This window comes from Monodelphis domestica, chromosome 1 (genome assembly GCF_027887165.1).
Source record: "Monodelphis domestica isolate mMonDom1 chromosome 1, mMonDom1.pri, whole genome shotgun sequence".
In the NCBI taxonomy this organism is placed as follows: Eukaryota; Metazoa; Chordata; class Mammalia; order Didelphimorphia; family Didelphidae; genus Monodelphis; species Monodelphis domestica.
Genome location: NC_077227.1, coordinates 481991562 through 482135740, shown reverse-complemented (window position 1 = coordinate 482135740; position 144179 = coordinate 481991562). Strand labels below are relative to the sequence as shown.

Here is a 144179-nt window from a genome sequence, read left to right as displayed (position 1 = left end):
TAAGCCTTCCTCTTACAGAAGAAGAGCTATCAAGGAGTCTTTCATAGGGGAGCAGGGAGGGATCAGAACAAGATATTTCCTTTCCAGATTTGTCTCCTCCTTGGTCAAATAATCCCCACAATCTACTAGTATGTTAATTTATAAGGCACATTCAAAGAAATATATGAGAATCCAAAACCTCATAGTTCCTAAGTGCATGATGTTGAATTTGTAGTGTCTTTGGATCTCCCCAAACACCTGAGCTTCTCTGAGGTCAGCCACAGCTCTGTTCGAGTTCACTGGGAGGCATCATTGAGGGGAGTTCGCATGTACCATGTGTCCTATGTCTCACTGGAAGGGAACCAAGCTGGGGAGGTGAGTGTCTGACAGGACAATATGACCTCAGCCTTGGTAGGGCATATCCCTGAGAGTCCCAGAGTACAACTTGCAAGCCACCTTGGATTTCTTTTCTCAACTCTCTACTCTTCTGGAATAAGGAATGCTTTTTAAAAATCCAGGCAAATGACATAGAATGACAATTTATTAGGTCACCTTGAGATGGTGGAATGAGAAACCAGGGGTAGGAAAATGGGAAGGAAAGTAACAGGAAACCGAGTAGAGGGAGGGAAGATTGTAGATGTTGGCTGGTGGTTACCTTAGTAGCTGGGAAATTTTTTTAGACCATATGTCCTAGAAATGTGACTGACTTACTCATTCTAAGATCCCTCATTTCCAGTTCTTTTCTCAATCATTTTGAGATGCCTATCATTCAAAGCATCCACCCCTCATTCCCTTCTTCCCTCTGTGACATACTCTTAAAGGAGATCAAATGTGCTATTTCCAGTATTTACAAGGAATAAATTCAGAAGTGTCACCATGCGGTTACATGTGATCGAAGTGCATGAAAGAAAACAACCTAAATGTCCAGATAGCACCTAAGCTTATGAGTGCTACCTAATGTTGAGGTTCTTTCAAGCAGGTCTGGGGTTCAGTCCCTGTGGACTATCTTCTCAGGAAGACACCTTCATGTGACTACCATCCACTTCAACTATCTGCTCCATCCCTAGGACTGCCTTTGCCATGGCTCCATTTTAACTTTTGGTTTTATTTGTTAATCCTATTGGAGAATTTTACAATCCATGCCAAGTCTATAAACAATCAGGAATCACCACCCCTGCTTGACTAACTTGTAATCTTGGCCAATATAGGTCCATGTGCACCCTAACTAGTTATGGCCTCTGCCTAGCCACTGAGAGAGGGGACAAGGGGTGTCACCAGATGTGCAAGAACAATTGAAAGGATTAAATATAGATGTGGGCTTCAGTTACCTACAAAATAAAATGCCCTAATGGGTAATAGAAACGTATTATAACTATAGACTCTATCCTGTCAGGTTTTTACAAATAGGAATAATTCATCTCCAAAGTTGTACAGACATGACAAGCCATGTTTTGTGGGTTCTTTATTGAAGGATGGATGTAGATGAACCTTAGTATCCAGAGGCCTGAACTCCTGGAAATGGCCTGACTAACTTTGGGAAGGGAAATAAACTGCATGGTCCTCAGGCAAGGTGGATGCCCCATTCTCTCTCAGGGTAGGAGTGACACTCTTGCCCCAACTGCTGTAGAAGCCTAGAGTTTACCCTTACCTTGCAGATAGATGTCTCCAGGAATGCCTCCTCTGTCAACCTGGCCCCACTCTCCTCCTCCACCTCATATATTGTCAGTGTCACATCAGTCTACAAAGATGGGGATTCTTCCACACTCACTGGACGAGTGACCACACGTGAGTGAACAGAAAACTGTGGTGAGGGGGTAAGAACTCTCTAAAAGCCAAAAGATGAAAGAGCTCCCTAATACTTCCCCATAGACAGGCAGCATAGCACAAGGAAAGGAACATTGAACTTGGAATCAGGCAAACTGGATTTATCTGACATTAAACAGCTGTGCGATTGTAGGTAAGTCATTTAATCTCTCTGAGCCTTAGTTTCCTAGTCTTTAAAATGGAAATAATGAAAGCTTACTCTTAAACTCCTATATAAATGTAAGCTATTATTATATGTTCTCTTCTGGACCTTGGTAAAGGACATCCTTTATGAGGATCGCATGGATCTAGATTCAGAGATCCTTAATAAATATTTACTGAATTAAATTAAAATGCAAAATGGCAGAAACTCAATATTAAGTCTATGGAGCAAGATTATAGAAAAACAAGGGTAATTCTTAGGAAAATATGTGAGTTTTTATCCCAATCTGTTTGAAGTCTTCTAAAATTTAGGGGAAGACAGAGGAAAGTGATGGCATGAAGGAGGTAGACAGAAAGTTGGAGTCTCACAGATCTATTTAACCCCTACAGAGACAGAAGCCTATTGACTCCTACTCTGCCTACCACGTGTTCCTATTATCCCAGGAATCTAATAATGATTCATGAAATCAGTGAATTACAAAGATTTCTGCCAGTCCCTGGATCTGAGGCTGCAGTCATTTGAGATCCGTAGTATGAGTTGGGGCCAGATGTCAGGGTGCCGCTGAGCTCTCCAGCCATCTGCTCCGCACCTACTCACAGGCAGCTGGAAACAACAAAGATGGCACAGGACTCGTAGGGATTGAGATTTCAAAATTCAAGGTTAAAGGTCTTCTTCTTCTTCTTCTTCTTTTTTTTTTTTGCCTGTTAGGAAAAGTCCCAGCCCCAAGCCACTTGAAGGTAACTGAATTGCCAGGGGATGATGTCAGGCTGGAGTGGGCTGCTGCTGCAGCCTCTGGTGTGGTGGTCTATCAGATCAAATGGACACCCTTGGGTGAAGGAAAGGCTTATGAGGTACTAGTATAAGCTGTGGGGTCCTGGTGGGGAGCATTATAAGTAGAGCCTGAGAGATCTCTGTCTTACAAAGGAGAAACAAAAAGTCCACCCCCACCATCTTGTGCCAAGAGGACCCACTGATGGGGGTAGGGGACTCTCAGGAACTGCCCACACCCTTCCCTGAAGGTCAAGCCCTAGGGTGGAGGGTCTGGCTTTAGAGCACTGATTCTCCTTCCCCAGAGAAAGGGTCAACAGAGTCACCATCTTTCTCTAGACCAAATATAGCAAGTTCTCCCAGCACACATGTGCCTTGCACAGGAGGAATTCAGCCCTAAAAATCAGGAACCCAGAGAACTAACATCTCTTAATTGGATGAATCTCTTCTACAAATCTGCATAGACTAAATGTCAATCTCAGGACTTGGGAGAATGTTGATATCCATCCCTCATTTTCTCTTTTTCTCTCTCAATACAGATTTCTGTCCCAGGGAACCTAGGCACTGCCACTTTGCCTGGTCTAGGGAAGCATGCAGAATATGAGATCTCCATCTTAGCCTATTACAGAGATGGGGCCCGTAGTGACACAGTGTCCCTCCAATATACTCCAAGTAAGTGATAAATTCCCCTCTGATGACTGAGGGGAGATTGCCCAAATAAGACTAGAAACACCATTCCAGGTCTATGATATGTACATACTTGTATACAAAATATAATCAAATGTTGGCTATGGTGGGGCCAGCTCCTAAGGCATGAGAGCCATTTGTTAAATTTTTAGCATGAGCATTTACTTATACCTTCAAAATTGGCAAATGCTACAAGTCAAGGTTTAATTTTGCTTTGTCAATTGTCCAGACTCAAGAAAATGATGGGTGAAATGTTAATAATGTGAACTAAGCTTAAAAGTGTATCATGAGTGCATTTTTTTCCAGAAATCTGGTTGTTAAATATTTATCCATATACTCCAGAATATACTCTCCATAAATCACCATGGTGTGATATTCACTATTACATTACACACTCTATTAATGATCACCAGTAGTAAGAGAGTAGGGACATGGATAATATTCTAGGAGAATCTCTTTTGGTGAAAATTTAGTAATACAACCAAGGTATAGTGGTAAATATTTAACAATAATCCCTCTGAAAAAAGTACTTTTGATAAATTTTTAAATAAACCATCTTACTTTCTGTACTCATAACAAATCTAAGACACAAGGGGAAGGCTAAGAAAAGGGGGTTAAGTGACTTGTCTAGGATCACACAACTAGGAAGTGTTTAAGGACAGATTTGAACCCTCCTGACTCCAGATCTAGTGCACTAGCATTTTCTGATACACTTTTAAGCTTAATCTACATTATTAACAATCAACAGAACAACAAATTTAATCCTGATTTATAGTGTTTGCTAACTTTTGAGGTATAAATGCTTACACTGAAAATTTAACAACAGGCTTTCAGAGCTAATTTGAACTGGCTCTAGCACACTCTTGAATGAAAGAATTATTTCTGTTGGACTTTGGGATATGCTAAATGACTCTCCCTGCTCCTGCCTTAATCCTCACTGTCTTAGAGGATAGCAAAATAAGGGTATTTTCCACATAAGTAGACTTTTGGAAAAGAAAGTTCTACTATTTCCTTTTTTCTTTAAAAAAAAATTTTAATCCTTACGTTCTGCCTTAGAATCAATACTTTTCCAAGGAGAAGAGGGATAAAGGTTAGGCAATGGGGGTTAAGTGACTTGTTTAGGATCACACAGCTAGGCCAGATTTGAACCCAGGACATCTCCTCTAGGCCTGATTCTCAATCCACTGAGACATCTATCAGCTCTCGGCTATCAAGGCTAGTCTGAGGTTAAAATTATGACCTAACTCATATAAACTATACACAAATCATAAAGCTTTGATTGCATCTTGGGTGAAAGTTCTGCCACCTCCATAATGCTTAACTTTGGGCAAGTCCCTTCCCTTCTCTGGGCTTCAGATTCTCAAAGGGTTTGGATTAGATGATCTCAAGAGTCACTGCCAGCTCTAAAGTTTAATGTTTTTCAAAGGGATTTTGTGCCATTTATTGATGTTGTTCAGCTGTTTTTTAGTTGTGCTCAATTCTTTGTGACCCCATTTGGGGTTTTCTTGGCACAAGTACTGGAGTGTTTGCCATTGCCTTCTCCAGCTTATTTTACAGATGTGGAAACTGAGGTAAAATAGGGTTAATTGACTTGCCCAGGGTTACACAGCTAGTAAGCACCTGAGGATGAATTTGAAAACAGGAAGATGAGTCTTCCTGCCTCCAGGTCTGGAGCTCTATCCACTGCACCTCCCAGCTGCCTTAATTGTACAGCTCGGGAAGCCAAAAGAGCACATTCACTCCAGGGCACTTAATTTATAGCATGGACTTTTTCTAATGAATATGATTGGTCTATGGTCAGATTTCCCACTTAACCTGAACAGCAGGTGAAGCTTTTTCTGAGCATGTAAGTGCTTACTCACCCAGAGCACTTAGGAAGATAAGAGGAACCGCTCTGTCTGAAGGCTGGCTCTTTTTCACTGGAGATGGCAGCTGATGTGCAAGACCTTCATCCCCAAAGGTTCTCCTAATTAATATTCTCTGCCTAATGGCTTCACTGGCTATGTAATGCACCTGGCATATTTGTAATTTGCCATCCTTTTCCCTTCTCTCCCTTGGTCATGGGAGGAGAAATTGCACTCACAGATGTATCAGGATGGTTCCTATGTCTGGGAGCCTGACAATACTGCTGGTATGGAGAGACAGAGCCCCGATTCCAGCCTGGATGGCTTGTATCTCCTGTGATTCCCTTATCAACTACAGGGGCTAAGATACTTCACGTTAGGAAAGGCCAGGCAGGAAATAATGGTAGGAGAGTCTCTCCAGAGGCTGCCCTGGGTGGATGGAGAGGTCTACATCTACTGCCAGATGTTTACTATCTTCTGATTAAACCCTCTTTGCTGTTGGGGACTCTCTGAGGTTCATGTAGTCATTCAATAATCACCTGTCCTGTATATGAAGTCCTGTGCTAAGAACCAAGAAGAGTACAAAGAAAGAAAAGGCATAATCCCTGGCTTCTGGGAACTTGCAGTCTATATTAATAAAGGTCACACAGAAAGTTTGTCACAGGGCTAGGATTGACCCCCCAGGTCTATCTCCGACACTAATTTTACATGTGATTTCAGTTATTTCTGAACTTCCATTTCCCTATCTGCAAAGTGATCATCTCTCAGATCCCACCCAGATCTAATATTCTATGAATCTGTGATTCTGGTTCAGGAAACAAGACACACACACACACACACACACACACACACACACACACACACACACACACACGAGGGTTAAAATAAAACTCTTCCAGGTGCCCAGTTTCAGAATCTCATTGCCATTCTGGCCTCTTCTCTGCCTCTTACTTTGTCTAATCAAATGTTGCAAATATTGTTGATTCTTATTTCCACAACTGAGCTTCAAGGCTGTTCTTTAAATTGCATTTAATTTTGATAAATGTGAAAGAGGATGTCATGAATTTGAGTTTTGTCCCTAATAAGTCAGCAGTCTTTATTTTACATATATTCCCCTTTTAATTACATTTTAAGATAGATTTAATACTTTAAAAAACATCCCTTGGTTTGAAGACAAACTGAGCAAGTTCTCATTTGCTTTTAAATTTTTTTGTTGTTGTAAATTTGAGAAATATAAACATTTCCTTCCACAAAGAAGTAAAGAAGTGTATTATTTATGACACTGTGAAACTCGATTATATAGAGAGTTCTTTTAAATTATATAATATGATAGTTCCAAAACTATCCTGCATGTGTGTCTGCTTCTGAAGTTTCTTCTCTATTTCCTATTTTTAATGTTTCATTAATATTCTTTTAAGTTAAATTCTTCTTCTTTCTTCTTTCTTCTTCTTCTTCTTCTTCTTCTTCTTCTTCTCCTCCTCCTCCTCCTCCTCCTCCTCCTCCTCCTCCTCCTCCTCCTCCTCCTTACTACCTCTCTACCTTCCCCACTAATTAGAGTAATTAAATGAACAAAAAACTCATTTGACCATCCCCCTAGTTCAATATCTCATCACCTCTTGCTTGTACAGTAGCTCCCCTAATTAGGCTACTTCTCCCCCCCTCCAATCCATTCTCCACCTAGCTGTTGAAGTAATCTTCCTAAAGTACAAATTTGACCACATTATCCTACTCAAGAAGCTTCTATGGTTCCCCAGTGTCTCTAGGAGCAAATGCATGCTCCTCTTTCATAATTAGAATTAAAATTAGAATTAGAGTTGAAATTAGGCAGATTTATTGCTCAGTACTGTCCACCCCTTCCTATCAAAAGTCTTGGATAAACTCATTCACCAAACAGTATGGATTAAGTGTGAGATCCCTCTTGGGGATGTTTGTTTTGAAAAAATGGGAGGTGGGAGAGGGAATACATATTGGAAATTAATGAATAAAGGCAATATAGGCTTTATTAAAAATTTTTCATTCATTCTGTACTCTAGCCAAACCACCTTAGCTCCTTTCCTACTGTTTCCCAAACTCACCATTCCATCTCTGACTTCAGTGCTTGGAATAGAATCCCTTTTTCACCTTCACTTCTGGGAATCCTTTGTTGCTGTTTAATCATGCCTGACTCTAATGACTCCATTTTGAGTTTTCTTGGCAAGGACACTTGCAATTTGCTTCTCCAGCTCATTTTCTAGATCAGGAAACTGAGGCAAATAGGATGAAGTGACTTACCCATGATCATACAGCTAGTAAGTGTCTGAGGCTACATTTGAACTCAAGTCTTCCTGATTCCAGGTCCAGCACTCTATCCCTTGCACCACTTACCTTGCTGTGGAATCTTTAACTATCCTAAATGCTGAGCTCATGTGCCATCTTTAGGAAACCTCTCTTGACCCCAATAATTGTTAATATTCTCTTTTTTCCCTTCAAATGATTATGAATATTTTTATCAGGCAGAATAATGAAATGAATACAGAGCTGTCCTCAAACTGGGAAGCCCAGAGTTTCAGGCCTTGTACTGAATGTGTGACTCTGGAAAAGACAATTAACCTCTCTGCTCTAGGCAACTTTCTTAAGTAGAAAGTAAATTGCCTAGGAAGTGCAGACCTGAACAAAGAGAATGCTATCATCTAGGAGTTAATGTACCAAAGAAATAAGTTGAGTTCCCATACCATTTTTGTCTTCCTCATTTTGTCTCCCAATAATATGTAAGGTCCTTGAGGGCAGGGATTATTTTATTTTTGGCGGTTTTCCAGGTCCGTAGCACTATGCTCTTCCTGCACACAGTAAGTGTTTAATAAATGTTTGCTGGATTTAATTGAATCAGAATATATCACAATGGTATATGCTTAAGTGAAGGGGTGATCATGATGGGCAAAAGTATTCAGGGAAGAAGTCATGGAAAGGTGACTTGAGTTAAGCCTTCATTTGTGGGTTAACAATAAGTAAAGAGAAGAGCATTCTAGGTGAAAGGAATTTCATGAACAAAACGGCACAGAGGCAGAAATAAGCAGTTCAAATGGCTGTCTAATAGATTTCCTTAAATCAAGGTTCCCCAGCATTCTAATGCCCCTCCCACAACAACTATTCTATTTCCAATGTTGTTCTATACCTCACTGTCCCTTTGAGCCCCTGTCCCTCAGTGGCCCTTGCCCTCTCTAGGCAACCTCATCTTCCTTTTCCAAGATAATGTGTTCTCTGCTGCAGTGAGCAGGAATCCACCCTTGAACCTTGTGCTAGCCTCAGAGACTCCTAGCAGCCTTCGGATCCTCTGGACATCCCCTAATGACAATGTCCTGCACTACAGACTCACCTATGCCCTGGCCTCTGGCTCTGGCCCTGAGAAAACAGTAAGTCCAGGGCCAAAGTGGAGAAGAATCATTCAACTGAGGTACCATTAAGGTGGCCAATCCAATCCACTTTAGAGAGGATTCTTTGTATACTGAATCCTAGGATAGAAGATGGGATCTAGTGGTGGTAGTTGCTGTCCTTTGTACTTGAAGAGAACCAAAATGACACCACTATGTTGGGGTCAATGCACAGTATGTCAAATGTGTATGTGGTAGGGAAGAGAGGTGTGGGATGAAGAAGAGATGTAGTAAAAAGAGGAAATATTGCCTTGCCCTTTAGGATAGGTGGAGCTAGGCTGTGGAAGGAGAAACAGTCCTTCCTAAGGGGGTGGAGGGCTAATCTGAGGAAGGAAACATAGCTTTCTCTTTAGGGAGTCCTTTATCTAAGGGAGAAAGAGAATACTTTCAAAGCAATATATCAATTAGTAATGATGAACAGAATGGAAGCAGACATGTCCTTGATTGAATGACAAAAATTCTTTCTGTTGGTCCCTGTAGATCATAGTTCCTGGCCCAGAGAACCATGTGACACTTCCTCTCCTGCTCCCTGGGACCAAGTACAAGGTTATGGTTTCAGCTGTCTACAGTCTTGGTGAGAGCAAAGTTGTGTCGGCCATTGGAAGGACTGGTGAGTGCACTAACCTTACTCCTATTTCCAGGCATAGCAATCAGTGACTGATGTACTGTAATGGATCCTGGCATTGCCCTGAAACAGTACTTTTAACTTCTTTCCAAGCCTAATCAAATGTCAGGTCTCATTTGATCTTCTTAGCAATCCAAGGAAGGAGGCAGGGCAGAAATTGCTAAACTCATGTTAGAGATGAGGAAATCAAGATTTCAAAATATTAAGTGACTTTCTGTTGATCACATAGCTAGTAAGTGGTGGAGGCAGACCTCCTGATCTCTTATCTTTGGAGCCTAGGGTCCTCACTGCCACGCCAAGCTTAAATTTGCCTTTAACAATCTTTATTTCCTCCTGTGGAATCATTCTCTGCCCTTTTATTGTCTCCCTCTGGGCTACCACTATATATAATTCTTTGAAAGCCCTTCCAGTAAGAGAGGAAAGACTTTGACAATCTCATTCATTCTGAGGCCTATAGGACTGACTGAGTAGGGTTTCCTCTTAAGGGTGTTTCCATTTTAAAGGGGAAACCAGGAGAGCTTTACTAAAAGGAATGAATGCTGGGTATTTATCAATTAGGAAATGGCCAGAGAAGAGGGATAATTAGGTATGTTCCTAGGAGGGAGGGTGCTTACTAGTGCCCCAGTATCAATTCAAGTCAACAAACTTTTATTAAATAGCTTATTTGTCAATCACTATTTTAACAAAAGGGGAAACTAGAAAGACTCTTCTCCCTGAGTCTAAAACTGGCCATAGACACTTACTAGTTATATAACCCTGGGCAAGTCACTTAACCCAGTGGCTTCAGTTTCCTTATCTGTAAAATGAGCTGGGGAAGGAAATGGCAAACCACTCCAGTATCTTTGCCAAGAAAACCCTAAACAGGGTCATAAAGTCAGACATGGAAATGAACAACAGCAATTTCATCAATAGTTTAACAAAGAAAGTCAAAAATAGTCCTCTTTTTCAAGGAACTGACAATCTAATATAAGAAGCAACATGGAAACAATGTATACAAATAAAATACAGATGGGATAAATTTGAGATAATTTTAGAGGAAATGCACTGCTAGCATTGAGGGGGACTAGGAAAATCTTACAGAAACTTAAATTTCAACAGAAAATTGAGGGCATCCAGGAAGATCAGGAGGCAGAGGTTAAGATGGGGGACCAATTCAGGCATGGAGGACAATTGATGAAAATTCACAGAAACAGGAAATTGAATGTATTGTGGGAGGAACAGCAAGGAGGCCAGTGTCACTCAATTGCAGAATACTTGGAATAGAGTAAGGTAGAAGAATACTAGAAAGGTAGAAAGGGGACAGGTTGGGAAAAGATTTAAAAACCAAAGGATTTCATATTTGATCCGGGAGGTAATAGAGTCTCTGGAGGGAGGAGAAAAGAGGATATATTACTGTCTGTAGGTAGTTTCCCATGTCAAACTGTAACTGAGATAAATCCTCATCTTTCTTGGGATATTTTTTTGAGCCAGTTCTCAAATGAGTGTTATACTTCCATTTGATAATCTTTTTTGGATGAACTTCAACTCGTTCCACTGAAATTTAAAGATCAATGTAATGATATTGACCAAGTTTGGCCCTAAAGAGGTGATGAGAAAAGTATACCTCTTTTCCCTTCTTTTCAGAAGTGGAGAACAATGAGTGTGTAATGCTGCATATGCTGCATCACTTTGGTGAAGATACTGAAGTGGTTTTCCACTTTCTTTTCCATTGGATTAAGGAAAACAGAGGTTAAAAGATTTGTCCAGAGTCACACATCTAGTGAATCCAAATCCAGCATCAGATACATCTAATGAGTATTTGATGCTAGATTTTAATTCAGTTCTTCCTAACACCAGACCTAATAATTCCACTGAGTCAGCTAACTGACTCCAAGGCAAATAGAAGTGTCCTTATATTAAAAAAAACAAGTTAGGCCAAAAAAACCCTAAAATTATAACTTTCAAAATTTGTATAATATTATAGTGTTAGCGGTCCCCTGATGAATAGGTTGATTTTATTATTTGTTCTCTAGTATTTCCACTGATTTTTTTTATTACTCAGTCCAGCTTCCTTCAAGTCATCTTTTCACCAATATTATCATTGTATAGGTTGTTCTCTCTGTTCTCTTTATTTCACTCAGCATCAGATCATGCAAATATTCTATGTTTCTCTGAATTTCTTATATACTACTTCTTACTGTATAAAAATATTCTATTATATTCATATACTGTAGATTTTTTTAGTCATTTCCTAGTCAATGGGTACTATTTTTTAAAAAACATTTTCCAGAAGTCAGACACTGACAGCTGGAAGCCTCATTCCATAGAAGTAGGGGGTTTGCTGTGTCCAAATTACCAGATGCTTCAGAATATAGTGACCGCAGTTCTTGAGGAAACCTTAAGGCCCCAAGGATGAATTATATTGGTGACTATGAAAGTGATTGAAGAAACAGAATCTACAAATCACTCTTGGCTTTTCAGGGTCACCCGAGATTTCATCTATAGCTTCCTTGGCCCCAATTCTGCTAAGTTCAATGTCTTGAGAATTAAAAAGCAAGGTGTAGCTATCACTTGCTGTAGAACTGATTGACCTTTTTTGCCCTTTCTCATATCCTCCTGTAATTTCAGGGTTGAAAGAATCCTCAGACGTCAGTCTAGTCCACCTTCCCATCACATACATAGATTGCCTCAATAGCATCTCTGACAAGTGGGATATTCAGGCTCAGGTTGAGTATTCTGAGAGATGGCCAACTTTTTGCTTACTAAGATAGCCTACTTCATTGTTACACAGATTTACTTGTTAAGGAGTTCTTCCTTATACTGAGCCAAATCTCTCTTCCCTATAACTTTCACTGTAGCCTCTGAAGCCAAGCAGAATAAGTCTCATCCCTCTTGCACTTGCCAGTCATTCACATATTTGGAGGTAGTGACCAAGTCTCCCTTGAGACTTCTCTTCAGAATAAATTCTTCTAGTTCCCTTAACCATTTCTTTTTTCCCCCTTTTTAACCTTTACCTTTCTGCCTTGGAACTGGTACCCTTTTGATATTGTGAATGGACTAGTAAAACCTGTGGATTCATTCTCAGAATAATGTTGGTTCTTTAAAAAACTTTTACCTTTTTAGTATCAATTCTAAGCACAGTCTAGGCAATTGAGGTTAAGTGACTTGCCCTTTGTAACACAGCTAGAAAATGTCTAAGGTCAGATTTGAACCCAGGTCCCCCCATTTCCAGGCCTGGTTCTCTACCTAACTGCTCCACTCATTTTTAAGATGTGATATCCAGCCCACCCTCCCTCCATTTTGGTTGCTCTCTTCCAAACACTCTCCCATTTGTCAGTGGTCCTCTTATAAAATAGTTCCTAGAACTGAGCACAATATGCTAGATTAGGAAGAACAGAGGAACTCTTTTTTTTGCTTATCTTATTCTAAATGCTAGATTTCTAATAAGCAATGTAGTATAGATAGGGTCAGTCTTACTCATAGGCAGAACAGAACATTTCTGTGAGATATAATTTAGGGGATCTGGATGCTCTCATCCTCCTAAAGAAACTCTATCCCACCTGAAATTGCTTTTACAGACCTTACTTTTCACAAGCCCAGAATGTTGATAGAGAATTGACTGACTCCCGCTCATTCACACATGTGACTGAGACTGACAGCAGATCAAATAATGGGTTTTAAATTCTAGATGTGTCCAATAATTAATTGGTCTGTCTTATGAGGTAGTGATCTTACCATCACTCAGAATTTTTGAGCAAAGGCTGGATATACACATAAAGAGGAAGTTATAAAAGTATGTGAAGGGAGTATAGAGTAGGAATTTAATATCTGAATGACCTTAGCGTTAGCATCCCTCCTCATCAGTAAAGTGAGGGGGTTGGACTAGATAATCTTGAAGGTCCCTTCTCGTTAGATTATGTCTAAGTTCCTTCTATCATTCTGTTCTCTCTAATCCTATCCTGACACCAAGTTTTAAGTAGACATGGGTACTATTTCCTGCCTTTTTCAAATGTAAACATGTAGATGACTTTCATTTTCACCAAAGTAGACTTTCTCTGTCTCACTGTAATCTTAACTCAAGGCTTCCTTTTGGTTTCCAGAAGAATGTATCTTGGCTACTCCAGGATGAATGGACTTCAAAGACTCATTCATTAAGAAAAAGTTTTAAAAGTTGATAGCTTTCATGTGTGTGGAAGAAAGGATCAGGGATAGGGATAGTTCCCAAATAACTAACATTTAGTTTTAGAATATAGAAACAGGAAAGAACACCTTTCTTTAAGAGAGTGCTAGGTATAAATTCTGTGTGACTATAGGAAAACCACTAAACCCCTCCGATTCTCATTTTTCTCCTCTATAAAGTAATGATAATAATTATACTTACATATGAGGTTGATATGAGGTTAATAGTTCCTAAACTCTAGAAATATGATCTCTAAGACTCTGTCCCAAGTCCATCTCATAACAACAACTCTAGACCTGAAACACATAGTTACCTGATGTGTTAAATTTGCTTCCCTAAATGCTTTTTCTGTTTGTCTCTTAGCGGCTTGTCCAGCTCTCCATGCCAACAGCTCTCTGCCAGGTATGTCCTATTCCCAACTGTGCCTTGGTAGTTGTATCAAGCTCTGATGTTTCAGACTCATCTTCCCTTCTGCTCTGGTTCCCCTATGCACAATGCAATCTTAGAAGCTCTATTTCCTTCTCCTCTTTCATATTCCTTCTCTTCCTCCTCTCTTTCTCTCTTTCCCTCATCATCTCTTTCTCATTCCTTTCTTCTTTTCCTTTCCTATCTCTATCTCTGTCTCTGTTTCTCTCTCTTTTACACACACACACACACACACACACACACACACACACACACACACACACACTACCAAGTATGAAATCTTATATCCAATCTCCCTCTTACTAAACATGTCAAATTGGTTGGTTGTTATACTTTGTATTCAGAGGACCAGAATGACGTCACTATGTTGGGGTTAGTGTCTGACTGTAACTGATCAGACCAAATATGAGCTGGAAAGACTCTACCATGGGTTGGGCACAAATAGCCCATATAAATATATGCAATATATAAAGATTATTACAATTAATAGAATGGTGGGAGTAGGCGTGGGAGACAGGGTTTTTGGAAGAGGATCTTTTAAAACAAACTTACTCCTCTTCTAGGCTTGGAGATATCTGGCTATTACCCCTTGCCTGCTGGAAGCTCCGATAAGCTGGAAACATGAATTCAGATTTCACCGTCTGTTTTATACCAATTAATATCTGAAATGAGGAGTGAGTCAGAGTGCTTTGATGGCCAGCTAAGACAGAGAAAGACCAGCCAGGGTGGTATGATTGGCTCATGGTCGAAGGAAGAAACCTCTGAAAGTCCTGACAGGACTTTAGAGAAAAAGAAAATAAGTGACATAAAGAGCCCAGAATGGAAAAAAAAATTGATGGATTAGAAACTTCTGTGATATAAGAAACATAAGGTGGGACAGGCAGAGGCAAAAATTACTTTCCTTCCGAGGCTTACAGAGCCTGCAGATATTTTTCCTTTCTGACAATGTATTTGGTGCCATGATAGGAAGGAAAAACTCATTATTGATCTCTTTTGAAAATAGATACATGCACAGCCACCTACTAGCTTATTAAACTTCTGCTAGGACATAGAAACAGATCATGTGTTTTTCCCACTGTAGGAATCTCATCCTGGTAATTCAATCTCCTTGGCCTGGCTGGATGGGGAGAAGAAGGAGCTAGGATGACTTTCTGAAGTAGTTTCAGGCCCTTTCAATGATTAGGGCCTGAGGCTTTGAATGATGATGCCAGACCAAGGACATGGCAGCAGGTGCTGAGTGACACTGAGCTCTGAACAGTTGGTACCATAGGGCTTGGTTCATGTTTAAGGGGTCTTGAAGCTGGCATCTTACTTAGCACTTGGAGAGTGGCAGCTTATAGTAAGCAAGAAGACAGATGTGAACCGGGAGGCCTCCAGGATATGTCTGCACCTTAACAAATCTGGTACATGCTAGTGTCATGCATTTTAACACTATGCATGTTTACACCACTTGGATCAGGGAATAATTACAAAAACTAAAGGCAAAGAATAATCCTACTAATGGAAAATTTCAAACCCTGCTAACAAGAAGGTTCTTAATCTGTCTCTTTTCCCTGTTTCTCATGTTTTCTCTGTTCTTTTTCTCCTCTCTCTTTTGCTATCTCCTTTTCTCTCTTATTTTCTCCCATTCACCCTCCTTTTCTCTGTCTCTCTTCTGCAGCTTGTTCTTCACCTTACTGCCAATCTCCCTATCTCTCCCCCTATTACCTTCTCCCTTTTCTGTTCCCTCTTTTTCCTTTCCATTTTCTCCTTTCTTCTTCATCATTTTCTGGATATTTCCAGGATTTGACATGATGGAAGCTTTTGGCCTGGTGGAAAAGGAGTATGCTTCCATAAAAGGGGTGTCAGTGGAGCCCTCTATCTTTAGTGGGACTCGGATCTATACACTCTTCAGGGATGTTCAGCTGATGCGTCGAGCCAGGTAGGACATAGGCACGGTGATATTGGAGTATGCTGGATTTGGATTTGGAGGACCTGGGTTTGAACCTTGGTTCTGCTGGTTACTAACTGTGTGATCTTGGGCAAGTCATTTCTTCTTAATAAAACTTAATGTTCTTTTCTGTGAAGTGAGGAGGTTGGACTAGATGACCATCTGAGGCCACTTGCTGTTCTCTACATAGTCCTATGACACTATGATCCTGCCTCAAGGGACTTCCATATGGGCGATGCCAGGGACCAAGAAAGGTCCCTCTCTAGAAGACCTTGCTAGACTTATCATATTTTCCCCCTAAGCAGAGTTCAAATATGGAGGGCTGGGATTAGTATATCTCTTCCCACAGTGATGCCTGAGCTTCAGAAAGACCATTGTCCCTCCCACCCCTTGTTTTGCCACCAGTCAATGAGGCTAGAACATTGATAAGCAAGCTATTCTGACCTCCCTGATACCCTGAGAGGAGCTGTCCCTAATGCCTTTCCTGGGGTGGGGGTGTCTATCTTTGTGTTAATCTAGTGAAATCCACCCGGCTGCCCTCCCCCCTGAGCACACCATCAGCTTTCTCCTCCGTGTGCTCCCAGAGACACCTAGGGAGCCCTTTGCACTGTGGCAGATCACTGATGAGACCTTCGAGCCCCTTCTTGGAGTCACCCTTGATGGTATCATTTTGGGGTTCCTGGAGGGTCAAGGGTCCAAGGCTGTAGACAACTCCCCCTAAATATTATTCCTTTAATCACCCTAAGCAATTACCTTATGAACTGAAACTTATGAGAACAGAGCTATTTGCATGACCATGGAAAGCTGGGGCAGGTAGTAATTTCACATTGTAAAGGTCCATCAAATAATATTTGCAGTCAGCTCTCAACTGTGTACATATGCGCTATCCATGGAGGGTTTTCAATTCTAGGCCAGTCTCTCTGGATCCTCCCCCAACCTTGTATTCCATGGCAGGCATTTGAACTACCTCTTCCTTCCCTCTAGCCTCCTTCTCCTAACCCGACCTCTTTTTACCATGATCTATCTACTGTCATTAGGAAGTAAATTGATCAGTTTGAACTTTGCCCCTATGTCAAACACAATTAGGGAAGTGAAATCATGATTTTAAAAAAATGTGTCATTCATTCTGAAGCCAAATATTTGCGACCTTTGGATGAGGCACTGTTTTGCAATATTACCTCCTTGAACAGATAGAGGAGAGTTGCCTCTATTAATACCTGCTGTTTGCCTCTCACCCAAATTTCTTCTTATTTCATCATCCACACAGTGTAACTACTGGGAACACCTTCTTCACAATTACAGTTCATTTTGATGAGCCAGTTTGGGAGTGATTCATGGCCCCTGAATTGTGTACCTGGTCATAGACAGTAGGTGGAAAGGTATATCCAATTTAGGTCATCTGCTCTGTCACTGTCTGTTTTTCCTTTTTTTTTTTCTCTTGTCCCCTGCAGCTGGCAGAAAGTCCCTGGCCTATTTCAATCGTGACCACAAGGCTGAGTTGCAAGAAGTCACATTTGACTTGCAGGAAGTGAAGAAGATATTTTATGGGAGCTTCCACAAGGTCTAAACTTTGAAGAGGGTCAGGGTTTGGTTGCTGACATGGGTTTTTAGCACTACCACTTGGCTCTTGGTCCTCTGCCATCCTGTCCCCTTATTATGGGTCCAACTGTCTCTGACTTCCTTGTCTGAAACATTTCCCATCCTGCATTTCTAGAAAGCTTTTTACTTTTTGCCCACATCTTTACACATTTTGTGTAAATCTTTTGTCCTCATCAGCTAAATGCTTTACTGCATGGGGGAGAAGGGCAGAGAATGACCTTCCTAAGATAATATAGCTTGTGAGAGTCAAATCCAGGGCTCAGAATCCGGCTTCCTAAGAAGAAAGAACACTGGGCAAGAAGTGAGGACTGAGTTCTTATCCTGGTTCTGTTATCCATTAGCTCTGGGAGCTGGAATAAGACATTTCCCAAACTGGGTCTATTTCTTCTCTGTACAAAAGAGCTGTGTGGATTAGATCAGGGGTTCTTTATCTCTTTTGTGTTAGGGTTCTTGCCGTCTGATGAAGCCCCTGGATCTCTTCTCAGATTAATTTTTTTTTTAATAATTGAAGGAAATGCTAAGTTTCAATTAGAGGTTAGTGAAAATACAGATGTAATTCCCCTCCCCCCCATTCAAGGTTAAAAATACAACCAAAAATATGTGGAACCCAGATTAAGAACTTCTGGATTAAATTATCTCTAAGGTCCAATCTTTGATTCAACTAAATTTAGTTAAAATTCAACACATTAAAAATTAAAGCTCTTACCTTTTGTCTGAGAATCAATACTAAGGATAGATTCCAAGGCAGAAGAGTTAGTCAAATTGTGTTAAGTGACTTTCTCAGGATCACACAGTTAGGATGTAGTCTGTCTTTCCATCCACTTAGCTACTCCTATTCAGTACTTTTTGATTAAGCACCTACTATGTGTAAGGCATTGTTCTAAGTGCTAGAGATACAAATATCACAAAATTAAACCTTAATGATACACATTGAAATAGTCTCTTCCCTTAAAAAGCTTCTAGTCTACTAGAGGATGTGACAGATATATAAATATAGTCTGAAGAAAACTGAAGATGGAGAAAGCACTGGCAACTGACAGGATTAGAAAACTATATTTCAAGAGAATAAGGCACCTGAGCTGAGTTTTGAACAACGTCAGGGATTCTGTGAGTTGTGAGGTTGAGAAGAGGAGGGATTACACTCTGGGTATGGGGGAACAGCTTGGCAAATGAGCAATGGTTGGAAATGGAGTATTAAGTGTGGGTAGTAGTTAGTAATTCCATGAATTGTGAAGGGTTTTAAAAGGCCAGGATAAAGAATTGGCATTTTGTGCTAAAGAGAAAGAGAAGCAACTGGAGGTTTTAGCAAATGTGTAAAGGATTAATTCCAGAGGAAAGAGTGGCAATGAAGTGACCTATTGCAAGGTTGACACAGTGGTACAGAAGAAAGGAGATCATGGAAAGGCCTAAAAGAAGTCTGTGGCTCTATGAGTAGAGAGGAGAATTTGAGTGCAACATTGACAAAACTTGGCAACTGATTGGGTATAGGATGAGAGGATGCAGTGAGAGAGAGAGATGAGTCATGGGTGATTCCAAGATGAACATGGGTGACTAGGAGGAGGAGGAGGAGGAGGAGGATGCCATCAGCAGAAAAAAAAGGAAGTTTGTTGGAGATGTAATTTTAGACATGCTGCATTTGAAATGCCTGTAGATTATCCAAAAAAACAGCTAGGAGGCAGAAGTGATGCAAAATTTCATATTGAATCCTGTCTTGCAAGAAAAACAATTAAGCAAATACATATAGTGAATGTGTCTGACAATATGAACACTATTCAGCCCTGGAGGTCTCCATACTTCTAAGGAGACTAGCTCTCTACCAGTTCATGCAAATCTTTGTTTCTCTAAATTCCTTGTATTTGTCATTTCTTTCTCCACAATTTTCTACATATTATATTCATGGCAATTCTACGTTAAGTTTTTTTTTCAGTCATTTCCCAATCAATGGGTCCTTGATTTCACAGTTAAAAGCTTATAACCTTGGAGAGAGCAATTTCAGTAAAATGATGACTTGAAAAAACAGATTATAAAGGACTGAGGAGTAAGTGACTTGAGAAGAAGTGAAGATAGCAGCAGTAGATGCTTCTGAGGGTTTGTCAGTAAAAAGTAGGTGTGATACATGTATGATGATGTTGAGGGCTTGGCTTTATGAGTAGTATTGCCAGTCTGGAATTATTAGCCTTGATTGCTTCTCAGGTGGTAACACTCTCCCTTATGCTTCATCCTTTAAACTCGGTGGGTGGTTTTTGCCAATCAGAGTTTCCATTTCCATATTAACCTCCTCTGGCTCCAGCAAACCACTAGATCCAATCTTACTTGGCTCCTTCCTCGACAGGTACATCTGGCAGTCAGTCGCACCAAAGTCAAGCTCTATATTGATTGTCGGAAGGTCACAGAGAGGTTGATCAATGAGGCAGGGAGCCCATCAACTGCAGGATTCATCATGTTGGGGAAACTAACCAAAACCAGGGGTCCCCGGAGTGGCTCAGCAACTGTAAGCTTAGGGGCATTTCCTTGCTGGTTGGGGCTTTGGGAAGACAGTGGGAAGACAGACTTGGCTGACTTCTTGGCCTTACCTAAAAAGTCACCCTGCTTGAGTCCAAGTTGGCCATCTGTCCAGTGTCACACTGATCACATTGTCATCTTTGCTGCATTTCCAGTTTCAGCTTCAGTCTCTGCAGATTGTTTGCAGTGATGCCTGGGCTGAGGAGGACAGATGCTGTGACGTCCCTGCACTGGTAGGATGATAACATGCCTTTGTTCGCTGTTCCATTCATTTATCCATTCATCTTCCCATTTATTTAGACATTTAACAAACATTTACTAAGATCTACCATATACAAAACTCAATAGGGGAAGCAAGACTTGGTTCCTATTCTCAAGGAGACTATAGTCTACTAGAAGAGAAGAGTCAAATGCATAAATGACAGAATGTGATAGAAACCATATGAAGGTAGAAATAAGGTGCTTTAGGAGCTCAGGGAGAAAAAGGAAGATAGGGTTGCATTTGAGCTAAAGAATGAGTACAATTATGTTTAGGATAATGGGACTTAGTAACACTTATTCACTTAATGTCTCCCTGATGGTGAGGAGGAGGAGGAGGAGGAAGAGGAGGAGGAGGACGGTTACTCCAAGACAGGCAGACTACCACTGCTGGAATGGGGTGTCCTGGGCTAGAAAAGGTTCTTTAGTACCCCTCAATTTACTTGTCTGTATATAATGCCCTGGTGGTTTTAATTCTTTAGATTCTAGACATATGTGTGTAAGTGGGCAAATGTTTTCTTTCATTTCAGAGAGATGCAGAAACCTGCCCTGCCCTGGCTTCTACCTGTACTTGCTCTTTGGATCAGCCTGGCCCTCCAGGGCCTCCAGGACCCCCTGTAAGTTCACCTTTCCCTACCTAATTATATGACCATAGACACCTGTCTGACTCAGGAAACTTGTGAGGGGAAACATCTTTTTTTTAAACCCTTACCTTCTACCTTAGAATCAATACTGTGTATTTGTTCCAAGTCAGAAGGGAGGTAAGGGCTAGGCAATGGGGGTCAAGTGACTTGTCCAGGGTCACACAGCTAGGAAGGGTCTAAGGCCAGATTTGAGCCCAGGACCTCCCATCTCTAGGCCTGACTCTCAATCCACTGAGCCAACCAGCTGTCCCCTGGGGATCATATTCTTGCCAAGTAATGGGCACATCCAAAAAATGGCCCTCCTTAATTCTAGAAGCACCTGGCTGGATCCTCAGACCCAGAGCCCAGCCTTAGAGATGGATTTGACCTCATAGTCATTAGGTTCTCTCCTCTCTTGCTCTTTCTACCCTCTCAGGGCCAGATGAGCCTGATATCACTGAGGATTTCACATCATAGGGCAGAAGTATGAGCCAAGCTTATCTGTCCTTCTTATGAAGCTGCCTTAGAAATACAGGTCAGGTTTTGTCACAGTAAAAATACTCTTATAGAGATAGTTCAATGAGATTTGAGATTTCCAAGCCCTTGTCCAATGACTCACCGGTGGAAAGAACACAGAACTGCCAGAGTCAAAGACCTGAGTTCTGGCATAGAATCTGCCACTGACAAGCTGCATGATATAAAATAAGTCAATTTAACCTCCTGACCTCAGTGTCCCCAAATGTTAAGTGAAGAAGTCGAACCCTATCACCTCCGAGGTGAGGAACACTTTCCCAGTTCTAACATCCTTCAATTCTAAGATTTGGGATATAGTAGAATACTCATACAACAAATAAATATTCCTGGACTTCATCATGTTGAGATTTGACCAGGAAGAATTTTTACAGTGGAGCTACCTTGACCCCCTATCAAGTGTGAAATCACATTTATCCCAAAGTTTCAGTCTTTCAGCATTTAAAATGAACTCAGGTCAGGCCTTAGTACAAGACCAATCTATTCCTCGGATGAAAATACATTTACTGTGCCCAAACAGCCCAATCTCTAAACACATATTTTGCTACCTGATAGCTATGTGGTGACCCCATTAGGATTATCTACTGCAGGCCCAGATGCAGGCCTAGGCTGCCCTGGCTTCATGGAGAATAGTATTCACCTTTGTCTGCAGATTTTTAAAAACTTAAAAAAATTAGTAACCACTTATTTTCCTTCCCTTTCCTCTACCTCCCCAATTTGGAAAAAGAAAAGAAAAACAAAACCCTTGTAACACATATACATTTAAACAAGCAAAACAAACACCCACATTGGCCATGCCCCAAAATGTGCTATCTGAGTATCTTGGCCCAGATCTATGCTGTAGGACTGGGCCTTTATTGGGATGGGGATAGGAAAATGGAAGCTTGTCCTGGTTAGCAACATGCTCCTTGTTTCCAGGAGACCTGGGGGGCCAGGCAGCCTTCTTTCCGAGGTTCTGTTTTCCTTGTGCTTCCTTCAGATGGAGGCCCAAGAGGAGAGGCGGGAATGAGGGAACTCTTCACAAAGCAGGTTGCATCCAAGTTAAAGAATACAATTGCATTCAGGATAATAGGACTTGGAAATACTTATTTGCTTTTCTTACAGGGAAATTAAGGCCCTCCTTTAGCTTTCTTTCCTTTCCTCTCTCTTTAGGCAGATTCTATGGCTTGTTACCTGGGATTCTCTCTCGAGCCCCTACTCTCTGATAATTACCATAGAGATAAGGGATCAGGATAGGGACTAGGCCTGTGATTTCATGGTTATAGGGAAATCCATATAGCTAGCTAGCTAGATTTATTGATTACACTGCTTATGTAAGATAAAGAAACTGCCTCTACCAACACAGGTTAGCACCTATTTTGCAATTAAGTCTTGGAGTACTGAGAAGTGACTTGCCCAAAGTCACATAGTATATGTCAGAGTCTGGGCTAGAACCCAAGTCACACTAACTTTGAGGACATCCCCATCCACTATTTGACAAAGAAAATGAAAAGAAAATTCTAGCTCTGTTTGGTGGTAGGTAAGAGGGTGAATTACCAATGGTGGTCAATGGCACTGTTCCAAACCCAGGCCCAATTGGCTTCACCTCTCCATAAGAAGCCTCCAGAGATTAGTTGTTCACCTTAGAAAAACTAAAAGAAGGAAGAGGAAGGAAATAAAAGGAAAGAGAGGAAGAAAATGATGGAGAAAGTTACTAGTGCCCTTAGTGATCAGGGCAGCTCTGGCTGCAGCTGGCCTCCTGCCTAATGCAGGAGTGCCTCATTAAATCTACTCAATCCAAATCCCAGGACCAGCCACTGTTTTGTAATAACCCACAGATGAAAGCCCCCCCCCCAATTTCTGCAGCACCTGGAGTGGACAAGGGTGAGCTCCTACTCTGACTGGATTCTCCCAGCCAAAGCTGAAGTCAATGGACTGTCATATCCCATCCTGCCTTCCCTCAGAGACTCAAGGGACTATTCCTCATCCTAAATCCAACTTCACTAAGCCCTAGAACAACTATAGAATCTTTGGGAATTTTTCTTTGCTTGCAATGCCCATTTCCAGGGTTCGTGATACAAAATAGTTCATGAAAGGTCATACATCTGTGAAAGCATAGAATGAGAAATCTTGCTTTAGAGATCAACAAGTCTAGCCCTTCTCCTTTTACAAAGAAGGAAACAGGACCAGAGAAGGAGCTTGTGTAAGGTCACACAGCTAGTCAGTGACAGTTATGATAGAATTCAGCTCTCTAACTCAGTCCAGGGCTCTTTTTTCTTTCCTATTGTTCTTTTTGTCTGGAATATTTCACTCCAATTAATGAACTTACTGGGATAAGCCAAAAGTATATGGTAAATATATACATTATCTTCCCTCCCCCTCAACCTTAAAAGAAGTCCCTCTGTACTTCCATGCCCTAGCCTGCCTGTTCCCATAAGACTTCCAGCTGAGTAGGGTTAGAACTTGGGTGGTTTTTATCAGAAGGGATGATTTATGCTACAGGAGTTGATTATACAAGGAAGAAGGAGGATGAGCTGTGATTTATCTCACTCCCCAAAAAAGGGTGGGTGACACACATGGGTTCTGGATTTGCTGGCAAGGCTGATTTTTTTACTTTTCCAGGGTACCCCAGGGAGGAGAGGTATCCAGGGGGAGCAAGGGACTCCAGGACCTAGAGTAAGTAAGTCATTAAACCCTGGCCACTGGGATCCCCAGAATCTTCATGTAAAGCTTTTACCCAGTTCCAGACTGTCAGGGAAGCACCAGTCAGCAGAATATGTTGCTGCAGGGGCTGCGATGGGGGTGGGGGAGCCTCTCTTGGGAGGAGGAAGGGAAGGAGACACAGTTCCATCACACTAATTAACTTTGACGATAACATTACTCCCAACACTCAGGGATGCAAGGCAGCTGAGCTTAAGGGATAAGGAATTAAAGAAGGATCAATCTCTCTGTTGGGGAAATTCTGTGCTCTCCACCTCATGATCATGCTCTTCCCCTCGTGAATTCTCAAGTCTGTGGAAAACCAATTCAAACTTCAGAGCTTCCATGAATACTAATCTTCATGGTTAGGGTGGACACTGGTTGAAAGCAGAGCCATCCCTCCCCAAGCCCCTTTATAATGATAAATTGGGGTGATCCACCCACCCTGATATACTGGGGCATATGGGGTATGGCTCATGTATGAGATGGCAAGAATGCTAGAAATAGCAGATTCAGAAGAGGAAGAAGGCAAGCAGGGGAGGGAAAAAAGGGCTAGTCACCAGCAGGGGTTAAAAAGGACCTGAAGCTTAGCTTACATTCTCTCTCTCTCTCTCTCTCTCTCTCTCTCTCTCTCTCTCTCTCTCTCTCTCTCTCTCTCTCTCTCTCTCTCTCTCTCTCTCTCTCTCTCTCTCTCTCTCTCTCTCTCTCTCTCCTCTCTCTCCTCTCTCCTCTCTCATCACATACTCTCAATAATATATCTCCTATCAGGTTAGCTGTTGGCAATAATGCCCCCATCTCATTTTATTATTCTGAGAGAGGGTCTATTGGTTTTATCAGACTACCAAAAGGTACATGACCAAAAAACACTCTAAGATCTGTTCATTGTCACAGACGTCATTTCTGTGTGCAGGGGTTGGGATGGGGAAAGGATGGTACAAAGTGGAATTGATTTTCCCTAGGGCTCTTCATCTCCTTAGAGAACAGCCCCAGCCCCATCCTCCTTAGAAATACTTTCTGACCATGTCATAGAGTAAATGGTGGATTTGCAGTCAGAAAGCCTGAATTAAATTCCTGGCTCTTCTATCCACTCCCTGTGTGATCTCAGGTAATTTGACTTCTCCTATTTTCAGTTTCTTCATCTGTAAAATGAAGGTGTTAGACCAGCTGGCCTTTAAATAACCTTCCGATGTGAAATCTGTGTTTCCTCTAGTAGAACTAAAGTCTCTAAGATGTTTTTCCACTATAATTCTATGATCTCTTCAGGAATAGCTCCTGACTACACACAAACAACTCTGGGATGGAACAGAATTTAATATCTGTTCAGTTTTTTCAGGCCACCAAAGTCTGGAACCTTCTGTGAATTCAAGCCAATACACATTTAGCAATTGCCTACTAAGTGTCCAGTGAGTTTCACTGTGAATAAGGATAGGATAAATTCCCCATGCTCTGGTCTCTTGACAGGCTCTACTCCTTCCTCTAAAAAATAAGCTCTTACCACAAGATGTCAGCTCCTCTCCTCCCTTCTGGTTGCCCCAGTCAAGGCCAATTCCATTTCCTGTCAATTCCTTGTTGAGAGTGAAGTAGGAAAATGACAGTGAGGGCTAGGGAGCTTTAGCACCTTCAGCCAGTTCCCTAGAATTCAGTAGACCATAGATGCCTAGGCATTATAGGCTTATATGATCACAGATGTTTAAAGCTGGGAGCTTAAAAGCCATCTGGACCAACCTCTTTATTTTAAAGATAAGGAAATGAGGTCCAGAGAAGCTAAGTGACTTGCTCAAGGTCACACAGGTGGCAAGAGGCAAAGTTTGTGCTTTTGTGCCTCTTATCCTTGCCTGTGAATCCAGACCCCTTGGTTCCCTGGTACCTGGTACCCATAGGGAGAAGCCCAACTCTCATCCCCAAAATAAGTAAATCAAAGTCATCCAGGATGCCCCTCTTTGATAAAAATTGTGAGAAAGGAAACAAAACATTTACTAGGCACCTCCTATGTGCCAGGCACTATGCTAAATATTTCATAAATATTAAATTTTATCTTCACAACAACCTTGGGAAGTAGGTGCCATTATTGTCCCCACTTATAGTTGGGGAAACTGAGGCATAAAGCAATGAAGTGGCTTGTATTGATACACAGCTGGCAAGTATCTGTGGCAGAATTTGAATTCAGATTTTCCTGAGTCCAGGGTCAGCATTCTATCTATTGCATCATTTCTCTTCTCTATTGAAGCCTGCAGGAGGAGTCTCCAAAGGGAGATTGAGAACTGAAGCTCTATTCTCTCAAAAACCCTCATGTAGGGCAGAGCCTTCATCTCCACCAATAAGGAGAGTTTCATCCCAATGGGCTTTTTTTTTTTAAGTTATATATATATTTTTAATTATATTTTATTTTATCATTTCCAAGCATTATTCATTAAAGACATAGATCATTTTCTTTTCCTCCCCCCCCCACCCCCCCATAGCCGACACTTAAATCCACTGGGCATTACATGTTTTCTTGATTTGAACCCATTGCTATGTTGATAATATTTGCATTAGAGTGTTCATTTAGAGTCTCTCCTCTGTCATGTCCCCTCAACTGCTGTATTCAGGCAGTTGCTTTTCCTCGGTGTTTCCACTCCCATAGTTTATCCTTTGCTTATGAATAGTGTTTTTTTTCTCCTGGATCCCTGCAGATTGTTCAGGGACATTACACTGCCACTAATGGAGAAGTCCATTACGTTCGATTATACCAGAGTGTATTAGTCTCTGTGTACAATGTTCTCCTGGTTCTGCTCCTCTTGCTCTGCATCACTTCCTGGAGGTTGTTCCAGTCTCCATGGAACTCCTCCACTTTGTTATTCCTTTTAGCACAATAGTATTCCATCACCAACATATACCACAATTTGCTTAGCCATTCCCCAATTGAAGGGTATCCCCTCGTTTTCCAATTTTTGGCCACCACAAAGAGTGCAGCTATGAATATTCTTGTACAAGTCTTTTTCCTTATGATCTCTTTGGGGTACAAACGCAGCAGTGCTATGGCTGGATCAAAGGGCAGACAGTCTTTTATCGCCCTTTGGGCATAGTTCCAAATTGCCCTCCAGAATGGTTGGATCAGTTCACAACTCCACCAGCAATGAATTAATGTCCCTCCTTTGCCACATCCCTTCCAGCATTCATTACATTCCTTTGCTGTCATGTTAGCCAATCTGCTAGGTGTGAGGTGATACCTCAGAGTTGTTTTTATTTGCATCTCTCTGATTATAAGAGATTTTGAGCACTTTTTCGTGTGCTTATTAATAGTTTTGATTTCTTTATCTGAGAACTGCCTATCCATGTCCCTTGCCCATTTATCAATTGGAGAATGGCTTGATTTTTTTGTACAATTGATTTAGCTCTTTATAAATATGAGTAATTAAACCTTTGTCAGAGGTTTCTATGAAGATTTTTTCCCAATTTGTTGGTTCCCTTCTGATTTTAGTTACATTGGCTTTGTACAAAAGCTTTTTAGTTTGATGTAGTCAAAATTATTTATTTTACATTTTGTGATTCTATGTCTTGCTTGGTTTTAAAGCCTTTCCCCTCCCAAAGGTCTGACATGTATACTATTCTGTGTTTACCCAATTTACTTATGATTTTCTTCTTTATGTTTAAGTCACTCACCCATTTTGAATTTATCTTGGTGTAGGGTGTGAGGTGTTGATCTATTCCTAGTCTCTCCCACACTGTCTTCCAATTTTCCCAGCAGTTTTTATCGAATAGTGGATTTTTGTCCCAAAAGCTGGGATCTTTGGGTTTATCGTATACTATCTGGCTGAGGTCGCTTTCCCCCAGTCTATTCCACTGATCTTCCTTTCTGTTTCTTAGCCAGTACCAAATTGTTTTGATGACTGCTGCTTTGTAATATAGTTTAAGGTCAGGGACTGCAAGGCCCCCATCATATGTGTTTTTTTCATTATTTCCCTGGATATCCTTGATCCTTTGTTATTCCAAATGAACTTTGTTATGGTTTTTTCTAAATCAGTGAAGAAGTATTTTGGTAGTTCAATGGGTATGGCACTAAATAGATAAATAAGTTTGGGTAGGATGGTCATTTTTATTATATTGGCTCGTCCTATCCATGAGCTGTTAATGTTTTTCCAATTGCTCAAGTCTAGTTTTAGTTGTGTGGAGAGTGTTTTGTAGTTGTATTCATATAGTTCCTGTGTTTGTCTCAGGAGGTAGATTCCTAGGTATTTTATTTTGTCTAAGGTGATTTTGAATGGGATTTCTCTTTCTAGTTCTTGCTGCTGAGCTGTGTTGGAGATATATAGAAAAGCTGATGATTTATGTGGGTTTATTTTGTATCCTGCAATTTTGCTAAAGTTGTTGATTATTTCAATTAGCTTTTTGGTTGAATCTCTAGGATTCTTTAAGTAGACCATCATGTCATCTGCAAAGAGTGATAACTTGGTCTCCTCCTTGCCTATTTTGATGCCTTCAATTTCTTTTTCTTCTCTAATTGCTACTGCTAGTGTTTCTAGTACAATGTCAAATAGTAGAGGTGATAATGGGCATCCTTGTTTCACTCCTGATCTTATTGGGAATGCATCTAGTTTATCCCCACTGCAGATGATATTAGCTGATGGTTTTAGATATATACTGTTTATTATTTTTAGGAATGACCCTTCTATTCCTATGCTTTCTAGTGTTATTTTTTTAGAACACTTACCTTCTATCTTGGAGTCAATACTGTGTATTGACTCCAAGGCAGAAGAGTGGTAAGGGCTAGGCAATGGGGGTCAAGTGACTTGCCCAGGGTCACACAGCTGGGAAGTGTCTGAGGCCAGATTTGAACCTAGGACCTCCAGTCTCTAGGCCTGGTTCTCAATCCACTGAGCTACCCAGCTGCCCCCTCTAGTGTTTTTAATAGGAATGGGTGTTGTATTTTATCAAATGCTTTTTCTACATCTATTGAGATAATCATGTGGTTCTTGCTGGTTTGCTTGTTGATGTGGTCAGTTATGTGGATGGTTTTCCTAATGTTGAACCAGCCCTGCATCCCTGGTATAAATCCTACTTGATCATGGTGAATGATCCTTCTGATCACTTGCTGGAGTCTTTTTGCTAGTATCCTATTTAAGATTTTTGCATCTATATTCATTAGGGAGATTGGCCTATAGTTTTCTTTCTCTGTTTTTGACCTGCCTGGTTTTGGAATCAGTACCATGTTTGTGTTGTAAAAGGAGTTTGGTAGAACTCCCTCTTTGCTTATTATGTCAAATAGTTTGTATAGTATTGGGATTAACTGTTCTCTGAATGTTTGATAAAATTCACTGGTGAATCCATCAGGCCCTGGGGATTTTTTCTTAGGAAGTTCTTTGATGGCTTGTTGGATTTCATTTTCTGATATGGGATTATTTAAGAATTCTATTTCCTCTTCTGTTAGTCTAGGCAGTTTGTATTTTTGTATATATTCATCCATATCTCCTAAATTGGTGTATTTATTGCCATATAATTGGGCAAAGTAATTTCTAATGATTGCCTTAATTTCCTCTTCATCGGAGGTGCTGTCCCCCTTTTCATCTTTAATGCTATTAATTTGCTTTTCTTCCTTCCTTTTTTTAATTAGATTGACCAGTACTTTGTCTATTTTGTTTGTTTTTTCAAAGTACAAGCTTTTTGTCTTATTTATTAAATCAATAGTTCTATCACTTTCGATTTTATTAATTTCTCCCTTAATTTTTAGGATTTCTAGTTTGGTTTTCTGCTGGGGGGTTTTAATTTGATCACTTTCGAGTTTTTTCATTTTCATTTCCAATTGATTGATCTCTGCTCTCCCTAGTTTGTTAATATAAGCATTCAGGGATATGAATTTACCTCTGCTTACAGCTTTGGCTGCATCCCAAAAGGTTTGAAAGGATGTCTCGCCGTTGTCATTTTCCTTGATGAAATTATTAATTGTTTCTATGATTTCTTCTTTAACTAAATGATTTTGGAGTATCATATTGTTTAATTTCCAATTGGTTTTAGATTTGGTTTTCCATGTACCATTACTAATCATTATTTTTATTGCCTTGTGATCTGAGAAGGCTGCATTCATTATTTCTGCTTTTCTGCATTTGTGTGCTATGTTTCTGTGACCTAATGTATGGTCAATTTTTGTGAATGTGCCATGTGGTGCTGAGAAGAAGGTGTATTCCTTTTTATCCCTATTTATTTTTCTCCATATGTCTATTAATTCTAATGTTTCTAAGATTTCATTCACTTCTTTTACCTCTTTTTTATTTATTTTTTGATTTGATTTATCTAAATTTGATAATGGTTGGTTTAAGTCTCCCACTAATATGGTTTTACTGTCTATTTCTTCCTTTAATTCTCCTAGTTTCTCCATTAAAAATTTGGGTGCTATATTATTTGGTGCATACATGTTGATTAATGATATTTCCTCATTGTCTAAAGTCCCTTTTAACAAAATATAATTACCTTCCCTATCCCTTTTGATCAGGTCTATTTTTGCTTTGGCTTTATCAGATATCATGATTACCACTCCTGCCTTCTTTCTGTCAGTTGAGGCCCAGAAGGTCTTACTCCATCCTTTAATTCTGACCTTGTGGGTGTCAACCCACCTCATGTGTGTTTCTTGAAGACAACATATGGTAGGGTTTTGGATTCTAATCCATTCTGCTATTCGTCTACGTTTTATGGGTGAGTTCATCCCATTCACATTCAAAGTTATGATTGTCATTTGTGGACTCCCTGGCATTTTGATAGCCTTCCCTAATTCTAACCTTTTCTTCTTCGGCTCTACCTTTTAGTCCAGTGATTTACTTTGAATCAGTCCCCCTTGTCCCCTCCCTTGATGTTTCCCTTTTTAGTCCCTCCCTTTTTGTTCCCTCCCCCTCTCCCCTCTCTTTCCCTCCCTTTTTGTTTTCCCTCTCCCCCTCCCCCCCCTTGGTTTTCCCTTCTCCCTACCCTTGTTGGGTAAGATAGAATTCAAGATCCCAATGGATCTGGATGTTTTTCCCTCTCAGAGTTGATTTCCCTGAGATTAAGGTTTAAGTAAAAAACCCTCTCTTCCTCTCTTCTTATAGGAGTTTTCTTCCCCTCCCCTTCCCATGTGAATCTTTGTGTGAGAAAGATTATTCTATTTGGTCTTTCTTTACCCCCTATTTATACATTACATTTTCCCCACATATTAGTATATACATAGATTGATATAAATGTAGTCCTTATAGAAGAGAGTTTGAGTAAAAGAAGAAGATAACATTTTCCCCCTTTCCTTAATATTTACCTTTTCCGGTATTCCTTGCTCTTTGTTTTTTGGTATCAAACTTTCCACAGAGCTCTGGTCTTTTCTTTGCAAAAAGTTGGAAGTCTTCTATTTTGTTGAATGCCCATACTTTCCCTTGGAAGTATATAGTCAGTTTTGCTGGGTAGCTGATTCTTGGTTGGAGACCCAGCTCTCTTGCCTTTCTGAAGATCATGTTCCATGCCTTACGATCATTCAGAGTAGAACTTGCAAGGTCTTGTGTGACCCTGATTGGCATTCCTTTATATCTAAATTGTCTTTTTCTGGCTTCCTGTAGGATTTTTTCTTTTGTTTGATAGCTTTGGAATTTGGCAATTACATTCCTGGGAGTTGTCTTTTGGGGGTTTAGTGTAGAAGGTGTTCTGTGAGCTCTGTCAGTGGCTGTATTGCCCCCTTGTTCTAGAATCTCTGGACAATTTTCTTTGATTATATCTTGTATCACAATGTCGAGTTTGGTGTTTATTTCTGGCTTTTCTGGAAGTCCAATTATTCTTAAATTATCTCTTCTCCCTCTATTTTCCAGATCTGTCACCTTGTTGGTGAGATATTTTATGTTCTCTTCTAATTTCTTGGTATTTTGGCTTTGCTTTATTAATTCTTGCTCTTTTACACGATCGTTGTCTTCCAGCTGCCTGATTCTGGCCTTTAAAGCCTGGTTTTCCTTTTCACTTTGGTCAAACTGGTTTTGTAGATGCGTGAATTTCTTTTGCATTATTTCCCACTTTTCCTCCCAGAAGGCTTCCATCTTTTTGGTCATTTCTGATTCAAATTCTTCATGTGTTTGTGGAGAGTTTCCATTTCCTTTGGAAGGTTTCGGAGCATTTTCTTGTGCATCATCTTCTATCTCCTCTGTATTTTGTATTTTGGTTCCATAGAATGTGTCCAAAGTCGCCCCTTTCTTCTTATTTTTCTTGGGATTTTGGGGCTTCTGTGCTTCTGTGGAGTTTGCCATCTCTGAATGGGGAGGACTAGATTTTCTTATCTCTGTCTGGTGTTCAGAGGCTTTAGTCCTGGGCAGATTGTCGGTTCTATGAGCTTTCCCTGGGTTAAATTGAGTATGCCTTCCGGCAATGACTTTCACTGGAACTGGAATGGAAGGGTCGGACCAGGGGGCCACACTCTCCCCCGGCTCTATCTGCTTCCCTGCTGCTAAGGTGCCCCTTCGACTGGACTGGGTCAGGTTGCTTTCCGGAAGTTGCCTTCAGAATAGCTGGCTGTGAGGCTGTTTTGTTGGCCCTGAGGGTTGCTGTTGTTTCAGACGACCCTGCTCTCTGCGGGGGAAGGAGTCTCCGCTTCCCGGAGCTCCGAGGGCAGTGACTTTCACTGAGACTTGGATAGCAGGATCCAGCTGTTGAGGCTGTCTTGCCCACCCTGAAGGTTGCTGTTGTTTTAGACTACCCTGCTCTCTGAGGGGGGCGGGGCCGCGGCTTCCCGGAGCCTTGGACTCTGCACTCCTACCCCTTAGGTCCGAGTGATCTCGGGTTCTGGCTTTTGAGGGGAGCCGTACCTTTTGATCCAGGTCCAGGTCCAGGAGGAGGATTCCCAGGGTCTATGCTGTTGATCATTTTGAATTTCGGCGCCTTAGGAGCTTATAGTTTGAGATCGGTTGGGAAGGGTTTTCCGGAGATCTGAACTTTAGCTTTCTCTAAGCCGCCATCTTAACCGGAAGTCCCCAATGGGCTTTGAGACAGGGTTATGCCCATTTTACAGATGAGAAAACTGAAGCAAATGGGTTAGATGACTTCCCCAGGGTTGCATAGCAACAAGTATCTGAGGTCCTATTTGAACTCAGGTCTTCTCAACTCCAGGCCTGGCACTTTGTCCAATGCCTCACCTAGCTTCTCTTTGGTGAAGAGCATGAAATTTGTATTTAGCTTCCTTCCATGAGGATCATGTTTTAGCTGGAGGAGAAGGTTCCCTTTGGATTGTGATAGAATTTAAAGTCAATTGTAGATTGTAGAAGATTTTGAAATACCTAACTGAAGAGTTTTGGCTTTGATTGTGTCACAAAGTAGAGGCTTTTGGGGTCTATTGTAGAATTGGTGAGAAAGGATGTGACTTCACCTTTCATCTCCTCTCTGTCCTCAGGGAGAGCCAGGTCCACCTGGACAGACTGGACCAGAGGGCCCTGGAGGCCAGCAGGGGTCGCCAGGGACTCAAGGTCTCACTGTTCAGGGACCTGTGGTAGGTAATAATACTTCCTCCCCCCCACCCCTGCCTGAGCCCATTACGCAGCCATCGATGTGTTCCTTTCCTATTTTCCAATTTCTTGACTATTTATGCACACAAAATCTATCAAGGGCAATTGTAGGAAAGAATCCTATTGTTTTGTTCCTATACAGGGTCCCCCAGGGCTCAAAGGTGAGAAAGGGGACATTGGACATCCAGGCCTACAGGTACTATGTGCAGAATGGATGCATCATCTGGGAATTGGGCTAGGGATGATGGGAACCTTCCTTACTACCTAGAAATATATTTCCCAGAAAGTCTAGGAACTTTGGATCATTTGATTCTTAGAGAGTCCAGAGACTGACCCTTCTTCCTCTACACTCATATTCTGAGGGTTTCTTCCCACAGGGCCACCCTGGCCACCAAGGGCCCCCTGGGAGACATGGCCTCCAAGGTCCAAAGGTAAAAATGCTTTTAACATATTGATTGGTGCCTCAGAGACAGTAAACCAGAAAGTGAAGTGTCAGAGTGTGTGTTGTGTGTTATATAAGTGTGTGTGTCTGCAGACTTGTCCTGACTCCTCCCCACCCCTCAATTTCAGACCTAATCCTTATATCCTGATTTTTATTTCTAGGGAATGAGGGGATTTGAAGGTACAGCTGGCTTTCCAGGACCTCCTGGCCCAAGGGTAAGACAAAAGGCCTGAGTCTCCCTCTTCTTTTCTTTCCCTTCCTCTTCTTTGTCTATTTCCCTTTCCCTGCTGCTCCCCTTCCCTTCTTCCCTTTCTCCCTTTTTCTTTTCCCTCTTCTCCTTTCCCTTATCCTTTTCTTGCCCTCCCTGTTTTCCCCTTCTTCTTCTTCCCTCTACATCCTTCCCTTCCCCTTTTCTTTTTCCTAGTCCCCTTCTCTCACTCCTTCAAACTTTCCTTTTTCCTTTTTCCCATTATCTTCCATCCCTCCCTTCCCCCTTTCTTTTTCCCATTCCCCTTTTCTCACTTCTTCATCCTTCCTTTTCCCCTTTCTTTTTTCCCATTCCCTTCTCTTACTCCTTCATCTCTCCCTTCCCCCATTTTTCCCCATCCCCTTCTCTCACTCCTTCTCCATCCCTCCCTTCCCCCTTTATTTCCCCCTATCCTTCCTCTTCCTGTTTCCTTTTCTCTCTCTCCTTCCCCTTTCTGTTTCAATTCCTCTGCATCTTTTCATCTCTCTCCTTCCCTGTACACATAGAGGCAGAATGTAGAGGGGAGGAGGTAGAGGAAAAAGAATAAAGATGAGAGCAGAAACTCCCTGGGGTCCTTGAGCCAAATGCCTCTCATGCTCCTGTCAGAAGGATCACAGCACTGGGGGAATGTGGAGATGAAATCCTGTTCAGTGAGTAACAGCCTGTCACTCTTCCATCTGGGGAACTTTGGTGGACAGGCTGTCAGTCTGTGGCCCCCAAACTCCAAATCTTCCAGCGATTTCCTTTCTCTATTGGATTTCTCTGGCTCCTTGCCTCCGGGATGCTGGGGGCACTGTGTGGGGAACTTTGAAACAAGAACAAAAGAATAAAACATTGGAACATCAGCAATGCCCCCAGGGTTAGCCCCATAGCTTCTCCAGCCCAGGATTTAGTCTTTTTTGGTGGGGAGGGGCCATGTGGTAGAGGATTTCAGGAAAGGAGGGGTCACCATCTTCCATGATGTCATCCTCACTTTTAATTTCCTGTAGCAACCTAAGCAATTTGGGGCCTTTAAAGACCTAATCAGAATTTTTGTTGCTGTTCATTATTAGGCAATTCACTAGCATTGAAGTAATTATTAGATGTTTCATGAGTACATGGGGCTTTGTGGGGAAGGGAGGAGCTAGAGGGGAGGAATGGTAGGAAGAGCACAGAAAAATAATAAGAGGAGGGAGCAACCATTATATAGGGCCTGATGAATTAGTTCAACCATTATTTCCAATGCCTACTTGGTGCCTACTTGGCTATACTATGGGAGAGAGTGTAGGAGTAAATATGGCTCTCATCCTTAGGGAACTCATAAGCTCTCTAGCTTAGGGGGAAGTGAGGAAGAGAAGACACAGGCAAATCCTGCCTTCAAGTCTCCCAGTGTGCTTGAGAATACAAGATTCTCCAACATGGAAGAGAATCATAATTCCAGATGTGAAAGGGACCAATGTGGGCTTCTAGTCCAATTGCCCTCATTTCACAGATAAATAAACTGAAATTCAGTGAGGTCCAGTGATTTATCCAAGGTCATATTGGTAGTAAGCATCAGATGTAGGATTTGAACTCAATCCCTCTGCTACAAGAGCTAATACTCTTTCTATTACATTATGTTTTTTCTCTTAATTAGTAAATAAGATGCATCAATGCTTTGGCAGATCCAAAACAGTGTGGATGCTGCTTCTGCAGTGAAAAGGGAATCTCTCCTCCATTTCTTTCTCATTTTCTATAATTCTTGTCCATGATTTCCCATGAATTCCATGTAGAAGACCAGACCAATGAACTGAAGTTTTTCCTCTTGTTCTTTTAATATCTAAGGAATGTAAAGGATAATTTTAGCGTTGTGACTTAAAATCTAAATTTAATTGGTCACCAGGGAAAATCCCAAATAATAAAATACCCAAGTCAGCTGGAAAGTTTATGGTGATTTAATTGATATAGTGTAGGAGATTAAGAAGAAGGAAGAAGGAAAAGGAGTAGGATTTCTCCTTCCTGGCTAGTATCTAGTACCAGGTGGGAAGATTAGGAGATCTAGAAAGTAAGGTTTTGGAGTGTGAAGGAGGAAGGAATCAGCCTGAACTCCAAAAGGGCTCAGCCAAGATGCCTGAACCTGAATCAGCTCAAGGGCAAACTCACCGCCAAACCCAGACAAATAACTACCACCACTCCAAGATGTTGGAATGCCTAGCATGCTGCCAGCCAGAGATGCCTCTCCAGGGAAAGATGGCGAAGAGAGCCAGTGACGTGCTTTATGTAGATGGTTTTACATCACTTTCCTGCATCTCATCTGTACCAATGATAGCTTAGTTTGACTTAGGACAGCCCAGGGGTCTGTCTGCTGTTTTCTACACATGTCAGTTGAAGGCCATTTTCTCAGATAATTAAATCTTTGAGTATGGAGCAGACATTCCTGACCTTGCTAAACAGAGAAGGGTGGAGAAATGTAGAGTTCCCAAGACTTGATCCTGTTAAACCAAGTATCTCCATTGTTACTTATCACGAAATAGCTAAATCAGATCTTCTAAAGTAAGGTCTGATTAGAGTGGAATAGTTTTTAAATTCACAGGGATACCATGGTACTTGTTACTTGTTGTTCAATCATTTCAGTAGTACCCAAATCTTTGTGACCCCATTTGGGGTTTTCTTGGCAAAAACATTGGTATGGTTTTCCTTTCCCTTCTCCTGTTCATTTTTCAGATGAGGAAACTGAGGCAAATAGGATTAAGTGACTTGCCCAGGGTCACACAAATAGTAAGTGTCTGAGGCCAGATTTGAAATTGGGCCTTCCTGACTCCTGACATAGTTCTCTGTCCACTGGGACACCCAACTGCCCTATGGTACAGTGGTATTTAAGAGCTAGCAATTTTATAGTGCTTTGAAGTTTGCAATGCACTTTACATATTCATTGCTCTTCCTAACAACCTGTGAGATAGGTGCTATTAGTATCCCCAATTTACATAGGAGAACCTGAGTAATTTGCCAAGGGTCACAAAGCTAACAAGTGTCTGAGGTAAGATGTGAATTGAGGTTTCCTGATTCTAAGTCCTATGTTTTACCACTTCAGAACCTACTTTCCCCCAATAGTTGAGGTGACCCCTTGCCATCTTCCATTCCTGCTTCATAATCTCTCCACACCTCTTTTTAAAACATGACTAACCTTGATTTCACGTCACTGTGGAACAAAGATTGAGTTCTTTAGATCAGCAAACCTTCATGAAAGAGGTCAGAATGGAATCAGGCTTTGAATAATGGATAGATTTGGAGAAAAGCAAAGCAGTTTAACTAGGTAGTGAAGAGGATAGAGCTCTAGACCTGACATCAGGAAGAATAGGGTTCAAATTTGGCCCAGTCACCTCCTAACTATATGCCCCTAACCATGTCTGTCTCAGTTCCCTCACATATAAAATGAGATGGAGAAGGAAATGGAAAACCACTCTAGTATCTTTGCCAAAAACTCTAAATGGGATCATGAAAAGTAGGACACGAATGAAATAAGTGAACAACAATTGGAAAGGTGGGGGAAAGCATCACAGGTAGGAAATGTAGCATAAGAAAAGGCATGTAGATGGTAATGAACATGGCATGGGTTTTCCATGATGTGGACCATGACCATGACCAACCTCCCTGCCCATATTACAGATGAAGAAACTCAGGTTGATATTCCAGGAATAGTGAAAAGACTGATTTGGTTGGAAGAGAAAGTTCACGTGAGAGAGCAGTCATAGATATGGTAGGGTTAGATTCCGGAGAGCCTTGAACATTATGCTACAAAGTCTAGACTCTGCACTACAGGCAGTGGGGAGTTCTTGTAAGTTCTTGAGCCAGAAAGGGGAACCCCATGCAAGACTGAAGTCCTGGGGAGTTACCTTGAACAGTGATCCCTAAAGGCACAGTGAATAGAGTGCTGGACTTGAAATCAAGGGGACTAGTCTTGTGTGTGTTGAGAAATTGTGATGTCTGTTGCCATTTGCAGGGCTTTCAAGGAATAGCTGGTGCCAGAGGCATCAATGGGGAGAAGGGCTCTCCTGGAGATGTGGGACCCACAGTAAGTATGGAGCATCTGAATCCCAAGGCTTCTCGGTAGGGGTAGGGGGCTGGGACTTGGGAAAATAGAATGGTGTGGATGTTATGGAAATTTCATGGATTTATCTCCCTTCATGGGTTGTAGAAAAGTGATATGTAATGTAACTTTTGGGAATGATATCCTATTTTTATGACCTAGGCTATTTCTCTCTAAAAGAATTTCTTTTTAAAGAAAAGCTTCAGCAGCACCCCACACTAAGATAGCTATTAGGAAAGCTTAGAATTGTCTGTATCAGATTTATTTAAAGAGGAACAGACCTGGATAGGCTGGGCTCTGGGTTCTTGGGTTTAGAGCAATGATCATATATCATCAAGACCCACTGTGGTTCTCTATCCATAGTTGGACATGGGGTGCCGGGAGGAAGGGGTCCTTGGCTTTGTCTCTTGAATTGGAAAGCTAGATGGTTCCCACTAAGTCCTTGTACCTTGCAGCAGTCCCCAATTACTCATGCTGTACATGCACCAGAGGCCCCTAGCTCTTGGAATAAGTGCCCAATGAGGAGGTGGCAGAGATTTTGCCTGGAGTCAGTATCTTGCCCAAATCTGGCAAAAAGCCACATGCATGACATTCCTCCTTCCCGAGGAGAGGACCTTTGGAGGCTTGCCTCTCTCTGGATGTCCTCAGGTGAGGCAGAGGGTAGTTTGCCACAAACTTGTGCCTAGGGGTTACTACAATCAGTGTGTCCTGCATCTGTGGTAGAGCTCTGAAACTGAGTACCCAGTGGGAGAAGCAAATGCCAGAATGTCAGCAGTGCCCCCAAGGCCCCTAAAGTTTTGTATTTTAACTGAGGGTGGGAGGGGGAAGGTGGCATCATGGGGAGTTAGGACAGGAGGGAGGGACCAGGAAAGAATGGAAGAGGTTGTGCTATGTTTCCCATCATCCTCTCTGAAGGTTGGGAATGTCAACAAAGACCCCTGAACATCCTTCATTACCAGCCCATTCACTCAATAGATATTTTTAAAGTGTCTGTCAGAGCCAAAGTCTTGAGGACAGAGTTCTAGAAAATTTGAAGATGAGACAGACGTGAATGTGCGTAAATTTTATTGCAAGCCATTTTTATTTCCAGCCTGTGCAACACTGAGGCACTGAGTCCCTAAATTGACTCTCATCTACTTGAAGTAGGACAGCTTTTTATTTGTCCTAAATTTATTTCTTTTAGATTCAGAGATTCCCCTCTTTTTATTCTATGGAAGTGAAGACACAGGACTAGGCTTTTACTCTTTTATACCCTCTTTAGGTCTCTGTCCTTCCACTTTGAAAAGGCTCATCATCTTTTCCTCATTCTCTTTGCCTGTATTCTCCAAAAAGAAAATCCAGCTATTTTCTGCCAATCCAAGCATTTCCTAAAAATTTGAATTAGGCCAGAAGACTGATTTACTCAGGCCAAGGCTAGGGCAATAGCTTGAATGAGCATACTGCATTTTGTACCCCAAACTTTTCTCTAGGTATCAATGTACCTTTCCTCAAATCTTTACCCACATCCATGCAGTCCACATCCAAACACAAAGCACAGTGGATTTCATTTTCCCAGCTTCTCCCTGTGTATTTACACACTCACAAGCAAACGCAGGAATACTTATGTGCCATACTTACATTCTCCAAGCCTTTTGCTGTGTGTGTGCTTTTGCCTGAATACATTCTCATTCTCATTCTGTCTCTCACTGTCTCTTTCTCTGTCTATCTGTCTGTGTGTGTTGGTCTATCTCTATCTCTCTCTCCCCATTTCTACTCAGGAAGCATTAGACTGAAACTAGAAAGACAGGGGAACAGCAAGCCCTGGGTAGGTAAAGGGTGCCAGGATAAGGGGCTTTCAGGAGGGGGCTTTTCCATCCTCTAAAAAGTAAGAACTTAGGGCACAAAGAATGCCTCTGTGCTAGATGGGGCCACAGGATCATAGGTGCAGTCATCGTGAGTGAGATTCAGACCCCAGACACTCTCAGCTGAGTTTTCCTCTTGATTCCTTCCAGATCCCTGAGAATTTTGAAAATTTTGATAATGATAATAAAGGCTTTCTTCCCGTCCTGTTTAGGGACTTCCTGGGCCCAAAGGAGAACGAGGAGAAAAGGTGAGACCTTTTGCTGTCCTGTTCCATTTCTGATCAGCAATCCTGACAAAGACTATGCCTGCCTTACAATCCAGATTTTGTGTTTCTTGCCAGTTCTCAAGGCATGTGGAATCATGCAATGTCAGTTATATTAGTCATAGCAGCAACGACAATAATAATAAAGCACTTTACGGTTTACAGAGTAATTTAGAATATAGCTTACAGTTTCCAAAGCATATTACATACATCATCTTGTTCATGCCTACCACATACCAAAGGCCTATAAGATGTCCTCATCCCCATTTTATAGATGAGCAGCATAGATGATCCCAGAAAAGGAAAAGGATAAAAGCTTAAACTTTTTTGGTTTCATGTTGCTGCTCCCCCCAGACTCCTATATGTGAAGAATATACCTTGTAATAGAAAGGTAGTTATCTGATCATTATTGCTATTCCTAATACAGTCTGTAGCACTACCCATTTAAAACTTTAATGGCTCACTAACTGAGCCGAAATTTCCAATTCTCTGCAGATTAAATTCTTATCGTATTGTTATGCTGTACAGAAATAATGATGTTTGCTTCTTAGGGAGAACCTCAGTCCCTTGCAACCATTTACCAGTTGGTCAGCCAGGCTTGTGAGCAGTTGATTCAGAGTAAGTAATAATAACAAAACAACTAAGAGTCATCTTCATATCTTGATTGAAGTTTTACAAAGTCCTTGCATGATCTTATTTGATTCTCCAACAACTCTGTGATGTAGATGCTATTATTATCCACATTTTACATATTGGGAAACTGAGATTGAGAAGTTAAACCATTTGCCCAGGGTCATTCATGTAGCCTCCCGGCCTGCGAGAGGCTGCAAGGGTGAGAAGATAGAGATAGAGTAGAAGTTTTAGATCCCGCGAAGGGCGTGAACGAGCCGACTTTAGAGATGTGAATAATTGAGTCAGTAGACAATTATTATTTTTAAGAGCCACAGCCGCTCCGACCACTGGGTGTTATTATCCAGGCTATCCCACCCAATGATCTCAATTTAACACTACACTGGTCAGAGGATAATGCTAGCTCAGATGGAAAGGAGATCAGAAACTACAGGAGGTAGATAATGCTAGGTAGCATTAGGAGAAAGAGAGAGAGGAAGTAAGGCAGGCCTGGCCTAAAGACCAGGCCTTAGTGAGAAAGATAGAGAGGAGAGAGACAGGGGAGAAGATGTTCCTTCAAACCTGTGGATGTCCTCCAAGTGGGCGGAGCTGACTGCGGCTCGTTTATTTATAATCTTGACAGCTCAATACATATTGAACAGTTATATGATACCTCAATACATATGGATGAGTTACCTGGGGTATTCCCATTGGATAATGCAACTTATGACAAGGTGAAGGTGGGGTTATTATCCCCGGGAGAGTGAGACAAAGGAAAGCAAGGTTTCGCGCCTAAACTTCAGCCACGCTGGGAATAAAATTTATTGCCATGCACAGGATGGCCATGTGCTCACTCACAATCCTTGTCTCCCCATAATGCCTATGGGCTGGGCTGCTACAATTCATCTAGTAATTTGCACCCATTTGGAGACCTTCTTCTCAATATTCCAAATGATTAGGGACTAGCTAGGGCAGTGACTCTTTCCTTTTGAAAGTTAGACTATTTGAACAAGTGGGACCTGAAACCTTCTCCTACCCAGGCTAAGAGGATAGAAAAACGCCTGAAATGAAACCCTATGAGGCTCCTCTTCTTCATGACCTGTGCCCTGATCTTCCTGCCTCATAGCATCCTACTTAATTAGCCGCCCAAGCCAGAGTCAAATCTTTGTCCAATTCTCAACACATTATATAACACCTTCCTCCAAAGAAATAAAACACTTTCCCTATCTGTGGTAGCAAACATATGGCAACAGGATTCATAGATAATTATTCTCATATGTGGGGAAACTGAGGCCCAGAAGAATTTGAGTGATTTGTTTATAGTGGTAGGTAGAAGAAGAACTGAGAGGTCCCAATTATCATCCCTCCTCCCTCATTCCTAGATATTCCTACTCTGTAGCCTTGTTCCTTTGGCCATACTGATCTATTTCCTCCCTAATAGATTTCTCTGGAACCCTTGTCTACAGGCTCTCTTTCTTCTAGTCCTCTCTAAAGAACAAAAGTAATCAAATGCCTTTCTCTTTTCCTTCCCTAGCTCATGTGTTGAAATTTGATCCATATCTTCATGAGAATACCAGGCCCCCAGTACCTGTCTGGGAGGAGGATGTAAAGCCAGGCAAGCCAGGCTTACCTGGTCTTCCTAATCTTCCTGGCCAGAAGGGAGACAGAGGGAAGGATGGATTCCCTGGAGAACGTGGGAGAGAGAGTTACCCAGGAGAAATAGGTATTTTGGCTTGCATATTCTTTATAGAAGAGGTCAGAGAGTTTATGGCTTATTTATCTGCTCAGAGGATTTAGGACCTGATTTGGGTGGAAATTATGGAAGTCAAATCTGCTTATGAGAGGTAAAACTTACTAGTCCATGAGTGTAATGGGCTGTCTTAGTGGGTAAGTGGATTATCTTTTACTAAAAGTTTCTGAACAAAGACTGGATGACCACTGATTTTGCCCATTGGATTATATTATTCTTGATGTTCCTTCACCTCTGTGACTGAGTGATAGACACTGTCCTGAGCACTAGGATCTTCAGGATACCAGGATGGAATGGGACATGGTGGGACTTCTTTCCCTGGGAATATTCAAGAAAGAAAAGTAATGGAATATTAGAGCAAGAGGGTACTTCAAGATCATCAAAACTAGACATCCTGTTTTGCAGCAGAAGAAATTGACCTAGAGAAGGAACTTATCCAAGGCCACACAATTTATTGGTAGCAGAGATTAAGCATCTTCTTTTTTTTTTTTAAACCCTTACCTTTTGTCTTGGCGTCAATACTGTGTATTGGCTCCAAGGCAGAAGAGTGGTAAGGGCTAGGCAATGGGGGTCAAGTGACTTGCCCAGGGTCACACAGCTAGGAAGTGGCTGAGGCCAGATTTGAACCTAGGACCTCCCATCTCTAGGCCTGGTTCTCAATCCACTGAGCTACCCAGCTGCCCCCAGATTAAGCATCTTCTAAGAACCATTTTAGTGCACTTTCTCTACCACCCTGTGCCAAGTTGCCTTTTACTCAGCCCTGACTGAATAATGGAAAGGAGTGGGGATGGGGGTGTGTGTGGACATTTTGATGGGGAAAGAAAGATTATAGGAGAATCTGAATCTTCCTGCCAGTGATTCTCCTCGACCAAGTCTTCACTAGCCCTAGAGCTAGTAACTTTGATAGACAGGGATGCCCCTGCCCTGGACCAATGCAGAAATTTTCACTTCTGGCTGCTATATCCCCCCAATCAGCTTGTTGCATGGTAGCCCTCCAGAGAGCCAAGTCCCCCTGTTACTCTGGGCCAGACCTTGGAAGCAGCTGCATTTCTGGGAGGAGGGAGGAGAGAGGGGGCCCCATCAAGGAGGTTTGGAGGAGATGACCTTGGCAGGTGTCCGTCCTCCTGATTGGCTAGTGGCCACAGCAGCCAGCTTTCAATGCAGACGGAGGGTCGGAGATCAGATGCTGAGATGGATAGAGATGCCAATTCCAAGAGACACAAGCAATGAGATTAGTTAGGACTGGAAACCTCACAGGGGCTGGGGAGAGGGAAAACAAAGAAGACAAGAAAAAAGGTATAAAGCCATCCAAGGACAGACTTTGCATCTGAATATCTTTCTATATGATTATTTGCAGGGAAGGCTGTTATTTTTTTCTCTCCCTCTGTCTTGTGCAGGAGTCCAGGTCTGTAGTTTAATTGGCAGGATTCAGCTTAGACATCACAGGACAACTAGGATCTGTCACCATCCCTGGGGAAAGACACTGTTACACTATTCTGCCTTTTTTCTACTTGCACTCTCACCTTGGGCCTCTTTATCTTGCACCCCCACTTCTCCTAGCTGTTCTTCCCTGATCCTGAAAAAACAGCTGGCATTAGGCAGCTGCCTATAGCAAAGGTAGGAAAAGGCAGCAACCCCCTCAATCCTGATGCTCATTACTGGCAGAGTCTGGGGGTGGGGAGAGGAAGCCCTGAGTCAGGTAGAGATCAATGCAGTGAATGGTGTTTGATCAAGAACTGAGATGACTATAGACCCTAGGGGACTTGCATCCCTGTCATTAGCTTACCATTAAAAAGCCAAATGAGGCTGAGGCTAGCTAGAACAGAGCAAGGTGCCCCTCTCACTTTAAGAAAACTCAGTGGCCCAAAATTTGAAGTCATATAACAGCTCAGCAAGAAAATAATTATTAGATTTATAAAATTATTCACTGCAAGATTCCCCTGGTGTATATGCAATAGGATTTAATTACACAAATTAGATTTCCACAGCCTTTAAGCAGTGAGTTGGTAAACCTGTATGTTCAGGGCAGACACATATTTTTATAAACGAATCTCTTCCTATCAGCCATATGACCTCTACATCTGTGTCTTTCAGGCTTTTTTTTGTAACTGGAGCTGAGAAGTTTGGATGACTGGGCTAAAGGCCAAGATGGTATTTTTGGCCAATGAGTCCAAAGTTTTTTGAAAAAGTCCTAACTTTCTCAAAATCTCTCTGATGGATGTTCTCAGCATTGGGGAGTGGGCTGCAGTCTTCTCTCTCTCTCTCTCTCTCTCTCTATTTCTCTCTCTCTCTCTCTCTCTCTCTCTCTCTCTCTCTCTCTCTCTCTCTCTCTCTCTCTCTCTCTCTCTCTCTCTCTCTCTCTCTCTCTCTCTCTCTCCTCTCAGATGCAGGCAGAGAGTATAAGCCTCAGAGAGACTTCTGAGCACCCAGCCTCCCAACCATATCCAGCAGCTTTAGTGAAAGTCAGTTTCAATGCAGATAGGTATCCTTGGGCAACTTGCTACTCTCTGGTCTCAGCCATTCACAGAATCCCACTTTTATCTCACTAAATAGACCATAAGCTCCCTAACAGTAGAATCTGTGATTCTCCTTGTTAGACCTGAAGGTCCCTGAGGAAAATATGTATGCCTCCTTACCTCACTTCCTTGTCCTTGGGGCCTCTTGGACATAAGTGGCTCTCATTTCAGACTACTATTTCATTGAGAGTGTGGGCCATGTCTCTCCCAATAGATCAAAGAGTCTTTAGAGTGGGGGCTCTTTCTGGGGTGGGAGTGAAGGAAGAAAATCTCTAGCACAGGTTTCTGAATGCACTAAAAACAAAATTCTTCCTAGGTGGCCTGGGAGCCAAAAAGCAGAACAACAACCCTGGTCTATCACTACAAGGATCTCCAGGACCCCATGGAAGGAACGGTGAAAATGCTTCTCCCCTGGGACCATTAACATGGCAGGCTCCTGAAGCAGGTAGGCAGCTCAGAGGTTAGAGAGCCAGACCTGGAGAAAGGAGGTTCTGGATTCAATCTGGCTTCATGCATTTCCTAGCTTTGTGACCTTGCACAAGTCACTTATTACCCAATTACCCAGCCCTTAGCACTCTTCTGCCTTGGAACAGATATTTACTATCAATTCTAAGATGGAAAATCAAGAGATTTAAAGGTTTTTTTTTTTGTTGTTGTTTTTTTAATGGCAGACTCCTTCAGTAGCCATTAGGAGCATACAGCCACAGCTAGCTTACATTTATACTGCATTTTTCTCTTCCTCTGCTCTCTCTCCCAACCCAACAGTTGTCTGGCTCACACTGATCCCTGGCCTCACCAACCCTCACTACATCCTCTAAGCTACATCTCTGATCTCATTCTCCTGCAGAAAACCTTCCCAGATTGACCTGGAAAGGGTTTCATATTACTCTTATTTAATTCAGATCTACATTTAAATATGCCAGGATTCAGCTTGTTCTCTGTCCTACCATCTCTGCAGTCAAGTCATCAATACAGAGATATAAGCTGTATCACCTGTTTTTTTCTGGCTCTCATTGACTACCGGTCGAGTGCTAAACAGTGCCAAACACCTCATGAACACGCAGCAAATTAAAGAGCTTAGTCTGTTGATGAATGAATGAACCAATGCATTTCTGAGCTTTCTGGCACTACTTTATTCCAGGTCAAATGGGGGAAGATCTGCTGGGAAAACTGGGAGCTCAGGATTCTCCAGGACCAGATGACCCCTCGAGGTTTTCAGGGATTGCAGCCCAGGTCAGAAAGTCTGGCCCCTCTGGGGACTGTGAACCCTCAGGTTGTCACCTGGACAGTCCTACAGGTGAGTTTCATCAGCTGCTTGGCAGCGTGGAGACTAAATATTTCAGTCTCTGGTTTTTCTCCTTTGGTATCCCCAACCTTCGCCTATTGTCTAGCAATCCCCATCCATGCTGAAGCAACTTGTCTTTTTCGAACTTTTAAGTTGGCTGCCCAGGGAGTGTGCCTGGCTGGTAAATCTAGCAGAACCTGTTGAGCTGGCCAGCCTTTGGTCATCTGCTATCTACTCAACTTCTCTTCTGCTAACAAAGACTATTGAGAAAGCTGTTGGCTGATTTTCCAAGAAGAAAGTATCTTGGGGGAGATTAAAGAGAGCCCCTATAATTTCCAAGACTAGTCAGCTTTACAGAAAAAGAATAGTAGGAAAAAGTCAGAAGGAGACATTAACTACTCTTTGTATAAACTGTTTAGTCATAAGACTTGTTATAATTAAGCTTCTAACACTTTCTAGTTGTGTGACCCTAAACAAGTTATTTTACCTCTCTGTGCTTTGGTTCCCTCCTCTGCAAAATAAAGATAATATTGTACTGCTTACTTCTTAAGGCTACTGTGAAGAAATGTTTTGTATACTTTAAAGAAAGGTACTATTGCATACTGGAAAAAGTGAAGCTAGATTCAAATCCTGGCTCTTTGTTACATACAATATTGTTAGCTGTGTAACTTTATCCTGTGCCCCATTCCATAGAGGCCAATAAATAGCCAGGTAAGCATCCATCAGGAACACTGTGGCTTGGAGGCTGCCTCACAAAGAATGTGCAGGAGGCTGGAGCCAGGAGCACATATGATGCTTATGTGAATAGAAAAATATCATTATTATTATTATTCTCATTATTTCTATCTACTTCCTGCAGAAAGTTCCCCAGCTCTCTTCTCTTCCCTCATGATAAAAATGAGTCTCTTTATTCAAGGTCATTTAGTTCTCTGACAAACTGAGATGAGAAGATATTCCTTTTTTCCTTCTTTTCAGAGTTGGGGGTGACTATAACTACCACATACAATATTGCACTTGGGGTTCATCTGTTTTTTAGTTGTATTGACCTTTTATATACTCTTAGATTCTTTGTGATAAGGAATGACTCTAGAAAAAGGATAGGGAATGGAAAGGAAATATATATTGGGAATTATAGTTGATATAAGAACTAAAAAGATTAATAAACAATTTTCAGGAATTAGTAGGAAAAGCTATTGCAGGGAGATGGAATGATGCTCAGATCTACTGCTCCAATTTAGCACATCTGCCTATAATAATCCTGCTTTCTCTTGTTTCCAGATGTTGACTTGATCCCCTGATCCTGGCAGAAGGCTGAACCCTGAGCAGGTTCTCAGTGACCTATGAATTGGCTCCTGCTTGTTCCATCCACCTTTGTCCCTTCTCAGCTATGTAGGCCATTCCAGACTATACATTTTCCCCCATGGCTGTTTAATACATCTAGATGTATGGGTTATTTGATGGTTTGTTGGCAGTTGTTGTGGGGGAATCTGGAGAGGTTGGGAGAATGCGTCATGAGAAGCCTGCAAATGAAGGAAGGGTGGAGGGTACAGAACCATTATAATTATGTATAATATAATTATAACAAGAGAATGTTCCCCTTCTCCTTAGCCCTGGAGTTTTAAGTAGGGTTCCTAGTGCTAGTTACAGGAAAGGAGAAGGGGTTTGAGTAGAGAGAGCCCTGTTCCAGGTTTACCTATCATGACAGTCTTACAGCATTCCTGCAATTGTATCCTGCTTCTTTCTAGCCTGGGATCACCATCCCTTGTTCTTAAAGAGGGTCTTCAGAGCTCTGTCCTTAGCTTCCGTTGGCTCTGAGCGGGGCCTAATGCTCAGCCTCTGTTACTCAGCTAAGTTGAGTTTCAGCTACTTTCCTTTTGAAGGCCTTACTGCTTTGGGCCACATATCTTATGGCCAATAACATTAGCAGGGACCCATTGAAGTGGCTGGATGGTCAGAGGGTAAAGGAAGGAGCTAGAATACTTGGACAGCAGGAGTATGTGAGATTTTCATGGGATGTCAGAGCCCAGGAAGGGTGAGACCGGCAGGTTAAGCATCTTGATGTGTGTGATTGGTTTGTTTGGTTTCAGTGCTAGGTATAAACTTAAGGAACACTACGTGTAAAGAATTATATAAAAAAACCTATGTGATTTCAAGTCATCAAGGAAAGACTTTAATTTACACTTGATCTCTACCCAGAGTGCTATGTGACCACCGATGGCCCCATTTCTCTTCCACAACTGCTTTTATCAGCAGTCCTTTCCCCTCTTCCCTCTTGGAAGGTAACAACTTTTGTGATGGCCTTCAGCCTGGCCTGGGTACTTTTGGGGTGAATCCTCACATACCTGCTTTAAATAGAGAGGTAGCCCTAGAGCACTGACCACAGAACAGAGCTGTAAGATTTTAATACTAGCTCCTCTACAAATGAGCTGTATGGCCTTGGGCAAACTACTCTGCCTCAGTGGACCTCATTTTCCTCACCTCTCACAGGAGAGGCAAACACCCTAAATTAGTGGTATAACTAAATAAAAATGGGCATAAGAATCCTTTATACCCAACCTACAGAAGGATCCCAGATATCACACAAAAGGATTCCTGTGAACTGCATATAGACTTAGAAAACCACATTTTAACATTATCTGTGTTCTATCGTATTTTTCTTCAGTTAAATATTTTTCAATTTCATTCAAAATTAAAAAAACCTTAGAACCATGTATTAGTTCTAAGGCAGAAGAGTGGTAAGGGCTGGGCAATGGGAATTGTGACTTGCCCAGGGTCACACAGCTAGAAAGTGTCAGAGGCCAGTTTTAAATCCAGGACTTCCCTCCTATCCTCTAATAGAGCTCTTTGACTGTGGATCAATGACCAGCAATGTATCTATTGTTATTCCCTTCATGTCCTCAAATGTAAACTGTATTCCAGGCAAAGGGAGGCTCAGAAGGTAAAATGAGGACAGGGAGGAGGAAAAAAAAAAGTATGTGAAGGGAGGCAAACTGCTCCTGGGTGATTATACAATACCCAAGTTGGGATCTCCAGACAAGCTTGATGTGCAGCTGCTTCTGGGTAGCCTTGTTAGAGCAAGAGCAAAACCTTATCAGCCACTGTGAGGCTCAGCTGTGTCTCCTGGGCACCCCCTCCCAGGCTATGAATGGCCCTGACGGTGGGTGCAAATTCTCTTGTCTGAACATCCCCCAGCAGCAGATTGGCTCAAAGTTGTGACTCTGTGCCCCATTCCATAGAGGCTGATAAATAGCCAGGTAAGCATCCATCAGGATCACTGTGGCTCGGAGGCTGCCTCACAAAGAATGTGCAGGAGGCTGGAGCCAGGAGCACATATGCAGACCCTTCCAGTTCCCAGATATCACGCTGACTTCTCTGAGCTCTTCCAAGCTTCAGGGAACGGGGCTCAAGTGGAGTAATTGAAGATGCTGGGTCCCAACCAGTTGTCTTGACATGTCGGATGGTGTGTGGGAAGCTGCTCTCCCTGACGTGTGCCACCTGGCACTAATGAGCTCCCTTTCCAGGGGCTGTGGCTCCAGAAGGAGGGAGCCAGAGAGCAGAATGAATCTTGAGAGCAGATAGGATCCGGGTAAAGAAGAAGAGTGTCCCCTGGTATCCAGGCCAGGGCAGAGTGTCCAGGGGCTCTACTCACTGCAGTTCCCTATTCCTTCCTCATCTCCCCCATGAGGAAAAGGCTCCCTTCCCTGTTCCCTTTCCCCACCCTCCTCTCAATCTTAAGTAGATATGTGATAGACATAAAGGATAGAGAATTTATTAACCACTACATGCCAGGTTCTGAGGACACAAAGCCAAGACAACAATACAGTCCCTATTCTGAAGACGCTGTGATTCTATTTATTTTTCTTTTTTTCCTATTCTATTTGTTTCCAATTTCCCCCAATTGAATGTTATTTTCTCTCTCTCCCACTCCCAACTGAAGAACAAAGAAAATCAGAATCCTTGTAACAAATATGCATAGTCAAGAAAAGCAAATTCCTAACGACTGTGTCCAAAAATATGTTTTATTCTGCATTTGTTCTTCACCTCTCTATCAAGAGGTGGGAAACAGGCTTCATTATTGGTCCTCTGGTCTTCTGGTTTGTCACTGCCTCAGGTTCTTAAGTCTTACATTGTCTCTCTTCATAATGTTATTAGCTTATAAATTGTTCTAGCTTTGTTCACTTCACTAGAAAATATATCTTTTCATAAAGGACTTCACAGTTTCCTATAAAACTGTCCATTTCATCATATTGCATTATATTCATATATATTTAGCCATTCCCATTCTAGTTTCCAGGCTTTTGCTTCTGCAGAAAAAAAACCTAACATTTTTGTGAATATAGAGATCTTTTTCCTTTCTTTTATCTCTGTGGGAGGCATATGATAAGTTGTGGTATTAATTACAGAGGGTCTGCACTGTTTGGTAACAAAGTTACAAGTTGCTTTCCAGAATGGCTAGATTCACTCAGAGCTCCACCTATAACACATTAGTGTGCCTATTTCCCCACATCCTCTCCAACATTTGTCATTTTCTTCTTTTGTCACCTTTGTTAATCTGATGGGTGTGAGTTGCTATAATTTGTATTTCTCTAAATATTAGCAACTTGAAACATTTTTATAAGGTGGCTGATAACTTGGTTTTCTTTCTTTGAAAATTCCTTGTTCAAATACTTTTACCATTGAACAATTTGAGGAGAGGCTCTTGTTTGTATAAATTTTAAAGATACCCTCAAAAAAGAGACCTTTATCAGAGGAAACTGCTGGAGAGATTTTCTCCCAGTTACCTGATTCCCATCTAATTTCAACTATATGGATTTTGGTGCTCACATTATAATAGAGGAAGACAAAATGTTAAGGGGAGACAGAAAGGTAGGGGAGGTACTCATGTGTGGACATGGAGCAGACCAGAGAGTTATCAGGGAACGAAATGAACAACATGCTTGGGGCCATCGCGATACATTAACCAGCCAAAGACTCACCAGTCCTCAAAGACCCCTCAAGGTAGAGTCATTCTCAGGGGAATGAGGCAGCTGATATGAACTTAGGCAGAAGAGTGAACAAAAAATGAAATCTTAAAACAATAAAAATCATACAAAGTCTTCTTGTAAAATAACACTATGATCCCGCTATGATTAGATTCTATCTCTAACAGGTCATGAAAGTCGAAGGGCCTTCCTCAAAATTCTTCTCTTTGGTATTAGCCAGTGTATTTTAGGGTATCCCAATACCTGGCTACTGGCTACAAAAACCAGACTCAGCAATTGATGGAGGAAGTATAATGCTTAAATATTCTAACCTACTCATTTCCCATGAGCTACTCCTCAAATGCACTTTGGCCCCATACAAGGATGATCACACCCTTGATATTGCCATCACCTACAAATGTGCCAGTTCTATATTCAAGAATTTTATCTATTGGCTTTTCTCCTCTCCCTAAACCCTGCTCTTCTGCACCGTGACCTCTTGAATGCTCAGTTCTCTCTCAGATCATCTCCCTTTCACTAGCTTCTTTCTCTTCTCATATTGATTCCAATTCACCTGAAATTGAACCAGTTCAAACTCCACACTATCCTCCTCTCTTGAATCCCTATCCTTCTTCTTTATCCTTGCCTTATCCTATCACTGAATACTTTCAACCAAGCTTCTTCAGTCTTGGGAATTACTCTCACACCATTTGCCACCTTTTCTCCTATACATCTACCATTTCATTTAGCTATCTCATCAACTGTCCTCACACCTGGATTATTAAAATAGCCTGCTTGGGGGCAGCTCAGTGGATAGAAAGCCAGGCCTAGAGATGGGAGGGTCTGAGTTCAAATCTAACCTCAGACATTTCTTGGCTATGTGACCCTGGGAAAGTCACTCAACCTCCATAAACTAGCCATTGTCACTCTTCTACCTTGGAACCAATGCACAGTGTTGATTCTAAGGCAGAAGATAAAGGTTAAAAAACAATCTACTGGTGGGTCTGCTTGTCTTAAGTCTCTCCCTACTCTCCATTCTCCATATATTCTCCATTCAGTCATTAATGTGATTTTCCTGAAGCAGAGGTATAATGTCACATCCCTACTCAATAAACTCTAGTGGTTCCCTTCCCTATTGCCTCTAGATCAAATACAAAATGCTTTCCTTTTGTCATGCAAAACCCTTCATAACCCAGCCTCCTCCTACCTTTCCAGTCTTTTTACATCTTATTCCCTGGCACATACTACTTAATCTGTTGACATTGGCCTCTGCTGTTGCATGAAAAAGACACTCATTCCTTGTCTTGCCTCAGATTATTATCTCTGGCCAGTCTACATACCTGCAATGCTCTCTGTTCTCTTCTCTGGCTACTGACCTCCTTGGATTCCTTTAAGTGCCAATTACAATCTCACCTAGAAGCCTTCCCAAAACCCTCTTAAATCTGGTGCCTTCCTTCCATTAATTATATCCTATTTTTCCTTTATATAGTTTGCTGGCATTTTGTCTTCCCCACTAGATTGAAAGTTCCTTGAGGGTAACCTCAAACAATCCTTTGTATCCCAATACTTAGTACCCTGCCTGGCACATAGGTGCTTAATAAATTTATATTGATTGAATGAATGTAACCTGAAAAAGCTGAAAGAACGCTGTGTATGGAGTCAGAAAGGCTTGGGTTCAAATCCTATCAGGCAAGTCCCTTACCCTCCCTGGACTTTGGTTTCCTCATCTGGAAAATAGGAAGGTTGGACTAAATGACTTCCAAGGCCCCTTCCAGTTCTAGACCTACAATTCCATGAAAGCCTGCTGGGTTTGAGGTCCAAGGAATGGGACCTGACCATTGGTCCTGGAACTTGTTCTCTACATTGTAAAGATGAAAGATTCTGGGCATTAGGCAAGTGTCTTACATTCACCCAGCCATAGTTTTCTCCTCTGTAAAATGAGGGAATTAGACTAGTGGCCTCCAAGATCTCATCTGATTAAGTTTATAATCCTATTTTTCTTAACCCTTCGTTCTTCATTTCATTCTTGCCCCATTTCCTGTCACTTGATTTTCCTTTAGTCTGATACCCCAGCTTCACTTTTGAACATTCTCCACTTTCTGTATTTTTTCTACTTTGGAAGGGTTTTGTAATAAATGCATATTTGGGGGACGGGTCAAATTCATCCATTGAATGCTGGGTGTGTGTGTACTGGTTAGAATGTTAGCCTTGGAGTCAAAAAGGTTTTAGTTCAAATGCTGCCTCAGACAGTTACTCGCTGTTGGTTTGGGGAAACCACAAATCTCTGTCTGAGTCACTTTCCTCATCTTTAAAATGAACATAATAATAGCTCTTATCTTACTTAGTTGCTGTGAGAATAAAATTAGATGATATTTGTAAGGTGTTTTGCAAACCTTAAAGGACTACTAAATTCTAACTTAGTATTATTGCTATTATTGATATTAGTAAAGAAGCAAGAACTTCTTTAAATTAGTCTCTATGGTGATTTGACAGTATAATGGAAAGACCACAGGATATGGCATCAGAAGACCGCATTGTTGCCCAGCTACTTATTACCTGTGTGATCTTGGGAGAAATCACTTAATATCTCCAAGCCTGTTTTCTCATCTGTTAAATGGTGATGATGATATTTGAACTTCTACCTCAAGGCTTTTGTGGGAAAAATTTGTAATTCTTACCAAGCTATAGAAGCTTTTATTGTAATACTTAAGACTTTCTCCAAGTTGCCCAGTGAACCACAGAAACTTCCCAAAGTGAAGAAGGAGCAATCAGGAATTGGGCTTATTAAGATGAGCAGGGAAAGGAAAAGAGAGTGAGCTGGGCTGTATTCAGAGCAGGGCTCTGCACAGCTTCACACAATGGCAATTCTAGCTATGGTTCAGAAATACAGCTGCCTTGAATATCAGTCGAATATATTTGCTAGCTTGGGAACTAATAGTGGGAGACACTGGCTTGGTTTCCCTCTATTCCCACTCCCCCTTCCAATCACCATCACCACAAAGTGGAGTCCCCTCCCTTTCTACCATGAATATTTCATTAGTTCATTTGAAATGCAAAAGAGATGAGGCAGCAATGCAGTCTGGGTTTGCTGATGAGCTGCTGGCAACAACAATTCCAATTTTGCATTCTCTTATAGTATTTGTTGCAGAACTAATATTGATCAATCCATTTATGACAAGGAGGCTCCCCTAAAGTCCATTGGCTCACACTTCTGGCCTTTTTCTATAGCTGGATTAGTCTATTTAGTCATCCTTAGATGAATAAGTTTTACAAAATTATGCAATGATAAATGTCCGCAGAAGTACAATGCAAACCTGAGCAGAAATCCTCCCTAAAACATACTTGAGAAAGGCTCATCCAGTCTTGAAGACCTCATAGCTTAAATTAAAAACTAGAAAGGATCTGAGGCAACATCTAGTTCAGTCTCCTTGTTTTACAGATCAAGAAAATGCAGATGTAATGGTGTACTCCTTTAGTCTAGACACTGGGAAGGTCGAGGTAAGCGGAAGGCTTGAGTTTAGGAGTTCTAAGCTGAAGTAGGGCTACATCTGGCAGCAATATGGTCAACCCCTGGAGTGGAGGACCATCAGTCTAAGTCAGAAAAATGGAACAGAGAAGTTCAATATTTGGCTAGTGAATAACTGCTATATTTCAAGTCTAGGTGAGTTTGGGAGACCTAGACTTTTCTTGGGAAAAAAAAATGAAACTTACAAAGTTTAATTTGTTAATGATTCCTAAATGACTTGACCAAGGTCATGGAGACACTATATGACAGAGGTAGTTTCCCTTTATTCTCTCCCATATATGGGAGGGAATATTTTCTCTTGAGAGAAATTTCCTATAATGGAAACTTCCTTCTTCTAATAGTCGATTCCATTTTTGAAAATCCTAAATACATTAAAATTCAGAAATACATTGTTCTTTGAGTTCTACCCATTGCATAGAGTTCTGTCATTTGGAGTCAAGCAGGGTCAATTTATTCCCTTTCTTACATGACAGCCCTTCATATACTTGAAGACAGTAATCATGATAGCATAAACTTCTTCATCTTGTTATGAGGAAGAGAGAGTTTTAACAAGGGATGTGGTCTGCAGGGGAGAGATGTAGGAGGATAAAGATTCTAGAATGTGGAAGTAGGGGGGGTTGAGACTTAACTGGGGTTTTGGCTGTTTCTCTCTCAATTTACCTGGGGAGACTGGTTCCCATCCTACCTGCTGTCTTCCTGTTATCTGCTGTTTCCTGGTGATCCTGAACATCTGCCTATCTAACAGTAAGACCAGGTCTGGGCTCCTTTTGGATCCAGGATCTATCCTTGGGCCCTGCCTAACTGCCATTGACCATTACCTCTAATACCACCTAGGTGGGGGGGGGTGGGTGGGAAGTGTCAGATTTAGGTAGAGCAGGGACTGAGGTTTTCTTTAGGTCAGAGAGGTGACGATTAGTGTAGATCAAACTCTATGAAGACTCCCTGTGAAGGGACTATTAGATCTGGGAAATTTTAGTTAGTTGATATTAGTTTGAAGGTCATCCCAATTCCCCTTCCTCCTTTTCTTTTAGAATAAATACAACTTCCCTGTTATTAAGTAGTTTGTATGTATTGGTATGTTGGCCTTCCCAAACCACAATTATCAATCTGATATTGGCCCAAATCTATCCATTGGATCCCATCTCCAATATTACCCTATTACAATCTAAATGTCCCCAGTTCTGTCTACCAATCATCACTTAAAATAATTCTGATGCCCCCTCATCATCCTAGCTGTCTTCATCTTGCTTAACTTTCTTCTCCCTGGTGTCTATTAAAGAACTTTCTGTCCATTCCACTCAATTGTACCAATGATCCTAACCTTCAACCAGCTTTTGTGAAATTAGTGCTACTTTTATTCCCATTTAACAGATGGAGTAACAAATGGTAATGTCAGGTTACAACATCAAATAACAAATGATGATATTCTCTTTCAACTACACTATGCCCCTCCAACCCCTTCATTTTTGAATGCTGTCTAGACTGTCTTCAACTGATATTGAAAGATTTATCTGTGATAAGTGATGAGGCAATCAATGTACCCTTATCGAACACCTAATATAAGCACGGTGCGGGAGAGAATGATGAATAAGACACAGTTCCTCCTCCTAGGGGTCTCATGTTCTACATGTGAAACTAAAATTCATACTCTTGAAATTACTAGAAATCAACAGACAGAATATAGAGAGACCTCATGTTAGGTTGTTTCAGCCAATTAGTTCTATAGTAATTTAGATGAGGAAAAGATTCATGATTAGAATAAAATATTTCAGAGAATAGGAATAAAAGACAGTAGAAACAACAGGAAACTAGTGGTCCGGAGGACTGGGTTTTAGTCCTGATTCTATCATGAAGTGCCTCTGAGATCTTGGCTTGGCCAATTCCTCTTTCTGGTCTTCAGTTCTCCCTCCTCAATCCTAAACGAGAGGGTTTTATTAGCTGACTTTTAAGATCTATTCCTGAGCTATCATCTCTTGATTCTATAACTTCTGTTTTTCTCAATCATTCTCCTAAATTATGTTCATACACGATCAGGCAGATAAATCTGGGTTTGGATATAGAGCACTAACTCTCTGGATGTGAGAAATATTTACATTTCCTATAATTCCTTAAAAAGAAACTTGGAGTTGATTGGCTGAGACTCATGAATGTAGAAACTGAAGCAAAAATTGCTTTTTAGAGAGATGAAATTAAGGACCTCCTCTTTGAGAACAACTTAAGGGAGAACCAATGTGCAAGTCACAACACCAGCACTCTAATACTTACATTTTCACTCTTATATTCTCCCCCAACCACCTCTCTGCAAGGACTTCTTTTTGGTTCCTGAAAGCCTGGCCAATTCACTTGAAGGCAGGACTAGTTCTGCCTGCCTTTATATCACCAACACCTGGCAAAGTTCTTTTTCATTTTTTTTTAAATCCTCAACTTCTGTCTTAGAATTGATACAAATATTTCCAAGGCAAAAGGATGTCAAGGGCTAGGCAATAGGGTTAAGTGACCTGCCCAGGGTCATATATCTAGGAAGTATCTAAGGTCAAATTTGAATCCTGGCCCTCCTGATTTGAGGCCTGGCACCCTGTCCACCAAGCCACCTAGCTGACACTAGAATAGTTCTTAAAAGATATTTGTTGAAGGAGTGAATAAGTGAAAAAATATTATAGGTCTTCTTTTACCAGCTTCCTAATAGCACTTATTAGACAAAGTTAATTCTACTGATCCCCAAGAAGGATATGAATCTTTTCTGAACTCTATTCATTTTTTTTGTTTGTTTTTCTCTTTTATTTTTCAGGTAAGAATTGCACAAATCTGTCTCATTTTGTTGTTCAGTCATTTTTCAGTCATGTCCAACTTTTCATGACCCCATTTGGGATTTTCTTGGCAAAGATACTGGAGTAGTTTGCTATTTCTGTCTCCAGATGGTTTTACAGATGAGGAACTTGGGCAAACAGGGTTAAATGACCTGCCCAGGATCACTCAGCTAGTAAGTATCCCAGGCTAGATTTGAAGTCAGGAAGATGAGTCTATCTTGCTCCAGGTTCAGCACTCTATCTACTGTGCAACCTAATTGCCTCATTTGTGCAAATTAAAAATAACAAACTGAAGAACAAAGCCCGCAGTTGCATAGCCCAGCAAAGCAAATTCCCACATTAGCCACGTCCAAAAATCTGTCTTTCTGAATTTTAAGTTCCCTGTCTCTGTCAGAAGGTTAGTGGGGTGTTTCATCAGTATTCTTTTAGAGTCACTGTTTGTCATGGTGTTGATCAGAGTTTTATGTTCTTAATTGTTTTTCTCTATAATTATAATTCAATTTTAAAGGAGTGTGTGTCCCTTAGCATCACATTCGAATATTCCATTAGTGGAAGGATCATCTAGCCTAATCCCAGCTACACTGAGCAGGAATTTCCTTAGCTCTGTCTCTCAGTATCTGGGTCTTTGTTCAAGGCTCCACTGTCTCCTATACATTGTTAAGATGGGACAGGGAGGTTTGGAATTTTGAGGATGACTGACAGAAGTGGAGTGACAATTGGAAGGAGCAAAGACTTGTGGGACTCAAAGGGTCCTGGGAGGATTCTGGAGAGATTCTGGTCTTCTGCCTGGGGACCTGGAGCTGGAAAGTCCAGTTTTGGGAGGCTGAAGGTTACTGAAGCCACTGGAGAGGATCCTGCTTCTTTCTCCCGCCTCTCATCAAATAAACAACTAGTGCTTCCTTTCTGAAGAAAGTCATTTCAGTCCCCTATGAGGAGACTACTTAGACTCTCAAAGGAAGACCTACCTCCCTTGATCCTCCCTGCCACCCTGAACTGTTTCTTACTTATTTCTTTAGGGCATACTTGTATTTTAGTCAGTAGAAGGGGCTATTTAGTTGGGAAAGGGGCAGAGAAATCTGTGGGCACTGTTAAAAGCCCATTGGACCATGGACCTCGTAGGCGTTTGACAGGGCTACCCACACCCTCTCCCCTCAACCAATTTACCTTTCACCATTAATAAATCCCTCAACAGCAGTCAGATCTCTGTATTGGCTTTTGATCATAGTATGAAGGGTGCTTCAAGGCCTGAGACCAGTCCCTCTGTGGTGAGTTCCAGAAAAGGCCTTGCCTCTAATCCTCTTTGAGGAAAGGGGATAGTAACCTTTCCTTTAGTGGGGCTGACTGGGGAAAGTGACATCTATCCCCTCAGCCATTTCATCAAGAGGCTTCAAGTGATAACTGGCAGCCTGTTATCATTTGAGAGTGAGAGAGAAGGGGCTGCCATTCCTTCTCTCATATAGGCATTCCTTCACTCCCTGTCCCTGCTCTCACAATCCTCCCAATACCTCACTGGAATACCACCTTACCAGTGAACCCAAACCCTTTATTATTATAATAACAAGAAGATCCTTATTTTTACAATATTATTACATCTTCTATGATGGCCCCAGATATGAGCTCCTGCTCTCTCTCCTCGAATTACCTTATATCTTGTTTATTAGTATATAAATAGAATTAAACTCCTTCAAGCCAGAGGATTTTCCCCCTTTTGCATTCCCAGCACCTAGTATAGTACTTTGAAGATAATTATTTGTGGAAATCATTTGAATTGGATCTTAAAGTCACTATCCAGTTTCTGCTCATGTCCCATCTGACTGCAAGCTGCCCTCCTTTAAATTTCTTTATCTCACTCCCAGAAAACCTTAGGAAAGCTCATCATCTTGCCAGATTGTGCCAGCTTTAGTATTTAGACCTGATCAACATCCTCAGTCCCCTCTGCCTCTCTGACTGGAGTACAAAAACAAGAAGCTCTCCCTAACTTCTCTATTTAAGGTAGGACCTAGACCAGCCATCTCTTCATTTTCCACCTCATGGCAGACTACTCTTCTTTGGATTTCTTCATCATACCCCTTGCCTGGATACCTACCCACTCCCCTTTCAGCTTCCTTTTAAGTCTTCCCCATTAGATTTTAAGATCTTTAAGGGCAGGAACTGGCCGACTTTTTTTTGCATTTGTATACTCAGAGCTTTGTGTAGTTCTTGCAAATACACATAATTGATATTTAATAAATTTTTATTGACTGATTCCACTTAAAGATATCTAGTAATGAGGAACTCACTAGTTCTTTTTTTTAAATCCTTACCTTATGTCTTATAATTAATGCTGTGTTTTGGTTCCAAAGCAGAAGAGCAGTAAGGGCTAGGGGTTAAATGACTTGTCCAGGTCACACAAATTTGAATCCAGGAACTTTCATCTCTAGCTCTGGCTCTCAATCCACTAAGCCACCTAGCTGTCCCCAAACTCACTACTTTTTAAGGAAATTCCATTCTTCTTTAATATAATCTGCCTCTCATAATAAGGAAAAATACTTGTACAAAAATATTTATAGCTACACTCTTTGTGGTGGCAAAAAATTGGAAAATTGAGGGGATGCCCTACAATTGGGGAATGGCTGAACAAATTGTGGTATCTGATGGTGATGGAATACTATCATGCTGAAAGGAATAATGAACTGGAGGAATTCCATGTGAACTGGAACAACCTCCAGGAATTGATGCAGAGTGAGAGGAGCAGAACCAGGAGAACATTGTTCACAGAGATGGATACACTGTGGCAAAATCCAATATAATGGACTTCTCTAATAGCAGGAATGCAATGATCCAGGACAATTCTGAGGGACTTATGAGGAAGAACACTATCCAAATCCAGAGAAAGAACTGTGGAAGCAGAAACCCAGAAGAAAAACATATGATCAATCACATGGTTTGATGGGGATATGACTGGGGATGATGACTTTAAATGATTACTCTACTACAAATATCGATAATATGGAGATAGGTTTTGAACATGTAAAACCCAGTGAAATTTCTTGTTGGCTCCAGGAGGGGGGGAGAGAGGGAGGAGGGGCAGGAAAGAATATAAATCATGTAACTGTGGAAAAATATTCTAAATTAATTAAATAAAATTAAAATATAAAAATATTTTTTAATTAAAAAAATAAAAATCGACCTCTCTACAGCTTTTACTCTTTGCTTTTTGTTCTTCCCTCTAGAGTTAAACAAAATGAGTCTAATCTCTCTTTCACATGACAGCTAGCCAAATCCTTGGAGAAAGCTTTCATATCCTGTGGAAAATCTACTCTTCCTCAGGATGAACATTCCCAGTCATTTCCACTCTTATGGAATGATTTATAGTCTTATCATAAAATGGCCAACCTCTTCAGTAATTCTCTAGTTTTTTGATGCCTCTCCTGTAAATATGATTCTTTGACCCCCTTTCTTATATGAAGAACCTGCTCTGGGCTTGTGAAATGAGAAATATGGCTTTGAAGGCCTGGAGGCAAAACTAATGTCAGCAGTGACTATTAGGGCTTAACAGTCCAAACTCCAAGGCGGCCTTTAATGGAGGATGACAGCACCATGCCAAGGCTATTTTTCAAGGTTTCCCTTGGAATGAAGCCATGGCAAAGGAAATGGTGAAAAAATAATTTCATCCTCCCATTCTTGGAAGCAATTAACCTGTAAAACAAAACTGTCATTACAAAGATCACATTTGTCATTAAACATAGGATGAGGTTTCAATAGTCCTGGAGCTGAAGAAGATTCAATCAAATGAGAAACATGAAACACTCCCTTGACCCTTCTCTCAGCTTCCAATACCAATCAGGGCAATGGATAGATGAGCAGGAGCTGTCAGCCATAGACAGGACAAGGCAATCTAAAACCTTTATTCTGATCGCCAAAGGAACATTACAGGGGTCTCTTTAGGAAACTCCAGGATGCTGAATACATCTGGCAAGTTGGATAGCATTATGTAAACAGGATTGTGGGACTTAAGTCTCAGAAATCTAGCCTCTTATCTACTTTCAATCTCTGATTGCATAAGTGTCTCCAGGCTCTATGTAGTGGATCACCATCATTCCTTTGTAGTACTTCTCCCATATCATTATTCATCAGTTTATCTTATCATCCTATTTGATAGCATAAGGTTCACGAGGTCAGTGATTCTTCTCACTTTTCTAAAATGCCAAGAATAAATGATCCTCAACCAAGAGATAAATAGGAGCTTGAAAACATGAGAATAGGTGGAATTCTAGCAAATCAAGTCCTATTTTAAATGCATTTGGGTAATTCATTATTTACACAGGGATTATTTTTTGTTGTTGTTGTTTCATGAGTCCCTCAGCAATCTGGTGAAGCCAACAGACCCCTTTTTAAAATGAAATTTTGATGCCTATATTCATAATTGGAGGAAATGCTAGAATTCAGTTAGAAGTTAATGAAAACTCAGGTATATTGTTTTCCTGTCTAAGTTCACAGTCACTGAAATCTTTCCATGCATCCCTTGGGAGGACATGGACTTATAGGTTAAGAATTTGTTATGTAAAAAAATAAGAATTCACTCCTCCTCTTCCCTCTGCCCTATTTCTTTATTTCTGAATCTGAGTTCTTGTTTGAATTTATTTTAAGAGGATCTACCCACAGGGGTAGAACCACAAAATGAATTCATGATGATGATTATAATGATCATAATAGTGTTAACTTGTACTCCTTTCTCTCTGTCTTATGTGCGATTGGATATGGGCATTCCATGGAGAAGAATCCTTTGCCCCAAAGCAACAAATAATTCATATACCCCTTCTTTTGAGAAATCAACACCACCTCTCAGCCCAAGCACCTTAGTCATCACCCTATGCCACATATATTCCCAGTATGTTCTTCCTTTTCACTTATAATTTGATATTTCAGCCCATTCCAAGGTGAAAGTTAGCTAATCTGATCAGCTCAAATGCATTAGGAATTATCCCAAGTCAATATCTAGGTATCTTGACATTAACCTGGAGATACATTCTATCTTTCTCATTCTAATGCCTCAGAAACCTTAATGATGAGACTATATCAGATCATTTGAAAGGAATAGACCATAAGAATGGTTTTTGAGAGTGCTTAGAGTATATTCCATTCATGATTTTAGCATGTCCCAGTTGGTTCTTGGGGTTCACAAGGTAAAAATAAAAGTCAGGCCAGCCATTCCTGGAATCAGTATGAATAAATGTCCACATTAAGTATTTAAAGACTGGCCTCAAAAGGTAGGAAGACCTTTAGGTTTTTCACTTTATCCTAACATGCTTCCAGCTTCATTGTCCATTCCAAGAAGGACAAACAGGAAAATTGGAGGGGCTTTATTTCATTTTCTTTAAGAATAATCATTACTTGCTTCCTGTACAAGGAAGATTTGGATCAAAGTTCTTGAGAAGATGGAACATTTTGTCATGCTTTCTTTCATCTATTTCCCATCCAGTTTGTTTCTTCTCAGTAATATATTCTTTTTCCCCATGGCCTCTCTCACTTTAGATACTTATACCTTTTGTGCTCTCTCTCTCTCTCTCTCTCTCTCTCTCTCTCTCTCTCTCTCTCTCTCTCTCTCTCTCTCCCTCTCTCTCTCTCCCTGCTACTTTCTGCCTTGTATCTTATTTAGTAATGCACATTTATTAGACTTTTTTGTATTTTTGTGTTTCCTTTTAAGCAGGAACTATGTAATGCTATTTTTCTTTTTCTTTTTTTTTTAAACCCTTACCTTCCATCCTGGAATCAATCCTGTGTATTGGTTCCAAGGCAGAAGAACAGTAAGGGCTAGGCAATGGGGGTTAAGTGACTTGCCCAGGGTCACACAGCTGGGAAGTGTCTGAGACCAGACTTGAACCTAGGACTCCCATCTCTAGGCCTGGCTCTCAACCCACTGAGCTACCCAGCTTCCCCCTATTTTTCTTCTTTTTAACCTCAGCACTCACTAAAAACAGGTCCTTGAATTTAATGGGTGTTTAATAAATGTTTATTCAGTCAACGTCAGTTTATTTTGATCTCAATTTACTTCTTGTCTTTCAATCTGCTATTATTGCTGTAGATGTTATAGAAGCACAAAATCTCAGAGTTTGAAAGGGACTCAGAGGTTATCTAGAATAACTCATAACTGAATGGAATCCCTCCACTGGCATCCACATAAGGGTAGGTCATTTAACTCCTATAAGAAGATCTCTAGTGATGGAGCACTTACTACCTTTCAAAGCAGTCCATTCACTTATTATTGTTGAACTTCTTTATAGGAAGCTGTAGTCTATTTCTCTGTAACTAGTAAGCCCCATTGCTCCTATTTCTGCTCTCTGGAGCCAAAGAAGATAATTCTTATCCTTGTTTCTTACAACAAGTCTTTAATCACTTGGAGCCAGTTATGATTCCACACATTACCCCCAAACACACACACACACACACACACACACACACACACACACACACACCCCTCCCTGTTAAGTTTTTCCTTCTCCGGGATAATATTAGATGGTGATTTTCTCCAGAACAAAGCCTATAATTTGCCTTTCTTAAAATCCTGGCCCTTAGTAGAGTGTCTGGCACATAGTAGTAGCCTAATAAATGCTTAATGAGTAAGTATAAACACCACACACTTTTCCCACCATTCCTCATGTGGCATGTTTTCCAGTTTTCCAACCAACCAGGATTCTTGACTTTGGATGGATTCTAACTTATTAATGTGCTTTCTAAAACATGGTCTCCAGAGCTGAGTCCAGAACTCCAGCTGTGATATGATTAGAGAGGAGGACAAGAGGGATACATAACTATCTTTGTTCTATAGTTTATACTTCTATTAATTAAGCTTAATGATCACATTAATTTTGTTGGCTGTCATGTCACATTATGACTCACATTGTGCTTTAAATTGATCAAAAAGCCAATATCTCTTTCATGTGAATGGATATAAAATCCCAGGTAGTAGCCAATTTAGTTATATGAGATTTTCAATTGCTTTGAGGAATGCCGGTCTAGAAAGATATTTCAGCCTAAAGTTATAGTGAGAGGTATAAGGTGATAGACTAGGGAGGTGAGAATTAGTCTTCTTCCCTGCCTTGGTCAAGCAGCATCTAACATATTGTGTTCTGTTCTGGTCAAAACATTTTAGAGGAGATATTAACAAGCTAAAGATCATCCAAGGGAAGACAACCAGATAATGAAAGGTCTGAAGTTCATTCCATATGTGAATTAATTATAGGAAATGGGATGTTGAGCCCAGAAATAGAAGACTAAGGGGTACATGATAGATGTTGTTAGATATATGAAGGCTGTCACATGAAGAGATAGTAGGTTTATTCTTCAGGGCCTTAAATAATGGGCAGGTCTTTCAAAATGGCAAATTTAGGCTTGGTGTAAGAAAAGCGTCTTCCTCCCAATTAAAGCTCTCCAGCTCTCCCAAAATAGATTGGACTACTTAAGGGTCCAGTGGGTTTCACCTCTTTGGAGGTCTTCAAGCAAATGCTGAATGATTAATTATCAGGTGAGTTGTTGAGACAAGTCTTGTTCTGAGATATGAGTCAGATTCTTTCAACTCTGACATTCTGTGAGGTCAAAAGATAGACATGGGAAGGTTGTAAATCTACCTTGTGGGCATCCAAGGATTAACACTAATCTGAATCTCTCAGACAATAGGTATTGCCAATATAATAACTGGCAACCATAAACTTCTTGTTGCCTTTTATGGCAGTTTTTGTGACATGGCATTTAAAGCATAAAAAGTGGCTTATATAGAGCTAAGACCAAGGTCTATACCTTCCTCTCTATAGACCAGTTTAGACTTTTTCCATGAATGCTGGTGAAATCTCCTTTTCCCAAATGATGACAGGTCTACAAAACTTGAATTCTCTGGAGTATCCAAAGCAACACACATGACTTCTGGTTAACTTATTCAGAAAAATGAACATTTTGTAGGCTTTACTGAGTACTAAAGAAAAGCTATACCAATGGTTTTGACTTTACTCAAATAGTACCATAAATTATAGTCCCGGGGGATGGGTCATTATAAACAGCTGAGGTTTCAATTTGATGAAGTGTGAAGCCTCTGCTTCAGATCTTTCTCTTTTTGGATTAGCTTCTGCCTTCTAATGATCCCAGATCCTCAATAGGTTCTAAAAATGTGAAGCACTGTTTAATTTATTATTCATTAGAGAACAGAACATCACCCATCCTGAAGGGTCCAAAGCTTGGGAAAGTCATTTTTTCAGCAAAACTGTATTAAGAGCCTATGTATATGGCATGCTATAGGACTTGGAATTGGGAAAATCTGGGTTCAAATCCCTCTTTAGACATTTACTAGCTTTGCAATCATTCAATCACTATGTGCTTCAGGAAACTTCCTAGGGCTTATCTAAGCCATATACAGGTTGCAATCTGTGTTGGCAGAAGAATTCCTTATACTGAAGAAATCACAGATTATGTTCGCATGTATGGAACACTGTGCATAATAGCAGTGCTAAAGAAGAGACAAAAAGTAGATAAGACATGTCTTCTGATCTCTTAGAGCTAAGTTCCAATAAGGCTAGGTTCCTGCAGGGCATAAAAGAAATAGATATCAGAAGCTCTGGGCTAGGTAGAGGTGTGATGAAGAAATAGGAATCTCCTAATTCAATAGTTTGGATAGAGGTCCTATGTCACCTTTCAGGACCTCCTATACCCAACAAGCACCTGGTTTAAGCTAAATGTAGATGGAACCTCTAACACTTTTTTCAGATTGAGTTGTGGTTTACACAACATTCTCTTCTTCAATAGACAGGTAGGTCTATGGAGTCCCTTAACGGCTAAGGGATGAAATCAAGCATTTATTGGATCCTGGATCTCTGACTTGCTTCCTGAGAGGCTAAATGCACTGAAGTTTAGTCTATTCCACTGCACAGCTCCCATTCATGCTGAAGCTCTCCTCCACAAGCTTCAGTTCACAGATGGTACCATACCACATCCCAAAAGACAAGTAGAGAGTTTATTTACTGACAGAATGACTTAGATAAAGACATACAATCAAATCATCCTGCCACCAGTCCCCAAATGGAGCCTACATTGTACACAGAACTTTGGTGCCAGGGCTTAAATTCCATAATACTTCTGTACTATTTAAAGGACATATCTTTGCCCATTAGTTGCAACAACATATATTCATATATTGGGATATCGATGATGACCATCATGCTGATGATCTTTAATAAGCTTTTCTTCCCTTAAAATAGTTTCGCAAATAAAAATAAAAGCATCCACCCTCCTATATGCTTTTTCACTAGCCAGGGGGTAAGTCTGGTTGGGATATAAATGAAACCAGTACAAACCAAAATCTTCTCCTTCAGATAAGTAGGCTAGTGACTATTTCCATGACTGTTTCAAAATGGATACAGAAAATGGGGATAACTTGGGAGATGAAGTGATCTCTGAAGATTCCCAGAGCTCTCAGCAATGAGTCATGCGCAGATATGTGATGAATTATTCATAGAGATAGTTTCCATTTTACTTTCTCCCTCCAGGTAGATGAAAATTCCACATGTATTCTAGATGTTTTCTCATTCTATTAGATCATTCCAGCCAGCCAGGGTGGGAGGAAGAGTCCCACAGTCCCCAGCAAGCAGACAATGACAAACATCCACAGAAAGATCCTGTCTATGACCATGGCAACGTACTTCCAGTCTTCTTTCACCTAGAAATAGGACAGAATAGTGAGTTACTAACCATTCCCTCCAACATTCAGAAGCATTTCCTGGAAGATCCTGCCTGTGCAAGGAGAAATTACTTTAGGAATTAATGAGAGATGGATGAGATAGATAAGAAGCAATAGATATTCTAGCCTCATGTTAATTCTAAATAACCGCAAATCCATTACAGTAGGGGAATGTGAAGGCTGGAAGCCAGGGTTGCTTCTGCAGAGCCTGCACATATTACTAAATCATGTACCCAGTACTCAAACAAAGAGTGGAGGAATACTCTGTGGGGTAGACCTGGAGTCAAAACCCATTAGTACACCATGCTTGGTCTAGAGTCCTTATTTAAGCTGCAAATACCCGCCACATTATTTCCTAGGAGAGGAATATTTCTCTTCTCTTTTGGGAACCCTAACCTTTCTGGAGGGAATTCCCTAGGATTTGGGGCATTTTGGAGCCAGAAGAACCAAGCAGAGCAGCCACGACTGCTCAGGGTCATCTTGAGACACTTAACTTCACACTAACTATGTATATCCTTAAAGAAAGTCTATGCAAGCAAGCCAATCATGAATATGCTAAGTTTGACAGGCAACAGGAATCCTCTGAACCTAGGAACTCCTATGAAGACCCATATATGTACATAGACATATACACATATTTCTTGAGCTTAATAGCAATGCAATGCATTGATCAATTACTTAGTGTAGCCTTTTATGGCTTCGACTGAGGATCATCTAGAACATATGTCATCAATTTGCACCCTTTATTTTCTGTATAATAAGCAAAAGGGCCTCCCTAAAAAAGTTGGGCAATTTTTTTCACAGACTGTTAGAGCATAAAGGAATCTAAAAAAAAATCTCAGCCAATCCCTTCTTTTAACAGATGAGAAAATCTAGGTACAAAGAGGGGCTACTTGTATGACTCCTGCAAATTCACAGTATCAATGGGCCTCAGTCTCCTCATCTGTAAAATCTAAGATTGAATTAGTTAACATTTAAGATCTCCAGCTTCAAATATTTGATTATGGCAGATTTAAGGTATTGACAGAATTGAGACTAGAAAGCAAGCCTTCTGATTCCTGGTCCTGGTACTTTAATCTGTACTACAGAGCCTCCTGTTCTTTTATTTAAATGTACTGTAGTAGGAACAGAGAGTGAAATTGCTGACTAACAGAAAGATGCACAAAAGCCTTAAAGGGGATGTGGGGAAATGTGATGAGTTCAAATTCCTCAACCAATTCCCTCTATCCCATCTACATTTAACCCTGACTGAGAGAGCATCTGGGAGGGAAGAAATGTAAATTTATTAAATGCCTTCTATGTGACAGGCACTGTGCTAAATGTTTTACAATCAACTCACTTGATCCTAACAACAACCATAAGAGATTAAGTACCATTATGATCCACACTTTACAATGGAGGAAACTGAGGGAGACATAAGTTAAGTGACTTTCTCAAGGTCACAGAGCTAGTATCATCTGTGGCCAGATTTGAACTCATATTTTTGTGACCCTGGGCCCAATGTTCTAGTCACTGTGCCACCTAGCTGCCTCTTATGCTGAGTTTCAGGTGACCATGGTTTATTCTTGAGATACCATTAAGGTAACACATGAGTCAACTTAAAAGCATTTCTGGAGGGGGGAGAGGCAATGATGAAACACAGAAAAGATGATGCTCTGAATCTTACTGTGTTCCAGAGTTTTCCCTATGACCTTCATCTCTCCAAGAAAAGCCCCACAGTCTCTCTGCCTCTAGGCAAGAGAATAGAATAATGCTTTGCCTGCAACAAGACACAGACAAGATTTTCCTGTCCTCATAATTCCAAAACTACTATGTTGGGATTTAGCTCTATCAGGTATAGCTTCATGGGATAGCCATGGATTTCATAGGAGGGGAGAAGAAGGGTTAGGAACACTTCTTGAAATCTTATAGAAGGCTAGTAGGACCTTGTTAGTCTGCATCTAAAACCTTGTGTAAAGATGAGTGAGTGTTTGTATGAAGGGTCTAAAGGTTTGCTGAAATGCCTAGATAGATTCAGAGAACAAGCGTGTCTCTGTCTGTCTATCTTGTCTGTAGAAACCTAGGGCTGTTCAAAACCATCAGGTCTATTAACTCTGACTTGACCTAAATAAAGTAAATAAGCCTCTGTAAAGAGGAGAAAAGAAACCTGAATGTCTCAGAAGTATGTTCTAGAGGTTTGCCATTTTGTTATCTCTTCTTGCTAATTTTCCTTCTCCATCACTAGCTTCTCTCTTTTTTAAATTTATTTTAGTATTTCTTTTAAACCCTTACCTTCCATCTTGGAGTCAATACTGTGTATTGGCAGAAGAGTGGTAAGGGCTAGGCAATGGGGGTCAAGTGACTTGCCCAGGGTCACACAGCTAGGAAGTGGCTGAGGCCAAATTTGAACCCAGTACCTCCCATCTCTAGGCCTGGTTCTCAATCCACTGAGCTACCCAGCTGCCCCCTAATTTTAGTATTATTTTTAGCTTCTCTCTTTCAAACACTGTTGACAGTTCAATTGGTTTTAGATGCTCATGAATGAGTTTCCAAATTCAACCAGGGCCCATTTCAGGTAGGCAGTTCATCTGTAAATAGATAAGTTGTCACCTATCCTTATCTGTATGTTTACAGATCCAAACACTGTATATGAGATAGTTGTCTTAGCAACTTTTGAAATAGTTTACTCCAGGGGGCAGCTGGGCAGCTCAGTGGATTGAGAACCAGGCCTAGAGATAGGATATTCCAAGTTCAAATCTGCCCTCAGATACTTCCTAGCTGTGTTACCCTGGGCAAGTCACTTAACCCCCATTGCCTAACCCTTATCACTCTTCTGCCTTGGAACCAAAATACAGTACTGATTATAAGGCAGAAGGAAAGAAAGAAGGAAAGAAGGAAGGAAGGAAAGAAGGAAAGAAGGAAAGAAAGAAAGAAAGAAAGAAAGAAAGAAAGAGGAAGAGAGGAAGAGAGGAAGAGAGGAAGAGAGGAAGAGAGGAAGAGAGGAAGGGAGGAAGGAAGGAAGGAAGGAAGGAAGGAAGGAAGGAAGGAAGGAAGGAAGGAAGGAAGGAAGGAAGGGAGGAAGGAAGGAAGGAAGGAAGGAAGGAAGGAAGGAAGGAAGGAAGGAAGGGAGGAAGGGAGGGAGGGAGGAAGGGAGGAAGGAAGGAAGGAAGGGTTTAATCCCCGCTCCAATAAAAATAATTCATAGTCTACTGAGAATCCATTTCAAATTGATGAAAAAAGGAGAAGAGTAGAACCAAACTTTAGTTTTTTAGCTTTGTAAGTGTATTGCAGTATAAACTAGTCCTCCAATAGGCTTTCCTGCTCCACGTTTTATGTAATTGCTGGAGTCCCAATGGTGCTAAACCAAATCGAAACAGCCGTGTTTATTTAATCAGGGCCAGAGAAGCAACGAGGTAATTTATTAGTAAAGATGCTGTTTATAATCCCACTATTCCCAGAGAAAGCAAGAAAAGCCTACCTCCCCAGGGTATTATTTTTCCAATTTTCTTCTAATTGCCTTTTCCTTTTGTCCTCCCAACACCCCATCTCTCTCCTGAAGATAAAACACTGGAGCCGACCAAAGTGTTCCCGCACCTCATCCCTGAATGTTGATCTGTGTGAAGTCAGCTGTACTCCCCAGGGACTTGTAACTCATCAAAGATGAAAAGCAGGTCACCTCAGCTCTGTGAAAGGATCTGGAGATAAAGGGCTATTTGGATAGCAGAGACATAGTGAGCCAAAGGAGAAGAAAACAGTGTTATTGCATATAGGTTTCTGTGTGTGTGTATGTGTGTGTGTGTGTGTGTGTGTGTGTGTGTGTGTGTGTGTGTGTGTGTGTTTCCAGCCTCATTTCAGAACACTTGTTCAGACAGTACTTTATATACTGATAAATGCCACATTTATCTCTTGGTTTTCATTAAGATTTTGATTAAACTACTAAAGGAATGTGTTATCCCCTAAGGGGCACATTTTCTCAGATATGTGTTATACCATGAGATAGGAAATCTTTCATCTGGTTCAAGAATTCACAGGGAAATCTCTCTCATTCACTGCATAAGGCATTTTTGGACTTCCCTTCTTGACATTTACTGACATGAGACAAATTCTGAGGGTCCTCAAGGCAAGCTTTATTCCAAAATCTTCCTTCCCCATTATTCTTTCCTTCATTAACTTGTGACTACATTGATCTGATTTTCCTAGGGTTTAGTTGTTCATTTTCCCACCCTTCACTTAAAGGATTTGTTTTAGGATCAATTTCCAGCTAATATCCAGTGGATAAAAGCTCCCTATATGCCTATCATAATTCTTCAGCTTGGCATTCAAACCCTCCTCAGAGTGCACTGTCTCAACCATCTGCTCTCAGCTCTTACTCCTTCCCAGTATGCAAGCTCTGTTCAAATCAGGTTGGTCTATCATCCTCTGGAAATGTCCTTGTTCCACTGTCCCTGGCTTTGGGTATACCAATCTCCTACCTTTCCCAATATGTGCTCTCTATATTCCTCCAACCTATGCAAATCTTACCCATCCTTTAAGACAAGGGAATTCCCGCCTACTCCCTTGCTTGCTCCAGCCCTCATTGATCCCTATGTTCCATTGAACTATAGGACCATCACAGTATGAACTACACAATCTAACATATATTATCTGCTAGGGTTCCATGTGTGACAAATCCCTTACCAAACCCCAACCTTTGATCATTCCTACCATCTACAGCCTTCTATCTTACTCGGGTGTTACTGAATGGAATTGTAAGAAGTTAAGTAAGTGTTCTGACAGGGTCCACTACTTATCTATGTTACAGAATCTTCATTGGGTCCTCACTATGGCAAGCCAATCCTTTTAAAATTCCCTAATAGCTTTTTTCTCTTACTCACAGTTATCTCAAACCTTTTCATCCTTCCTCAAGTCTTCCAAACATCCCTCCCCCATTACCTAAGGTTGAGACCTTGATTCATCTGAAAAAACCCGAGATCAATGCTCTTTTCATCTCATATCACTCATGTATTTCCCAAGATCTCTTCCTTCACCCCTTTTTCTCCTTACCAAGTCAAATCCCCCTTACATGTATCCTTAAACCCTTCCCTTTCCATCTTTTCCAGCAGATCATCCCCCTCATCACCCCAACTTAATGTTCAATCTCTCCCTAACTACTAGTTCCTTTCCTAATGTCAACCAGAACTTCTGTGTCTCCTCAATCCTTAAAAAACTCTCACTTGATCTATTCATCTTCCCTAGCTATCATCCTATATCTCTCCTTTCCTGCATAGTGAAACTCTTTATCAAAGCAGTCTACTTGGTGCATCTATTTCTTTTACTGTTACTCGATTCTAAATCTTCTGCAATCTGATCTTGTGGTTTGATTGAAACCTCTTAATTATGTCAAAGGCAGGAATGTAACCCATGTTTTCTTGGCTCCCAAGCCATCTCTCTTTCCACTACACCAACGGTGTCCAAATCAAATAGAAATGTGGGCTGCTCAACTACACATAAGGATCCCCAGGGGAAGCATATTGTTAGTTTTAAAATGTAATATTATCTATGTTTTATTGTATTGTTTTTATTTTGTTTAATATTTCACAATTATATTTTACATGGGTTTGGGGTTCACTTGGGAGCGTTGGAGGACAAATGCAGACTGCAGATGGAGTTCTGAGAACTCTGCAGTATGCCACATAGTTTCTCACCAGCTATGCAGATTGATTATTGACAACAATTCCCTGTGTGTGCTTAATCAGGAAGGAATGACTTCCAAGGACTCCACCTTATTCCCCTATCTCTGACCATGTAGGGCTATTTTAAGGGCTCTCATTAAGGCAGGTACCTTGCCTCAATAGGACAATTTTGTATATTGTGCTGCAGATCACCCAGGGTAATCGGTATACCTAATAATGGGCTCAGTGCTGATTGTAAATGTCCTGACTTGATTTGTTCCATCAGGATCCTTAGAAGGTTAAAAGCCTGGTGGGGGGAGCTGATTTCCCCTAGAGTCTCCATGGTTAGCTATGTTCTGCTCTTGAGAACAGCAGAAGTGAAGGGAGAGAGCATTTCAGGCCATCCAGTGAAAAGTCAAGGAGTCAGAAGATGGAGTGTCTTGCTCAAGGAAATAATCCCTACAGATTGAATTCTATCTTTGTCCTTGATCTCTACTTTAGCCAAGGGCAATAGGAAGGCCTGAATGTAAAGAGTGCTACATCTAGTGTCAAAAGACCAGAACATGACTAGAGACTCAGCCTCAGCAGCAATATGAATTTGAGAAAGTCTCTTGACCTCTAAAAACTCAGTTTCTCCATTTGTAAAACAGGAGTGAAAATGCTACTTATCTACCTCAGAGTAGGGGTAATAAAAGTGCTTTATAAACCCAAAAGTATCTTATAAATAACACTTTTTGCTCTCTGTACCATTATTATCATTGTCCTTTGTGACTCTACAAATTCAAAGAGCTCCAGTCACTTTGGCTTTCTCTATTATTTCAATCAATTAATCAATCAACATTTATTAAGTGCCTACTATGTGCCAGGCACTGCGCTAAGTTCTAAGAGTCCTTGTCCTCAAAGAGCTTACAGTCTAATGAAAGAGACAACATGCAAATAAATTTATACAGAGTATGGTAGGTGGTTTAGTGGATAGAGTGCCAGTGCCTCTAGTCAGGAAGATTCATCTCCCCAAGTTCATATTTGGCCTTAGACACTAACTAGCTGTGTGACTCCAGGCAAGTCACTTAACCTTTTTTACCTCAGTTTCCTCACCTGAAAAATGAGCTAGAGGAGGAAATGGCAAACCACTCTACTATCTTTACCAAGAAAACTCCAAATGGGTTGACAAAGAGTAAGATTGCAACTGCAGGATACAACTACAAGCATCTGAACAACACCAACAAGCCATATAGGGGATTGACAGGAAGGAGCCTAAAGGGTGGTTTCCGTTCCCTTTTCTAGGTTGTTTCTTTCCACTCTATGACTTTCATCCATGTAACCCAAGACTCTGATTTTGAGACAGCTGGTAGTACAGTGGATGGAGCACTGGGTCTAGAATCAAGACCTGAGTTCACATTTGGTCTCAGATACTTACTAACTTTATGACCTTGGGCAGGTCACCTAACTTTTGTCTGTCTCTGTTCCTTTAACTGTAAATTGGAGCTCAGAATAAAATCTATCTCTCAGTGTTGTTGTGAAGTTTAAATGAGATAATATTTACAAAGCATTTAGCATAGAACCTAGCGCATAGTAGGCCCTTTATAAATGCTAGTTTCCTTCTTTCCTTTAATGTGGGATAAATTTTCTGCCCAGGAGTTTCTTCGTAGGGATTTGCAAACCCAGGCTGAATATCTGAGTGACAATTTTCCTTTTTTTTTCTTGCCCAATATTGCACAATTAATTTGTGGCAGACCTGGATTCTGTCATCCTTTGAATCCCCATTCTGTCACCCTTTGAATAATGTGCTGGGATTGATATCACCCACAAACAGTTACATGAACTTAGTTCTCAGTTGTATGGGGGTGGATTAGCTGCCACACAAATTAAACCCTAACCTGGCTTTCCCCGACCCCAATCCATGTGCCAAAGTCCTGCCTCCCTACTCCTTTGCCACATTCCACCACCTCTTCCTACCGATCATGTGAACTGAAGAAAAACAAACTTATTTTAAAAATAACTGGGCACAAGGTGGGGGAACAAAATTAAAACTGCAGCAAACATATACACAAATCAATCATTCACTACATTTCAAAAGTTTGTGTACATGGTTTGGGAATGAGCTGCATCATCCATGCTACCCTTCCCTGTCAGCAGAGGGGAAAATAAAAGGCAGACTGTGTGTCATATTTTTCTAGGAACCTGTCCCAGTGTGCCCTATGATTTCTGACAGCTGCTATAGGTTGCACTTTAATAAACCCTTGTTAGTTGATTGATTGACTGAATGACTTACCGAAAAATCTGTGTCTTCTGCCTTCAAATGGTCTGCAATGTACTGAACTCCCTCTACTGCGAGTTTCAAGGCTGGTGACATGGGCAGGGCATGCTGTTCTTTGGTGCTGCGTGGTTTGGTCACTGGATCTGGGACAGGTGTAGCCTTGCCCTTCTTGCATTTACACTTGCATGGGGAGGGTTTCTCCTGGGGTTGGACTTCATCTTTCTGACTCCTCAAAGAGGCCGGGGAGCTGGTAGACTGCCCGTTGTTTGCCTGGGAAGAGTCCTCTTGGAGAGAGCAGTACTGGATGCTCCTTGACCTGCAGCGGATGCTTCCTTCCTCCACTTTATTAGAGCTGTACATTTGCTGTACACTTAGAGATCTGACTTTGGAGAAGCCAGAGGGATGGGAATTATTCAGAGGAGGGTGAGGGGTGGGGGGAGAGCAGGGACTGCCCTTCCCAGGCTCAGGGCGCTGCAGCACAGTGTACTGACCTGAGGGAGACTTACAGACAGCCTGGGGTTTGACCGGATCCTCCAGGTGGACACAGAATGAGGCTGAGGGGGACCGTTCTGGGGTTTGGGGGCTGGTGGAAGGTGAAGTAACAAAGTTGGGCTCTGGCTGCGGCCAGAACCTCGGACCTCCAGCGAGTTTGTGCATGGACTCCACCAGCTTCCTGCAGTTGTCCTTCACCACACCAGGGCGTTTCATGAAGAGTAAGCGGGGGATGATATCCAGGAACACCCTTCGGACCCATGCAGGCATGGTGTGCGTGCGAGGCGAGCGATGGTGGACGTTGAGCACAAAGACGGTGATGATGATGGACAACGTCACAAAGATCATGGTGAAGAGCAAGTACTCCCCAATCAGGGGAATGACCAGGGATGTGGATGGGATGATTTCAGTGATGAGGAGTAGGAACACAGTCAAGGATAATAGCACAGAAATGCACAATGTGATCTTCTCCCCACAATCTGATGGCAAATAGAAGACCAAGACGGTCAAGCAGGAAATCAGAAGGCAGGGGATGATGAGGTTGATGGTGTAAAAGAGGGGAAGCCTACGGATAATGAAGGAGTAGGTGATATCTGAGTAAGTTTCTGTACAGCACTCATACTTCTTAATGTTGTAATTTCCAACGGCACTGATGATGACCCACTCGCCACTCTCCCAATAGTCCAACTGGTCCACATGGCTGTGCATGCTCACCAGGTCAATCTTTGCTTTGTCGTAGGTCCAGGAACCAAACTTCATGGTACAATTTTGCTGGTCAAAGGGGAAGAAGGTGACATCAATGCTGCAGGAGCTCTTATAGATGGCAGGGGGTGTCCACTTGATCCTCCCATCATAGAAGAGGTGGGCTTTGGTCAGGTGGGTCACCGCAAAATCACCATCTGCACTAGAGTAGGAAAGATGAGAAGCCAAGAGCATTAGGACTGCTAGTGTCACTGTGACCACTGCCACTCTCTGGCCAGCTACATTGTAATCCTTTCCTTAGTTCTCCATTAGGGAGAAGCACACATACATAAGTATAAATATATGTATAATTACACAAGTGTAATTCTTTGCAATACTATTATTATTAACCATAATAATAATAATAAAAATATTACTAGCAGTACCTATCTCATAGGAATGAGACTCAGGTGGCATAATGTATGTAGAGCACTTTTCAAACCTCAAATATTTCATAAGTATCAATTTATTATTATTATAGAAAAATTATTCTCACCTTGTTCAATAGAATTCAAATAGAAATAGTCCTGGGGAAAGTCAATAGGCAGTTATTATTCATTCATATTTAATGTTCTGTGGACAGCTGCACAAAAAGATAACATAACTGCTTTTTTGTAGTTGAGTCAAGGAATTTGGGTATAAGTTCATCTTCTGTTGGTTCACTGAAAGTATCCATGATGCAGCTCTAAAGCAGACAGGATAATGGGGATGATATGGACCTCATCCTGTTTCCAGATGATTTTGATTTCACATGCTCAGTTCCCCTATTTTGAAAACTGTTTATTCCATTTTAGTTGAAAATTTTGAATTACTATTACTATTACTGTGTTAGTGGTACATAGGGCATCTAGGTGGCACAGTGGATAGAGGGTTGGTCCTAGAATTAGGAAGCCTCATCTTCCTGAGTTCAAATCCAGCCTCTGATACTTACTAGCTGTGTGACCCAGGATAAGTCACTTAACCCCATTTGCCTCAGTTTCCTCATCCATAAAATGAGCTAGAGAAGGAAATGGCAAACCACTCCAGCATCTTTGCCAAGAAAACCCCAAATGGGGTCATGAAGAATCAGACCCAACTGAACAACAGCAACAGCAGCAATAGGACATAGCTTTGTGCTTTTCAAAGCACTGTCTAATTTGAGCTTCCCAGTACTCCTGTGGAAGAGGCAAAGCAGTTATTATCCTGTTTTTGCAGACTGTAAAGCTGAGACTCAAGGGAGGTCAGGTTATTTGTCCAAGGCCATAAAATAAGCCTATAGAAATGACAAGGAAATGGAACCCAGGTCTCATGACTCCAATCCTCTTTCTAGTGGAGCACTCTACCTTGCCAGGCTACAGTTATAGGTCTGAGTAGATTAGATCTTAGTTATCCTAAGAAGTGGAAAACATGATACTAGACATGATATGTAGACCACCTGACACATTTCTGTAGGATTTAAAAGGTCAAAAAACACTTTTCTTACAATAATCCAGTTAGCTTAGTACACAAGCATTATAAATGTTAAACCTGAGTGTCTTGCTCAAACTCATGCAGCCAGTAAGAGTCTGGATTCGAATCTAGCTCTTCTGGAACCAAGCCCAGAATTCTATTCAACATACTATACTGCCTCTCATGAATAATTTAATTTCAAAACAGAAGTACCAGCAAAGTATTTTATATCCAGCCACTAGGTATAGGGGACCACAATGGGAAACTGTTGCTGATACACTCACCCCTCTCTATAGCATGGTTCACTTAACACAGGTTTTAAAAAACCAAATATATCTAATTCTGTATCCCAGAGTTTTCACTATATCACAGTATTTTGTCGATGAATATCATACTGTAATGATGGAAATGCAGTATGCCACTACTTTGCAGATTTCCACTTATTGTGGAGGTCTCTGGAATGTAACTCCTATGATAGGTGAGGGATCCTGTATTCTGTAACGGGAGAGACAGCATGATATAGTGCAGTGGTATCAGACTTAAACATAATTGGGACTCATTTATCATACATCTATTAGGGTCCCTGTGGATTGCATATTGACCTAATTGTTGTTTTTTTTAACTCTTATCTTCTATCTGAGAATCAATACTGTATACTGAAGGCAGAAAAGTGGTAAAGGCTAGGAAATTGGGGTTAAGTGATTTGCCCCAAGTCACACGGCTAGAAAGTATCTGAGGGTACAATTGAATTTAAGACCTTTCATCTCTAGGTCTGACTCTCCATCCACAGAGCCACTTAGCTATCCCTTAGTTTTAAAATGTAATGCTATCTGTTTATTTTTGTGAAATATTTCTTGATTATATTTTAATCTGGATCTGGCAGCACTAGGAATCTTGCTGGCTTGCAACCAATGGACTTTGTGATTGACACCTCTTTTTATACTGTAGTGGAAAGATAGCCTTGAAGACAGGACGACTTCTGTTCAAGTTATACCTCTTATACATAGTGACTTTATTAACCTAGGTAAGTCACTTAACATCTCAGTGTTCTAGGCTAGTTGTGTCAGACTCAAAAGGGACATGAATCCCTGTGGATTCATTTACTTAGAAACCCACAGAATACTATTATCTATATCTATATTAATATTTATAGAATTTCCTATTACATTTTAATCTTGTTCCATCGCACTGGGAGTTTTCCTTGTGGTCTGTGAGTTTGATACTTTTATCTAGACAACTCTGAATATAAGTTGCAGAGGAAGTACCAACTTGCTCAGAAGAAGGAATTTCCTTATCTTAGAATTCCCTATTTCAGTCAAATCACAAGTCTAGTCTCTATTCCCTTTCCCTATTCTGTAATAAATGCCTGCTATCTCAGGGTACTTCCCTGTTGGCTGTAGTTATCATTGCCCTCAGCTCTAGAGATTTCTTGATCTATAGTATTGCTATATGCTTTCAGGAACAATCATGGCCCAAACCTTAGGACCAGAAAGAATTTTAGCTCTGGGACTTGCATCTCCTGACCAGGATCCCAGCTTCAGATTCTGGATACTTAACTTCTCTTGCCAATTTAACTCTACATCTACTTTATATTCCCTGGACAATGCAGGAAAGGCAAAGCAGTTATCATATTCTACTAATGTTAGACAAGATAGGTCTCTGAATAATGGAACGAGAGCCTCCAATCACTTCCAACATCTACCCTTAGCCTCCCACTCAGCCTTATTGACAATACCCTGGGCCTGATCTGAATATAAAGCATGAAGCCTGAATTAGATGCATCTCCCCCAAGTAGGAGGCAGATTCTGCCAAGCACACAGTCCCCTTTATCCTCCAATGCCTGGCTGATACCTGAAGAGGTACACCAGTGAGATCTAGTCATGGCTGTGCTATAGCCAGCTCAAGTTGAGCTGAGACTTAAATTTTTAACAGGAGCATCTATACCTCAGAAGTCAACAAATGCTAAAAATCAGGCCTTGATTTAATTGATTTGATTTACTATGTTGATTTCCTAGACTTAAAAGAGTGATAGAGAAAATGTTAATAATGCAGGTTAAATTTAAATGCCTGTGATCTATACAGGTTTTTTTCCCCAGAGAACTAGTTAAATGTTTACCAACATATTACTAGATCTGGCCAATTATTACCACCTCCTTTCCTTGCTTGGCTATAAAAAGCCAGATGAGGTTTATTCTGTTCAGTTGTCAATGAAACTCTCTGCCTATGTAAACTTCTTTTAAATGGTCTAATAAGGACAAAATAATTAGGAGTTACATGAATCATCCTCCCATACAGAAATGTAAATAGCTTAACCTTATTAATTAATCTCTTATGATTTCTCTTTCATGTTTGCTTTTTTATGCTTATCTTGAGTCTTGTGTCTGAGTGATAGATTTTCTATTCTGTTCTGGTATTTTCATCAGGAATGATTAAAAGTTTTCTATTTTATTGAATATATATTTTTTTCTCTGAGGGGTTTTAACTTGGTTTTGGTGCACAGATTATTCTTGGTTGTAATCCTAGCCCCTTTGCCTTCCAGAACATCATATTCTAGGTCCTCCATTCCCTTAACATGGAAGTCACTAAATCTTGTGTGATTCTGACTGGGCCTCCACAATATTTGAATAATTTCTTTCTGGCTGTTTGCAATCTTTGCTCCTTGACCGTCATGATCTGAAATTTGGCTGATAATATTCTTGGGAGTTTTCATTTTGGGATCTCTTTCAGGAGGTGATTGGTAGATTGTTTCCATTTCAATTTTGCCTCTGAATCCAAGATATTGGGGAAGTTTTCTTTTATAATATCTTGAAATATGATGTCAAGGTTCTTTTTAAAATTATGGCTTTCTAGTAGTCCAATAATTCTTCAATTATCTTTCTTCAATCTATTTTCCAGGTCAGGTGTTTTCCCAATGAGATATCCCATTTTCTTTTTTTCATTCTCTTAAATTTCTTTTTTTTATTATTTCTAGATGTCTCATGAAGTTGTTCACTTCCAGTTGTCCAGTTATAATTGTTTGTAGCTGTTTTCACATTGTTGTCTTCTTCTGAATTTGTCTTAGTTTTTCCCTCCCACCTTAGTAGATTTCATGGTCTTTTTTTTTCGTTTTTGTTGTTGTTTGCTCATTTTTACAGCCTATTTCTTAACTTTGAACATTCCATAAAAATTGGGCTCTTTGGAGTGAGTAGGCATTGTCCTAAGCTTTAGGCTTTTTGGTGCTACTATTTTTGGAGCTAGTTGTGGAGATCTGCAAGTTTTCAGATTTTTCAAGGTGATGTGATCCAGGAAGATGTAGGGTCACTGCGTTCCTTTGGTCTTTACCCAGGAAGGGCTCTTCTTCCTCTTTAGTCATAAGCACTAGTACTCCTCTTGGCCCTAGAACCGTGACCAAGACCCTGGCTACCTTGTGACCAACCACAATGCACCTCTTCACCCTGGAACTGAGACATATAACTACGTATGGGCAATAGAGTTGCTAATCAGCACCAGTGGTCAACCCCTTTACTGTCTCTGGACTGAGAGCTCCTGGAGTTGCTGGTGCTGCTCTCTGCCACCATATACATATTCTCTGGACAGGCTTCTCCACCTGAGTGCCACAGATCTTCTCCTGCAGATCTCCTATGTTTCCTTAGACTGGAAAAAAAATCTCACTTTAATCTTTTGTTGTCTCTACAACTCCAAATTTGATTTGAAATGTTATTTTAAAATTGTTTGGAGGGGAATAGTGAGAGACTCCAACTGGGTTGATGCTTCTAATCCTCTATCTTCTCATTCAGTGCCATCTGATAGGAGCTGATCTTAGTTATTTTTAAAAGGAAAATAATCTTATTGAACTAATTCATGCTAATGTATAGAGAAGGCTGACACTTCTACAATTCTTCCAGAAGTATTTGTGTTCTTCAAAGAAAATGCTTGTTAACCCAAAAGGAACTCCAAGTCCTAACTCAGGCATGGTAGAGAAGTCCTTGAAATCCCCAGGTTGTGAAGCCAGATGAGGAAAAAAAAATCATACCTGTCTTGTAAACTCTGCTCCTCAGAAAGATGAGGCCCTGGCTATGATGTAGTAGAAAGAGTTGTGGCTAGCAATGGATGCTGATACCAGATATAGAGGTTACTCTGGCAACATCTTACAGCCAGATACTCTGTGGCTCTGCCACAGTGCCTGAAAATTAATCATACAACATCCTGTGTTATTCTCTAATTATTTCAGGTGCCTCGTTTCCTTAGGAAGACCTTGAGCTTCTTGTGGAAAGGAACTAGAACATATTCTTTTTTGTGTTCTCTCAGGAGTGCTTACCATGGTGCACAATCAATATTTGCTCAGGGTTTAAACCAGCCTGAGGATCTAGTCCATTTGAATCTAGCAAGCCTTTGGTGTCTGCCTCAAATCTAAGAAAGTGTCTTTCTTTGGCGAACAGACCATCTATGCCCCAGTCGTCTGAGCTGCTGAAGTGTGAAGTGTCTAACAGCTGGGTTTTTCACATGGAGATATAGAATGGGCTGAAAGCCTGGAAAGGTTTACAGGTCACATATGCATATGAAAGGCCAGGACTGTGGATAGTCTGGGAAAGACAAAGAATTTGCCTCCTGGGACTAGTTTTGTTTCAATGTCTCTTTTCCTTCTCCTCCTCATTTGCATGAGAGAACAAAAGAGTTTTGGAATAAAGAAATTGAGGGGCTTCAAACCCAGAGAGCACTTGGAAGTTTGTGGAGAGGGAAACAAAAAGCCTCTGAGGCTAACAGAAAAGGGTTTAACCATGGTGAAACTAAGCAGTGAGTTCCACAGACTTTCTGGCACTTGGAGTGCCCCACATAGAGTGGGGTCTAGGACAAAGAGACAGCCTTGGCGACCAAGTGGAAAAGGTCATAAGATCAGAGACTTAGACCTTGAAGAGACCTAAAGACCATCTCAGTCTAAATCCCTGGAGATCTAGAGAATTCAAGTGACCCATTTAAGGTCACACAGTAAGTGACACAGTTGGGACTTGAACTCGGGTTCTCTGATTCCAAATCTAGCAAGTTTTCTATTGTATAATGCTGAAGAAAAGATGGATGTAAGTCTGGGGAGCAGTAGGTAGCTAGAATCACCCTGGTTCTTTCAAACAAATCCTCTTCACCTCACACTCAGGCCACCACAGAGCTCTCCTAATTGGCTCTTTGCCTCATCTCTACTTGCTTCATTCCATCCTACACACTGCTACCAAAGTGATCTTCCCAAAGTGCAGTGGGGTAACCATGTGACTCCCTACCCAACCAATTCTATTGGCTTCCATAGGATAAAATATAAACTCTTCTGTTTGGCTTTAAAAACCATATTCAACCCAACACCAACCTACTCTGACAACCTAATTGGACACTATATCTCATCCTGTCCTGAACTCTGCTACCCAGCCCAAATGACATTCTTTCTGTTCCTCATTCATGGCATTTCATATCCTGTCTGTCTTTGCGCTGACCATGTACACACTGGGAATGCACTCCCTCCTTCCATAGCTCAGAGTTCCTCTCAATCTTTAAGATCAACCTTTAGCATCACCTTCTGCTTGAAGCCTTTCTTGATCTTCCCAACTGCTAAGCACCTTGTATTGAACTATTTTGCATATATTTGCACTTAATCATTTTGCATTCATGCTATATATGATTATTTATGTACTTGCCTCTTTCATTAAAGTAAGTTTCTTGGATTTGTATCCCTAGAGCCTAGCACAATACTTGGCACATATTCTGGGCTAAATAAATGCAGGATGATTGACTGATTATAGAGCTTGGCCTGAGGTAAGGACTTTCCGGCTGAAGAAAATCTAGTTCAGCCGTCTCACTTTAAAGTGATTTCTATTTCTTTAAAAGATGGACTGAAGAACTTCATTTTATGAACTCTCAGAGGCCTAATGAAATCATGCATTTATAGAGTAATATGTTCATAATATGTCCATCTGACAGACTATCTCTTATGCATGGAGGGCACCCAATAAAGATTGTTAGAAATCCCCCCTCCCCCCAATCCATTGACTGAGTGTATAATAAGCTTTCTGTCTTCTAAAAAAAAAATAACAGAAAAAAATCTCAGGGCTTCAAACAAAAAGAGCAATGGCAAAGATCACTCTGTGAACCACTGCTGAAAAATCCAGTTACCGAAGCCAGAAGCTAGATGCAGAGTGGAGCTTCACAATCTCAGGGCCAGTGGAGCATGTCTGGTGCCAACTAGCAATGGCTAAGCAGAGACTGCCAGCAGTTCTACAAGACTAGCAGGGAGCAATGCCTAATAGATGACCTCCTCTGGCATCCTAAATGTGGTTCTGTTTGCATGTGTGTTCCCCTTCCTCTACCAGCATCGACAACCTAATAATGGCCTGGCTTTTTGTTCTACAAACATCAGTAGCCATTCTTTAGTAAAAGCTCTAATTCAGCAAAACTGAGAGAGAAGCCTGGATAAATAGTACCAGCTCGTCGTCATGTTAGATGGTACTATGTCCCCTTTGCTTGGGTCCACGGATGGCGTCAAGTGGCTGGAGATTAGAGGGGTTTGGGATGTCTAGAACCCTGTCCAACCACTCAGTTAATGCCCCAGCAATAATCCAGGACTTCCTGAAGGCAATGGAAGCCGAAGGGCCACTGAAGAAAATCGAGTTCAGCCTTCTCATTTTAAAGTGATTTCTATTTCTTTAAAAGACGGACTGAAAAACTTCATTTTATGGACTCCCAGAGGCCTAATGAAGTCATTCATTCCTATAGCAATATGTTCATAACTGCATTCAACATTTAAATGATTCAGAATCAGTAGCCCTCTGCACATTCCCCAGTGGATGGATCTGGTAGGCAACATTACTTTCCAATTCCCCCAGTAAGTAACGAGTCCCTTCTCCTCTCAAATTCCACAGCAAACTTTGTATGCATCCATACAAATTATACACTTAGTGTAATGTAATATATACACACATGTTTGTGTGTGTATATATGTATGTGTAGATAATGTGTGTATGTACATATGTGAGTAGGTCTGGTAGACAATATTATTTTATAATTTCTCCAATCGGTAATGAGCCCCTTCCCCCTTCAAATTTCATATCACATGTTCCTCACAACATATATAGTACTTCTAATGCAATGTGTACATGTATGTACACATGTGTATATATACATGTGTGTATATGGGTATATGGAGTGGGTCTGGTAGATGATATTATTTTATACTTTCTCCAATCGGTAATGAGCCCCTTCCCCCTTCAAATTTCATATCACATGTTCCTTGGACCCATATATAATACTTCTAATTTTATGTGTACATGTATGTATACATACATGTGTGTATATGGTTATATGGAGTGGGTCTTGTAGACAATATTATTTATAATTCCCTAAATCAGTAATGAGTCCCATATACCCTCAAATTTCATTTCACACTTTGTTCATACCCATATGTTAGACCTCTAATATAATGCATGCATACATGTGTGTATACACATATGTATCTGCATATATGTTTTACATGTATGTATATTCGTGTCTTATCCACCTACCTGACTATAAGCTCCATAAGGGTAAGGACATCCTCTCATAGTAGCTAAATTTGGTTTCTCTCCCAGCATTTAATATAATGCTCTGCATATAGTAAGTGATTAGCAAATATTTATTAAATGAATTAATTCTTCCCAAAGTACTGAAAGTGAACAATTGAGTCCTTCAGAGCTCTAAGGAAGGCTATCAGAGGAACCAGAAAGGTGCTTTGGAAATGAGGATGGTGTGGATGGAAACCTTTTATTACTCTGCATGTGTCTTGTAGTTACCTATTTATGCACGTTATTTCCCTTATTAGAAGGTAAAGTCCTTGAAGGCCCAATTTATTTTTCTTTTAATCCCTTAATTTTTGTCTTAGAATTGATACTAAGTATTGATTCCAAGTCAGAATAGCATCAAGGGTTAGGCAATGGGGGTTAAGTAACTTGCTCAGGGTCACACAGCTAGGAAGTGTCTGGGGCCACATTTGAACCCAGGACCTCCCATCTCTAGGCCTGGCTCTCAATCCACTGAGCTACCCAGCTGCACCCAAATCCCAACTTTCCTAATTCCAAGATCAGCACTCTTATCTTTCTGATCCTGCTGAAAACTAAGATGTATGTACAAATAGCCACAGAACTGAAAAAGTCTATGCAGATGTATATCCTCTCCTTCCCTCCTTTTGCACTTCTCCAATAACTCACAGCCCCTTTTCTAGTTCTTGGTTTACTGATAAAGGATGAGGGAGACATGGAGAGATCAAGGAAGAGATAAAAATCCCTGCTTTTCAGGGTTCTGAGGGCTGGGGCACTAGGAAAAAATGCTGGCTCTGGAGGCAGCAAGTCTGGGTTCTAATCTTGACTGCTATTTAGCCACCTGTATGATTGTAAGCAAATCATTTTAGTTTTGTGATTCACTGTTTCCTCTTTTTATAATGAGGAGATATTAAAAGATGACTTCATGCCCCTTCCAGAACTAAGTCTATGACCTTCTAAAATGAAAATGATAACAGATTCTGGGAACTGCTCGTCTCCTCCTTTCCTTCTCTTTTTATTTATTTATTTGTTTTTAACAAGGGTGATGTTTTGATTGGAAAGGGAAGGACAAAAATGGCTAACAAGTAATCAAATATCCAGATAAAATAGATGTCAAAAGAGCACCATAAAGATTAAGAGTGGGGGTGGGGGCTCAGAAAAACTGATTGAGATCTTTTAACCCAAAGCATCATAAACATAATGAGTAGAAGGTACACTCATTGGGGACAGGGGTTATTTACTTTATCTTTGTATCTCTAGCAACTAATATAGAACCTTGAGCAGAATAGATGATAAGTACATATTTATTGGATTGGATTGAATAATGAAACAGAAGCAAGGAGGGAGGAAGGAAGGAAGAAAGAAATAGAAAGAGAGAAAACACAACTATACAGAACAGAACTCTAGAGTACATTGTTAAATAAATAGTTTGTAATGATTTAGAGAAGGGACAATTACTATAAAACAACCACATCAGACTAACTTCATTTTTTTTAATAGGGACTTTTCCCCCCTTACTATCTGATCAAGATAATGCCATAGATATAGTATATCTGAGTTTCTGTAAGACAGTTGAAGTTTCTGTGAAGTTTTTGTGAATAAGATAGAGAAATAAAACTATATCCAACAGTACAATTTGAATTCAGAATTTGGAATGAACAGACAGATCAAAAGAATGGTAGTTAATGGATCTATGTCACCTAGAAGGGACGTTTCTAGTGGAGTGCAATGGACATCTGAATTTGGCTCCATTTTGTTGAATACTTTGCTAAACTGGACAGAGGCATAGATGGTGTAGAATCCTTTTTAAAGGGTGAAGAATGCCAAGATGGGCTGGATACAATGGATAAAAGAATTGGGATTAAAAAAGATCATGAAAAGTTAAAACTAACACAGTGTGATATCTTGCATTGGGGTTGAAAACTCTACAAACATAGAGCATAAAGTGATATGATTAGAAACACTGTTGTAGAGTGGAAGGAACCAACAGACAAGGTTTGTTTACCTCTGAACAGGGTACATAATGGTACATGATGTAATGGAATACTATTGGGCCATAAGAAGGGACCAAATGGATGGCCTCAGAGAAACCTGGGGTATAGAATGGAGCAAGTAGAACTAGGAGAATAATTTATACTATATATAAAATTAATACTTAAAAAAAACTTTGAAAGACTTAAGAAGTCTGATCAATGCATGATCCAACCATGCCAGAAGACCAATGATGAAGAGTGCTATTTACCTCCTGAAAGGATGGCAATATACAGATACATCTTGGAACATGGACAATAGAGGAATTTGTTTTGTAATAATAACTTTAGGTTTTTTCTCTTTTTCTCAGTAGGAGAAGAATTAGAAGAGAGAAAACAAATACTTATTAGTTGAAAAAAAAGTTTAAGACCTAGGAGTTCTAGTGGACTGTAGGTTTAATATCAATTGTTAGGCAGTCATTTGGCATTAGCCGAAATAGCCAATGTAAATGTTTGACTCCATTAATTAAAATATAGTTTCCAAACAAGAGAGGTGATGGTCTGGATATACTTTGCATCAGTCAGACTATTATGAAATATCCTTTCCCAGTTCCGGATTTAAGAACTTAATACACTTAGAAGGAACACTAATAAGCTAGAGCACATCCAGAAGAAGGTGACCAGAATGGTCAGATGACTTAAAACCACATCATACACAATTTAGTTAAAGAAACTGGGGCCATTTAGCTTGAAGAAGAGAAGACTGGCTGAAGGGGGCAGGGAAATTGCTTGGTGAAGGTAAGGAGAGACTCAATCAAGGTCTTCAAGTATTCAAAGGATTGTCATGTAGAAGAGGAGGGTTACACTTAATCTACTTGGAAAAAGGAAGAACCAATGGGTGAATTTTATAGGGCAGCAAATTTTAGCTTAACATAAGGATTCTAATCCTTGCATCAGGAGTTTTCTTTCATTATGGTAGAAGCCAGAAGCAAAGGCTTCAGTGAATGTGAGTGCATGTTTGCCACATTTATTAGGATGCACACAATTGGGTTACTTAAGTTTGTTGTTTCTTCCCCTACCTCCTGAAGTCAGTGTAATGCAGAAATTAAAATACTCTCTGGTGACAAATTAAAGAAGTCTCTATTCAGCAAATATTCAACACAAAAGTATCCAAGTTACACATTAATGAGCTATACAAAAAAAATGAAAAAAAATCCAGGGACTGTCCAACCAATCTGTCAGCTTTTACCAAAGAAGCACTTTGAGATTTGCTTAAAGTTACAGCACTCTAGTTTTTCAAGCCCTGCTCAAATGGATTAGAGATATGGCATATCATAATGCTTATTAGATTGGTGACTGAAGCAGGAGTTCTAGTCCTTGCTCTGATATGCATTTCCCATTTAGCTTTAAGGAAGTCATTTCCTCTCTGACTCTTGTTTTCCTGATCCTACTTTTACTAGTATCTTCCCTTTGAGATTCTCCTCAGTTTATCTTGTTTGTACATATTTGTTTGCATGTTGCCTTCCCATTAGGCTGTGAGCTCCCAGAGGCCAAGACTGTGGCTTTTTTCCCCCTTTCTTTGTATCTTGATCACTTAATATGTGCTTCATAAATGTTTGATGACTGGATCTGACTTTATCTATATATTAAATGAGAAACTAGATTATTTCCAACATCAATTTCAGCAATGAGTCCAAGAAACAAAGATTTTGTCTCAGTAAACAGTCTGTATTAGACCAAAACAAAGCTCTTGCTTATTTTTCCCTTTGGGTTACCAGGAAGTTAATAATATCCATCAGATTATACATGCTCATCTGTAAATGTGAAGACCAAAATAATAACGCTTATAACAAAATAATGTAGGTCCATATAGTGTTTTGACCTTTGCAAAACACATTCATATATCTAAGGAAGGATGTTCCCCTAGGATATACCTTTAGTTTTCTTCTCTCTATATACTTCATTGGTAATCTTATTTATTCTAATTTCTATACGAATGACTCCCAAATCTACGATATCTGATCCTGAACTCAGTTCTACGCTTCAGATTCACACTTTCTACTATCTACAGCTTACAGGACATCTCTGCCAGGATATCCTCTTAATACCCCCACTTCAGTGTCTCTAAAACTAAGCTCACCATCATTTCCTCTTTTACCCTACTTCTGTCTTTACTATTTCTATCAATGTTACCACTTCCCCCCAGTCTCCCATGATAACCATGGATCTATCAATGACCCATCTCTCTTCCTCACCTTTCACATCCAATCAGTTACCAATGTCTGCCAGTTTCACCTCCATAATATCTTGGGCCTTCATCACCTGCTCTATATTACCACTCTAGTTCAAGCTCTTATTACTAGTCACCTGAACTGTTCCATCATCTCTTAATAGATGACTCCACTCTTCATTCTCTTCCTCTAAGTCAGGGATATGCTAGAATCAGTCCAAACAGGCTGAGGGAGCTGTTTGGTAATTTTCCAATGCGAGTATGTATACTTTGGAAATTGGCAAATGCTACAAATCAGGGCTTGATTTATTATTTTGCTGATTGTCTAAGAAAAAATGTTACTAATGTAGGTTAAGCTTAACTGTTTCAAGTGAACATTATTTTTGAAAACCAGTTGTTATATATCTACCAACACAACACTGCTGTAATTCATCATTTGTACCCTTGCTATCATACTCTTTTTGAAATCTAGATGTGAGAGGCTGCTAGGTGGATAGAGAATCAGACCTGGAGATGGGAGGTCATGGTTTCAAATTTAGCCCCAAACACTTCCTATCTGTGTGGCCCTGGGCAAATCATTAACTCTAGTTGCTTAATCCTTACCATTCTTCTACCTTAGAATCATTACTTAGTATCAATTCTAAGACAGAAGGCAAAGGTTATTAAAAATTATAGCTATGGTGATATTAATTAATTATCTGTTAAGAATTCTTCATTACTCCCTATTACCTCTCAAGTAAAGCCTCAAGTCTTCAAAGCCTTCTACAAACTAGCATTATCCTATTTCTAGATTCCTTCTATATACCCTTTATACATTGAGCTCTAATATCTCCTTATCTGTTCAGTCAACTCTCAATTCTGTGTAATGCCCTTCCTCTCCATCCCTTTTGAACCTATATTAAAACATCAAAATCAAAATACATTTCTTCCAGGAAACCTTTACTGATTCCCATCCTATTACACCTCCCCCATCATCCCAATAACAACCACTTTCTGCCTCAAACCTCATATAACACTCTATTTTGTAGTTTTCTGAGTACTTGAAACATGTAATATTTTCTATTATAGCAATCTGTGGAAGAGCTTTATCCCACTGCTAGACTGTAGGCTCCATGAGGGAGTTTATCCAACCTTTTTGTCTTCTGCAGCACTTGACCCTGTTCTTTACATATAGTAGGTACTTAATAAAATACTTGGTGATTTACTCTGTTGACCTAATTGTCTCACTTAACTGACATAAAATATTTTTGAAACTGGGAGGGCAGTGATTATAATCCCCATTCGACAGATGAAAAACTGGAGACTATTTTAGATTGATCTTGACTCTGGGCTCAAAAAATACAACTAAGGAAAGCATGACTCTTGAGTTTTTATCAATATATGCTGCTGATACCTGGATCCTTCATTCTTCTTAATTCTCCTGACCTCCCCTCCCCTAAACTGACTTCAGTCATCTCTATTGCCAGCCTTGATTTCATCATCCACCACTATTATTCACTAGACCAAACTTTAGATTCCTCTGATCACCCCACTCCAAATATTCAGCAATATTCTATGTCTTAATCCTCATCCTACCCTCCAAGTTCTTTGCCTTTGCTTCTGAATTGTTGAGCATTATGGGAGAAAATCTCAAAATGGCATTCTCTCATATAATATAAATTAAAGATACAGCTCTTTAGCAGGGCCTTTTATAGCCTCTTATTGAAGATCATTTTTCTTTTCCCTTATGGCTCCTTAAAGCAGTACCAACCCCCCACACTCAGTGCAGATGTCAGCCTTTCCCATCACTGAGAAGATTGAGGCCTTCCAATAATCACTCCCTCAATTCCCCTCTCCCATCTCAATGGCAAAATTTGTTTTCCCCTCCTTCCCTCCAATCTAAAAGGAAAGAGGGCTAAGTTAACTCAGTTTTCAGAGTCAGAAAGGACATCAAAGATTATTCCATATACAAAGAAAAATTCTCTCTAAACAAACTCCTGAGAAGTCATCATCTAGCTTCTCCTTAAAGATAGACAGGCATTGTGGAATCAAGGAAAAGATTAGGAACTCACTTCACCTGCAAGCATCCCATTAAATTGCATCCCATTAAATTTTGGGGCACTTCTAAGAGTCTTCTTACATAAAGCTGAAATCTGTTTCCCTGAAACTTCTGTCTCTTGCTCCCAGTTCTGCCTTCGATGGCTCAGTAGAATGATGTCTTTTTCTTGTGACAATCCTTCAAATACTTGGATGAATGGATTCATTCATTCATAAATTGAAAAGAGTATTTTTGAAGAGCTTACTATTTGTCAGACATGACTAATTATTGAGAATATATCAAACCAAAACAAGATAACACCTTCCTTCAAGAAACTTAACATTTGAAAAGGAGAACATTACAAATACAGTTAGGTGTTGGCCAGGAAAGGGTGCTTTGTTCCAGAAAGTCACAGGGGTGGTGAGTAGAGTCATAGGGAAATTGATTAGCATGCCCTTTCCAGGAATAGTAATGTAGGTTTGATGACTGTTTTCCAGAGGGATAGGTGGAAGGTAGTTGGTAAAGGGATCTGGGACCAAGTTAAATATAGTAAACTCATCAATCAAGAGAGGAGAGCCACCATGTGAGAGCTGGGGGACTTAGGTAACAGGTAGAGTAAAATGGAATGGCTGGAAAAGAGCCTGCATATAGCATGATGAATTTCACAAAAACACATGAAGAATTAGAAGGACTCTTAGAGCTCATCTCATAAAATCCCCTCATTTTACAAATTTGGAAACTGAGATCCAGAGAAGCCAAATGAATTGTCAAAGACCTCACAGGTAATGAGCAGTAGAGCTAAAGTTCAGATCCAAACTCTCAGGTTTCAAATCCAATATATATGTATATTTTTTCTTTGTTTTAAAGTAAAATTTTTATTTTTTCCCCAATTACATGTAAAAACAATTTTTAACAACCATTTTTAGAACTTTTGATTTCTAAATTCTCTCCCTCCATTCTTTCCCTCCTTCTTTTCGGAGATGGCAAACAATTTGATATAGGTTGTATATATGCAGTATATATGTATATATAGGTACATATATGCACACACATAGATATTTTACTAAACTATGATTTAAACACAAGTATCATGTGCCTCCTGCCTCTTATCCCACCATGTATTCACAGAATAGCACATTGCTTTCTTTGTACATAATAAGCCCTTAATACATGATTGTTGTTATTTTTTTCTCTAGGTTTTTTCTAGAACTTTCCTCAGTTATTTTAAATTATCTTTATATGGCATAGCCTGTGGTTCCCCTCACCACCTTCCTGTGGGGTTTCTCCATTTTGTGTCAATGTTGATATAAAATCTAGCTCTTGGAACCAAGCACACATTTCAGGCAGTCTATGACCAAGGCAAAGTACAACATGATCATTATTTGCTCATTCCAGACACCATTTAAGAAGAGCACACATCAGGCAGCTACATGGCTCAGTGTATAGAGAACTTGGCTTAGAAATAGGAAGTCCTGGCCTTCCCAGCTGTGTGACCCTGGGCAAGTCACTTAACCCCCATTGCCTAGTCCTTACTGCTCTTTGGCTTTGGAACCAATATATAATATTGATTCTAAGACAGAAGGTAAGGTTTTGTTGTTTTTTTTTTTTAAGAAGAGCCTCATCATTTCCTACTCAGCTGCTCTCCAGATTTCATCTTCAAAAATTTATCCTGAAAGATAAAGCCAATTCTGTAATTCACACCTCCCCAGATCATTTCCCACCTCAGCAACAGAATTTCCCTCCCTAGTTCCTTTTTCTTTTTTTAAACCCTTACTTTCCATCCTAGAATCAATACTGTGTATTGACTCCAAGGCAGAAGAGCAGTAAGGGTTAGGCAATGGGGTTTAAGTGACTTGCCCAGGGTCACATAGCTAGGAAGTATCTGAGACCACATTTGAACCAGGACCTCCCATATCTAGGCCTGGCTCTCTATCCACTGAGTCACCCAGCTGCCTCCCTCAGATTTCTTTTGAATAAAAATTGTTTTCTAGCTATCACCTTGTCTATCTTGAACAGTTGTGTTATTTTTCAGTTCAAACATGGGATATAACATCTATTCATGACCATTCATTTTATGAATCTGGTCTATCAATTTCTCAAGGTCTTTTTAAATCTAATTTGTCACCCAGTATGCTAGCTCTTCACTTCAATTTTATGCCACCGTCATATTTGGCAAATATGTCACATCTACCTTTATCCATGTCACTGTTTTAAAATTTTGAACATTATAAATTTATAAATACAGGATAACAGATGGATACTAGGAGCACACTCTAAACTGATATTGATGAGTTGATCATAGATAGTAATGACTCCTCTTGGGACACTTGCCAGAATCACTCTGCCTGTGTCCCTGATCCCATCCTCTGGGACCTTAACCCCTTCTCTAATGTATTTTGGATCTTCTGGGTCCATGCAGAACAAGTTTCATCCCCCTTTCCCCCAAAAGACCTTGACAGACTTGAAGATCACTATCATGACTTCCCTAAATTTTCTCTATTTCAGCCACATTTCTTTCATTTAGTTCCCTCATATGGCATGATTTCCAATCCCTTCCTTGCCATCTCCAGATCATGTTGCTTCCACTTTAGTCATCAACCTCATCTCCTCCCCACAAGAATACTGAACTTCACTCTTGGAACCACCACCTTAGACCCTGCCTGTGGGGAACCTTACCCCCCCAATATCTTGTTTGCCTTCCTTGTTTTAGATAAAACACCTAGATCCCTCCTGAAAAGCATCTCATACACTGACTCTTTCAGTCAAGTCTAGCACTCGAAGGGAAGAAACTGTTCCAGCTACCTATAACACATAGGCAGGACTCTTAGCTTTGCTAACTATCTTATATGAATTTGGGTAAGTTCCTACTTTTTGGACCTCAGTGCTTTTTATCTATAAAATAAAGGGACTAGAGATGTTCTCTAAGGTATTTTTCAATTCCAATTCCAATAATAAATCTTACTTCCTATGTCTCTTTTCCCAGACCAAAAGGCCATGTACATGAGCTTCTCACAGCATGTATCTCCACAGCTAAATTGGTTCTCTAGTTGTACTTCCTAATTCATCGCCACTGGCTGAACTAATACTTAATTTACCTAATGGCCAATAGAGACTAGACACACTTTGTCTTCAGCTAGGGCTCCAACTGCTTTCTCAGCTTAAGTTGTCAGTGGCCTTTCATCTTTGAGGTAATTCTACAAATACTAGGTACAGTTATAGTAGAGTAACATTTTTAGAGCTGAAAGAGTCCTCATGGACCCTCTAATTTAGGAGTCTTTAATCTTTTTGTGTCATAGACCCCTTTGCCAATCTGGAGAAACTTATGAATCCTACTCTGATTAATGCTTAAAATATAGTTATAAAATGTTTTTTAAATAAGATCAGGTATTCCAGATTAAGAATAATTTCTCTGGGTCATGTGAGGAACAAGATGGAAGACTAGACCTTTTTTGCTGATCTTCATAACTTCTTAAACCTCTTTAAAACAAAAATTATGAACCAAACAGCTATCCCTATATTCTAGGACAACTAGAATCTAATAGAATATTTAAAATAATCATGAACTGTCACTTACTGACTCTAAACTCACTCAGTATTGTCTCTCCATGCTATCAGAATGAGGCTGCATTTGCAGACCCAATGACACAACACACAGGCTTACAACAAAATGTAACCCCTCATCCAACCCTCCATCATCCAGTGCCATGAAGAAAGAGCCCAACTCTAGGTTGCAGAAGTTTGCTTGAGCAGCAGCAGATAATTAAGGTGTCTGGTAACAGTTCTTCTAGAGCAAAAAGTATGCTAGAGGCAACAACCCTGCACTGCAAAGCTCTGATCTCTTGGAGGTAGGCCACAGAACTAAGGAACCAAGGGAATGGGTCAAGATACTGTATGTGAGTGTTGTTGGGACAGGGGCATTGTGTGTGTGTGTGTGTGTGTGTGTGTGTGAGTATGTGTTGTGGAGGCAGGTCCTCCCCTAAGACTGAAAGAAAGTACAACATCTTGCTGATGCCAGTTCTGACCATTAGAAAATCTCTTGGTTAGGTGAACACAGAATAGTATACATGTCAGACCTTTGGGAAGGGAAAGATTTTAAAACCAAGCAAGACTTAGAAAGAGTCACAAAATGCAAGATAAATAATTTGGAATACATCAAATTAAAAAGGTTTTGTACAAACAAAACCAATGTAAGTAAAATCAGAAGGAAAGCAACAAATTGGGAAGCAATCTTCGTAGAAATCTCTGACAAAGGTTTAATTACTCAAATTTACAAAGAGCTAAATCAATTGTACAAAAAATCAAGCCATTCTCCAATTGATAAATGGGCAAGGGACATGAACAGGCAGTTCTCAGCCAAAGAAATAAAAACTATTAATAAGCAAATGAAAAAGTGCTCTACATTTCTTATTATTAGAGAGATGCAAATCAAAACAACTCTGAGGTATCACCTCACACCTAGCAGATTGGCTAACATGACAGCAAAGGAAAGCAATGGATGCTGGAGGGGATGTGGCAAAGTAGGGACACTAATTCATTGCTGGTGGAGCTGTGAATTGATCCAACCATTCTGGAGGGCAATTTGGAACTATGCCCAAAGGGCAATAAAAGACTGTCTGCCCTTTGATCCAGCCATAGCACTGCTGGGTTTGTACCCCAAAGAGATCATAAGGAAAAAGACTTGTACAAGAATATTCATAGCTGCACTCTTTGTGGTGGCCAAAAATTGGAAAATGAGGGGATGCCCTTCAATTGGGGAATGACTGAACAAATTGTGGTATATGTTGGTGATGGAATACTATTGTGCTAAAAGGAATAATAAAGTGGAAGAATTCCATGGAGTCTGGAACAACCTCCAGGAAGTGATGCAAAGCGAAAGGAGCAGAACCAGGAAATCATTATACACAGAGACTGATACACTGTGGTACAATCGAAGGTAATGGACTTCTCCATTAGTTCCAATGCAATGTACCGGAACAATCTGCAGGGATCTAAAAAACACTATCCACAAACAGAGGATAAACTGTGGGAGTAAAAACACCGATGAAAAGCAACTGCTTGACTAAAGGGGTGGAGGGGATATGACTAAGGAGAGACTCTAAATGAACACTCTAATGCAAATACCAACAACACGGAAATGGGTTCGAGTCAAGAACACATGTGATAACCAGTGGAATCATGCGTCGGCTATGGGAGAGTTGGGGGTGGGGAGGAGGAAAAGAAAATGATTTTTGTTTCCAATGAATAATGTTTGGAAATGACCAAATAAAATAATGTTTAAAAAAAAAGAAAAGAAAATCACTTGGGGGCAGAGCCTAGGCTGGGGAACTGAGAACTGCTCAGCATGAAAAGTTGAGATGTTTTGAAATATAAGCCCCCAGGAAACCACCACTGGAGAGTAGAGAGTAAAAAAGTAAACATGGGAAAATCATAGCTAGAGGGTGGGAGTTGGGGAGGGGGAAAGAAGATTGAAATTATCAAAGATATTATCAAAGGAAGAAGCAAATTCAAAGACCTTGGACATAAACAGAAAAAAAATTAATAGGGAGCATTTATAACAGAAGAAAATATGGCCTCCAGATCTAGTGAATGAATTTAATAATCTATGAATATATATCACAAAACAAAGGAAAATGATACAATAATTGATAAGACAGAGCACCTTGTAGAATGTGAGGAGAATATAAAACCAGCCATGTTTCTTATTGAGTGGTCAAGAAAAGAAATGAGAATTATATGAACAGAATTTATTATCCATGCAGTAAAAATAACAAGCAGAATAGAAAAACTGGAATCTGCAATGGCAAATTTCCCCAATGAAACAAAAGAGAAAACAATAGATTGGGAATAAAAATATACAGAAGAGAAGGATAATCTAGAAGAGGAGCAGCACACAAAAAATAGCATTAAATGGAAATATGCTTACTATGTAGGCAAAATATACTAATCTTGAAGATAAGATGCATGAAGACAATGTTAAGGATGATGGGTATCCCAAAAGAACACAAGCTAAAAAATAAAAAAAACAAAAATCTTAACATCACAGAAGAAAACAGCCCAGAACTTCTGAACATAAAATAAAAATTTCAATTTAAATGATTCACGAATTGCCTCTGGGGAAGAAAAAAACAAACAAACCAAGATTGCAATTCCAAGACACAGTGGTTACTTTTAACAATTCAATTTAGAAACAAATCCTTCCAGCCAACAGGAAAAAGACCTTGAAATACAAAAGAAAGGACATTCAAATAACAAAAGATTATTCTGTGCCCACTAGAAAATGGAAGAGCAAATAGAATTTGTTATTGTCATTTAGTCATTTGTGACACCATTTGTTGTTTTCCTAGCAAAGATACTAGAGTGGTTTGCCATTTTCCTTCTCCAGTTCAGATAAGGAAACTGAGGCAAGCAGAGCTAAGGATCTTATTCAGGGTCACAGAGATAGTGTCTATGGCCAAATATGAACTCAGGTCTTCTTGATTCCAGGCCTGAAGGTCAATCCAACTGAGCCATCTAGTTGCTAATATGTTCCAAAGACAACAGAGGTCAGACTGCAGCCCAGGGCAGTCTAGCCAGCAAATCTGAGCTTAATTGTGTAGGAAAAGGAGATGGACATTCAAAAATCAGATTTTAAAAGATTTTTTGAAAGAAAGCCCAAACTAAAGAGGTTATTTGATACTTCATTTAGCATTTGCTCCCTTGTCTGGTTTCAATCCCATACCAGGTAGTTCTTGATGCAGACCTGCCCTTCTTTCCTGAATAATTTTTTGTGTTGCCTTCCCCTTTAAATTGTCAACTCCCTGAGGACAGGGACTATCTTTTTTTTAATTAATTGTATCACCAGTTCTTAGAAGAGTATCTAACATACAGTAGATACTTAATAAAAGTTTATTGGATTGGGTTACCTAACACCCCAAAAGACAGAAACTCCAGAAGAGTGAATAAATGTAACAAAGGTAGCAATCAAGTGACAACAGAGAGACCAATAAGTAACCAATGTAAAGAAGGAGATGGAAAAAGATCGAAATCTGGCAGAAGTAACAATGAAGAGGTGGATAGAAGACATTATGGACATAACCTAGTGACACTCTTCCTATTGGTGTGTCAATGCTTGTGTGTGTGTGTGTGTGTGTGTGTGTGTGTGTGTGTGTGTGTGTGTGTGTGTGTGTGTGATTATAGTTCAACATGGGAAGATACATTAAAGGGGAAGAAGAAAGCAAGGGCATTGAGACAAGTATGTGATGTTCTAAGATCAGATCATGGGCTAGCAATTGTGATTTTTAAATCTCCATCTTGCTTGGTCTAGCACCCCAAAATTGTGCACACCCACACTACATGGGCATGTGCTAGTCAATGACAAATCAGAAATAACTAATTGTCTACCTGGGCTGTCCAAAGCCAAGCTTGAGCCACCATTGGCACATGTGAGGCGCAGGAAGTAAGGTAGATAACAGCCTCTGGAGTCAGCTCACTTCCTGTGGACAGGGCTAGGCACCAGTTCGTTCTAGGAGATAGAGCAGGGAGGAGACCCGCAGGCAGCTTTCCTTCAGATCAGTCATGTGAGTCAAAGGACTGATTCCCTTCTCTGCCTAGGCCTCCCAAGGCCTAACTCCCTCTGGCTCAGCCAGAAGGTTGTTAACCTCTTTCCTTGTCCCCTTCTTTCCTTCTCTCTCTCCCTTCTTTCTTACTCTTGTTGTAATTAAACTGCCATAAAACTTCATTCTGACTTGAGTGTTTCATTTAGGAATTTCATAAGCGAATTCCTTGGTGAGGGAAAAAGAGAATGAAGAGACTTTTCCAAACAGGAACTTACAAGCATGGCTACTTTAAAAGGATATGTTTTGACTGTATTGATTCTTTCACTTAGCTCACCTGGGAGTCAGGAGAAAATTTCAACTCCCTGCAATTCTTTAGCCAAATTTGAGATTCCTAAAATCCACCCTTAGTATGGGGGGAGGGGGCAACTCATTGTCTCAGTGGATTGAGAGCCAGGCCTAGAGATGGGAGGTCCTTGGTTGAAATATGGACTCAGACATTTCCTGGCTATGTAGCCCTGGGCAGGTCATTTAACCCCCATTGCCTACCCCTTACCAATTTTCTGCCTTCTGACAATAGGCATCTAAATGGATAATTAAAAAAACAACAACAACAAATCCAAGGAACTTTAAAGAGACTGGATGTTATATTTTTAAAGCATTTCAGACTCCAGTGTTTTATAAAAATCTCTGTATTTTATTGCATTTTACTGATTGTTTTGTTTAAGATTTAATTTTGTGGTTTTAAGTTCATATATTAATGTATTCAATACTATTCTGTTACACTGAATCATTTTACTATACTGGGTTTTAACTACTGTTAAATTCTGTTGCTTTTCCCCTGTAACCATACTGAACAAACATTATTGAGTAAGCCCATATAAAAACAGTTTTTCTATTTTTGACTTTGTAAATTGTCACATAGATAGATGGACTCCATCAGAAAATTGCTATGATTGTACAACAACCTTTGGAAAATTTAATGAGCTAAATATCTTAAATTGATTTTAAGGGTTCTTTAGACACGATTTATAGATTTTTTCTTAACAATCTCTGGTCATTTTGCCTGCCCCTAACAGGAGGTAAGGTCCATTTTAGTAGCTGAAGCGAAATACAATTATAATCCCCAACTCCCGCATTTATAAAAATGTGAATGGAAGCTGGGAAGTTAATCCCAGGGCATTGTACCCCTAGAAGACTCCCAAAAGTGGAGAATCTCTCATTTATAACTCGTCAGCTCACTTTACAGAGGTTTGAGTTTTTCCTAGACTCCTCTGCCACATTTTTTGTAATGATATCTAGATTTCTTGATGATGTTCAAAACCCAAAATAAGTATTACTTTGTTTAAAAATATGTTTACCAAGGTTGAAAGATTTGCTAAGTTTGTAAAAATTGTGACAAATATCCATCAGTTCATAGGCTTTTAAAAATGCCATACAGCAACTTATGTGAAATATGATAGTGGGTTTGTTTGTTATTGTAATTAATTGAGCTATTGAGAATTGGGGGGATATTGATACCAAATATTTACTGTTCTTTATTAAAAAAAAACAGTTACCTTGTAAAATTCATTTGCTTGTACTCAGAGTGAATCATGGTCAGATATGAAGAGGAAATGGATCTCATTTTTGGTGAGAAAGCCTTGTATTCTATATTTTCTTAGATGACACAGTGTGTCAATGATTATAAGCTATATTTTTGAATTAAAAAAAACTCTTTTATTATTATATTTTCTTGCATGTGCAATATACTGTTTCAGTTTTTTATCTTTTCTCTCCTTTTTATATTTGAAGCACATGTCTCCAGTATTAAGATTTTCTTTAACTTTTTTGATTTAGCAGTAATATTAGTTTAAATATATATACTTGCTATATTATTAATACATACCCAAACAGCTTTAGACTATGGAAACCTGCCATTTATTGATAATTGTTAGGGGACTATGATTAATGTTTGTGTCTGATTCTAGGAAATGGGATCAAAAAGGAACACAAAGATAACCTGAATAATGCCAAAAGAGCTCATAGGTCTACAAATCAAAAACCAATCTAGGTAGGATTGATACACTTCTAAGTCAATACTAAGGACTTGAATTGAGCATGAGACTCGAGGTTGTGACGCTTGACATACGTTAAGACATAGGCCTTCCTTGTATCATACTCTTTGTGAAAATACTTACAGAGAAGTACCAAAGGTTGGCTATCATCCTGGCTCCCTCTATCCCTGAGAATGAAGGTAAAATCAGATCAAGGAATGATAATTCCCTATTAAAAAAAAATCTGGTCCTTTTCTCTCTCCTATAGCATGGCAACTTCCTGTAGCCTTGGCTGCAAATGGGTAAGTGAAAATTACTGCATTCTGTCCTACAGGCTTGTGGGATTAGAAATTACTTAACTGGACCCTAATATAGGGGCCTGTGAGAAATTTATTCCTGCTTTCTAAAAACTTTTTATACATAGATTGTGATATTTTGATACTGATTTTGAATTCTTCTTTATAATAAATGTAAATATATATATACACACACACACATATATATATAGGGTTTTAATTTTTTCCCTTAATTTTTTTCCCTTTTTCTTTTTTGTTTTTGTTTTTAATTTTGTTTTCATTTTCATTTTTGTTTTTCTTTTGAATTAACTCACACACACCCATAACTAAACCTTGCATCCTCAGCTGGACTGAGTGTTTTTTCAACACTTTCTTCAGGGGGGATTGTATTTTTATAAAATCCAAGATTTAAATTTTGTTTGAGATAGATCTTCAGAGAAGAATCTTGCTAACTAACTGAATCCAGAGAATGAACTGTTTGCAGAAAGATACCTAAACCCTTACACTACAGGAAGATCCAGAATGAACCTTGGGGTGTGGTTTATTGAACATTTATTTTGAATGTACACTCTTATGCCAAAGGGGACTTCCCCCTAATTAATTGGCTTTTGTCAATGCACCAAGCAAAACATTGGTTTTGCTGTCTCTCTCTCTCCTCTATTTCCCCTTATCTACAACTATTGTAGTTTTCCTCTTAGAGGGTAAAATTTTGTATACACTTGCAGTTAGAATTTTTTGGGGTGCAGGATGCTTATGTTTAGTGATCAATTGGGGAGACTAGTCCCCCAATCATCATCAGGGGAATTGTGATTTTTAAATCTCCATCTTGCTTGGTCTAGCACCCAAAAATTGTGCACACCCACACTACACGGGCATGTGCTAGTCAATGACACATCATAAATAACTAATTGCCCACTTGGGCTGTCCAAAGCCAAGCTTGAGCCACCATTGGCATGTGTGAGGTGCAGGAAGTAAGGTAGATAACAGACCTCTGGAGTCCGCTCACTTCCTGTGGACAGGGCTAGGCACCAGTTCGTTCTAGGAGCTCAAGCAGGGAGGAGACCCGCAGGCAGCTTTCCTTCAGATCAGTCATGTGAGTCAGAGGACTGATTCCCTTCTCTGCCTAGGCCTCCCAAGGCCTAAACTCCCTCTGGCTCAGCCAGAAGGTTGTTAACCTCTTTCCTTGTCCCCTTCTTTCCTTCTCTCTTTCTCCTTCTTTCTTACTCCCGTTGTAATTAAACTGCCATAAAACTTCATTCTGACTTGAGTGTTTCATTTAGGAATTTTATAAGTGAATTCCTTGGCCACCTTAAATTAATATATATCAGTCTTTAAAAGTGATTTTGCTGTCACACAATGTAGAGAAAGTCACTTCTATGGTCTCAGAAAGAAAATAGTCTACAGGGCATTGGGTGAGGAAGAGGCAGGAAAGACTGAAAAGGTTGAGAGAAGGAAGGAGGTCTTACTCTGGAGGCAAGAAAAGGTTCTATTAATGAATTCTTTTATAAATAAGGAGAGATGGTAAGTGAAGGGAGACAAGGACTTTCCATTGGACAAGGATTGGACATTGGTGCTTGAAAAGTCCACTTCAACTACATTGGGAGGAGTGACATCAAAACCCCTGGAGGCAACTGTCATCTAAAGGAGTGGGAGACCTGGACACAGGGAAATTTCTAGGCAAATGTAAAAGGGAAAAAAAAGGTCAATAAAGGAAGGCGTAGATTAGTATTGGGCAGCATAGTCAGGAATGTGATTATGGGGACATCTTACAGTGGAGCAATATCTGACAAGAAGACAGTGACATCTGCTATAATTTGCATTGTTCTGGGAGTAAGGCATAGTGGAAAAGGAAAATCAATGGGGTAAGGCTCCCAAGGCAACAGGCAGAAAGTACCTTAAAAGGAAGAGCCAGAACGGATACTTTGGAAGCTTTGATTGCATGAGAAATCAAAAGGAAAGAGAGAGAGAGAAAAGGTGGGGAGGGGGATAGAAAATAATTATAGGGGTCATGAATCAGAAAATGAAGGGTCTAGAGTAAAAAGAAAGAGCAAATGGATAATGAGAGAAGTGAAAGAAATCCTTTTTGAAAAGGAGTACAAAAATGAAATCTTTAAAAATCTAACGTTTGGGGGCAGCTAGGTGGCTCAGTGAATTGAGAGCCAGTCCCAGAGATGGGAGGTCCTGGGTTCAAATGTGACCTCAGATACTTCCTGTGTGACCCTGGGCAAGTCACTTAATCCCTATTGCCTAATCCTTACCACTCTTCTATATAGTATTGATTCTAAGATGAAAGGTAAGGGTTTAAAAAAAATCTAATGTTAAAGAAGAGGAGAGGAAGACAGATGCTACCTGACTAAGGAAAAAGGAAAAGGAATATATATATATATATATATATATATATATATATATATATATATATATATATATATATATGACATGGGCACTGTACTCCAGAAACACAGGCAAACTATTATCAGGGAAATTCCCTTACATCCTCATGACTGAGCCTAAAAACACCCAAAGACCCCTCTAGGATCCTGAGATGACTATCTTCCTTTGATCATCCTCTAGATTTAAGATGGATAGAAAGATGCACCTTCAGGCTACACCTCGATCCTATCAGACATCTGTTTGTTCCCTAAAACTAAGGAATCTTCATGTCCCCAGGCAGATCCCAGTATGATCACCCCACCTCATGCTTGAGTGACCAACATTCTCTGTTGTAAAAAGTATAAAATACCCAGAACTGATATTATCTGGGGGAACAACGTTTCCATTCATGCTGTCCTCCCAGGAACTGCTCCCCATCTTGCTTTTCCACCTTGCTATCCTCCTGGCCATTCTCAACATTACTCCCCAAACTAACAAATTTCTCTTTTTGTTTTTAAGCTAAGTTTTGGAGTCTTGCATTCTTGCAAAAGGTATCCTTCCTGAACCCCAGGGGTACACATCTGCACCCCCATAAGATATATATCCAGATAAAAGCAGGAAAGAAAAGGAAATAAAACAAAACCTTAAAGGGAAAGAGGTAACAAACAGGATGAAGGGAAGAAAGCCAATGGGAATAGAGCCACCTTTGGGGGGAAAAAAGACTAAAGTAACTGAAAGAACAAAATACTGTGTTTATAGCAGAAGAGGGGGAAAATCATCACTAGGGAAAAAGCAGATTACATCAATTTATACAAGAAATCATTCATTATGACCAAGCAGGATTTATACCAGGAAATAAAAAATGGTTCAATATTAGGAAAACAATTGACATAATCATATTAAAAAATCAAAACATCTAAACATATGATAACTTCAATAGCTGCAGGAAAAGCCTTTGACAAAGTAAAATGCTCATTCATGCTAAAAAAATCCTACAAAATATAGATAAAGAAGGTCTTTTTAAAATAAATCATAAATAGTATATAAAACCCAAAGCAAGCATCTAGCAATGAGGATATGCTAGAAACTTTTCCAGTAAATATGAGAGTGAAGCAAAAATGTCCACTCTCCTGACTATTATTTGATATAGCCCTGAAAATGCTAGCAACAGCAATATGAAAAGAGAAAGAAATTAAAAGCCTAAAGATAAGTAAAGAGGAGACAAAACTACTCTTCTTTGCTGATATGATTGTTTATCTGGAAAATCCTAGGGAATTAGCAAAGATACTAACAAATAATTAATAGTTTCAGCAAAGTTGCAAGCTACAAAATAAATCCTTAAAAATGAACAGTATTTCTACATAATATTAGCCAAACACCAGAAGCAAAAACAGAAAGAGAAATACTATTCCAAATAACTACGAAATACATAAAATATCTGAGAATCAACCTATAAAATGGGTATAGATTTAATTACGAAATGCTCTTTAAACAAAGAGCAAGTTAATAATTGGATGAATATTTGGTGTTCATGGCTGAATTTGATCAAATAATAACAAATTTCATTTGGAAAAACAAAGGATCTAGAATATCAAGAGGAATGATAAAAAGAAGTAGAGATGACAAGGAAATATTACTTTTAGGCCCCAAACTATATTATAAAGCAACAGACAACAAAAAAAAATCTGCTATTGGCTTAAATAAATAGAAAAGAATAGACAAGGGCAAATTAGAATCAATAGAACTCAATAACCTAGTGTTTGACAAAGTAGAAGACATAAATTACCTAGGAAAAAATGTTGATAAAAACTGCTGGAATGACTAGAAAGCAAGCTGGCAGAAATCAAGTTTCGACCTAAGACATCCCAATATATTCTAAATGGATATGGGGCCTTAGTATTAAAGATCATACTATTAAAAAATGATAAGAGAAGTAGACCTCTCACAGCTATAGGTAGGAGATGTATTCTTAACCAAATGAGGGATAGAGACAATTTACAAAAGGTAAAATAGATAACTTTGATTACTTGTAATTGAAAAGCTTCTACACAGATAAAGTTAATACCTAGGGAAAGAAATGAAGGGACTGAAGGAAAAAAAGTTTTTTTTTTTTAAATCAAATTTCTCTAATAAAGATTTGGTAAGATAGAGGGTATGTGTGTGTGTGTGTGAGAGAGAGACTAATAGCTTTCTCCAAAAGATAAATGGTTGAAGGATTTGAACAAATAGTTCTCAAAAGAATTTTTGCAAATATTTACAACCACATGAAAGAATGCCCTAAATCATTAAAAATGATGGAAATTCAAAGTAAAACAGCCTGAAAAAAGACTGCAATAGTCAATGCTGGAGAGATTGTAGAAAGACAGATGCACTGATACATTGTTGGTGGAGCTATAAAATATTGTGAACATTTTGGAAAGCAGTTTGAAATTAAATGCCTTTACCCTTTGAACCAGAGACTTTATTACCGAGTTTATAAACCAAGTTTATGAGAAGAAAGTCCTCGTAGGCACCAAAATATTGATACTACCACTTTCTGTGATAGGTAGGAATTAGAAGAAAAGTAGATTCTCATCAAATGGTGAATAGCTAAACAAATTGTGGTATATGACTATAATGGAATATTACTGTGCTTCAAGAAATGATATGTGTGATGCATAGAGACATATGGCAAGATCTATATGAATTGACGCAGAGTGAAGCAAGCATGGCCAAGAAAATAATTCACATAGTAACTATAACAATGTAAATAGAAAGTACTACACACCAAAAAATTAAAAGTGTAACAAAATTACAAAGATTAAGCAGAACTCAACTGAAGAGATATGAAAGGATACTGCCAATCCAACCCTTCATGGAAATGTGTTACACATGTTTTTAGACTTTTTCAAAGTTGTGAATGGTTGTGTTGATCTTTTTTCCTATCTAAAAAAATACTATTTGTTAAATGGTATGGCTCTCTAAGAGAGGGAGGGGGAGAGATATGGGTTAACTATGGTGATGTAAGAAAGAGAAGATGTCAACAAAAATATTTTTAAAGCATAAATTTTAATTATTAGCATTTTGTTTGAGAGACCAACCTCATAATGAAATTTCATAGTAAACATTTTAAAGCATTACTTGAGGATGATGGGATGCCATAAATTAATTTAGTAGTTTTCAAAGAAATTCATGTTTTTTTTTCACTTTGTACTTTCAACATATTTCATTTAACTTCAATCATATAATACTTGGTATGGAAAAGAGTCCTAAATTGGCTATTGAAATTATTTCTGTATATAGTAAATGAATAATTGTCCTTTAAGACATTTTTATTGTTTAAAAATATTTGAAAGACAAAAGAATCCCTGCTCTTCTACAATCTGTTTATTTTTAAATTGGGGAAAGGAAGCCTAGAAAAATTTGATGACCTGTCTGTAACCACAGCAAGTAGTGACAGGCATGGAACTCACACCCCATCACCCACTCCAGGATTCTTTCTACTGCTATGTAGAATTATAACCACAGAAATTACACAGGTGTGGAATGTTATTCTCAGGCCACCTTTCTCTATCACCAATAATTGAGCTGCTCCATTTTCAACACTGATACCACTCTATCTTCTCTTGACTTATGTTAGCTATTCCTTCAACTCCACATTTCATCTCTACATTCTGTCTCCCATCTCCTCTGCCTCCTAGAATACCTCCAAGGGTCTGCTCAGGGGCTGACTACTATAGAAGCCTTTCTTGATTTGTCCTTACTAACAGTGCTTCTTACCTCAAATTATGCTATATTTATTTATATGTGTATATTTTGTAATCCAAGGTAGAATGAAAGGGTTTTATTTTAATCCCTACTTGCTGTCTTAGTATTAATTCTAACACAGAATGATGGTAAGGGCTAGGCAATGTGACTTGCCCAGGGTCATGCAGCTAGGACATGCCTGAGACTAGATTTGAAGCCAGGTCCTCCCAATTTCAGGCCTGGCACTGTTCACTGTGTTACCCAGCTGCCCATAAAAAGCTGAAAGCTTTTTAAAGACAGAGACTATTTTATTTTCAACCTCCAGCATCCTATACATAGTAGGCACTCAATAAATATTCATTGAATGGAATTGAATTTCATTATATTTCCCTTCCAATGTTCTGAGATCCAGCCAAACTAGATTACTTATACTATTCACTTTTCCCATCTTCATGCTTTTGTTATTCCCTGGTCTAGAATTTCTTCCTTTATAGCCCCTCCCAGTCCTTTACATAAAAAAGAAAACCTTACCTCTTGTCATAGTATCAATTCTAAGACACAAGAGTGTCAAGGGCTAGGCAATCAAGATTAAGTGACTTGTCTAGGGTCACACAGTTAGGAAGTGCTGAGATTAGATTTGAACCCATATCTTCCTCTCTCCAGGCCTGGTACTCTATTTTTTCTCAGTCCTTTAAAGCCCATCTCAAATGTCACCTCCATGAGACCTCCCCTTTCTCATCCCACCTCCCCTTTAACAACAACCTTCATCTTCCCAGGCTTCTCCAGGTACTAAGTTAATACCTCTTTTGTTGTATACTGTCTAATATTCTGATATTGGTGGGTACATATTTTATCCCCCTCCTAGAATATAAGGAGGTCACATTATGCATTATGCAAAGTTCAGTTCCTTTTTATTTAAACCAAGAGACAGAGAACCCGAGAAGAAAAAACATCCATTTTTATCCTTAAAGAGCAATTAAGCTTAATTTTAGAGTTTCAATATTTGCTTTTTTATATTCAAAATGTTACAGCCATGTAACTTCTGAAATCAGACCCACCTTCCCTTTCTGGCCTTATTTCCTCTTCATTTATGCATACCCTGTACTCCTACCAGACTGATTTCCTCAGTGTCCTCTGCATATGCATTGCATAATACTACTAACAGACCTTTATTAATAGTTCGCTTGCCAGGAACACCTTCCCTCCTTTTTTGTACTATCACTATTCATCTAGGACTCATCAGCTGTTTCCTTGGTGAAGCTTTCTCTGACTGTTCTAGCCATAGCAATCTCTTCCATCTCCAAAACTGCTGTCACACTTTTTGGATCTCTCCACTTACCCTTGACATTCCAAACAATATATTTTTTTCTTTTGAAGGCACACGTCGCCTTTTATTACAGTTACATGTTAAGCTATCTTATCCCCTCATAGACTGTGTGAAGATAATTTTGATACCCCTACTCAGTTTAATCAGTATTTACTCAGTTCGTTGTGATTTATGGGTATCAGTGATTTTATAAGTAAGATAAGTAGGCTAGAATTAATTTTTGATCTAACATTGTTGGAGTAGAAGTTATCTAGGTTAGAATTAATGAACCTCTTGTATACTGATGATTGTCATTGCTCATCTTTGGTTCATGAGATAGATTTATGCCTTATAGATTTATAATTTGTTAGTTAAGCCTATATCAACCTGTGTTAGCGATAGAGAGAGAGAGCGATTTGCTATATTAGACCTACTGATCCACCCCATGAGTGTACTATCAGAGCCACATCCAAAAAAACCCACCACTTTCCCCTTTTACTTTGTTCTTACTTGCCTAATGTTCATAACTGCTTGTGGAATGTCCTTGATCCCTGCCTAAAAACTGACTAAATAGTGGTGATTGATGAATGTGACCCTTAGCCAATCAAGAGTTTACCCCACTTCTGGAACTGACCAATTATTCCACTGTACTGCCTCATTCTATTTTTGTAACTCACTCAATGGCTATAAAAGCAATTTTTCTTCAAACAAAGGAATCTTTGGCTGCAGAGGAGAATCTTGGATCTTATTTGCTTGGGGAACACTGATCTCCCTAGTGACTTGATATATGCTTAGAGTTTTTCCTCAGTTTCTTTATTGCAGATTGGATTTCTTGGGTCACAACTGTAAGTCTGTCGAGGGCAAGAACTGAGTCACTCATCTTTTGCAGCTTTGTGTCACACACACACGAGAGAGAATTAGGCCTGGAGTCAGAGAAACCTGAGTTGAAATTTAGTCTCATATACTCACTAGCTATGTGATCTGGTCAAGTCATTTGACCCCTCTCTAGCTCTGTTTCCTCAAGTGTGAAATAGAGATCATAATAGAATTTATCCCCCAAAGTTTCTGTGAAGATCAAATGATATCATATTTGTAAACTACTTAGCATAGTACCTATTACATAGTAGCTCATTCCTTGATGTTTTGAATGAATGAGTCTTCTTTTATTTTTATTTCACTCAATGAACACATTTATATATATAATGAGTTTCAAATCCAAATAGAAATCTTTTTTTTAATTATCTATGCCATTTTTCCCCTTTGTTTAAAAAACATGACTATAAGTTGACTGTTCAGTTTTATGGCTGGAGGCACATAAGCTCACACAGATCAACTGCCATCTTTTTTTTTCTTTTTGGAAATTAGCATCCAGGACTATAAACTGCCATCTCTTCCCTCATGCCTCGACTTGCCTAGATTTGGCTAGACTCCAGCCTTCCTTGCCAACTCTGAAGGACTCATTCGAACTGGCAAGACTCCTGCTGAGCTTCCTGTGCTCCATCTAGGCTGCAGAATGAGGATTATAAGAATGGCCACTTTGGCATAGATACCAATCCCTATAGAGAATAGCTTTACAGAGAAGCCAGGAGGCTAAAAGTCCACAGCTAAACACGTCCAGTTCCCCCTAGTGACAAAGGGGGTTTGGGAAAATCCCAGGCTCTTCACATGCTTGCCTGCTCTCTCAGATCTGGTAGAGACTATTTACAGATTCCCAAAGCTGCTTATCTCTCCAGCTCAGTCAAACCCAATAGAATCCTAATTCCTCCCCCAGAATATTAATTTACTCTTGATCTCCAACAGAATACTGATGACCACTCATATTCTCTGGATCCAGCGTCCCGGGTAGGAAATGGTGGATTTTGGGAAAATCAAAATCCAGGTAATCCCAAATCAGTTTAGAGGTCACTACACAATGTATACAAAAGTGAACACTTCAACAATAATGCCTTCCATTTCCATTAATGACCAGAGCTAGTCCATAACACTTCTTAACTAAAATAACTTTAAAACAACATAATATTCAGTATTAATCCGGTGTCTTCATCAGCTGGCAGTATAAAAATCCATTAAATCTAAAGACAAACCCAATCTTTCTTAATTAAATAGAACCATTTTTAGGTAAAGCATATTTCCATAGAATCCTTTTCAGAAACCAGACCTGGTGTTTGATTGAATACTATGGGCCTTTTGTGGACAGATGGTTGGAGACAAGAGGAGAAGGAATAAACCCATTTATTTTATTTGTAAGCACTGCAAGAAAACCTCTGCTGGGCCCAGACAGCTGGGTCTGGGTCCTGGAATCTGAAAGTATTAACATCTGGTTGTGAGTGTATTCCATGTGATTTAGCTGGCACTAAGGAGTGACTAATCGGTGCCTTCCATATGGAAAAGAAAAAATGAAAATAACTATTGCAGATTCTCCCTCAAGGATTATTCCCCATCCTCACACATATTGGGAATAACCACTGAGGGTTAAAGTGAAAGGAACAGAAGATAGAGAGAAATTAGCTGACGTTTTCAAGTCAAACCTCAGATACCTGGAGGAAAGGGGAGGGAGGAGAGGAGAGACTTGGAACAGTCAATCTCTTGAGAATTTAAGCATATTCCAACTGAAGGGGGAAAAAAGATCTCTAAATTATCAGATTTTTTTTTCACAACTTCCCAGGAGCCCTGAACAAACTGGGCAGAAAGGAAGCAACTTCTTTATTTCCTTTGGGAATCCGGTTAGCTAGAAATTTGAGATGATGCCTCATGAGCCAAGTTTTTCTTCTGCCCTGGAGGAGAAACTTCAAAACCAATGGGAAGGAGGCAGGAAAGGCTGCTGAGCAGAGCAATAGCTCAGTCCCAACATCAGGATCTCCTTATCACCTTTCCCCATGCATATCTCTGTGCAGCTTTGGGACTACCTTCTCCTTTCCCAGCAACAGACGAACATAATTGGTGTGATGAAATAAAAATGGGACTCACTGCCTGCTCAGACTATGATTCCCATGCTGATTATTGAAACGATATAAATTTTTGAAAAGCTAGAAAGAGCAAATATGCAAAAGATGAGTATGTCATATGATTTGCTAAGCAACCTGAAATGCTCTTTTCTGTTCATTCATTCAGCTATTCAGTAAGCATTTATTAAGTGCCTACTATCTGCAAGGGAAGGGTAGGTGCTGGTGATACAAAGGCAAAACCCAGTAGCCACAAGGCTCTTCCACTTTGCTGTGGGTACAAGCAGTCCTGAACACAGTTTAATCAATGTAGAATATATAAAATAGAAAATATAAAGTAATTTGATGTTGCTCAGTTGTGCCCAACTCTTTGTGACCTCATTTGGGATTTTTGTGGCAAAGGTACTGGATTTGCAATTTCCTTAACCAGCTCATTTTACAGATGAGGAAACTAAGGCAAATAGGGTTAAATGATTTACCCAGAATCACACAGCTAGTAAAGTTTCCAAGGCCACATCTGAACTCATAAAAATGAATCTTCCTGACTCCATGCCCAACATCCTAGCTGCCCCTTTGATTTGCAGGGCACTAAAAACTACGAGGATAAGGAAAGGTCTGGTAGAGGAAATAGCATTTGAGCAGAGCCTCTGTGAGAGCTAAAGATTCTAAAATACTTACATGTTTGAGATCTGCCTTTCACACTCAACTTGTCAGAAGGGGCTTCAAACCAGGTTGAAGCCACATGGATTCATGCATCAAGATGTGCTCCAAATAGGCTTCAATTTACATTTAGTTTATATATATTTGAAGAATTAGCTATTAATTGAATCCTATTTTTAATGCATTAGAGAAACCAGCTTCTGAAGTCTGCCTAGGAATGAAGCCTTTAGGAAAATGAAGTAGTTAACATTATCAGTTAATTTCTCTTTGACATAAATTTGGGTTTTACATGTTTGCTTTACACAAAAGTAAGACCCATGTCTATAGAGCAATACATCTGACTGGGATAGGATAGACAAGTGGATATAAACTATTCTGTATGGGGGGGGGGGTCAAAATGTTGCATATAAACAAATTCTTTTTTTTTAAACCCTTACCTTCTGTCTTAGAAGCAACCCTATGTATTGGTTCTAAGACAGTAGAGTGGTAAGGACTGTTCAATGGGGTTCAGTGACTTGCCCAGGATCACACAGCTAGGAAGTGTCTGAGGCTAGATTTGAACCCAGGACCTCCCATCTCTGGACCTGAGTCTCAATATATTGAGTCACCCAGCTGCCCCCCACATAAACACATTCTGAAGGTGTCTTTATGCCTACTGGAAAAATCCCTGCAAAAGTCTTTTGGATTCAATATTTTCCTAGGTAGTTCCATAGGAACAAATATTTAGAGTTTGAAGGAATTTTAGAGGTCATTTTATGGAACAGTTTGGTGGCACAGTGGGTAGAACACTAGGCTTGGAGTCAGAAAAACCAAAATAAATCTGACCTCAGACACTTACTAACTATGTGACTCTGAGTAAGCCACTTAACCCCTGCTTGCATAAAACTTGGAGAAGGAAACAGCAGACCATTCCAGTTTTGTTTTGTTTTGTTTTGTTTTGCCAAGAAAACCCCACAAAGAGTAAGATACCACTGAACTATAACATCATTTTATATTTAAAGAAACTGAGATCTAGGGACATAAATGACTGTCACACTCACAGAGACAGCAAGTATATGTTTTGCAACAGACTAATGTTCTAGAACCATAGACATAAAGAGGCAGTGTGGTATAGTGGATAGAGAACTGGCCTCAAAATTTGGAAGATTTAGGTTCAAATCCTGCCTCTGACATGTACTGGCTATGTGATCCAGGCAAGTTGTCTAACTTCTTAATACTCTTGCAGAAAAGGGGCAAACGTACATTTGTTGAGGGAGTTTCTTCCCCTGAGATTTCCCTATGCCATTGACATGACAAAAGTATTAACTGTTCCTTTCCTTTTCTTTTTTTAACCTCTTACCTTCTGTCTTAGAATTTATTCTAAGGATAGGTTTCAAGGTAGAAGAAAAGTTAGGGCTGAGCAACTGAGGTTAAGTGACTTGCCCAAGGTCATATAGCTAGGAAGTATCTGAGACCACAGTTAAATCTAGAAAAGACTTTCTGAGTCTTCTGCCCTGGAGGAGAAACTTCAAAACCAATGGGAAGGAGGCAGGAAAGGCTGCTGAGCAGAGCAATAGCTCAGTCCCAACATCAGGGGCTCCTTATCACCTTTCCCCATGCATATCTCTGTGCAGCTTTGGGACTACCTTCTCTTTTCCCAGCAACAGACGAATATAATTGGTGTGATGAAATAAAAATGGGACTCACTACCTGCTCAGACTATGATTCCCATGCTGATTATTGAAACGATATAAATTTTTGAAAAGCTAGAAAGAGCAAATATGCACTGAGCTGCCTACCTGCCCTCTTGGTTCCTTATAGACACAAAGAATGGCATAGCTGAAAAGGATGACAGAACTCATCCAAGATAATCTCCTTATTAAATAGATGAAAAAATGAGACCTAAAGAGGAAGAATTACATGTCTAAGGCCACACAGAGACACAACAGGAACAAGAACGCAGATGTCTTGCAAAACTCAAGGTTTTTCCCAGGATATCATGCAGCACCCCAGGACAAATACAGGAGCCACAAAAATATCTTCTCTGGCACTGGGAGGAAAGGTGGAGTGGAGGCATTATTGGATAGAAACTCACTTATTGTAGAGAACGATGTCAGGCCTCCAAATGAGCTCTGAGGGGATGCGGATTGAGGTTACATTCTCATAATCCATTGGGTCCCAGCGAAGCTTGTAATCTTGCCACTCCTATAAGCACCCATATGTCCCAGAATCAAAACACAATAAAAGAACAAGACGATTAGAAGCAGAGAAGCAGGGCTGAGGATATGGTAAGATGGAAGAGAGAGCAAGGCATGGAGGAAACAAGGATCAGCCTTTTTGACATACTCACCTGCTTCACCCACATGTTGGTGGTCATCATTTGGTTCTTTTCATCCTATTCAAAGCAAGGGGACACAAGAAAGAAACTCATTATTTTCCTGTACAACAGCAGAGGATTCAGTGAACTATTTGATTTCCTTCTCCCCTTTCCCCCTATAAACTCAGCAACAAATGCCCAGAAGCCTACTCAGAAATAGATATATAGAGAGACTGTATTATTACCTGTGGCCACACAATAGGCACCCAGAGCACCCAAAGCAAACACCCATTAGGTGGATAGTAGGGTCCCAGAGGAGAAAAGGAGAGTGAGCTTAGGTGTAATGCCCTGGAGAAATTGTATAAACCTTTCAAATAAAGACCTCTGAGAAAGGCTTTGCCAAGCCTACATCAAGTGGAATTTTGTTCCTTTATTTGGTCAACATTATATAGTTAATCTGAGGTCAAGTGAAGAAACCTTTCTGTTAACCTTTTTCTGTTAGTCTAACCCATTGTCAAGATTCACCCTTCTGGACTTTCCTACTCAAACCAGAGTAAAGAGGATTCTTTCCAATCTTGCAGACCTATATTTCCCATTTCTTGGTTTAGTACCCCATGAAGTAAAAGTAAAATTGTTCCTCAGCTAGAATTTCTTTCCATATAAATCATATGTATAATCCTACATTTCTGAGATGGCCAGCTCTGTAGTTACATGCTCCCAGATAAGTGTCTGCTCTCCTTTCTCCACCCCTTTCCATTGCCTCTGATTGTAATTCCTTAAAAATAATTTTATCTTCTCATTTTATATCACCTTCATTTCTGAACATATTCCTCCCCTGTGATCCGACCTAGAAAGTCATCCCTTATTTAAAAAAAAGAACTTGGATAATAAATTCAGTTAAGCAAAACCAACCACCATATCAATTGAGTCTGACACTGATTGTACCCATAGTACCCCACATCTACAAATAAAGAAAGGAAATACATTTTCCTATTTTGCCTTCTATGCCAAGACCAGAACTGCAAGACCAACACATAGCAAATGAACTTGGATTCTAAGGAGATGCAGGAGATGAAGCCTGGAAAACCCTCTTCATGGCTGAAATTTCTGGAGCTGAGAGTTCCTGCCATTGATTATCCACGGCTGTTTCCATAAAGAAATAGTGATATGAATTCTCAGCCCCAGATATTTCAGCCATGAAGAGGCAGTGACAGAGTGCTGAAGGAGTTCCTAGAGGGGAACTACATGGCCTCAGGAGAGAAGCAGACCACACAGATTCAGAAATAGTAGCAGCTAGGGGTAGTGGCAGGGTGTCAAGAGTTCCTGGACACCTCCTCCAGGAGAGAGGAAGGAGAATTTCCTGGTCAAAATTGAGTTTCTGAACAGAGCTTTCAGGAGAGAAGAGCAGCGAGCAATCAATCATGTGGCAAGAGTTGCATCAAGGGCCTGAGCCACAATGGGGAGGATCAAGTATGGACCATGCACTTCACTACTAACCTCATGCAGATTCAACCTTGTGATTCTAATGAATCTCTGCTCATGTTCCTACTAGGCAGGTTTACTCCTGGAAACCTAATAATTTGATTGATTTCCTCTTTCCCTGCATAACCTACAGTTATATACACTGTACAGGGGTCATGACAAAAGGAGAGTGACTCCAGCAACTCCAAGTGCAAAATCTTTTGGGGGAGTCCTCAAATATTAGGATAATAACATAGGTCTGGTAGAATCTGTAGGTGCCATGGGGATGTGGTAGGAGTGAAGGTTGGCTCATCAGAAGGTGAAGGGTTATTTGTGTCTTTCTTTTCTGCAGATCCATCAACCAAAGAGAGCACTGTGTGGATTCCCAGACTTCATCTGTGTGTCTATCTCACAGTTCTTGTCTTGACATGGAATGTAAAATGGGAAAATGTACTCCCTTTCCTTCTTTGTAAATGTGGGGTACTGTGGGTGTGGAACATTGTGTATCATGTCAGACTCAATCAATATATTGGTTAGTTTTTTTCAAGTGATTTTGGAGGACTACATGGGTCCCTAGAGGAAAGAAGAGTTTTCTTGGCTGTTTATGGACTTCTGTGGGTTCTTTGAATATCTTACACTTTCTATGGATCAAAGAAAAGGCAGTCTTTTATCTGACAAAATTAACTTGAGTGCTTGCAAAGGATTTGAAGACTCTATGTACTCACAACTATAGAACCCTAGATGAATTTTGATGACATTAAGGGGAATCCTAGGGAGAGATTATGTGGTTTCCTGGGTCCAACATAGGTAGGAATAAAAGTCAAGATGATTTATTAGAATCATATGGTTCAACATAGTTTGTATAAAGTTGTCTCAGCTCAAAGCTGAGAACCTTAACAATTTTCATTCATCAACAGTACCTTCATTTTTTAAATTAAATTAAATTAACCCTTGCCTTCCATTTTAGAATGAATGGGGTTTAAGTGACTTGCCCAGGGTCACATAGCCAAGAAGTATGTGAGTCCAGATTTGAACCCAGGATCTCTCATCTCTGGGCCCTACCTCTCAATCCACGGAGCCACCTAGCTACTCCCAATAGTACCTTCATTTTTAATCTTCTTCAGTCCTTTCAATCATGTTCAATTCTTTGTAACCCTATTTGGGGAATTCTTGGGAAAGATTCTGAAGTGGTTTGCCATTTCCTTCTCCAGTTCATTTTACAAATAAGGAGACTAAGGCAAGCAGGGTAAAGTGACTTTTCCAGGATCACACAGCCAGAAAGTTATCTGAGGTCTTCCTGACTCTAGGCCCAGGTGTCACCTAGCTGCCATTACCTATACTCAATTTCAACTAGTAAAAGAAGTCTTCACTCGCATCTTCACTGAAACATTTGAGATTTTTGATGAAAATCTGACTTGCCTTTTCCTTTGTCTCATCTATATTAAACAATGTTCCTCTACCCTCCTTTGTCTAGTTTCTTGTCATGCCTCTGAATTTGATTCTCCATTCCAATACTAGCATCCTAGTTGGCCAGCTCTAAAGTCCCTCAGAGAAAGGGAGCTAAGGAGGTAAATGGGGAACTAGAATGGGTCTGCTCCTCTGCACACAAGAGCAATTAACAACAGGGATGAAATATCCATGGTGCATTGCTTGGGGGAATGTGCCAAGTGAATGCAAGGTCCTTTCCCATGCTGGGTCTTCCCCTCCAGCTACTCATTCCTGAAGACTTCTTTTGCTCTAGTAAAAATGCGTTCCCCGACCAGATGACAAGTGTCGGATCCTATAGCATAAACCTGGGTCCTTTAGCCCACAGAGACATTCACAGACTCACAAGCAAACATGGATATACACACTTATACAATCACAAAAGCTCACACATTAACATAATAACATGCACAATGCATGCATGCATATTGTTAGCATTCGTATGTTAGCACATAGTCACTTTATACTCATAATATGCTAACATATATATACACATAGGGCCAACCCCCTCATAGGGAAACTGAGGAACAAGGAGAATAAGTAAGTTGCCTGTGATCCACAAGAAGTTCCCGAAGTGGGGATTTAAATTAGGTCTTTCTTACTTCAAGCTCAGCATTCCATCGCCTATGCCATTTGGCTTCTCATTCATCATCAAATGTTCACTCACAAGCATGCTAATCCATACACAGACTCACATGTTAACACATGTAAGTATTCACTTATGTTCATTCATCAATACTCATGTTCATTTCTACATGAACCCATGTACACACACATGCTAATCCACTTACACAATGTTCAACACACTCACCAGAAAGCTCTCAGCCATATGCTTGGACCCAGGTTTTTGTGCCCAGTGCTACATCAAAGAGGGCTTAAATGCACAGTAAATAACTGTGCATATATAAATAAAATGAAGTCAGGCTAGGGCATTGTTAATGCAACTTAATTAAATTATTTACTGCCTGCAGGCTTTCCTCTGTCATAACTGCTGTGGGTGTGACTGACAGAAAATGCTGGGGACACAGTGTGGTTTCTGCCAACTCAAAATGCTGCCTCAGACCTGAGGGCTGCTGGGGAGGGCATGGCTTCCAGAGAGCGACAACATCCGGGATTCCAACCAGAGTAGAATGCCTATCCTCATGATTATTCTCCTTCACAAAGGATACTGGATCACAGTGGCTCTAATGTTTATAACTGGCAGTGAGATCTTCCCTCACCCCTCTTGGTGCCCTTTCTGCATCTATCTCATCTTCCACCTGAGTTCATCCAACGTCAAAGGTTCTCTAAAACAGTGAATCATCTAGTATCACAAAGAGCCCTGGATTTAGAAGGGAGAACCCGAGTTCTACCTAGTGGCTAAGTGGAATAGAGATATTGGGTGAATCACAACCCCTTTGGATCTCAATTTCCACATTGCAAAATGGATATGATAATATGTGTTCTACAAACTTGGTCCTCTGCCAAAGTGCTCCTCTGATGCCTTATTACTGTTTTTTTTTGATCCAACAAAGGTTTTTTTTTTTTTATTTAAATAAATGGCTGGTTAAATAGTATGAACTGGGGACACCTGGGTGGCTGAGTGGATTGAGAGTCAGGCCCTGAGATGAGAAGTCCTGGGTTTAAATCTGGCCTCAGATACTTCCTAGCTGTGTGACCCTGGGCAAGTCACTTAACCCCCATTGCCTAGCCCTTACCGCTCTTCTGCCTCAGAACCAATACACAGTATTGATTCTAAGATGGGAGTTAAGGGTTGTTTTTTTTTTAATAAATAGTATGAACTTTAAAAAATGAAGACATTAAAATTTTCAAATCCTGCTGTTGAAGCTGGAAAGAAATAATAGAAAAATCTGGAGTTAAAGGGATTAACTAGGGAATAGGGAAAAGAGCTTCACTCTAAAGGGGACATGAGAGGCAAGGGTCAATTTCTGATGCCTTATTATGACATGGAATAACCCAATGTTCTGAAAGTCGATATCAGTGAGACTTGAGCTCTGGAATGACATTGTCATCTGAGGACTAGTCTGGCTAAGTCTGGAGCTCCTCACTGGAAGGATGGTCACTGAGTGATACATTTTTTGGGCCATGACAATTCATGAAGATAATCTACTAAGGGGACTGTGATCTGCACCAGTAGAGGAAACATATACAGTAGGGAAACCACAGATGCTGAAAGTGCTGAAATAAATACCACACTGGAAATGATGTGAAAATTAAATGAGAAAACTCTTTGGAAAGTGCAAAGTACATCTGCATAAAGTGTTAGCATATTGGAATCCTCTGGTAGCAAGAATAAAGCAGCTGACCTTTGCCCAAAATGGAGTCTTTGAATATGAAAATGCTTTAGGAATAGGACTCCAAGTTCACAGGCATCAACACAGTCCAGTGGAAAGAGATCAAATTCTGGACTTGGAGGACTTGGATTCAAATGTTGCCTGGCTAACACTGGGGAAGTAATGTGGGGCCTGTAATGTCCCTGGGTCCCAGACTCCTTGTCTGTAAAATGAAGTCATTAAATTAGTTGGCCTCTGAACCTTCTTCTAGGCTAGATAGGCAATCCTCTGGCCCATCTCCTAGCAGGACAAGGCAGGCAGGAGAATGTTTTACAGAAACAATTCAAGGAGACTTTCAACTCCATGGTGCTCTAGTAGCACTAGACAGTTGGCTCTCTATTAATGTCAATGCAGAGTGAATATGCATATTTGCATATCATTTTATACTTTTCAAAACATATTTACATAGGTTTTCCTATTTGACCATGGCAATAACCCAGGCTGGGAGGCAGTCTAATAGTATAAAGAATAGAGAGCTGGCCTGGGAGAAAGGAAGGCTCACCTCTGACATATACTAACAGGATGATCCTAAGCAAGTTACTTAAACCCTTAGTGACCCCAGGCAATTCTCTAAAACTGTAAATTGTAAAATAGTGGCTAATCTATATTAGTAGAGTGAGTCTCTGTACCCTGAGTTCCTGACACCAATGAAAACACAAATCTCATGTCCCTCATACCTCCCCCTGCACCCCAACACTTCACCACTAATAATAAAATGTCCCAGTGACATAGGTAGGTAGGGCAGATAATAATATTTCTGCTTGAAATAACAAGAGCTCAGAGAAATGGAGTGATTTGCCAAAAGGTATATAGGTAGGAAAAGAGCAAAGATCAGAAAGTAGTTCCCCTGTCAGTGCTTTCCCTAAACATCTTCTAAGGAAATAGGGTTTAGCAGGAAGGAAAGAGAGACCAGCTGTACACTTTCCTCTGAAGATCAATATTGCACAAATCTTTTAACAGGTTAAAGCTGAGGGGCTCCAGCTGCCAGGGCTGGGCCACTCTGGAAGACCCTGACAGACACAGGGAGCTGTGGTGTGAAGGATTACCACTCTCTTTGTTGCCTGACTATTAAAGACAACTTTGCCTATCTAAAACACTATTTGTCATCATATATCTTGGACTCACCAAATTTTATGAAAGGATTTTAGATATCATCTAATGCAATTCCTTGACTTTTACAGAGGGGAAAACCAAGGCCCAAGGAAGGGCAATAATCTGACCAATAATAAGCAGAATCTGTATCTCCTGTTCTTAGGTGGCCTGAAATGGAGAAATGGGAAGAGGGAGATGGCCAAGAAGGCAGAAACTCAGATTCTTTCCTGTTCTAGTGACAGATCCCAAAGGGCCAGACAACCCAAGGGGGCAGGAGGATGAAAGAGGGTGGATAAGGAGGAGAACTAGAAGAAAGAGATGAAGAGGGATAAGGGATAAGAAAAGGAGAAATAAGGAAGGGAAAGGAAATAAAGGAAGAAGGAAAGGAAGTGGCTGTAGAACTCTGAGATTACAGTTACAAGGACAATTCTGCTAGCAATCAGCCCAGTCTCCCTGGAGTATACAATCCTGTTTGCAGTGGTCCTGAAAAATGCGGACTTCATGCAAGTCTGGCCAGGCCACTAGAGGCAGCTAGCCAGCCTAGAGATAGTGTGCCTGATTCTGCTTCTCTGATCATCCCTAGGGAAGATGCCTCAGAGAGGGGCTAAGTGACCTTGGTCTAATGTAAGGGATTGATGCTGACTCTGAGAAAGAATTCATTTTTCTGTCACACGTCTCACTGGCATCTCTCTGACTGGATAGTGAGCTCAGAAAATGAGAGAGCACATCACACATCTTCTGCTTAAGCCTGGCTACTCTCTCTCTCTGTCTGTCTGTCTGTCTGTCTGTCTCTCTCTCTCTCTCTCTCTCTCTCTCTCTCACACACACACACACACACACACACACACACACACACACACACGCATGCATGCATGCGTGCATATACTAGTCTCAATCCTGCCTCCAATTCTTTTGTTAATTTTTTTCCCTCATGGATCTCATTCCCTTGCCTATTCAAAATGCTATACATTCTGGAAGGTTCAACTCAAGTCCTGTACTGTGGTACAGTGGAAAGAGTGCAGAATTTTGGATCACAGTACCTGAATTAAAATTTCACTTCTCCCATGTACTACCTGTGTATGACCTTGAGCAATTTCACCTCTAATCCACAGTTTCCTCATCTGAGGGTTTAAGGACCTCTAAGATACCTTTAATTTCTATCTCTATGATGCTATGATTCTAGGTTTCAGTTCATATGGTGCTTTCTGTCTCTCTTCTCTCTGTCTTTCTATCTCTCTGTCTCTTTCTGTCTCTCTGTCTCTGTCTTTGTCTCCAACTAGCTCCTATCCCACTCAAAAGTTTCCACTACTTATCTAGAACTCATTATCTGTTAACTAAACTTTAAATTCCTTGAGAGCAGAGGTCATGTCTCCTTTTCCTAAACCCCCGATGAATCTCACAGGAAATAGTAAGTTCTATCTGAACCAAACTGCTGTTTTCTAGTTGTCAAGAAGGAAGAACATAGTTATATTCATTTTATAGCTAAAACAGTAAAGGAAATAGATGCCTTCTTGATATAGCAAATCACAATCAAGAAAAAAATGAAAGGAATCTATTTTCTGATTTCTCAAGGATAATAATGTGGCCTCTGTCCCTGGGAACTGCCCAAATATGACCTGCCCTTTTCATCTGCAAATCCTTAGTAACTGACTATTGCCTGAAAGGGAGTAGCAATACCCCTCCACAACCTATGACTCAGAGACTAATATCTGGGACTGCCCCTCAATCTTGTGATTATCCCATAACATGAACAACATTCTTACAACATCCTTCTTTCCAGGCCTCTTTTCTAAGTCCCTCCCTAGCCTGAGTGGGCTGAAAGGCAAAGCTTTAACCTCCATAAGAAGATCTTTTTGGAAAAGCAAAACACTATTATTGATCTTTCCATATAGCTAATAGACTAAACTCTAATAGCCAAGCTGCCCTTCAGGCCAGCATTCTGAATTATTCAGATTCACCACACTGGGCACTAATTTGAAAGCTAAGTTACAGGTAGGCCAGGGAGCCTGGCCCCAATTTATATGATTATGGACTCAGAAAAAGTCAGAGCTGAAAGAAGCCTTAAAACATAAATTGTTAAAAGTGAAAGAGGCCTGAGAACATAGATTGTCTGTGCTGGAAAAAATGTAGAGATGGTCTAATCATAAAGGTCACAGATTTCACCATCACAACAGACTTTAGAAATCATCTAGTCTAATCTAGTTTTACAGATGAAAAATGTGAGGCCCAAACAGTTCAATTTGATAAAAAATATTAAGCATTATTCCAGGTGTTGTGTGCTCAGAGTCACATGTAGTAAGAAGGAACAAAACCAGAACCCAGGCCTTCTGATTCCCAATTCAGTGGGAAAGGCAGGTACTGGTAGCATTTCAGGAATGAACTCAGTACAGAGTTCCATATTCTAAGCTATATACATTCACCATCCATTCAGGTTGCCAACTCTAAAAGTAACCCCACAAAATGGTGCTGAATAAATGTACTTTAATAAATGGGAACTTTTTAAGTGTCTGACCTGGCTCATGCAATTTCACCCCTTTGGTGTCCCAAGGGAAACACAGCCACTGCCAATGACAGTAATAACTCTTAGCTCCCAGCTACCTGTGAATAGTTATTGTTTTGTCTCTGTTCCATTCCATTAGCATGGATAATTGAGAACCAACTACAGTTATCTATAAACCTTAGGTTGCCACTCAGTCACAGTTTGGCACAGAATTTGCTGAAGGGTGCGTGTTTTAAGGGCAATGGCTGAACAACTATATTTTGTAGTCACAGGTATTCATTTATGGCAGACCTTCCTAGGCTGCCATTCATATTATCAGAAGGAACTATTCTGGAATCTTGTTCCTCCCTCCCCCCCAGAAGTAGGTATAGGTTGAATCACTCTTCTGATTCTCCAGTGATGTGGATTTTTAAGATGGTTGCTTGGGGGTTGGAGGTGGGGAGGGGGGTTAGTGGCCAATATTTATGGCTGAATTAAAAAAAAAACCCTAATTGGCCCAGGCAGGCTTTGATTTTGCAATGATATCAGTGGCATGATGTGGCATTGCCCTGACAAAAGTGATTGTTTACAGTGATATATCTAGATTAATCTTCTCCTGCATTGTGAGAGGCACATATAGTGGAAACCCTACTAGACTTGGGGCCATACAAGATGAGTTTGAATCTCACCTGTGATGCTTAGTAACTAGATGACAATGGAGGGTAGAGATTTGGACCTGTGGTTTCATCACCATGGAGAGCTCCCAGTTGATGCCTTTCCCAGCTGTAGGTACCTTCTCTGTGACTCTCTTAGAATTTCCTAGAGCACTAATAAATACATCAAGTAATTGATGCAAGGTAATACAGCCAGTATGTTCTAGAGAATGACTTTCAAAGGAAGCTCTTCATCCATTCATTACTCAATGCTGCCTCTCATCTGTGAAATGGGGATACTAATACCTGCAGTACCTACCTCCCATGATTACTGTGATGATCCAACCAGAGAGTGTATGTCAAGTCCTTTATAGACATAGCCTACATTGTTCAGCTACTCCTGTCCTGAGAAGGGATGGCTAGTCATCAGTTGTAGGACCAAGTCACTATAAAGCTGAACAGAACTTTACACTTAAAATTACACTTCAGTAAATGTTTCCATTCTATTTTCCTCATACAAGGTTCCAGTGAACAGGGCCACATTCTGAAGAGCTTTTAATGCCAGTACTTCTCTGTGAGGGATGAAATGGCCCTATAGGATGAAAATCCATTAAAGGGTTTTTCAGTTCCATGAGCCCAACATTGCCAAATGCTTGCTACCCAGGTCCCAATATTTCTGAGTAGCAACAGAACCTACCACATCAATGAGCTGAGCAATGGACAGTCCAAATCGGACAAGGACCACATCTGAGATATTGGCTACAGGTCGGGACCACTTGTTGTAGCCAGAGAAGAGTTTCTTTAGAAGTCTTTCCTCAGCATGGGCTCGAGTCTCCACATGGCCAGATGCTGCAGAGAAAGGTAAAACAGTAAATCTGGGGAGAACAGGCACCAGGGAGGCTACCTGTAGGAACAGACAGTTTCTGGTAAAGACAATTGTTCTGCTGTGGGGAAAGGGGGGAAGTACCTACTTACAACCTGTGTGAACAAAGGCAGGTCATTTCATTACTCTTAGTTTCCATTTCTGCAAAATGAGGATGACCACATTAGCACAACCTAATCTGTATGGTTTTTTTTTTCATTTTTATAAAGTGTCAAATACTAAGCATGTGGTCTATTTTATGTTCTGTGTGTGTGTGTGTGTGTGTGTGTGTGTGTGTGTGTGTGTGTGTGTGGTCAATAAGAGTATGAGCCCCTCAAATGCCAAAGGACTGAGTCTTCTGAGCACAGAAGTTGACATGAAATGGTAGGCTCACCATTGCACAGGGGTAGCTGGTGGGGATAAAGTAAAGGTGTATTGCATTGAAATTAATTGAAGCCTCAGGGCCTCATTTTAGGATTAGTATTTCCTCTCTGCACCTGGAAGAGAGAAGAAGCATACAGAGAGATTTGTTCTGCTCATTCTGGCTAGTTGGAGAAGACTATGAGAGCTAGATAGGGAAAATCAAGATCCCTGGAAGGATAGAGGATGTAAATATGGAAAGGAACCTGCTTAGCTTCCAATACCATCACCATCCCTTGCATTGTAGGGTTCTTTCATATAACTTATTTCATTTTTTTCACAATACTCCCCCTATCCCCAGTCAGACCACTTATTATTATTCCCATTTTACAGAAAAATTAAGTGCCTTACCCAAGGTCACCAAGGCAGTGAGAAAGCTATGACTAGAAGCTTCAATTCTTTCATGTTTAGTTCAGTGCTCATCTTCCCCAACACGTCATCACTACCACAATCCAGCACTGATAGAGCCCTTGAAGGAAGATAGGAAAATCTCTATACTCCATGCACATTTCACAGGACATGAGATAAACTCATTCCTGGCAGTGCCGCATGATCCCCTCTCCTTGTAGTTCAAAATCTATACAAGACATGGACAGAGGCAAGAAAGGAGACACCAGAAGCTAGAGTAGGGATGGGTGGGAGAGAATCATTGGCCTGGAACAAGGAAGAAAGTCCACACCATAGACATTGCCTAAAGAAGCTGAAGGTGGGAGGGAAACTGCAAGGAGGGGAAGTGAAGGGAACTCAGTGACAGCAAGAGAGAGGTGATAGCAGGGGATGTGGAAAAGGAACGAAGAGTCTAAATAATCATTGACAGTCATTGTTTCTTTCTGAGCAGGATAGAAAAAGTATTGAAGAGGGTATTTGAGACTCACAGTGGGGCAGCAGATTGGGGACCAGGCGTAAAAGGCTAGGGAGGAGCTTGTGTCAATATCCAACAAAGCCAGAGATGGAATGAAAAAAACCTTTTCCTCCTTCCTCCCCCTTTCTCCACCCCCCCCATCTCTTCCAAATGCCTTCAATCCTCCTACTTTAATGATCGAATTTATCCCTTCTCCTCCACCTCCCCTAGGTGCAAAACCAAAGGTCCAACAGCATCCCCCCCACCAAAAAAAAAAAAAGATAATGGTGGAGGGGGCCAAGGTTCCTTTTCTGTTATTTTTCAGAGTAGCCAAGGTGGGATGGAATCTGAAGCTGCAGGAGCGCAGGGGTCCCGCTTTGCTTTAAGAGTCCAGCCCCCATTAGCAATTTCTTGGGGTCTCCTGACCCGCTTGGGATGAGGACATATCTAAGCCCCCCAAAACTTACCTGGCAGTAGAACTCCTAGGATCAGCAACCCCCTCAGTAGCAGCAGCAGCAGAGCCGACCCCTGGGGCCCCTGGAGCCGCATGGCGCACGGAGCTGAGGAGCCTCTAGACCTGGGCGTCTCTGGGCTCCCCGGCACCTCCCGTTGTCTGGATCTCCCCTGAGAACAACTTCATGCCCCTTCGGCGCGATCCCAGGGCGCCCTCCGCGGGGCAGCCCCCGAATACCCAGCCCAACTCCCCTCCGCCCTGCAAAGCTCCGCCAGGAGCCAGCTGTCAGTCCCGCCGGCCAGTCTCCTCTTCCAAGGTCTGGCTGGCTCCCGTCGAGTGGCAACAGCTCGGGAAGGAGGGAGGGAAGGAGGAAGACAGGCAGGCGGAGGCTGACAGAGAGCGGGACGAAGGAAGAGGGAATAGCGGGCTAGGCTGGGCGAACGAGAGGTGGCCAGGACTGTGCCTCAGTGCGTTTAATCCGTCTGGACCTGCCCGCCTCCTGCAGGAGGTGGGGGGGGGGGTAGTGGGAGGAAGGATGGGATTTGCGGGGGAGGGAATGGAGGAGGAGGGAGAGAGACGGACGGTCGCAGGGAAAGAAGGAGGAGGGTAGAGTAGCCGGCCTAGCTTTGAGGGCTGGTGGCGGGAGAAAGTTTCCCTCTATTTCTCCTGTGGGATTGGGAGAGTTTCCAAGTATCGCTTAGCTTTTCAGATTTGAAATTCTCAATTTGGGGAAGCCTGGCTCCAGGAAGTGCACTTCCCCAAATATACTCCCTTCTCGGTCCCTGACGCCACGGATCCTGTTGAAAGGCAGGGGAATGGACTAATTGACTTCTGGGAGAATCACTGGGGCCCGCCCAGACCTAAAAAATAGAAGAGTGAAAATCTTCGAGCCTTCCTCATTATTATTTTGGGGACGGGGTGGAATTGCTGTCGGACTTTTGGTTTTCGAGATGGGGGTTGGGGGGAGAATGAGTAATTCGTTTTCTGAAGAAGGGGGATTGAAGGTATTTGGATGGGCTTGGGGGACCTGAGCAGGGTTGACAGAAGGTGATTTATCTGTGAATGTTTTCAACATATATCCCTGGTCCAGTGCTGTCACTGCAGTTATGCTTTGTCGTTTCCAGCACAGATTTAGCAAGCCTTTGACAACCTACTGGTAGAAATAGTCAGGAAAGGGTTGTCTGTTCACTGACAGCTCCTTTGAAGAAGGAGAGGGGGGAATGCCCAGTGAACAAAGAGACCCATTCTTGTTACTTTGAGGTGGAAAATTCGCAGTCTTCTCAACAACCATCTTATCTACCCAAGACCTGACTCATTGATCTTTGAGATCAGCATCTCCACCTAGTAATGGAGAGGAGCCTGGGGTAGAGGCCTTTGCTAATGGCAATGTGTGGAACCAGTCCAAAATCTGAGTTCCCTGAAGCTATTCTCCCAAACTCCAGATCCAAAGACTGGAGTGGATAGAGTGAGAACATGAAGCCAAATGGGGCAAATAATACAGACCCCTTTCCATTTATACTGAACTCTGAGAATTGAGAGTTCCTAATATCTTCTGTATATCTCAGTGTGTTTCTGTATATATAGACATATGCATCTATTCCTACATGCAAATACATACACACATGCATATTTACATAATATATACATGTGTGTATAAATCAAAGGGCCTTTTGGAAGTCATAGAGCCTTGAGAAGTAGTTGCCTTGAAAGATTTTTTGGGACTCTTGGGACTTCTGGAGTCCTCATTAAATTATTTCTCCTTTCCAATTATCTCACATCCAGAGAGTTGAAAGCCAATGGAAAGCTATGTCCAGGGATCCAGTGAAGAAAGAAGAGTCTTTACTGCTATTGTTGTTGTTTGTTTCTGGGAAATGATGTTTCAAGATGTATCTACCTATTTCCAGTCAGACTTACCTCCTATGCCAGTTTTGGCTAGAAGATCAAAGTATGGGAGAAGGGAGAAGGAAAGGAAGGAAGGAAGGAAGGAAGGAAGGAAGGAAGGAAGGAAGGAAGGAAGGAAGGAAGGAAGGAAGGAAGGAAGGAAGGAAGGAAGGAAGGAAGGAAGGAAGGAAGGAAGGAAGGAAGGAAACTTATTAAGTTCTACTATACCAAGCACTGTGTAAGCACTCTACAAATATTATCTCATTTGATCTTCACAACAACCCTGAGAAGTAGTGCAATGTGTAGCAGTTATTCCATCAGTCTCCAGAAGAGGGAAGATTAGATACTGCTTATATAGAAAGCAAGAAGGCAAACATTTTGTGTCCTTCCTGCATATCTTTGATTGACTGTAAATAAGATTAATGTCCCCTATAGAAGGAGAAATCCATACTAGAAGGATTCTCCATGGTATGGGAGGGAGGAGGAGAAGAATAGCTGGGATAAACCTTTTCTTTCCTCTTTAGACAAGTCTTCAGTCACTGACCCCAGCAAAATTTCCAACACTTGTGGTTTGGGGCCTGTCTTAGAATCAATATTGGAGTATTGATTCTAAGGCAGAAGAGTGGTAAGGGTTAGGCTATGAGGGTTAAGTGATTTGCCCAGGATGGCACAGGTAGGAAATGTCTGAAAACAGATTTGAACCCAGACCTCTAGTTTCTAGGCTTGGCATTCTATCCACTGGGCACTTAGCTATTCCCCAATATACTCTGTTTTATGAAAAATTTGAATTATTCCAAGACAGAAGTTTTGGATCAGGGAAGAAGAGCAGCTTGAATTACTGCAAAAAGTTTCTAGTAGGTTTGACAGTCTCTATGCTCAATTTCTTGCATACTTAGTGCAAATTAATCATCCTGAGATCCCATTCCCATTATGTCACACCCCTGCTCAAGAACATTCAATTATTCTCTATTGCCTGTAGGATACAGTCCAAGCTTGTCACACAGGTATTCAAGGCCTTCTAAAATATAGTTTCAACTTTAACTCTCACTGAGACATAGCACTAATCCTTTACTACATTGAATCCAGTCTTCTTACTGTTCTCCAAACATGGCATTGCTCATCATCACCTCTACATCTTTGCTTATGTTGCTACTCCTGCTCTCTACTTCTTTGAATACCTTTAGAGACAGCAATCAGGTTCCACCTCCTCTGCAAAGTATTTCCTGCCTACCTCATTAAGAGAAACAGCATCCAAAATAAGAAAATTTATAGTCATGCTATTGCCTTCTCTGATCAGACTCCATCAGAAGTTCATTTCTTCTCATTTTATTTTTAAAGCCCTTATCTTTTGTATTAAAGTCAGTATTATGTATTGGTTCTAAGGCAGAAGAGCAGCAAGGGCTGGGCAATGGAGGTTAAGTGACTTACCCAAGGACACAAAGCTAGGAAGTGTCTGAGATCAAACTTGAACTCAGGACCTCCTGTCTGTAGTTCTGGCTCTCAATCCACTGAGCCCCTTATCTTCTCCTAGATAAGATTTTTTTTAGAAAGAATGTTGGAAAACTGGAAAGCAGCCAAAGGAGGACAACTAAGATGATGAAGATCTTAAGACCATGCTATTTAAGAGTTAGCTGAAGAAACTTGAAATGTTGTCCAAAGAAGAAAAGACATTAAGGGGCATGTAAATTTGTCTTCAAGGATTCAAAGGTATATCACCTGAGGGATTATATTTGTGCTTCCTGTCTAGAGAGGACCAACTAGGATTAATAGTTGAAGGCTTCAGACAAATAAACAAATTTAGGTTCTAAGTAAAGAAAGACTTCCTAACAGTGACAGTTATCTAAAACTAGCATGGGCTGCTTGAGAAAGTTTTCAAAATAATTAGACATTTTGCTATGGTTTCCCCTTACTGAACATCTTTAGTAACAGGCTGGGTAACTACCTGTCAGGTATATTATTGAGGGGATTTTCAGTTTGATATGAGTTAGGCTTGTCCTTTGAGTTATTTTCCAATTTGATCATGTGATTTTATGAATAATTTTTGTATATATGTGCACATATAAGAGAAGCAGCATCCAAAATAATAAAATTTATAGTCATGCTATTGCCTTCTCTGATCAGACTCCATCAGAAGTTCATTTCTTCTCATTTTACTTTTGAATAAATTTATGTATATATGTGCACATATACACATCTATGGGGGAGAGAGAGTTCCTCAACTTCTCTGCCACAGTCAGCTATTCCCTCTTTCTCTTCTCTGATTTCTCTCTCAGAACCACGAAACACATGCAAAATCCTACTGATACATTATCCTTTGTCAATTTCTCCATCCTATATCTATCTTTTTAACCTCAGACCTTCCCTTAATTTGACCTGTTCAGGAACAATTTCCAGATCCATAGTCTCACAAAGATATACACTCCCTTTTGAACATGCCTCCCAATCAGAAAATCTTCTTTCCCCTGAGTCACAGATGACAGAAGTTGCCTCTCTGCAAAAGAATGAAGAACCAGGCTGATATAAGGATGCATATACTCACAAAACAAAGGAAGAAGGATCTAGGTCTCCCCAGAGATTTGTTCACTAAATCAGTGTTTAATCACTTCCCCAAGAAAAGAGTCAGGAGTAGGTTGGTGCTAAAGGACACTAAAATCTATTAGAGATCCTGAGCCTCCAGGAACCAAAGGAGTGAGAATGCTTGTGCTTTGAAAGATTCAGAGAAGGAGAGCCAATTGTTTGCTCCACAAATGGAGTGTCTTCTGAATGTGTCTGTTATCCTACTACCTTGGAATGAGACTTTGGTGGGAGTTCCCCAATATGATCAGAGATTCATTTTTTAAGCATCGTTACCAGTGGTAGTTGGCTAATAAAATGTTTGTTGAATTGTATTGAAACCCCTTTCTACAGCACTGAGAGGTGGCTAGGGTAAAGTCAATCCAAAAAAAAGTTTTTATACTGTACATTGGCCTCTGTCTTTAAATGCTTTTTAAACTCTTGCCTTGTTAATCCTCAAACCTGGACTATTCCTACAATATGCTATCTTGGCTCCTATTCCCCTACAACTGAACATATACCACTGTGCCAGGTGAATCCACTACATTCATGCCATCTAATCTAATCTAATCTCAACTGCATTTTCATTACCACATGACAATTTTCCTCCCTGTCTCCTCCCCTAACAATGACTCATACACTTCATTGCATGTTCCAAAGAATATCCTTTCTCCTCATGCCCCCTATACCTCCCCCTATTTTAATTCATAGATGATTCCACCTCTTATTTTATTTAATGTCAAAATCATTATCAGTTCCCTATAAATTGCACAACTCTCCTGCATTGTCTGAAACCAACATTTATTAAGAACAAATCTCCTATTTATAACCTTGATCTTATCTCATCTGGGAACTTGCCTCAGTCATTCTCTCCTTTTCTCTCATTCTCTCTTAATTATCTCTTTTTTAATGGATTCTCTGCTACTTACAAATATCCCCAGGTTTCACCTTCTACCTTAAAAATACCTTCATTTGACCATACCACCTATCATCCTATATTTCTCCTCCCCTTTCACTGTTCCTATAAAGAAGCGTCTATTTGCAACAATAACTCCAATTCTTCATAGACCATTTATTTTTCAAACCCTTACAATCAGGCTCTACCACTATGCTGAAATTTCTTTGTCCAAGGTTACCATCTCTCAAGTGCTATATTCAATAATCTTTTTCACTTTGTATGGTCCTTGACCTCTTAAAAAATATGACACTGTCAATCACTCTCTTCTCCTGAATATTATCTCCTCCTTTATGATAATTCTCTGTCTTCATTTTTGTCCTACCTGTCAGACCACTTCTATTCCATCTCCTTTGTTGTTTCATCCTCTCTCCCCCTTCCCTGGTAAATGTGGTTAAAATTGGTGGCAGTTGCTTACTGATTGTTGATCATAGTGCAAAGGATGGTGGGTCCCTTTTTCATAAGAGTTGCTCCTCTCAATGATGGCTATGAGGGCTGGGATGGAAGCAAGACTAATTGTCTTGGGTGTACCTGTGCTCTCTTCATCAGGATCTGAGAGGAGGTAGTGGTCAAGGTAAGTAATGTGGATAAGTGGCATTGTAGGTAGGTTCAAAATCAAGAAGATCTGATTTTTTATTCCGTCTCTAATACTTGCAAACTGTGTGTCCTGGGCAAGTTATAACATTTTATGACTCAATTTCCTTACTATAAATTGGGGATAATAATAATAGAACATTTTTTTGCATAATGCCCCCTTCTTTCTCCACCCAAAGGATTACCACCATGACTTAGGTCCTTATCACATGAACTATAATGACTTGAGTTATAATAATAATGCTTTCAGATTTTTCACCCTGCTTTTTAACTTTTCCCTCTCCTTTACATCCTCTTTGCAAACTGCAAAAATAACCACTGTAAAACACTGCTCTAGCCATGTCGCTCCCCTACCTTAAAGAATGATACCTTTAAATGGCCCCCTTTATAGAGAACAAGACACAAATTCCTCATCATGGTATTTAAGAATCTTTATAACAAGGTCCCATCTTCCTTTCAGTTTTGTTTCATACCCCACTCCTACATATGTCAGCCAACCTAGACTACTGGTTCCTACTTAAGTATAAAATTCCATTTCCTTTTTCTTTTTATTTCCCCACATCTTACATTCTTGGAATATGCTCCCCGGTTGATAATTTATGAAATTATAAAATGAAGGTAACAACATAGCAACAGGAAGTTAGGCTGCAATCACAGTCTAATGAGGCACAGAAAGTATAAAGGTAAATAGCACCAAAAATGCAGAGAAAAGCACTAAAAATGAGGGACAGAGGCCGATAGTGAGGATAGAGGAAAAGACTAGAGAAAAAAGACAGGTAGTGAGATGAAGAAGATGGGAAGTGGGAGAAGCACAGGTTAGTCACATTATCATGGACTGAGTTGGGATCACTCAGCAGGATAGACCCAGAGAGAAATGGAAGAGTGGTGGTGGGACAGGAGTTTGAGGTCTCCTTTTTATAGTTTTTTGAGGGGATGGAGAACAGACTCTCTTATCTGTGCCACCTTGGAGTTAGTTCAGTAACATATCCAGATTATCTCCAACTTGTTAGTAAGACTTTAAAGTTAACACACCCATATCATGTCAGTTTTCAGTTCCATTTGGCATTCTGTTGGCCTTATAGCAGATATCTTGAACTTATGAGATTTAAATATCAAGACAAAAAAAGTCCTGAAAAGTAAAACCTAGAAGACTTCTTCCAATTTCATATATATTACTAGAATGTGATTTTTGGTTATTATATGATATAATTTGTACATTATGTTTCTTTGATCTTTGGGACAGTCTGGATATAACTTCAAGGTTACCCTTTGCAGGCTTACTTTCTGTTATCACTACTTTATACTAGCTATTTATATTTTTGCTATATTGACTCGAAGGGCACAGTGGAAAGAGGAAAAGGCCTGGAGTCAGGAAAACCTAAGTTCAAATCTGGTCTCAGACACTTACTAGGTGTGTGACCCTGAGCAAGTCATTTCACCCTGTTTGCCTCAGTTTCCTCCTCTGTATAATGATCTGGAAAAGAAAATGGCAACCCACTTTAGTATCTCTGCCAGTATCACTCCAAAAGTGGTCATGAAGAATCAGACAAGGCTGAAAAAGTTGAACAACAAATATTGACTAGGAGAGGGGTGGGGTGGTTAGGGGGGCCAGAATAAGATACCATTCTGTCACAACTCTCATCTTATTTCTACCCCTTTGGTACCTTATTTTTCTTCACAATTTTGTTGAGACACCAACTTTACCAAAATCTTGTCCTTTCAATTGTTCATTTTTTTTGCCCATTCAAATGACTTTGTGCTTACTCATCCATGTACATCTTACATCTCTAATTTAAAGAAAGGGAGCATCTGGGTGGCTGATTGGATGGAAATGCAGGCCTAGAGTCAGGAGGTCCTGGGTTCACATCTGGCCTCAGACACTCCCAAACTGTGTGATCCTGGGTAAGTCACTTAACCTCTATTGCCTAGCCCTTACTGTACTTCTGCCTTGGAAATAATACACAGTAGTGATTTTAAGATGGAGGGTAAGGGTTTAAAAAAATAAAGGGGAACTGCTTGAGAAAAAGAACTGTTTTTTTTTTGTTTTTGTAGCATCATTAATGATTTGCACAAACTAAATATTTAACAAATTTTTGTTGGAATGAATTAAAAGCCCTGTAAGGGCACAAGAGGATGACCAGGGCTAAAGTAATCCAATGATTTTTAACACCAATAGAGAATGTTATTTAGGGTCTTTACCAAAGAATAAGGTTTACAACTCCCTGAAATTGGTTGCAACTACTGGAGTACAATGTGTGTGTGTGTGTGTGTGTGTGTGTGTGTGTGTGTGTGTGTGTGTGTGTGTGTGTATAGAGGCCAAATTTCTCATAATGAGAAGCAGCATAGAATAGTAAAAAGAATTCTAGATTTGAAGTTAGAGAAACCGAGTTCAATCTCCAATTTTCCATCTATTGCCCATATGACTAGTTAATTTCCTTTCCCTGTTTTGGTCTCAGGTTCCTCTTCTGTAAAATTTCAAAACCCACTTTCAGACCCTAGAAGATAGCTACTGTTGTTCTGTATGGTTCAGGGCCACAGACCGTGTTCATTACCATGCTCTAAGCTCCTGTGACTAATCATGAGATCATAAGGTCACAGATTTAGAGCTGAAAGGGATCTTAAAGACCATCCATCCCAACTCATACATTTTTCAGGTAAATAAAATGAAGCTCAGGGAGGTTGAATGACTCCATCAAGGTCATGTGACAAGTGTAGTTTTTCTGATTCTAAGACTAGTATACAACTCCACTGAGCCACATTGACTCTCCAGGAAAAGAGGAATTGATTGGACCCTGGACACAAATGACTCAGAGATGATTAAAAAGAAAGTGGTTATTGTTCAGTCATTTCAGTCATAACCAACATTTCATGACTCCGTTTGAGCTTTTATTGGCAAAGGTGCTGGAACACTTTGCCATTTCCTTCTCCAGTCTATTGAGGCAAACAAGGTTCTGTGACTTGCTCAAGGTCACTCAGCTAGGAAGTGTCTGAGACAACATTTGAACTCAGATCTTCCTGAGTCCAAGCCCAGTTCTCTATTCACTGTGCCACCTAGCTGCCCCTTAAATAGGCAACATAGGTTCAAGAATGTGATATATCTAAAGGGACAAATCTTGAGGGAAAAGAAGAACAATACAGAAAGCCTTGAATTCAGGTTGCAAGTAATCATTACTGTATACCAATATGTTTTCCAGAATTATAAGATCCAAATTGTCTTCCTCCATCCCTTCCTTCTCCACTCTCAGAGATGAAAAGCAATTTGATCTGGATAAAAATGTATGATCTTACTTGCATATTGGTTATTTTTGTAAGAGAATATTCATATACAACCAAAACCCAAAATAAAAACATAAGTAAACTGATGTGGAAAATAGTATATTTTGATCTGCATCTGAGTCCAGCAGTTCTTTCTCCAGTGGTGGGTCACATTCTTTGTCACAAATCCTTCAGAATTGTCCCAGATCACCGAATTACTGAGAGTATCAAAATCTTTCACAGTTGAACACCATACAATAAATATTTCTGTTACTATGTACAATGTCCTCCTGGTTCTGCTTATTTTGCTATGCATCAGGTAATGTAGGTCTTTCCAGTTCTTTCTGAGATTATCCTGCTCATTATTTCTTATAGTACAATAGTGTTCCATCATCACCATATACCACAATTCGTTCAGCCATTCCCCAAATGATGGACATCCCCTCAATTTCCAATTCTTTGCCACCACAAAAAGAGCTGATATAAATATTTTTGTACTAGTATGTCCTTTCCCCCTTTTTAATGATCTCTTTGGTATGCAGACCTAGTAGTGATATTATGGAATCAAAGGGTCTGTATGGTTTTTTTAGCCTTTTTGGCATAGTTCCAAATTGCCCTCCAGAATGTTTGGATTAGTTCACAACTCTACCAACAATACAGTGTCCCAATTTTGCCACATCCCCTCCAACATTTATCTTTTCCCTTTATTGTCATATTAGCCAGTCTGATAGGTGTGAGGTGGTTCCTCAGAGTTGTTTTAATTAGATTTTTTCTAATTGAGTGATTTAGCACATTGATAGCTTTGATTTCATTATCTGAGAATTGTTTATTCATATCCCTTGACCATCCCTTATCAATTAAGGAATAACTTATGTTCTTATAAATTTGACTTAGTTCTCTACAGATTTGAGAAATTAGGCATTTATCAGAGAAATTTGCTATAAAAATTTCCTCCACTTTGTTGTTTCCCTTGTAATCTTGGTTACATTGATTTCTGATATCTCTTTCATAACTTAATGTTCCTAGATAAATGAGGTTCTTCAAAAATGTAGTCTTCAAAAATGGGTGGAAATGGGAAAAGATTTTTTTCTTTCTCTCTAAAGAGAGAACTTTAATAACAAAAGTAGATAAACTGGTTAGAAGCAAATCTCATATCCACCAAAAACTCCAGTGACCATAGAAAATTAAAGAACTGTGTAAGCCAAAAACTCACAAAGAGGAAATTATATTCAAGGTTATTTTGGGAGAGTAAAGGAGAAAGAAAGGGAGTGAAATTAAAAAAAATATTTTTAAAAGGGTATTACTAAGTAGTGCCACTGAAATAAAAAGAATGAATGAAGATAGAAGAGAAAGGAAAGACTTGGCACTACACTTTTATTTGAGATGGGAAAGGAAAAGGATAAATAAAATTTAAAAAAGAGATCATAACATTCAAGCCACTTAGAACTGAGCAGGGTTTTGAGATTGAGGAGCTGGTAGGAGAAGACTGGTACTACATTAGTATAGATAAAGCAAATTTCAGAGGCTAAATGCAGATTTTAAAGAGGAGAAATCTTATCCAATAATTTAAATGTAAAAAGCTAGGACCTAATAATTATAACCTTAAACATTAATGTCCCTAGTTTTTTCTTATCAACTTGTTGGATTTATCCCGGTCTCAGAAAGCAATATTCCTCAGAGTTCAACAAATCCAATAGGAAAATAAAGAAATAAAATAACTCAACATATTGTTCGGAAGTAGAGGATAGAATTGACTCATTTGTAGTAATTTCTAAATGGAAATATCAGAGAAAACATTTATCAGCTTACCACAGCACCTTTAAATAACTAATCATGTGCTTAGGCATAAAAGAATTGAAAAAATGGCAGAAATAACAACCTACTCTTTATAGATTACAATGTAGTAAATCTAATAATTAATAAAATAAATAAATTAAAATAGAATTAAATAGAGACTAATTAGTGGCATATTGAATGAGTGGACCAAAGAAGAAAGTATAGAAATAGCATATAAGTATACTGAAAATATTCTTTATTGAGAAAACACACTGAACAATGGATTACAGCCATATTAATCCTCAGAGGAATACACACACACACACACAGATACATAGAAAAGAACTGAAAACCTAATTTTAAAACATTTTAAAATAAATTTAAAAATCTAAAACACATACTAAAAAAGTCTTCAAAATAAGAGGAGAAATAAGGAAACTTGAAAACAAAAAAGACTAGAAAAACTGACAAAAATTAAGAGCTATTATTTTTTAACTAAACCTAACAAAATCAATAAATCATTAACTGACCTGATGTGGAAAAATATCCAGATACCAAAATAAGAAATGATCAAGGAAAATTCATAACAAATATGGAAAAAATTTTTTATCAAAACATACAATACATGACTATGAACTAAGGCTGAACATCTGATTTTATTGATAGAGGAAACTTTCTTTCACAGTGCAGATTGGGCCCCCTTTTCTGCAACTTAGAGAGTTCTCTTGGATACTGAGAGATCAAATAATTTGCTCAGGTGTCAAAGGCTGGACTTGAACATAGGTTTCCATGATTCTGAGGCCAGTTCTCTATCCATGGCACCATATGCAACTGTCAATAAAACGGAAAATTCAAAGAAAATGCATGAGTATCTCAAAAATCTATAAAATAGCAGCAGTTAGGTAAACATGGTGGATAAAGTACTAGACCTGGAGTCAGGAGGATCTGGTTTCAAATCAGGTCTCAGGAACTCCCCAGTTATGTGACCTTGGACAAGTCACTTAACCTCAATTACCTAGCCCTTACTACTTTTCTATCTTAGAATTGATACTAAGACAGAAAGTAAGGAGTTTTTATCCATAAAATATTCATTTTAACCAAACAAGAAATAGAAATCTTAACTCAGATCTTAATCTCAGAAAAAGAAATTGAGCAAACTATAGATGAATTTCCAAAGGAGGGGGTGGGGAATCCTTGGACAAGATGAATTTCTAAGTGAATTTTATCAAACATTTAAGGTATTAATGTCTATATACAGCTACATAATTAGTACTCAAAGAATCACAAATTGTTAGTGCTTCATAAAACTTCAGAAATCATCTAGTTCAACCCTCTAATTTGACTAATGGGGAAACAGAAGCTTAATAACATATAAGATAGTTAGGGGCAAACCCTGGCTTCTAATTCAAGTTCTATGATTTTAAATCCAGTGCTCATTCTACTAGACCAGTGATGGCAAATCTTTTAGAGACTATGTGGCATTCCCTGCCCCCCAGACTGGGTACCATGCCTTGCCTCCATGAAACCAAGTGCCACCCCACCCCATCACCTTCCCCCAGACAGGGAAGGGAGAAAGGCCCAAGTGCTCTACTCAGGGGAGGGAGTAAGCTCTTCCATTGGGCTGCTGGGCAGAGAGACAGGGAGGCATGGTAGAGAGGGGGGAAGGGAGTAGCTCTGTCTTTGCCTTTATAGTAACTAATTCTGGTGGGTGATGGTGTGCATGCCCACAGAGAGGTCTCTATATGCCATAGGTTCACCATCATGGCATTAGATCATATTACTTTTCAAATATTTCCTTATTGGCTTATTCAACTGCTTCATATTTGATATCCCACAAAACTTATCTATACATATAAGGAAACTGAGGCTCATGAAGGCTTGTCCCCAGTTGCATAGCCAGAGTGAGAGCTGGAATTTGCATCCAAATCTTTTGAATTTAAGACCAATGTTCTTGCCAGGATACATAATGCTATCTCTCACCAGACTACTTACTTCCTCAATTAGCAAAAACTCTTTAATTCTATTGCCCATAAGTCCCTGGATTTTGAATTATGGATGAATAAAAAGAAATTAGAAGATTTAATTATTGTCTTTGAGATTTCAATATAGTTGATAGTGTATTATTATTTTCCTCAGGGGGGACTATGTTATTGTTATGAACTTTGACTTGAATTTGAGCCAAATTTAGAACAAGAAACTATCTCCCAGAATCTAGAAGGCATTGTAAAGATGCCTGAAGAGACCACATGCTGTATCAGACGATCCAGAGTGAACTTTGAAATATAGCGAATTTGAACTTTGGCGGAGGGGTCGGTGGGGGTGTGGGGGTGGGTGGGGGTGAATGCTTTTGTTTTTGAATATACACTCTTATGCCAAAGGGGACTGCCCCCTAAATGGCTTTTTGTCAATGCACCTATTATTGGCTTTGTTCCTTTTCCCTTTTATTTTCCTCTTATCCCCAAATTATTGTAATTTCCCTTTAAAAACTGTAATATTTGTATATACCTCTAGTTCAAGTTATAAGTTATTTGTGCTTTCATGATCCATTGGGGAGACTTGTCTCCTAAAGATTCACCGGGGAGAATGTATTGATTTAGAATCTTGAACCCTAGAGACTACATTTCCCACAATCCCCTTTTCATTTCATTGTTTGTGCATGCCCTTAGTTGGGGGAGTTTTGAGTTTCTGTTTCTGCCCACATGGTCTCTCTGGTTCCATGGTGGAGGAGGGAGGAGTGGCTTTTGGTTTTCACTAGCCTTACTTCCTTATACTTCATGATAAATATTTAATAAATATTATTAAATATAATACTTGGTATACTGAATATTAATTTTAATTTTTACAATAGTCAGAGAAAGTACATATATACATACATACAAAACACTTGATTTCTAGTCCTGGATCAGTCACTAATAAACTGTATGACTTTAGGATTTTAAGATTATTGATTTAGAATTAGAAAATACCTTAAAGGTCATCAAGTTCAATTCTCCCATTTTACAATATAAGAAGCCAGGTGAATTGAGGTTAAGTGATTTGTCAGAGGCCATCCAGGCGATAAATTGAAGAACCTGGAAATGAACTGAGACTTCATTACTCCAAATCTGATAATCTTTCTGCTAGATCAAACTATTTCCCCTAAATGTTGTTCAAGTCATTTCAAGCATGTCTGACTCTTCATGACCCCAGTTGATATTTTCTTGGCAAAGAAACTAGATTTGTTGCTTGTCATTGCTTTGTCATCACCATCTCCAGCACATTTAATTTTTTTTCCAGCACATTTTAAAAATGAAGAAACTGAGGCAAACAAGGTTAAGCAATTTGCCCAGGGTTACACAGTAGTCTGAGCCCAGATTTGAGCTCAGAAAGATGAGTCTTCCTGACTTCAGGCTTGGCACCACTGTGTCCACTATGCCAGCATCTCCTGGAGAGTTGGGTGGTATAATGCAGTGGTGTCAAACTCGATTAGAAATGGATTCCTGCTAAAACATGGTGACTTAAAGGACCACAAATAATGTTATCTGTTATATTATGTTTTTATTTGTTAAACATTTCCCAGAAACATTTTAATCTGGTTCTGTCAGCACTTGGGAATTTTGTGGCCCGAAGTCTAACACTTCTGCATGTAATGGAAAAAGTGTTGGATTTGTTTATTGACTGACTGACTTAGAGTCAGGAAGACCTGAGTCAAATCCTGCCTTGGAAACTCATGAGTTTTATGACTCTTCACAAATAATTTCTCTCAGCCTCAGTTAATCTTTTGTAAATTATAAAGGATATGATTTTTCTCTCATAGGGTTGTTATAAATTCAAATAAGACAATCTGTAAAGCACTTTGCAAAGCTTAGAGCTAGTTATTAATATTAAACATTCACCCTCATTGGACCTCAGTGTTCACATTTATAAAATGGAATGTTGGATTAGATTAGTTCTCAGGTCTCTGACAACCACAGGTGTTCCAGAGATTGCTCATACTGACTTGTTAAGAGCCAATTGTTAAATTTTCAGTAGATGTGCACCTTGGAATTAGCAAGTGCTACAAATCAGAGTTTAATTTATTGTGTTATTGTATAAAAAACTGGCAAAGAAAATGTCAATAATGAATATTAGGTTTAAATTTATGTTGTATATATATATTTTTTTTTTATAAAGCTGGTTGTAAAACATCAGCACACCCCTGCTAACAATTCTAACATTCTATGCAATTAGAGAATTATTGCAATGCCACATTGAAACAATGGGGAGAGAAAGCACAGACACACAGACAAATAGACACACACGAGCGTGCACACACACACACACACACATTCTTCAGGGTAAGAGGTTTCTGAAAAGATATAAAATAAAGCCAGGGAATTCCTATCCAGAGGATTCCTACTCTCATGATCTTTTAGGAAGGCAAAGAATCTACTTAGGAAAAGACTCATTACCCTACTGTTTTCTCTGTATCAAATTCACTTACAATCACATTTAGCATGGGACATTAGAGCCAGAGAAGCTGGGAACAAATTCCATCCACCTCTGTGATCCTGGGCCACTGACCCGACCTACTTGTAAGGAAATCTTAGTTTCCTCTTTCAAAAATGAGTGTTAGATTAGAGGACCTGACATCTCTTCCAGATTTATGGCTCTGGGCCTTCCTGAGTTTTAAACAGAAACACTCAAGAGTAGAATATTGTAATAAAGGGGTAAACATAGAATCACAATCTTTAGGACTGGAAGGGATATTGGAAAATAAGGAATTAAGAGAAAAAATGAGGATGGAGTTCATCAGAAGGGAGTTTATGGAAAGAGTAAATAGAAATAAACTCAAGAATGTTCAAGGTCAACCGAAGGCAAATCTGATTTAATTCTGTAATCAATGTATGCAGGAATGAACACCTGAAGCAAGCAGGATCTTGTATCTATAGGCCCTGTGTTCTCCATGGGATACCCTGGTCCCTGGGAATTAAGATTTCCTTCCTTTGGGCACCCCTTGCAAAGAATGGGGCCAAGGAGAATGTGAGAGAGAACATCAGTCCAACCTAGTTTGTGGAGAGAGTACCTACAAAAAGAAGGTAATAACCTTGGGGGCAGTTGGGTGACTCAGTAGATTGAGAGCCAAACCCAAAGATGGGAGGTTCTGGGTTCAAATCTAGCCTCAGACACTTCTTAGCTGTGTGACTGTCCCTTAACCCTCATTGCCAAGTCCTTACCACTCTTCTGCCTTAGAACCAATACACAGCATTGAGTCTTAAGACAGAAGGTAAGGGTTTTAAATTTTTTAAAGGTGTTACCTTTTCAAGCATGAATAGTTAATTGAGTTCTGTGTGGATTGAAATATATTATGTAAACACACATTTATATAGCTGATTTTTCAGGGTTCAGAGTGATCTGGAGACAGGACAATAGACTAGAAAGTGCCAGTGGATTCTTAAGAAAGTACAATTCTGCTACAGAGGTTGGCAGGGGAAACACTGGAGGAGTTACTGAACAAGATCTCTGTCTTCAATGTTTTCCCTTTCATTTGTCTCAACAGCAAAAATGACCTTGCTCCAATATTTCTCTCATTTAGAGCAGAATTGGAACGGAGTTGTCCGTGTTATTAACTAATTTTCAGTGTGTGGATTCTGCCCCCAGACAGTCTGGGGAAGGTGTGCTCTTTGCCAACAGGCCCATTTCCCTTTGATTTAAAATCCAGGCTTGGGGTTGGCCCAGATCTGCATGAGCTCCAGAAATGAAGATTGCTACAGAGCAATCGCACCTGATCCAGCTATGCTTGGCTTTCTCTTGGATTCTTCTAATATGCTGAGATTAATTTGGTATGATTCATTAATTTATTAAAAACTGGATTATTTACCAGGCATATTTCCTCCCTCTCCACCTGTTCCCTGCTGAGAAAGCGTCAGTCATAGGAACATAATATTTACAAGCTTGAATTAGATTATGTATTACTCCATCTTATCTGGTAGCCTCCCTCCAGCAGCTCCCCAAAACTGATGCTTCAAAGGAATGCAAAATGCATGCCCTTAATTGACCAAAATAATTAAACCAGGCTTTGGGCAGGAAGGAAGACACTTTCATGCTGTTTTAACAGAGCCTCTTCTGCCTGCAAGCGAATACGTGTGATGACTTGAGGCTTATAATTTCTATGGGAGTCTTCCTCAGTCTGCAAGGGGAGAAGAATGGGGGGGGGGGGA

At 40.1% G+C, this 144179-nt stretch overlaps 2 protein-coding genes across 5 annotated transcripts in view; one reads left to right on the top strand and one right to left on the bottom strand.

Moving 5' to 3' along the window:
* COL20A1 (collagen type XX alpha 1 chain) overlaps nucleotides 1-48608 on the top strand; it is a 127450-nt gene extending 78842 nt beyond the window's left edge. For 2 of the 4 annotated variants that reach the window (XM_056812838.1, XM_056812841.1), the window contains 25 exons: nucleotides 215-354; nucleotides 1635-1764; nucleotides 2654-2796; nucleotides 3253-3385; nucleotides 8491-8633; nucleotides 9132-9261; nucleotides 13799-13837; nucleotides 15644-15782; nucleotides 16311-16453; nucleotides 17243-17352; nucleotides 19723-19881; nucleotides 20048-20125; nucleotides 20681-20767; nucleotides 23906-23959; nucleotides 33342-33437; nucleotides 33596-33649; nucleotides 33831-33884; nucleotides 34057-34110; nucleotides 38101-38172; nucleotides 40241-40276; nucleotides 40843-40909; nucleotides 42435-42623; nucleotides 45483-45611; nucleotides 46308-46463; nucleotides 47730-48608. In XM_056812838.1, coding sequence (XP_056668816.1) covers nucleotides 215-354; nucleotides 1635-1764; nucleotides 2654-2796; nucleotides 3253-3385; nucleotides 8491-8633; nucleotides 9132-9261; nucleotides 13799-13837; nucleotides 15644-15782; nucleotides 16311-16453; nucleotides 17243-17352; nucleotides 19723-19881; nucleotides 20048-20125; nucleotides 20681-20767; nucleotides 23906-23959; nucleotides 33342-33437; nucleotides 33596-33649; nucleotides 33831-33884; nucleotides 34057-34110; nucleotides 38101-38172; nucleotides 40241-40276; nucleotides 40843-40909; nucleotides 42435-42623; nucleotides 45483-45611; nucleotides 46308-46463; nucleotides 47730-47749 — 2555 coding nt within the window. In that variant the 3' untranslated portion in view covers nucleotides 47750-48608. Of the gene's footprint in view, nucleotides 1-214; nucleotides 355-1634; nucleotides 1765-2653; nucleotides 2797-3252; nucleotides 3386-8490; nucleotides 8634-9131; nucleotides 9262-13798; nucleotides 13838-15643; nucleotides 15783-16310; nucleotides 16454-17242; nucleotides 17353-19722; nucleotides 19882-20047; nucleotides 20126-20680; nucleotides 20768-23905; nucleotides 23960-33341; nucleotides 33438-33595; nucleotides 33650-33830; nucleotides 33885-34056; nucleotides 34111-38100; nucleotides 38173-40240; nucleotides 40277-40842; nucleotides 40910-42434; nucleotides 42624-45482; nucleotides 45612-46307; nucleotides 46464-47729 lie in introns of those variants that run through there. The other 2 variants (XM_056812840.1, XR_008915410.1) reach the window with 2 other exon arrangements.
* An 18095-nt stretch (nucleotides 48609-66703) lies between these two features.
* CHRNA4 (cholinergic receptor nicotinic alpha 4 subunit) lies at nucleotides 66704-127763 on the bottom strand. The gene is made up of 6 exons (XM_001376166.3): nucleotides 127000-127763; nucleotides 125107-125258; nucleotides 114940-114984; nucleotides 114685-114794; nucleotides 75351-76731; nucleotides 66704-67427 (listed from the first exon to the last, which is right to left on the bottom strand). Exons 1-6 carry the CDS (start codon nucleotides 127079-127081, stop codon nucleotides 67302-67304), a joined length of 1896 nt encoding a protein of 631 aa, XP_001376203.2. The 5' UTR covers nucleotides 127082-127763; the 3' UTR covers nucleotides 66704-67301.
* Nucleotides 127764-144179: the final 16416 nt, after the last annotated feature.

Excerpts from the sequence above, each read along its gene's own strand:
- CHRNA4 (XM_001376166.3), bottom strand. The coding sequence starts at position 127,081 with ATGCGGCTCCAGGGGCCCCAGGGGTCGGCTCTGCTGCTGCTGCTACTG. Across the intron at positions 114,795-114,939 it reads CCAACATGTGGGTGAAGCAG|GAGTGGCAAGATTACAAGCT; the intron begins GTGAGTATGTCA and ends GGGTGCTTATAG. Across the intron at positions 76,732-114,684 it reads GACATCGTTCTCTACAATAA|TGCAGATGGTGATTTTGCGG; the intron begins GTGAGTTTCTAT and ends TTCCTACTCTAG.